This window comes from Apostichopus japonicus, chromosome 6 (genome assembly GCF_037975245.1).
Source record: "Apostichopus japonicus isolate 1M-3 chromosome 6, ASM3797524v1, whole genome shotgun sequence".
NCBI classification, from domain to species: domain Eukaryota; kingdom Metazoa; phylum Echinodermata; class Holothuroidea; order Aspidochirotida; family Stichopodidae; genus Apostichopus; species Apostichopus japonicus.
Genome location: NC_092566.1, coordinates 17,168,369 through 17,312,547, shown reverse-complemented (window position 1 = coordinate 17,312,547; position 144,179 = coordinate 17,168,369). Strand labels below are relative to the sequence as shown.

General features: G+C 37.8%; 10 protein-coding genes across 13 annotated transcripts; 3 read left to right on the top strand and 7 right to left on the bottom strand.

The window, feature by feature from the left end:
* Positions 1–15,704: 15,704 nt before the first annotated feature.
* Positions 15,705–19,969, bottom strand: LOC139969168 (probable rhodanese domain-containing dual specificity protein phosphatase). The gene is made up of 2 exons (XM_071974010.1): positions 19,816–19,969; positions 15,705–19,482 (listed from the first exon to the last, which is right to left on the bottom strand). Exon 2 carries the CDS (start codon positions 19,460–19,462, stop codon positions 18,335–18,337), a length of 1,128 nt encoding a protein of 375 aa, XP_071830111.1. The 5' UTR covers positions 19,463–19,482; positions 19,816–19,969; the 3' UTR covers positions 15,705–18,334.
* Positions 19,970–20,680: 711 nt separating this feature from the next.
* LOC139969167 (ubiquitin carboxyl-terminal hydrolase 39-like) lies at positions 20,681–31,901 on the top strand. Its single transcript, XM_071974009.1, has 12 exons — positions 20,681–20,876; positions 21,606–21,669; positions 22,260–22,354; positions 22,794–22,930; positions 23,394–23,546; positions 24,533–24,758; positions 25,412–25,606; positions 26,616–26,758; positions 27,297–27,439; positions 29,517–29,664; positions 29,920–30,006; positions 30,725–31,901. The coding sequence occupies exons 1-12, from the start codon at positions 20,786–20,788 to the stop codon at positions 30,794–30,796; spliced, it is 1,554 nt and encodes a 517-aa protein (XP_071830110.1). The 5' UTR covers positions 20,681–20,785; the 3' UTR covers positions 30,797–31,901.
* A 2,425-nt stretch (positions 31,902–34,326) lies between these two features.
* LOC139969170 (RNA-binding protein 1-like) lies at positions 34,327–47,782 on the bottom strand. 2 transcript variants are annotated; one of them, XM_071974013.1, is made up of 7 exons: positions 47,173–47,615; positions 43,557–43,634; positions 43,094–43,189; positions 40,378–40,416; positions 38,851–38,952; positions 38,164–38,239; positions 34,327–37,131 (listed from the first exon to the last, which is right to left on the bottom strand). In XM_071974013.1, exons 1-6 carry the CDS (start codon positions 47,310–47,312, stop codon positions 38,200–38,202), a joined length of 495 nt encoding a protein of 164 aa, XP_071830114.1. In that variant the 5' UTR covers positions 47,313–47,615; the 3' UTR covers positions 34,327–37,131; positions 38,164–38,199. The 2 variants fall into 2 exon arrangements, 1 of the variants encoding a protein (XP_071830114.1); XR_011793663.1 differs by lacking the exons at positions 34,327–37,131; positions 38,164–38,239 and adding an exon at positions 40,943–41,212 and having other exon boundaries at positions 38,853–38,952; positions 47,173–47,782.
* Positions 47,783–47,926: 144 nt separating this feature from the next.
* Positions 47,927–66,889, top strand: LOC139969169 (serine/arginine-rich splicing factor 3-like). The gene is made up of 7 exons (XM_071974011.1): positions 47,927–48,217; positions 49,629–49,706; positions 50,398–50,502; positions 56,244–56,279; positions 57,136–57,225; positions 63,621–63,698; positions 65,444–66,889. Exons 1-6 carry the CDS (start codon positions 48,078–48,080, stop codon positions 63,694–63,696), a joined length of 525 nt encoding a protein of 174 aa, XP_071830112.1. The 5' UTR covers positions 47,927–48,077; the 3' UTR covers positions 63,697–63,698; positions 65,444–66,889.
* Positions 66,890–71,182: 4,293 nt separating this feature from the next.
* Positions 71,183–109,432, bottom strand: LOC139969160 (SPARC-like). 2 transcript variants are annotated; one of them, XM_071974004.1, is made up of 8 exons: positions 109,292–109,432; positions 91,833–91,908; positions 85,826–85,856; positions 81,279–81,506; positions 79,048–79,205; positions 77,380–77,553; positions 73,616–73,709; positions 71,183–72,726 (listed from the first exon to the last, which is right to left on the bottom strand). In XM_071974004.1, exons 2-8 carry the CDS (start codon positions 91,875–91,877, stop codon positions 72,707–72,709), a joined length of 750 nt encoding a protein of 249 aa, XP_071830105.1. In that variant the 5' UTR covers positions 91,878–91,908; positions 109,292–109,432; the 3' UTR covers positions 71,183–72,706. The 2 variants fall into 2 exon arrangements, with proteins under 2 accessions (XP_071830105.1, XP_071830104.1); XM_071974003.1 differs by lacking the exon at positions 109,292–109,432 and adding an exon at positions 94,937–95,077.
* Positions 97,735–101,204, bottom strand: LOC139969161 (probable glutathione S-transferase 5). The gene is made up of 5 exons (XM_071974005.1): positions 100,947–101,204; positions 100,023–100,115; positions 99,629–99,744; positions 99,054–99,164; positions 97,735–97,994 (listed from the first exon to the last, which is right to left on the bottom strand). The coding sequence occupies exons 1-5, from the start codon at positions 101,077–101,079 to the stop codon at positions 97,800–97,802; spliced, it is 648 nt and encodes a 215-aa protein (XP_071830106.1). The 5' UTR covers positions 101,080–101,204; the 3' UTR covers positions 97,735–97,799.
* On the bottom strand, positions 103,954–108,856 carry LOC139969285 (probable glutathione S-transferase 5). The gene is made up of 4 exons (XM_071974201.1): positions 108,748–108,856; positions 106,074–106,189; positions 105,078–105,188; positions 103,954–104,732 (listed from the first exon to the last, which is right to left on the bottom strand). Exons 1-4 carry the CDS (start codon positions 108,854–108,856, stop codon positions 104,559–104,561), a joined length of 510 nt encoding a protein of 169 aa, XP_071830302.1. The 3' UTR covers positions 103,954–104,558.
* Positions 109,433–109,540: 108 nt separating the features above from the next.
* Positions 109,541–123,741, bottom strand: LOC139969284 (uncharacterized). Its single transcript, XM_071974200.1, has 10 exons — positions 123,422–123,741; positions 121,682–121,774; positions 121,049–121,164; positions 120,043–120,153; positions 119,523–119,693; positions 114,003–114,201; positions 113,123–113,215; positions 112,260–112,375; positions 111,696–111,806; positions 109,541–111,019 (listed from the first exon to the last, which is right to left on the bottom strand). The coding sequence occupies exons 1-10, from the start codon at positions 123,552–123,554 to the stop codon at positions 110,825–110,827; spliced, it is 1,338 nt and encodes a 445-aa protein (XP_071830301.1). The 5' UTR covers positions 123,555–123,741; the 3' UTR covers positions 109,541–110,824.
* A 6,949-nt stretch (positions 123,742–130,690) lies between these two features.
* LOC139969163 (probable glutathione S-transferase 5) lies at positions 130,691–136,268 on the top strand. Its single transcript, XM_071974008.1, has 5 exons — positions 130,691–131,046; positions 131,792–131,884; positions 132,348–132,463; positions 133,250–133,360; positions 134,887–136,268. Exons 2-5 carry the CDS (start codon positions 131,794–131,796, stop codon positions 135,049–135,051), a joined length of 483 nt encoding a protein of 160 aa, XP_071830109.1. The 5' UTR covers positions 130,691–131,046; positions 131,792–131,793; the 3' UTR covers positions 135,052–136,268.
* LOC139969156 (uncharacterized) lies at positions 135,168–141,740 on the bottom strand. 2 transcript variants are annotated; one of them, XM_071973998.1, is made up of 5 exons: positions 141,496–141,740; positions 139,380–139,880; positions 138,258–138,504; positions 137,523–137,828; positions 135,168–137,081 (listed from the first exon to the last, which is right to left on the bottom strand). In XM_071973998.1, exons 2-5 carry the CDS (start codon positions 139,830–139,832, stop codon positions 136,309–136,311), a joined length of 1,779 nt encoding a protein of 592 aa, XP_071830099.1. In that variant the 5' UTR covers positions 139,833–139,880; positions 141,496–141,740; the 3' UTR covers positions 135,168–136,308. The 2 variants fall into 2 exon arrangements, with proteins under 2 accessions (XP_071830099.1, XP_071830100.1); XM_071973999.1 differs by having other exon boundaries at positions 139,380–139,745.
* Positions 141,741–144,179: the final 2,439 nt, after the last annotated feature.

Genomic DNA, 144,179 nt, shown 5'->3' with positions numbered 1-144,179 from the left:
CTTTTCTAAGAGAGGGAACACTTTCGTGTGTAAATTTGTCAAGTAATATTGTTTCGGTTTTATGGACAGAAGTAACCATAAACAGTAATAGATTGTTAAATAAATATTCCTGACGCAGACAATGGGACACTTATATATGGAAGAGGCAAATATTCCACACTGTTAGTTGACACTCCATCTCAATGTCTTATTCCGAACTCTATAGATATGGTTATTTGAAAGTTAAACCATTACCCCCTCCCCTCACTCCTCCCCCCCAAAAAGCACTTTCTTACCCTTATCAAAATGCTATTGTTCTTTGACCTAAATATGCAGTGGAATCTCCCTTTAAAGCAGCTAGTTACGTGCGAATAGAGAATACAGGCTATTTTCATATTCGCATTATGATCTCAAATTAACAAAGCCGTAGTGACTTCTTTCTATCTTTGGTTTCATTTCAAACAAAAGGTATAATGACCCGGTTATATTGTTCACCCAAACAAGTCGGGAAAAGTCTTCCAGCTGACACTGGTAAATAGCAAAGAACAAACGTTTTACCATCCTTCAGTGCTAGGAAATGGCTTGATTCAAGTAGCCTAATTAACGAAAATGTTTATGTCAACATTTTTGAAGGGTAGTTTTTCGAAGGGTATAAATAATAAGTCACCTGTTGAGCTGATTTGATCTTTTAAACATTCCGTCGAGGCATTTTGTTTTACATTCATTCCTCCCGCCCAGAACACCCAGACGTGGATCCATGGGTGTATCCAGGGGTGCATCCAGGGGTGTGGGGTATAAACCCCCCTATTTCCACCTCACATAAAAGTTTTAAGCTGGGTATTCATCAGCACAATTGTGCGTTTACATATAGTCTAATTATAGATCTAACTATATTGAAAATATGCCTCAGACTGCACAATTAGACGTCCAAACGAGTAATTTCATCGGAGGGAGGACCCCAGACAACCGCTCCTTTATATAATCTAGATCTGCCCCTGGCCCTTTCGGGCTTGTCTACCCCCCCCCCCGTCACACAAGGCCATTTCACAAAGGTTCATATCCCTACCTGAATCAGTCGGGCGGTGCGGGGTGGGGGTGGGATCTGGAATTCAGCCCCTTTCTTGAAATCCTGTGTACGTCAGTGAATCATTCATGGACGTAGCCTAGCTCGCAAAGCCCAAATTATAATTTTTTAACTAGGTCGACTTTTCTTCTTTCTTATTTGTGGATTTCCTGTAAGGTTTAATTTTGACCTCAAACAAAATTGTTTCCTTCCTTACGGTTGCCAAACATAACGAAAATAATAATAATAACAATAAAATATCGAACCCTCCAAAAAGGCAGCTGGTCGCTCAAGGAAAGATTCCGCCTCGGGCCCTGTTATGTCATTTAACCCTAACGTTGGACAAAGATCAAACCACAAATAGAAAAACTATAAAAAAAACTAACTATTTCGGAGTATTTTGTTTTGGTCATTTTTAGTTTATTTAAAATACTAACGCTGTGGTATTTACCTGTTTTACACCTTTTATTGACCACTAACGGACTTGTAAAGAAATCTTTTTGAGAAGTCGTGGGTTATTTTTACAACCATTTTGTTACACGTCAAGTTATAGTATGTATACCATGATGCGACTCTGAACTATGCTTGATTTTTCAATCAGGCGAAGGCTTGCGGCCGCCTTGCTTCACGGTATGAGCGATACAGTCAGTACATGGGTGGGGGGTGGGGGGTCAGGTGGGATATTGGTTGCGGCGATGTTTTTGAAAGGGAAAGTGCCAGCTGTAGCGGACTTCACACATGATGCGATGTGATGTCATAATGTGCTAATGTGCGAACACATGTGATATTGTGTGATATGATGTCACATTGTGTGATGTCATATGCCAATATGTGATGTCATGTGATACTGTGTGATGTCATACGATATTGCATGATATAAAAAAAAAGGACAGTCTGTGACAAATTTGAATTTTGTTTGGCAAATTTTACATCATACGCGTTAATATCACATAAAACCAATGCACTCATGTCCTCTTGCATTCCTGATAAAATTAATCAGAAGTATTTTTGCAAGCCCAGAGCCTTTTCTGCGTAAGAGTAACCTCATTATGCCAAACGATCATTAACACACTGCTGTTGCATTTTTTTAAATTAAATTATTCATTATTGATACTTGAAACAATTCGACCTCTATATAGAAAACGCTATAGGTTTCTCTCTTTATGTTTCCACTATCTATATTACTATTATCACTCTTAATTATGATGTATACATTTAAAAAAAAAACTGAGGAAGGTAAAATGACTGTTTTCTGCCCAAGGAATAGGAATATGACGTCACAACCGAGGGCGCTATTTGTTTTGATTTACAACTTCAAAACAGTTGAATACGGACCATTAACAAACCTGACATGTCATTCACTTCAAATAAATACAATGATACCTAATATAATTATAAATGCTAATGCTAGCTGCAGGCTCATAGCAAGGCCGGGGCACAGTGAACCGCCCCCACTCGTGAGACGACTGTGACCCCCCCCCTCCCCAAATGTGCCACCATTATGTATACAAAAACTTAAATTGTTGACACTCGTCCTTAAAGTGTTGATATTCTTTCCTAAATTGTTGCTGCCCCCCTCTAACTCATCATTCCTTTCTACGGGTATAACTAACTGGTACGTTTAGGAGCCTGGTTGGTAGCGATAATAGCACCACCACCAAACTGTCCAATAGTGACATCAAAATAATTATAGGGCTAAACATAAGAGTTTGGTGAAACATTTTTCAAAGTTGTGTAGGCCTCTATAAGCAAAGTGCTAAAGTTCGTTTTGAAAAGGAAGGAAGTTTCTCCAACTTTCATGTAAAAAAAAGAAGAAAAAAAATAATCTTTTTGAAACTTAAAGGGAATCTATACGAAGTGAAGCTCGCATGTGCTTCCTGTTACCAGAAGTATTTGATCTGTGTACTCACAAACTTGTGGACACAAAGATTCAAAGATATTCACAAATTTATGCTTGTAAGATATATAGGGATATTATAAAATTGTTAAGAGAAATGCTTACAATTTTTTGTGTAATCTGTTAATATACGCTGTAGACATTTTAGAATACAACTAATATCTTTTTTAGTCACGTTATAGCCCTTTAATGACAATATAGAAATGTAACGTGTCTACGTGTTTCCTTCATATACATAGGCCAACCAGGTGCTTTAAATTTGATCATAAAAATTCATATTAGGTCATAAATGTCACCGAGCTCACACTGTACTGCGTTTTGCAAAATAAATATTACTCTAAAGTATATTTTTTTTATTAAATATCAGACCAATTTATACTTTAAAATGACAAACTTTCTATAAATAAAGCAGTAAAAATATAACAACGGAAACGTCAACTAAATGTCATAATCGACAATGAAACATACATGTCAGTGGTTCTGTGAAATCCTCTTTTTTACAGATAAATTGTGTACACCCCTTGTAGTTGGAAACTTATACATATATCCCTGCGACCTGTGTGTGTACTTTGTGGGTCATTTCATCTGAGATATTCTCAAAAACCACAATGGTACAAAAATATAAAATCGTTTGGTTTGAGCAAATATCCCTTTCACCCCTATATAGTCTAATTGCCTAGACACGTTCACTCGGCGTTCAATAAACGATAACATCATAAAAACCAGTAGCTAGAATTTAAAAATATATTATAACACGAATTGGAATGTTAATGGTAAAGAGAGGTGTGACATTTCGTTCCGGAAAATTTAGTTTTGAACCCCCCCTCACAGGTCGGTCGCATTTGGTTAAAATTCGTATAACCGTCGAGTGAACTATAAACCAAACGGATAGACTTTATTACCGCAAATATACAGTTATTATTATTAATATTGTTTCAGAACGAGTCTTGTTTATGGTTTTGTAAATATATTGTAACTAAGGAAACGAGTCAAATATTGCAGTTTTTGCAATAAAACATTGGCGTTTTGGATAATTTACAGTCATTTTTACCTTTCTTTAAACTTTTTAGATTTATGTTATTTTCTGCGTTTCCCGTTTCGGCATTAAACCATCCTGCTTGCTTCACTATCTCAGAAATGGTTTCCTCTTTTATTTGTGCATGGAAATTGCAGTTACAGGGGGGGTGCTCTCCTAGAGCCCCCGACAGGGACACAACGAGGGGTCCTTTAATTATTCATCGTCGGGAATAAACTAGCATGTCTGTTATACATGCACCGCACGTATATAGCGCGTGCTTCAAAACTCAACCAGACACGACTTTCAAAAGAGGGATACTCGATATGTCAACAGTATGAAAAGATTATTTTTGGAATCCTTTCTTTTATATAATTGCATAAAATAATTACATTTCTTAAATATTTTAACTATCAAGAAAACCTTCTTCGACGAGTTGCACCAATTTGTATATTCAAAGAACTCGACTGAGAAATCATCAATAATTTCAAGGCAATTCCTGGAACATCGATACAAAGGGGGTAACGGAATGACCCCTTTAAACGCATTCATCATACATGACCCACAGTTGACCCAAGATTGACCCGCACGTGACCTCACATATCTGTCATACACTACTGAAGATTTAAAGTGATGATGGTGATGAAATTGCAAACATTTTGAGTTGAGTTTAACTCTATGTAAAACTTGTTCTGTTATTCGAAACTCGTAAACAAATGCTAATAGTATCATTCGCCTGAGTCAATTTTAATAGGTTTTAAATTCCGTTTTTATATATTTTATAATCGTTCATTTGTACAACACGACTAATATATCACGCCCTTATACTGTGAGGTATATAGTGTGAGGTATACGTATTTATCACGTGACCATCGACCAGAAGTCAGCTTAACAAGTCAATAGGTCTGTTATAGGCTGTTGTGGTTTCCTGTATATAACATATTGGAAATGAATTATGAATTTCTCAAGGACAAATAAATGTTGAAGTTTTTTCTGTGCGCAATATTTGATATATGAAATGTCAAATTTGTCTTATTAACTTCAAATAAAATGTTAAAAAACCCACGACACGGTGGGCGGATCCAGTATTTTACAATGGAGGGGGTAATGGCTCTGGGGTCTTTGAAACCGAATCTAATGTAGGCGTGGGTCTGGGTTTACCCCCTCCCTCACGCCACAGAATAAAGTAGACGCAATATGGTGTATTTTAGGGCATATTCCTGCTCTAATTTGGGTCTATAATTAGGTTTACACGCAAGATTTTGTTAAGAACTATACCGTACTTTTCTGGGGTTTTTTTCTGTTTTTTAACTTGAAAAGGGGCGAGCGCCTTTACGGGATGTCAAAATTCAAAACCATTCTATTTTGTTATCGTCCTTGTTATTGAAACTCTGAACACTTCCGAATATGTGCTGTTCTTGAATTTTGTATTCTATTTTGGTCTTTGAGAAAAGTACATTGTGACGTCAAACATGGAACACTCATCAAATAACCCAGATCTCTCTTTTATCCGTTTTTAATTATTTCACGCGACTCATTCAAAATAATTCAAACAAAGATGTACCTTTCTTCAATCCTTCTTATATTAATTAACATTCCTTTGTACACTTGCGTGTCATTTCCATAGAGGATTGTTTTAGTAAAGGAAGTTCAAACATTCCCCAATTAGAAACGAACAGAGCAACGGATTGTTGTGGGTATAGTTCATATATAACAGCGCATATTGTTGTTCAATGCAGCGTCAGATTCCTGTGTCAACAATCTTATTTCAGAGTAAAGCCGAAGATATCTCTGTATATATATATATATGGTTATGATAATGAGTATGTTCCAAAGCACAAAATATGTCCTTCCCTATCTTACGTTTCATTGAGTTATTCTTAAAGGAGACACAAACCCACAACTCATTATTGGTCTATGTGATAGAGATGACTGTCATGAACAACTCCCCCCCCCCCCTCGCCCTCCCTCCCCACCTCCACAGCCAAGGAGACACAAACGAACCTATGATTATTGATCTATGTGATTGAGATAACTGTCATGAACAGCGCCCCCCCCCCCCCACAACCGCCGACCTCCCTCCCCACCTCCACAGCCAATGAGACACAAGCCCATTTATCATTATTGGTCTATGTAATAGAGATAACTGTCATGAACAAATTCCCCGGACAGGTACGAAAAATCTTGTTTCCATTTTGGGAGGGAATCACCGATTTAATGTTACTTCACATAAAAGGCCGAAGACTTGATCAAGTCTAAACATGACATCATCGAATAATCTTCACTTTTCATGACATCGGTCAGTTTTAATAACGCTGAATCTAAAATACTGGATCATAATTGTGATTTAATTTCGACATTTAATTGTAATTACGCGACATCACTGTGACATCATTAATTTCAGTTAACATCACTGCTAACAATTATTCACCTTTGAATGTGTGAAAAGACAACAAACGACAGAGACAAAGCTAGTGTTTCAGATCCCAAAGTGGCTCTATGACGTCACATATTTACATAATGACAGCTCCCAGAGACAACTCTTATAATGTATAGGATATCTCTCAAACATAGGAAACATTTTCTTAGCCATTGTGGAAGGGGGGGGGGGGGGGTGTGAGTTGCTCTTCACACAGTTCCTCTTTCATATGAGCTATAGATGATGGCTGGGTTTGTATCCCCTTTAAATTGTTTGAGACCTTCGTGGCTTCTCATCAAGCATACAAGGCAAGTATTTTTTGACAACCATTCCATCCGATTTATGATTGCACAATATTATTTGCTTCGCTTCCTCGGTGACAGAAGTTTTCAACAACAAGATTAGTACTTTTGCACTTTTGTTCACCCTGTCCATTTGAAAGGTGACGTTTTCCAATTTGGAGGCAAAATCCCGCAGGGAATAAGTCCCCCTTTATCAAACCGCGAAATAGTTCGCTTAGTCCGTCCCTTTGTTTCGAAGATTTACGAGTCCGAATTACACGGTCCGTTTCGACGGAAGCGAAGATAACCAATTTCGGAAACTGGAAGCGCTTTTTCTCCCCCCAAAATTGAATAAAAAATGAAGCAAGTAAGTAGATTGAGAATTGTATCGAAATTAATAGTTTTCCTTGGGTTGACGTCATTCGTGGTAACAGGTGATTGGCTAGCTTCAAATAATCTGTAATCCCACGTGACTGGTTTCCAGCGTGTATAAGCATGGAGCTATAAACGAGAATAGCTCCATGGTATAAGCAACAATATCTCAAAGTTATGAAAAGATCTGTAAATTTCTCAACAATCCAGCAACAACGTCTCTTTCAATAATATAAACCACCACCACCGTTCCCGTTCTCAAATACTTTGAGACCACCCATGAAAATCCCATTTGCCTTCGAAGCATTTATGATAGATGTCAGCGTACTTTTCTCGACGAAATAGGTTTGAAATCAAATACTAGGGGCCGCCCAAAGCGGGCTTATCAAAATTGTGAGAGCTGTTACTGACAGGTAAAATAACCAGCTATTGATACACGATGAAATGCCAAAGCTGTTTCAAATCTCGGCAAATTATTCGAAAATGATGAAAGCAAAATAAAGGGTCGTTCCGCATTCGAGGCTTAAAGATGGTTTTTGTTAAGAAAAAAACAAATCTAGGCACGCTTTGTAAGTTTGGCAACCAGGCAATATACCGTCCAATTTAACATTTTTGGAGACAGTTATGATTAGGAATAAGCAGTAGGCTTGTTTTGGGTAACATCGTAGTCTCGGAGGGTGTACGATTGTTCGAGAAGTTATCTCGATTTTTGTTGTAAACGTTCTAGTATTCTTGGCGAACGATTTGTTTTCTATATTTTCTATATTATATTTATTATATTAGACGACTTGAAAGGAAAATATTTGAGCGAAAACTTGATAGGCTTAACATGGAACGGGATCGAAGCCAATTTCTTTTTTTGAGGTCCGGGGAGGCGGATGGAAAATAATGATGTTCTTTCCTGGGTGGAGCGTGAAAGAGTGGGTGTCCCCTCCCATATGAGAAATATTAGTTTGGATGAAACATATTGCTAGCATTTCCAAAATTTTAGCTACGTATCGTTTTCATTTTTATCGTGTGTTATCAAATGTAAGTCAAGTTGGAAGAAAGCCTGCAAGTTTTCGGGATGGGGGTGGGGTGGGGGTGGGGTGGGCATGTCCCATATGCACCCAGTGGCTACGCTGGGCTGCGTAGGAAGTCATATGGTCCTAAGTTGGGGCGTCTCGCGTTCTATATGTGCGTTATGTCCTATGATGATACCGGGATCCACGTATAGACATTATGTGTACACTATGTGTACCAAACTGGCTAAACATATAAACACTAATTACAATTGTATACTTTAACTAGCTACTTAGCAAGTCATAGTCGTTTGTGTGAAGTTTCGTGGTGATACCTATGGGGTACGTGCACTAACGATATTGGAATTCACGCACTTGTGTGATTATGTAGGCTACTTCCAGACGGCTACTCGCATTAAAATATATTTATAAATTTACCGTCAATGCTTTAACATTTGTCCCACGATTAAGTTATATAGGCCATTTCCCCCTTTATGTGTGTGTGTTGGGGGGGGGGGGAGGGGTGTGTATTGTTGTATATAAACCCCGAATGTTTAGTTAATATAATCTACAATATGTGGGGTTCTAGGTCGCATGCACTTGTAGAAATCACGACAAAGTTTAATCGCATCGCTGTATGACGTCACATTATACCCGGCGCTATTTTACCAGGGGCTTAGTACAAATACAACGTACTATACTGTTGTCTATATTGTGCACCCTTTTAAAAGATAACGCAACTTGTGTTCAAGAGATTTAAAAAAGAAATGATCTTCACCTAAAAACTATATAGCTTACAGCGAAATGTTATCTGTAAATGAATCGAATTGTATACCATTTTGGCGAGAAAGAAATAACTTTCATTCCAACCACTTCACACGTAGAGAGTAGAGGTAAAACGGCTACATTATCTCAGTCACGAAAAGCAAGCATACAGTTCCTTTAACAGATTTTACCTTATTGAGAAAACAAAAGACCTTATACAATCACGTGACTCCTATTGTTCGAAATATTATCAGGAGGCTTTACCCTAATATTAATGTCTTTTTCAAACTCAAGTTTCCCATAAAGTTTGTTTGAAAAGGGACCCAGCGGCCTTCAATTCGTTGTGCGCAGTCCGTAAATTACCACGTTACGGTGATGTGGGAAACATTGCGAGACTATAATCAAAACAGGTTTTTTGTGTATTTCATCTGTTTTTCTATCCTCTCATAATATTAAACTTGGATACAATCCAATATCATTTTCAATTACCTTTTATCACAATTCACACCCGTAAACTTTTGCTTTGTAATCTTAACATTTATTGTGAGGGAACAAAAAAATTGGAAATTCCCAGGTAAGCATTAAGAGTTTTTTTTTTTACATTGACGTCACGCAGCGATGGAAAACTTAATCAAATACAGCTGCGTGTAACTGGTTAGGAATGGAAACTTAAAAGTGGAATCTCAGCTCGAGTGAAATCGTTCCTCCAAAATATACTTTCATCGATACCTGCAGTGGGAGTACAACAACATTTGCACGAGTACAAGTACAAACTCAAACTCTAGCAGACAGTCTGAGGGGAGGGCACAAAATTTGACTGATGTTCGTCATTGGAACGGGTATAACGGTAGCGAAAGAGGATATTTTGGTTTCGGTAAACGGGTGTAGGTGTAGCTATAAGTTTTCCACCTTCATGTGTGCAGTACAACTTTGAATGTTGCCAGTGTATACGACTTAATTGCGTGTTTTCTAAAATGTAAGTCATTTGGACGGAAATTCGGGGGAAGGGAGTGGTGGAAGGGAGTGGGGGTGGGGGGGGGGGGGTAAGGAGACACACTCCTCTATGCTCCCAGCGGGCCTGTGCGTATCATTAACGGTATTAAACCTTTACAAAATACATGTACATAATAGTACGTGTGTCTTGGTATACAAGCATGGCTCTATCTTATACATTGACCCAAGAGGAGTTTTTTTTTTCATTTTTCCTTTAAGACGACAGTCTAGGTCCGTGAGACAAAGGGAACTTGGACGAAAAGTGTCAATCATGGAATCAAAGCTATAGTTGTTCAGAAAATATGTTTAGTATGGATAATGAGGAAAACCTTCTGAGAAGCAGATCACATCATGCTATGAAAAGAAGTTGCCAATCGAGTCGGCCTATCAAATAGCATCGCTATTTCTTTCTTTCTTTTTCCAATTTTTTGGCCCTTACGTCTTCGTCCCTGAAAATGTCTGCGTGTGGGTGGGGTGGGGGTGGGGGGGCTTTACCATGTCACCCCTCCTCCCTGGGAACTCGCCATTACTGTTAAGGGTATATCCGGCTCACTCCCTCAGTAGATTATCCCCACGGTGACATACTCTTGATATATATTGCTAATCTGTACACAGTAACAAGAATATCACCATGAAGTAGTAACACTGGTGTTACCGTAAAAAACGCTTACAATGATCGTAGAAATTTGTTGTGTAAAAACCGTTTGGCGAAAATTGTGAACAAATAAGTATTCAACCGTATTATACATTATCATCAACATGTCAAAATCGGACGGTAACAATAAAACAGAATAGGGACGCATGCACACAATGTGTATCAATGTCCGATCGAAACATTTGCACGTGCAAAATTCTTATAAAAACTGACTTTGCAAAGTTAGTTTCGACTGAGCAAGTTTAGACGACTGAGCGATATAAAAGACAAAATAGTGGCGCTATGTAATTTTAGTGATAGCTGCGGGTTTATCTTAGCTTCGACCTACACTTTAGTTCAGGTCTCACTATAAACTAACGTCCAAGTTTTTGGCGGAACTTTGAGTGGTCCGACGGTGAGGAGGGTGGGAGAGTAATGTGTCTTACAGTCAGACCTGATGTTGAGGGAGGAGGGAGAGTGATGGAAGGGGGGGGGGTCCAAGGGGATACATCCCTGGTCCGTTTTTAATTAGGAACTGGGGATAATATATGGGATAAAAGATATGTATTCTCGTTTTGGTTTCAATAATATATCGGTAATAATATATAATAATATATAAATAATAATATATAGCGTGGTAACATAATTGTCGCAAGTGGCCTACGCCTAACTCTCCACGCCCCTACTTACGAACATATTTCCAATAATAGAGTGTCAAGTACTACCATGTAAGCAACGGCAACAAGAACAATATCATCATTAACAACAACAACAACAACAAAGAAACAACAACAGAGGACACATACAGTTACCACATTTACCCCACTTCTTACCTATTACAATGAACTATACTAACGTGCACCAGCTGTCAACGTATACACTAGGCCTACAACAATAGACTATTCAACTTTTGGGAAAATAACATGGAAGAGGACCCCCTCCCCCCTTACCCCCTTGCCCCCGTCATCCTTCAGAAGACATCAACGTGATAAGTCAGTCTAGCTCATTCCAACAACACTCATTGACAAGCTGGAATTTCAGGTGTTTCACACGGGTAAGATAAAACTATAATCCTAGTGACCGCTAGCAGATCGCATCTAAACTATCAACAAATAACCTTCCCTTAGGCGACGGTTGCTTTTTTTGTTGTTGTTCTATTCATATTTTGATTGAATAAGAAACACATCACCTTGATCTTGAGATGTAGGTTTGTTTCAAGGTTTTATGCATCCTTTAACATAAGAAAAATTAACCTCTTGTGTCACTTACTCATTGAATAAACTAATATGGATTAAAACTTTAAAGCAGCTCTCGGTGCCTAGACTTTGATGAACGTTGTCATAACTTTTGGCTACTAAACTTAGTACCAGCTTAAGGACAGGCCCCCCCCCCCCTCCACCCTAGATGTATGGGCCCTACTTACTTCGTCATTAAAGAGTAACAACGGGTTTATAAAGATGAGCGAGAAGATATTGTTTTGCAGACCAAACCGCCTATAACAGACAACTTTTACCACCTAGGCCTACATTTAACCGACAGTAAAAAAAAGGTGTAACTTACTCCGAAACTCTTCCACCCATTCTCTACCAGTGACTGCCGTAGTATTGAAATGAATTCAATGTCTCTCACGTTAACAATAAAATGGTTGGACTACTGAATTCCTCATTCATTGAACCTCTCCGTAACCATGGGCACCGAACATCGGAACTTGGTTCATATCCAGCTGACAATGTCTTAGAGTGTGTAAAAGTAAGTGGGCCTGACGTTTCGATCCTAGCAGGATCTTCTTCAGAGCAGTGGTGTAGCCAGCGGGGGGGGGGGGGGGCAGGGGGGCGGGAGCCCCCCCCCCAGTTGAAATGCTCGCCCCCCCACTTGCCCCCCCAAATGGAATTTATTGACTGAGAAAAAAAACTTGAATGCACACTAAATATGTTGCTGGGCCTATGTGCATATTACCATGGTTTTTGTGCAATTTTTATTCTTTACCTTTTACCTAATTCTCTATCTGCGAAATTGGGTGGCCAAAATAAAAATCACTTCCATGGGAACATTGCCTTGAAAAAGAATTTGACCAAAGCAGCAGCGCAAAAAACGCCACTGTCTCTGTATTGTCAAATGTGGAAACGGGTTGGCAATTTCATTAAACGGTCTCCGCGGCACTCACAAGCGGAGGCTACGTTCAGTTTTATGTTCACATGGTTATCCCTGATCCCTGGATTGTGTTCCGAAATGATTCACACGTGAGTGACGTGTATGGCAGAATGAATATCACAGTATTTAGAAACAATTTGCATATTGACTGAAACTTACAAAATGTTTGCTACGCCTACGCGAACAATCGCGATGTGTTTCCTTAGGCACTTGAAAATTTTCCAAAGGGGAGGGGGACAGCCCCTCCCCTTAAACCCCTCCCCCATATCAGTCACGCAATAAATGTCCCCGATTTCAGTCACGAAAATATGGTCACCTTAATTTAGTCTGTCTGTAATAGGGCGCGAAATTCGTTGATAAGTTCGCAGACAGTCATCAGAATAGGCGAATTAACCTTCGCTAGACTGTTTGAGTGACCCCTAGAAAGTGCAAAAGAAGGGCCCGAAGGGGGAATGATAACATCTTTTGTTGATTGGGGGGGGGGTGGTTACACTCCCAGGCAAGTCAGATATCATGCTGATCATCTTTGAATACTGACAGAAAGAGCATAGTCTATTCAGATTTTTAAAGAGAATTATCGAGGACTTTTTCAGTGATCTGTTTTATCGTTAATAATACCTATGTGGAAATAACATAAAAAGTCAGCTAACTAGAGTGACCATCTGTACCCTACATTGCTGACACAATACCCGATTTGCCACGGTTTGTCATGCAAACTTTTTGGTATGTCTTTTGTACTAGCTTAGTCTGCCCCACCAATCAGACCCTTCACCCCCCTTTGCCCCCCCAGATGGAAAAGTCTGGCTACGCCACTGCTTCAGAGGCTGAATTTATTTAATGTATATAAATAACTGCTGAAGCTGCTCAATTGCGGCATCTCACGTAATTCCACATTGTATTGTCATGAAGATGGATAGGGGGGGGGGGGGCGGGGGACTTACAAGCGAGTTTAAAAATAGAGGGTGCTAAAGCATATTAACTTTAAAAACTTACAGAACTCGAATAACTGTAACAAATTTGTGATTACATGTTGAAATTTGCACAATTTTGATATATATCATGAATTACTCACTTGTCACTTTGCAATTCGACAACTTTCTGCAATTTTCTGCAATATGTACTTAATTTAAAAAAACAATGCAATTTGACGGAATATTTGTCATTATAACTCACATTACCTTTAACAAACATTTTACTACGAAATGTTGAATTTTTGAAATGTCAAAAGTAAACATTTAGTCCTTTTGCAACCAAATGGTCATTTCATAAATGTGTGGAATTGACTAATATATGCAACTATCAACATTTCAAGTGAAAAACAATCTTTTTTTGCAATAAAGTCATTTTCATGAAAGTTGTAGTTAATGTACAGAGAGATCAACATGATTTGATGTAATCGAGAGAACTATCAAAGACTACCTTTCCCGAAAGAAAATGAGGGCGGTATTGAAGAACATAGCATGCATAGACTCCGGATGTGTGACCTGACTAATTCACTTTGGCTTCGGCTTTGAGTAGAATGGTTCTGGGTGCTGCAATGTTGAACGAATCTAACCGTAATAGCAATTATCGACTTTGCGATCCGCGTAATAGTCATTGCCGACTTTATAACCCGCGGTTCCCCTCACAATTTTGCAAGTTTTTTAAGAGTGACTCCAGTTTGCCCTTTCGGGACACCAAATAAAGGGATTTATCCGGTGGTAGACAATGTTAAACTTATCTTAATGCGAAAATATAATCCAATATAAATACATGGTCTGAGATGTCATCAAGCACGCTAATGCTCGGGAACGTTTTACTTGCCTATTATCATTATTTGAATGTATCTTTAATATGTAATACACTTGGAATGGTTGCTTAATTACAACTGTCAATTGTCTCTGTATTTAGATTTTCAAAAACATGTTTTTTATTTTCTTTCTTGTGGGGATACATAAAATTCTGTTGTGGATAAATGGGTTATGAAGAAAATTCAGCTCACTTACCAAGATGGCATCGTTCATTCGACTGTTGCCAGATACGTTCCATACAAAATTTTCTCAGGATGTAGTTTTAACCGTACGATGCTGAGAATTCAACTTTTTGCTCTTACTTTAATATTGCAATGAGTATATGACGTACACCACTAACATATAATGCCACTTCACTTTTACGAGGCAAATATTGCAAATGCCATTTACATATATATCCTTGGCCAATGAACTAGTTGACTATATGAAACAGCGTATGGGTTTTCGTTCGCCCTTGGCAATATGCACAGGGGCGTAGCGAAGGGGTTTTTGTTGGGGGGTGTGGAGAATTTGATTTGCCGACGGATCTGGAAGTGGTGACTGAAATGGGGGAGGGGTCTAAGGGGAGGGTGTGTCCCCCTCCCCTTTGGAAAATTTTTAGTTTTGAAACGTCCTTAGATGCAATCTGGTGCATATTTTAAGTCAAATTTGATTTGCCGACGGATCTGGAAGTGGTGACTGAAATGGGGGAGGGGTCTAAGGGTAGGGGGTCTACCCCTCCCCTTTGGAAAATTTTTAGTTTTGAAACGTCCTTAGATGCAATCTGGTGCATATTTTAAGTCAAATTTGGCACGGAAGAAGCTCCCGTTCTCCTTTTCTCTATTCAGCTTTCCTTCTTTCTTCCCCTTCCGCTCTCTTCACCTTTTCTCCTTTTGCCGACAGACCCAAAATTTGCCGACAGCGACTGAATATGCATACGTGCAGTGGCGATGGAAGGTACTTTTGAGTGGGGGGGGGGGGCTGAAGACTGATGGCCGGCCTGGGGGAGGGGTCTAAGGGAAGGGGGTGTCCCCCTCCCCTTTGGATTTTTTTGCATTTCCAGGTGGCCTCAGATGCAATTTGGTGCAATATAGCACACTTCAACTCTCACTCCATTTTGTAAAGAATTTTGCATTTTCACCTGGCCTTAAATGCAATTTGGTGCTCCAAATGAGATTTTTTTCTCATTTGGAAATGAAAAAGGGGTTTTCTGACTTGCGGAGCGGGGGGGGGGGGGCGGAATGATACTTCCGCCCCCCATATTTTTCACTGGGGGGCTGGCGCCCCCAGCCCCCCCGGTTCCTACGCCCTTGCATACGTACGAAGACAGACAAAAGTCTTATGAAATATACTTTATATTTATCTAAGCTATGAGAATAAAAAGTTCAAAACATGTGTGTACGATATCCATCAAGGGATTTGTTTTCTTTTTTTTCCAATTTATTTTGCATATCATTATAGTATAAACATTTCAGTGATGTTATATGCTTACGTGCCTGATATATTATTTCCCCTCTTTTGTCAAGATCACGTTGGATCATAAAATGAACGGATACAAAATATTTAAATTCTTTTTAATCTTTCTGTTCAAGGATGTGAAAACGTTTATGTATTCAGTGAGAGTTCTGTCTATCAACAATTAACGACTTAATGGTCCTCTCATCTAGAGTAGTCTTTGTAATCTTCGGCTATTGACATTTTTCCCCCTTTCACCATAAAACAATGAAAATAACAGCACGAATAGTGCAAAACCCTTAAAGAGAATTCATTTATTACTGACACTATATGGCATCACATCATATGCTGACAAAATGCAGAGCAGTGATGTACATTTTGAACCAGGATATCTCACACACATGGCAAGATTTTTTTCTTATCAGTCTGAGGATAAAATAATCACCATATGCTTAATGAATACCATTTTGTTGGTTTAAAAAACAAAATTTAAAAAATAATTAAAACATAATTCCTGATAGACAAAAGAAAATTATCTTGTACATTTTATCAAAATTAGCACCTTCTGTCACAGCTAGTCTATATGGAAGTCCTCTTTCAATTATAAATTATTTTCAATACCATAATAATTTTTATAAAATATGAAAATATATATAACTTGTCTCCAAATAAATAAAAGTGGGAGAAGAATCTACTAAGGAATATATTTCATAATGGAAAACTAATAAATATTTACATAATTTACTATTTACTGACTAATAACATAAAGACATATTTTATTCGAAAATGCCCAAGGAAGATGAGGTGGTTAGGAAGGGGGTCCCTATTGTTAATATGAGATATCCAACCCATAAAAGTAATTGTCAGCCAATAAAACTTAAAACCTGCGTTCCTACACTGGTATCATTTAAAGTGCCAATTTGCATTGGGTTGTATAGTAAAAACAGAATATTCGATAGACTTGGACACCATTCAATATAACTAAGTGAAGATTGTAACCATTTTCATCTTTCTATATCGTAACCTAGTTTCAAAGCAACACCAACCCAAACATCATTGTTGCTCTATGTGTAGAAATATAGTAACTGCACAAATAAACTTCCACAAACATCTTATAAAATAATCTTATTTCAATTGGATGATATCACATATTTAATGTTTCTTCACACAATTGGCTGATCACTTGATCAAGTCTAAATATGACATCATCTAGTCACATGTGTTTCAATTGTTTATTGTGTTTCCTTTTTGATTTCTTACAATGGTTACTCTCAAGTAATGGAGATGGTTCCTGTAAGTGTTGAAGACTTGGTCAAGTCTAAATATGGCATCATCTAGTCACATGTGTATCAATTGTTTATTGTTTTTTTTTTCTCTCTTGATTTCTTACAATGTTTACTTCCAGTAATGGAGATGGTTCTTGTAAGTGTGGAATGTAAAATATTGAAAACCTCACAACATGACCTAAATAAATTATATTTCTACTTTGAAAAATAAGAAAAGAAATACAAAGAGAGAGTAAGTAGAAGGTTTACAGTTCCTAGCACCAGTATAACATAACACATTTACAAAATGACAGCTTCCAGACCAGACTTTTAAACTGGGAAATCTCCCGAAAGAGACATGTATGTTTTTTTTTTTTACTGTAGCTATTTGGTGGAGGCTATCAGCTATAGTAACACCTTTTTTGTTAAACAAATCCTCTGACTCTGTGGGCTGCTTCACTAGAAACTGTTAGTTTTCATACTGGAAAAGTTAAAAGTAAAACTTAAACAGTAGTAATGGGAGAGGGGGGGGGGACATCAGATGAATGTGTATACAGTATTCCTAACTACTGCTACCTAATATACTGTAAAGTAAGAGGGATATTCCAGTAGCAGACAATTTTAACACTTTTCTTAAAAAAACAAATCTTGAAACCTATTCTCAATATCTTGTCTATAACTTGAGATTAATGGTTGATTAAGATTTGATGTGTTTTGATTGGTTAAACCATCCCTATAATCCAGGAAGTGGAATCACAGTATGTCATCATGGTAGATTGGATCCTCAAAGCAAATACTTTCTTAAAATGTTATAACCTTCTTTTTGATTTCCTTGAAATGTGATCTGAAAAGTTTGGGTAATATTACTCTGTATCAGGGAGTTCACAACTCCCCTTCTATATGTTTCAAACTTCATGCAACTTGTTTTGTTAAAATATTACATTCCTCTCTTGATAAACTTTATTTCAAAATTGAATAAAGAGAACAAAAACAATTTTCAGTTCAATTGCCATAATGACATCATTAAATCTGCTAATATTGCCAGATGCATTCACAAAATAAATCTCCAAATTTTGAAAAATATATAACTGAGCCATTTCATAAAAAAAAATGTGAGGAGGAGTGTGTGGTTTTGACCTGAAAGGCTGACCATGTGCAGCACAGTTCCATCAATTTTGGTAACTGAGTAATCACTTCAGCCAATTGGATATTCGTTAAAATTTGGAATCTGATTTTATCGTAAATGATAAAATAAAAGTCTTACAATCTACCGACTCAAACGACGTCGTCAGGATCCGTTAGCTTAGCTCCAAATAGTCTTTCTTCGTAGGATGCCAGTTGACGAACGAATCCTGTGTTGGGTGCAGCGACGGAACGCCTTTCCCTGAGAAACCTGTAAGCATCCTTGAAGGAGAAACTGTGGTACTTCATGAGGAAAGCTATGGTGATAGAGCTACTGCGAGAGACACCCATGACACAATGGACTAGGACACGATTACTACCATCCTGCAATGCAGTGGCCACAAAGTCCGCTGCTCGTTCAAAGACCGAAATAAGATTGGCACCTCCCTCGTCTGCAAACTTCAGATGGAGGTATTCGCAAGAATCCTCGAAAGGGCAATCCACTTCAGTCGAGACGTTGACGACGTGAGTGATTCGCAGGTTGTCGATAACCACTCGACTCTCCGCATGGACTGCCCCACCTTGATATAGAGCGCCCTCTAAAACAGCAGACGGGTAAGTTATGATGTTCTTCATCCTCTCCTGTTCTGTGCGCAGCATTTTATCCGAACAAAGGAAAGGTGCGTGGCTGCTGAACTTCCCAAAACCTCCATCGATGAGCTGTACATAAAGACCCTTACCATTTATTCTCTCGTATATTTCCTTCGTCTTGGGGTCGTCCGTGGTTGTACCGTAAACTACGATAATTGCATATTTGTCGCAAACGCCAGTCTCGAGAAGACAATCCTGATCTTCATCCAAGGAAGTGTAGTGACGAGCAGTAATGATATGACTTTCAGAATAAAGGGCATATTCCCGGCAATCGACGATAAGAATGTAGTTAGGATCTGTTATGTGAGGTACTCTATAACCGATGCTTATTAGATTGAATAATTCCAACACTGGCATTATTGACTCTGGTAGGGTGTTAGCAGAAGGAATTCTGCTCACCAGAAATCCATCATTTGTTTTTGTGATAGTCGGTAAGCGTGAGTTGGAAGACATTTTGCTGTAGCTTTGTTCGTTTCCTGGTTGATTTAGATCAGCTTCCTTGTGATGTGGTTCATTTTCAATCAATGGAGAATCAGCTGCATCTGACTGTGTATTCCCTTCAATTGACCCTTTGTTGTTGTTATCCTCATCTACTAATACACTCACTGTAGCTGACGAGGTGCATCCCATGACTAAGGAGGTTTGTTTTTCTAAAAGAGTAAGAAATGGATAAATTATACGAGTTTCATTAAAAAGTTCAGGGACAGTTTTAGGCTAACACAGAGTAACTAACACTACTAACGTTACAGTAACACAATTTAAAGTTGTTTACTGTTTTGTTCACACAGTACCTGTTATTGAAGAATTGGTTTGGCTTTAACTTTGAACAACATATTCCATCATATAGGCGAGACAATGAATATTTTGCAAGTTAATTTACTGGTGGTCTAAGTTAGGTCTAGACCTACACATTATAATGTATAGGCCAATGTATCTAATACTAGTGTAAATTGATCAAACACGGAAAAACCAAACAGATCTACCTCAGTTTCTGTAGTGCATTTTGGAACATTTTATACTGACATATCCGTCAAAATTTCCGAAGTGTTTTTTCTTGTCCCAATTGGATAGGACGATTCAAGCGCATACACCGGCTCTGCCTGGTTAACACATAAAATTCCTACACTTCGTGCACTATTTGCTTGTAAACCTGTCATGACAACGTAACCAGAATATATTGTATGGAGCGCCGTTAAACCTTTCGAAACTGTATTTCATTTGTGATGTAGGCTTACGTGTACGCAAGTTTATTCTGTGCAGTCGTAAGACAAAAGACAAACGAATTGCTTCAACATCTCTTCATTCTATATAATAAGACTCATGGTTAAAAGAGTTGCGTTTGGAAGACAATAATGCTCCAATGTTCCAACACTCAAGCTATTTGGAAACTGTTTTAAAATATTTGTGAACATAAATTCCTATAGATTTCAGAGGATCAACAGAAATAACCGCAGGGTTGTTACATTAGTGACACAATTCGTACTCAGTCTTGCAAGTTCTGACACCATCAAAACGGCGTGAGATGTCTTATTTACGTTTAATCACTGGGAGCGATAACAAAAGTGCAGGAACTAACTGTATTTGCAAATGGTGAAATCTATATAACGATGTTAGACATCGGGTATATTACATTGTGATGTTATATTTTTCACAAATGACAAAGGTATCATCGGTTAAGGATAACATGTGCATTCTGGGATTTCTGGGGCATATTTATTTCGGTGTATTTTTGATCGCTATGCAATATAGTGCCCAATGAAAATCCGAGTAACGAGAGACTAAGAAATGAATCTTTTATCACCCAGTCCAGAGTCACATTACTTCAATACATGAATGTTCTAATAACCGATTTCACGAATATTTATTAGTTGTAAGTGTCTTTTAGCTTGGTTGGGTTCTTATTTAGAGCTGTACTACCTACCCCACATCGTATCGAAAGCCCGCACTTTAACAATGTCGAAGCGAAGAGATGATAAAACAAGAAGGTCTAGCAAGAAGAGAAAGGTAGCGCTCGTTGAGGAGTATGACAGCGACGATGAATATGGTGAGCATAACATTATAATTTTAATCCCTTAATTCGTGAATTATGCTTATTCCATTATGGCTTTACTCACACGTTCCAAGCCTATTGTGTATGGCCCATACATAGCCTACAGTATGCTTAGGCTAGGTTTAAGAATATACCTACCCAGGCTGTAGCCTAACGTAAAACCTTTACTTTAAAGCCATTATTTGGCTGATTAGTAGAGCTGGTTTGGTAGTAGTACTTTTGGTATGCCAAAACCCAAATCTGGGCACTGAACGTCGAATGTAGTGACATTAATAGCTACTTGGAGTGAGGTCACCAAGATACTATTTTGAAGTGTTTGTTGTAACAAAGTGGCTATTCTTACGACTAGGAGTACTATTTTTAAGACTAGGAGTAACAGTAATTTCCGGTTAGGGTTAGTGTTTAGGGTTAAGTTTAGGGTTACCCCTACTACATGCGCAGTTTCTTTATTTACTTTACTGCGCTTGAATTCGCCGATGTCGTAAGAATAGTTTATAAATAATTGTTACGACTAGTCGTAAGAATAGCCACGGCCTTGTTGTAAATCTCCAAAAACTTGATTGTACAAAATTAGATTGCCAAACCATAGCCTAGGCCTATATCAGGTAAATCGAATGGCCTGTCACTGTCCATACTTAATCACTAGTACAGAAAGTCAGAAAATCTTGATCTAAATATTTTGAAATAGCTAATCCTTCCAGCACTGTTAATATTTTTTTTCAGAACATGTCCGTGATCCTCAAGTCGATAAAAGCAGAAGCTGCCCTTACCTGGATACTATAAATAGGTGAGTATGTAATTATGTTTAATGAGGGTAATTGGTTGGGATTTCATGATGCCAAAAGAGTTAGTGATGGAAATGGCAGCCGATAAAATTGCTACTCTCAAAATATCCAATCGATGCTAAGTTACTCTACAGTTCCAAATTTTGTACTGATAATAGAAAAAACAATTAAATTCCCAGAAAAGTTTACATCGTGTTAGGAATATGTTTGTGGAGTTGGGGCTGACAGTAATAAACCTTCTCCCTTGCTGCCTCCAATTTCAACAGGTGTCTGTCATTATTCAGCTATTAATTTGTCAACAACTGGGAGATATTTGATGGTAGTGTCTTAAATTCACTTAGAACTGTTAACATGATTTGCCTAAATTCAATATTCTGTGAAAGGAAGAAAATTGCTGAATCTTAGGGCTTGGTATTTTAACTTTGATGTTATCTGAGATGAATCTTAGGTCTTGGTATTTTAACTTTAATGTTATCTGAGCAGTACCTGCATAGGACTTCTGCAGTCACTGGCTTGATTCCTAAAAATTTTACTCACAAATATCTTTGCTCTTTTGAAAAATAAATGTATAATCGTTAATTTATCTCTGCAGATCTGTTCTGGACTTTGACTTTGAGAAGCTCTGCTCTGTTTCACTTTCCCATCTGAATGTTTATGCCTGTTTAGTCTGTGGCAAATATTTTCAAGGTACAGTTAATAACCATTAACTTTTCATATAGCTTGGCTGTCTTTAACACTAGTTACCAGGCCGTGAGGCCCTACTTTCTTAGCTGATATCATCTGTTAGTACTGTCAAAAAATTTGAAAACCAGCTTTCAAGTAGCGGTAATTGGTGACTCTTTTTAGCGCTGCAGATCCACCCAAATTTTATACTGACAGTACTCTTGAATTTAAAATCTAGAATTTTGGTTACAAGATAAACATATAGTACTAGCCTTTGTAAAACATGTTGTGTTCAATTGTCTGCTCAAGCCTCTCTACATATATATATTTAAAGCCTAACATTGCGGTCATTCGGGATAGGATTGGCAAAGTTTTTGAAGAACATGTCACTAAAAGGTGAAAGGTAGTCACTGCATTAACTCTTGTTTTTTGTATCTTCTTGTTCACTGTTTTCCTTCTTCAGGAAGGGGCCAAAAGTCCCACGCTTACACTCACAGCGTGCAAATCAACCATCGTGTATTTCTTAACCTTCACACTCTGAAGTTTTATTGCCTGCCGGACAATTACCAGATCATCGACTCTTCACTTGAAGACATCACTGTGAGTAGGACACTGGAAAGAAAATTTCAATTTTCTTTAAAACTGATTCGTTTCAAATTGACAATGGCCAGTTTTTTGACATCCCCCCTCCCCCACGAATAAGACTTGTTGGAGTGATTCAGTTCCAGACGCTTAGAGTTATATCAACACTGGCTAATTTATTAATTTACATTTATATTCTGTAAACTTTTTGAATCTTGGATATATGCATGTACAGTATATATATATATTTTACTGCGAAATTATCAATTCCTCAGGTATATATATGTAATGAAATTTGTCCTAAGCCTGATATAAGTTTCTCTATTCCCTTTACTTGCAGTATGTATGTTGAATATTCAGTGTATGTTGAATATTCAGTATATGTAATTTACCACAAAATTATTAATTCCTCAGGTATATATATGTTATGAACTTCGTTCCTAACCCTGATATAAGTTTTTTCTGTTCTGGTTACTTGCAGTATGTACTGAAACCAACTTTCACACCGGAGTTGATTTCACAACTGAACACAAACGTCAAACTTTTCCGTGCTTACGACGGTACGACCTATCTCCCAGGTATCGTCGGTCTGAATAACATCAAGGCCAATGACTACTGCAACGTACTTCTTCACGTGAGTTTTATGGAGACGTTCATAATACTGAAAGAGCAGGGCTCTTTTCCATGGTACTGTACTATTCTTCTACAGAAGACCTATGGTTACAGAAGCTTTGAATACTATGGCTCTTATCTCTGGAACAAGTTACCAGACCACATTAGAACATGCTCTAAACTTTCTACTTTCAAAAGTCTACTTGAGACCCATCTTTCTACTTGTTCTTTTGTACATTAATTTGCTTTCTTTGTAAAGAGCCTTGAGCAGTGACTTTTGTCTACTGATTTGGCACTATATAAGTCTCATTTATCACTATTACTATTACAGTTTGTCTGCTATCAAGGGGACTTCCTGTGGAATGGTTAAACATGTTGTATAAAAGCAGTGTTTCTGTTAAAAGCATTTCATCCTTTTTCTCTTCACACAAGTCTTACTTTTAAATCCAAGGTAAACATTATTTTGCCTACAGTAAATATGTTTATGTAGCATTATAATGCCTTAAAAGGTATTAAGGAAACTACAAGGCCAGGTGGTATGTGTCTTGATCTCGTTGTCCATATATTACGATATCCAGATTATATATGTCCAGCTTGTACGATGATTCGACAAATACTGTACATGACGTGTGCGACGTGTTTGAAAGTTAAATTGGCCTGATGATAAATTTTGATTTTTAAATCAACATTTGGTATTCAAAACCTGTGGCAAGTTTGTCAGCAGAATAACCAGTTTTCCAGCCATTTTGTTTTCAAGAACAGCATTGTGGAACAGACTGAATATTAAATGTTTTGCAACAAAGGGATAAAATAAATTTTGATGTGTGCTTTTTGAAAATAATTTTATTGTAATATATTCATCAAAATTGTTGAAATTAAATTGTTACCGTATGTAAGTAAATGTCACATAATATGAAAATCACTCACTCAATCTCATCACAAGATCTTTTCGCTAATCCAAGGTCTCTTTTTTTTTATCTTCTCAAAATCTTACTCCTTTAATTACAGGCTTTTGTTCATGTAGTCGCTCTTAGGGATTACTTCCTTGAAGAACAAAACTACATCAACATCAAACTAAAACCTGGCATCATCATCGGTCTGTTAGCACAGAGGTTCGGCGAGCTCAATCGTAAGATGTGGAATCCCCGAAACTTCAAGGCCCACGTCAGTCCCCACGAGATGTTACAATCGGTGGTGCTGTGCAGTAAAAAACGTTTCCAGATAACAGAGCAAGGTGTGATACTTGTACCTAATCCCCCATTATGCATTCCATTATAAACTTAAACTAACTGGTCCCTCACTCTAAAAATTGTCTTTTGTTAAGTACTACTCTTTAGTAAAATAATCACATAATGATTATTTCAAATGCTTGCTAATGCCATAATAAAATCGCATAGCAAAAATAAGTCGTTGATTTCTTTTATATTCAAGATTCATTTAAAATATTAAATTAAAATAAGTCCAAAATTTGTCAATTTTCTTTTCCTATTTTATATTACTTTGAAAAGTGTCCAGCTTATAATGTGTTGATGATTAAATCAAATTCATTAATGGCTCATTCAATTACATTCCTTTGGTAAAAAAAATCTAGAGGAATGTCTTGGTTTGGTTAATCGCATTTGTATGTGAAGAAGTACTGATATGTTTAGAAATTTTTTCGAAGGCTTCCGTAAGTTTGCTAGTAGACGGTGACAAAATTTGCTGAATCGATGTAAAACAAGTTTCTACGACATAGGGAGTATCGAGCCAGCTTACTTTGGCTACTGTGTTTATCAGCGAAAAATTCTGCCGTGTCGCTTTAAAGTGGCTGTTTTTTTTCAAGAATCCAATGATTTTCTACGTTCAAGGATAGAACGTGACTGAACAGTCCCTCTCGAAATTTTTCAGGTGATCCGGTGGAGTTTCTGGCTTGGTTCCTCAACGCCTTGCACGCATCCCTGGGAGGCACAAAGAAGCGGAACAGTAGCGTGATCAGTCAAACGTTTCAGGGCCGGATGAAAGTCTACTCCAGGAAAGTGATCCCGCTGGATATATCAGAAGAGGAGGAGAGAAAGAAGTTAATGCAGACTGAAGAATTTAAAGGTAAAAATGCAATTAATACGCCTAATTTCGGGAAGTGCCATAAATTCATATGAAATTAATGAGAACTAGAAACTAGTATGCGTGTATAGACTTTTGACCTAAGCTGGCCATTGACTAAGCTGCCTCTTCCGTACCATACAGTTCACACATTTTACAACACGACTACCTTCCACTCATCGTTAGGCCTACGTTATGTTCAACGAGCTGTGTACACACGGCATTTCTGTCAGTCTTTGTTAGCATGGCGCTCACATAGGATTGAATCGTCCAGTGATATGCAGTGTGACAGTGATGAGAAGGACGTTAATATTTCACACAGCTTAAGGATGGTTTCGGGTACAAAATTAATTTTCATATTGTTCAATATTCTGAAAGAGATCTGCTATCATTCCATTTCATATTTCTATACCACTTTAATGTGTTTGGGAAATGGCCCTTTAAACATCTGAGTCTCATTGATTAAAGTGGCTGGACTACTTAGTCTAACACAGAGACCATGAGTTCAACTTCCTAGATGCAACACAAAACTTCAAAGGAAAAATTGAAAAGGGAAAAGAAGACTTTTGTGGCCCGAAATAGGATTTTTAATTTTTTTAAAAAAACCTTTCAAGCTTCTATGAAGTGTACAAGTAGAAGAACATGTTTTGGTTGCATCATTAAATTTGATAAGAGAATGGATTAACATTAACTAATTCAGCCTGAGGGTGTGGATGTTATCATCGTCAGGTAAGCCTTAAAGGAGCATTCCAGACATTCAGCATATTTTAAAAACTGAATTTCTTGAAAACTGGAATAGCTATAGAAACATTACTATCACTCAAAGTTTGTCTTTTTTTTTCATGGACTTCTACATATCTAGGCTGAAAAAATCTGCCGAAAAGTCACCCTTTTATGGAAAAAAGGCCAGGTATTTTAATTTATTTTTTAATTCTATAACTGAATGAAACACTTAAAGGGAAGTTGCATTGATGAACTATCATGTCTTCCTCTTGTATTCGTTACATTACAGAAACCAGTGTGGAGACTCCGTTTCTCTTTCTCACTTTGGACATTCCTCCGGCTCCCCTCTTTAAGGATGAACTCGAGCAGAATATCATCCCTCAAGTTCCTCTGAGTAGCCTGCTTTCCAAATTTGATGGAGTGACAGAAAAAGTAAGCGCTTCCATGACTCATCCATATTTTTTAAAAGTACATGAAATATATATGTTTTTTTTCAGTCAGTGACATTGCTTGATGTAAATACTTTTACTGTTTAGACAGAAAAGTGAAATTGAGGTAAAGAGAAAGCTCCTTTAATATTTTCCTGCATTTTGACATCTCGAGATACAATTCCTGAAAAGAACATACTTTTAGACCAGTTAATTTTACCTGATTGACTTTCTGATGGAATGAGAAAGCACCAGTGTGCAGATTTTAAGTATTATATTTAATTTAGGGGATGTAACAAAATTGATACAATAGGCTGAAATTGCCGTACTGGTCTTGATCTGGATCTGTGGCCCTCCAGTCCGGATTTTCAGAGTTTGAGTCCTTCACAGCAGAGATCCTTGTCCTGAACAACTGACTCCAAGTGGAATTAGAGTTCTTGAAACACACACTCAAGTCTCATATAAGGAATTATTTCAGGATTATCTTTTAGTTGAGAGGTGGTTTGTTAAAGCATTATCTGTCTTTATTTTCCACTTTACAGGAGTACAAGACGTACAAAGATTCAACAATCAAGAGATTTGAATTGACAAGGTTACCCCCTTATCTCATCATCTGCATCAAAAGATTCACCAAAAATACCTTCTTCGTCGAGAAAAACCGCACCATTGTCAACTTCCCCGTCAAGTAAGACCATCTCCTTAGTTTTAAAATTTGTTCTGTGGGATCCATCAAGTTGTTTCTCTATTTTAAGATATTTGAAGAGAGGCATGTTCATTTAAAGATGATATATATATATTTCAGACTGTTGTACTTGTAGTTCTCATAACAAGCCTATTACTTGAATATATGGGGATCTTCAATGTCTCGACTGAGGGCGCTGTTATAGTAGAGGGCGCTGTTACATCAGTAGTCATGATGCAAATGGTCTTTAATCTGTCTGCATGATCTCCAAAGATTTCTATGTGCTAGTTGTGAATATATACTGATATATACTGATATGGCAAAGCCCTCTGTTGATTTAAGGCATCGCCTGATGATCCTTACTGGTACAACACAACTGTCTTTGCTAACTACAACTGTCACCTTTGCAATGGTTTATCCGTGCATTCAATGTTGATATTATCCCATAGGGTGGTGTATTTAATGTTTCATATTTGACATGAATCATAACGTAACATTCCTTATATACCCCATAAAGAGACCACCCAAAGGAGACGATCAGATCATTATCATGGGAGGGTATGACACACCCTAGATCCTGCAATGACTCATTTTATTTATGAAGCAAATGTATAATTTTCAGCTTGTGAAAATCGTTTCATGGGTTCCACAGGGGCGGTACCCAAATTACGGCAATACATGACTAGTTCATTTAGCAAAGAATGCTTTAACATCTTTTTTAAGTGCTTATATTTCAGTATTTTACATTTTGACATAAATTACAATGAGTCATCCACCCAGAGGTTCATTCCATTTATACTCATCTGAATTGTAAGGCAGGCGCATACCCAAGGGGTGGGCAAAGGGGGCGACCACCCCTGAGCATAATTTTGTTATGATATCGCTAGTAATTTCAAAATAGAAAATGCTTAGATGCAACTAACAAGGCCTGGGAAGTGCCATTTTCAGCGATCTGGGAGGCTTTTTTGGTCAAAATTTTCTTGTACGATTCGCGCCAACTCATGGTGGCGCTACGATTAGATAGTTTGCCTACAAGCGTCGCCCCTCCCTTGGCAAATTCCTTGCTACACGCCTGATGTAAGGGCAATTCTTCAGCTGGTTGAATTTGTTCATACACATAGCAAGTCAGGCGTATATTGAGGCTATCGCCCTTTAATGGCCTTGTACTATGTCTTTCTCACTCCCAGTTGTTTTAACCGGGTATTGATATAGATAGCCCTCCATGGAGGATGTATACTCTATATCACAAAATGATATTTCCTGTAACGAGAGTCCTTAACATTTTACATAAAGCAAAGTATATGATCTTAGTATTACATTTCACATTCAGGTTGTACCCATAGGATGGGCAGACTTGACTGTAAGGGTGTATACACATTGGATATATGTTAGCATACACACTGGTTTAGCTCAGTTAATACTACAGTTCTCATGGGTCTTGCTGAAAACTGCTGGTACCAAAAGCAGCGGTAAAATTATATTGCAATGCATTACCTTAGTGCACTGAAATGGGATTCAAGAAAAAATTAGAGCTTATAAATTTCAGAAACAAACATCCTAATAAAAAATGAAACATTTCCTTGAAGAATTCATTCTTGCAAAGTACTAATGGTAGATATCTTGCTTATTAGGCAGTGCCATTGAATGTATTTGTGGCCATCCAAAGTATCCAAGTGAAGAGGCATCTGCATATTATATATGATTACCATATTGCTTTGTCATAGCTATACCCCAATGTGAAATTGGGTTTCAGATATGCAAGTATAATACTTCTGAATTGTAAGTTTCATGAAAAAAAGCCATTCAGGTTGTCTCCCACTTGCACATGTGGTTGCTTAGCATTGTAAAGATAATCACTTTCCAGGCCATTATTATTATAACTATCAAAATATTGCCGTTAATTCAATGTTTTTATGCCTTGTTTATTTGTGCACTGAAGAAATATTGACTTTAACCTATATGTGTTTTGTCAGAATATGGATTTTAACTTAATACTGTGATTTTTTTTCAATATAAATTTACTATATGAATGATGATTTTCTTTACCTTTACACAATGTTATTATTTTTTAAATTTGTAGAAACATCGACTTCAAAGATATGCTGTCTTCCGATCCAGCTGTGATTGCCAAACATCCTCATACGACCTATGACCTCATGGCCAATGTTGTGCATGATGGGGAGCCTGGATCTGGCAAGGGAACATACAGAGTCCATGTACTTCACCAGGTAATTGTCATGAGTTTTTTTTTGTCAAACGTTTGTGCTAACTTTACATCAACACAATCATGTTTGCTTTTCTGCCATCGATGCAATGTTGCAGTGAAAGGAATTTTGCAAGTCTTTCGTATGAGACAATCCAGTTAATATCCCAATTGTAATTTTGTATTATCACAATCTTTCTCTCGCCTCAATCGTCATAATTATCAGATAATTTGTCAGTCATCTCGAGTTTAAGAACATCTCTTTTTTTTCAACACTCAGGCCTCTCAGAAATGGTACGAGATACAAGACCTTCACGTGGCTGACGTTCTTCCACAGCTGATTACCCTATCAGAGGCTTACATCCAGGTAAGAACCCCAAAGACGTTGACCAAAACGACAGACGAACAATCATCCACAAAGTCTGTATTTCAGGCATGAGCTTGTTCCGCGAATTTGCGAAAATATCCGTGATTTATTTTCTATCTTGGGGACAAAAACTATTATCCTAACACACTGTAGCATACGTAAACTGGGACCTATACCGCAATTTTTGCAAAGTTTTTTTTTACCCCAGGCTCATCCCTGGTATTTACCCAACAGTTGCAGATACCATCAGTCTAAAGCTAGAAAATTCTTGCGTTGCATTCTATTCCACAGAGCCTTGATTATGTGGTGTAATTGTAACAGTAACTGGTGGGATGCATGCTATGTCTTCTTCCGTGCTTTGGATAGGCAACTCGTCTCTGCCAGTGTCGTTAGAAAATTAGATATGAGAATATCCCTTTTTAAGCATCTGTTGTGACAGTCATGAAAGAAACACTAAACTAAGCTGCTTTGTTGGAACCCCTGCATGGAATTGATGGTAAAGTTTACAAATGTAACCAGCTAAATTAAAATTAAGTTAGCAAAAAAACAAAAAACAAAAAGAAGTTAAAGTAGGCTTGAGCTGGTTACACAAATTGATTGTTATTGATATAAGTAAGAAACAGTCAATCAGTCCTGTTTTCATGAAACAGTAACATATTGGAAATTGTGTTGAGTTCAATATCCTTTTATCAATATTTTCATCATTTCAATATGACAGATATGGGAGCTGAAGAAAGATAACAATGTACAACCATCTAATGCGGGTGACAGCACAGGAAAAGTGAAATAACTGCAACCTAATGGACGTTGGATATTCCAACTAGAATCCAAAGGAGGTACGCAAGGGGTGTGAGCTAAGCCATGGGTGTGAGCTAATCCATGGGAGTGAGCTAATCCATGGGAGTGAGCTAAGGCTAAGGTGTCCTGAAGATGTATTATAATGAACAGTGTCATGCCCAGGGATTCCCTATGGGACGAGGGTCTAACTGACCCTGGAGGTAAAATTGAAATATGGACTTGTGGTTACTTGAAAACGTGTGCACGTTCTATCATCCACTGGTAACAACACTTCTTTACATGTCTGTCCTGGACTTTCAACATTACCTACAATTGTTTTATCATTTAAAACAAAGAGCAATATTTCTTTTTAAGGTAAAATTGGATTCAAACCATATCTATGATTAAATAACTCAGCAATTAACAGTTGTTGGGTGTCAGGATTCTCCTCATATCCTGTGTGCTGCATATAGGAAAACCATATCTAGGTTTGAATAACTCAGCAATTAACAGTTGTTGGGTGGGTGTCAGGATTCTCCTCATATCCTGTGTGCTGCATATAGGAAAACCATATCTAGGTTTGAATTACTCAGCAATTAACAGTTGTTGGGTGGGTGTCAGGATTCTCCTCATATCCTGTGTGCTGCATATAGGAAAACCATATCTAGGTTTGAATTACTCAGCAATTAACAGTTGTTGGGTGTCAGGATTCTCCTCATATCCTGTGTGCTGTATATAGGAAAACCATATCTAGGTTTGAATAACTCAGCAATTAACAGGTGTTGGTTGCAAGCAAAGATCCCTGTGGTTTTTTTTTCTAGGTAAGGATGGCTCGGCTTCAATGAAAGTGCAAACCACACCCCATAAACTTGATAAACTCTTGGATCAGCCTGTTTGACCAACAGAATGGTATCTTTAGCAGTTTATTTTTTATTTTATTTTGAGAATGGTATCTTGTTGAAGTTATTTGAATCCAGGTTTCTGACTTGAAAAATTGTCTGTAAAACATTAATTTCCTAAGAAACTTCTGTCTTAGCTTTTTAGCCCAATTAATTACACTGTTGGTATTAATTTTGTAAAATTTAGTGCAAACAGACAATAAAACAGAAGACAAAACACTTCTTCATTTATAATGCAAGTTTTCTGTTGTACATAGTTTCTCATGTTTGTTAATTTTTCTAAAAAAATTCCTTTTTTAGTCCTGTACCATTCGTGCTTACTGGTTGTGGACAACTTTGGTGGAAGAAAAACATTTTATTTTCCCTCAAGCTTCTTCTAATGTAGTTGAGTGTGCCTACCACATCTCCAATGATGTTTTTTTTTTTTTAATTTAAAAAACTCATTTAATCATTTCTGGTTATTCTTAACATTTCAAACTTCAAAAGTGTACGAGCACAAAATGTATATTTTGTGACTTCCCCCATCCCCCCCATCAAAAAATGGTTGTACCACTACCATAGCTGATATACTCAGAGCTAGCATTATACACTGGAGGGTGGGCAAGGGGCAGGGTGGGGAGGTGGCTGTCATTTGAGTCTCCTCCGCCCCTTTCTGGTAATCAGGATCTATGGTAAGCCTAGATTAAGGCAATGGAAATAGTCAAATACTACCATTTTATATAACTTGTAATATTTGTCAACTACCCATCATACTGTAGTGTTTTATAATAGGATACAAATGTTTCAATCACTTTTTTTTAATATAAACTTGGACATAAAAATTACAAATTGATTTTGTTCAATTTGAGGCTCGCACATGTATCTTTTTATTAAATTTTAATTGATTTATTTTCAGTTGATTTTGTTGTAGGATTTGAACTAAACATAAAACAGATATAGAGTATGTTTGACGTTTAGATAAGTACATTACCATCACAGACTTAAGCAATTATCACCAAGACTAAGAAATGGCATCTTAAAACGAATACATATGTTAGACTATATATATGGTCGACCATATGTATGGTAGACCGTATATATGAATCTACCATATATATGGTCGACCATCAATATGAATCTAAAATATATATGGTCGACCATATATAGGAATCTACCATATATATTATGGTTGATTCATACAATGTGATACAGGAGATGTGTTACTGTATAAGTCACAGCTTTGTTTGTCATGGATGTGCTCAACACATCATGACTAGGTTCCCTTTCTGGGGAATAAATAAAATACAGAGATAACCAAGTTTTTCACTCAGAAGGTATGAAATCATTGTATTTTGCCGTAAAACAAAGATCCGCTTTGCATATCAAATGATACTACATTAATAGAGTATAAATGTGATTGAATTATCAGATCGTCTCAATCAAGGAAAATTATCTTTCTTTTCATTCTCAAAGTAACAAGCTAAGAAAGAATAATATTTTCAAAACAAATCAAATAACGTACCATTGCAAACGAATATTTAATATTACATTTTACACTGCTTAAGTTGCGATAAAGTTAGACTGGTGACAACTAAAACTCGATCTCTGTTAAAAAATATCTGTCAAATTTTTAATCTATAGATACCTATACAGTAGGTCTACTTTCTTAGCTTTAATACTACACCTTTGAAAACCCTTTTATTTCTGCAAGTTTTTGCTTCCCTCCCCTTAACTTGATAGGCAGTTTAAAACAACTTTGATCAGTTTTCATCAAAATGTGACAATGTTCATGTGGTATGAATTCTTGACAGGAACAAATTATGTTTTTTGACATACACTGACTGGCAACACATGACTTGTCCCTTTACAAACGTTGAACATTATATATATGGTACTAAGAGGTTTACAAACGATACCAAGATGTAGATTTAAAAGGTCATTTACACAACACAGCTTTCCCCTTCCTCCCTCAACCCAACTCACTGCCTTCCCTCAATTCCCTCCACAGTAGTAACTCTTAAATCTCTTAAAGTGGAATGTGAATGTCTTGAAACAATTATGTAGGGCCCAAGAACCTACAATTACACAGAACTGGACCAGCCGAAGTGAATTTAATGCATTGAAAAATCCATGTTTGTTTAGACAGAAAATTATCTCCTGGCTCTAAGCAGGAAGTTGTGGCCAGTAGCTCTATGCTCCAAGACTTATTGCGGTTCATTAGCTGATTTATTGACAGTTGTATCTCTGTTCTGGGTTACCCCTATGGCTCAGTCCTGTTTAGTTCTTAGATTTTACATGGTTTACAATTAAGCTGCAATGAAATCAAGTTGTAGGGAACACAACATCCTACAGTAGATTAAATAAACCTCAAAACTTTAAATTAGTTTTGAATAGATTTTGAGAAAGGCAAATATGAAAGACATCTGAAATCTACTTTAGAAACTTAAACATGGAGTAGCCACTTTTGTTATCACTGCACAGATCTGTTACTGATATTGTGGGGTGGGGGTTGGGTGACCCAATTATTTGTACACCCTACATGACTTAGTCAGTATGGTATAAAGCTTACAACCCAATGCAAACTGCAGCTTCAAATAATGAAACATTGGCATGCTTTTAGCATGACCTTCCACAAGGCAAGCAAAAGGACACATTTTTGTTTAAAAAAAAAAAAAAATTTTTGTTAATAATAATAATCTTCAAATTGTAAAGCTTCTTCCCTAAATGATAATATCATATTCAGCTCATGACTCAAAACAATGCCAAAAAAAAGCAACCATATGTATAAAATGTTGACATTTTTAAACCTTTATAAAAAAGGTAGTTACACAAAATATGTCTATTTATTTATATTTTTATCTACATGCTAACATGACCAGGATTCAATTGGTAATCAGTGTAATTTTTGTGAAAATCTGTGTTTACAAATTCACCTGATGAGAAAGTGAAAGTGGCATTCGCTGAAATTTTAGTACCATCAAGTGCTGTTTCTAGTGATTCTCTTTCACTTTTCAGCATTAAATAGCTTATTGTTTACTGCAGATGTGTCAAAGTGAAACGGTCAATAAAAACGTCTCTCGTAGTTGGCAAGTTAAATATATAAAGTTTTAATAATGTAGAATTTATTTCAGTGTAAGGCACTGCAGTCAATCTACTGATTCACATATTCACTTAAAACCGGAACAAGGAAACCTCTACAATTTTTGAAATAATACTGTGATCATTAGAAGGCTTTGTAAAAATAAATGTTCTATGGTACATTAATGTGATTACAATGTATTCCACTAAAGGCCTTCCTAGATTTTTGCATAAGCATGCCTACCATGTATAGATGTATGTATGTATTTTAGATCCTCCTGCAAGCAGGAACTCACAAAGAAGCCTCATTGGCTTATCAAAGCCGCAAGTTGACCGAAGTCAGTCTCTTAGATTCATATTTAACGTCCATGTATATGAATTGTAAATTGTCAACAACTCTGTAACTGGACGACATATATTAATCTTGGAGTGCCTTGACCTCATGATTGAAAGGCACCGGCGTTAACCACTGAGCTAACACTCCACTTTAGATGTCCAGCATCATATGGGATTTACACCAAAAATAAATGTGAGTTGGAGCAAAAAAAAAACACATAGAAAACAAACCAACAAAGCAAAAAACAAACAAAAATGCAAGCAAGAGAAGCAAAATACAGAAGAAACCGTAAGAAACAAAACAGCTAAATAAAAGGATAGAGTAGGGTTATTGATAGTTTGCTAAAACAAAAATCAATTCCTTTTTTTGAACATTTGCCAGAATGCACACTGGTGATTATTAGAATTATGTTCTCTGAACAGACTCACAATGTACAAATAGACCTGAAACTTAATACAACAAAAAAACGTGATAAATTTGACAGTCTCTAAAAAGAGGCTGCATGAAAAAGGCCTGGGCTAGCACAATTGCACATGAATGACAAGCGTCAAAAAGATGTTGGGTAAAAGTCGCAGACAACATGTTTCCTTAAACCTTGTTAAAACTTAAAGGCATTGAAGACTCGCCCCAAACCGTGTGACGCGCTCTGAAAAAGTTAACTTTCCGTTGCTTGCAAATGACGTTTTCTTCTTTTCTCTACAAATAAATGCAGACAGTAATGAAAAGTGATACCTTGTTATCTTTTATGAAGACCTGAGATGTCCACGCTGCTATGTACACTATGTTGTGGGTATTGACCGTAGCTGTATGTATTGACCGTACACTAGTGTCTGATGACCGACGGTAGCAAGCTGTGTGTGTATTTTCTGGGATCGAATGTGGTGTCTAACACTTATGTTACACCTCATTCGAAACTAGGTCAGATTACCGGCATGTGCGCGAGTCTTCACACCCTTTAAACCATTCACTAGCAATGTTACACTGCAAAAGTTACAATCATTAAAGGCACCTTTCTGTCTTGTATATATACCAAGAGACACTCACAGGACTTCAGGAACTCTAGCTCATATGTAATTTACACCAGCTACGAGCTTCTTTAAAAATTTCATCTTGCCGGATGTTAAATCCCTTTACTCATTTATTCGCTCAATTTTTCAACTTTGGTATACAAGCTTTTTGTTCGTAAGAAAATTAAATTTCTGCCTTTCTCTCATATTTTTTTCTGGCTTTTTGATGTAGAGCCAAAAGCCTGGCAGGTTTGGCTTAATTGATGCAAAATGTGCAAAAGCTGTAAAATGTGATCAATTTAAGACCAGATTCATCATCTGAAACTGATTATCAGCAAATGCTTCAGCTGAACACCTAAGTACCTTCATAGCACAACTTAATTTTTAAAAACACAGTTATTTACACAGAGCTATATTTCAAAGTGAAATTCATATCAATTAATGGTATCTAAATATTTTCATTTCAGCTCACCTCTGTTTGCTAGTGTGTTTGTACCAAATATACACAAGGTAGATCACTATGGTTACAAACTGATCATGATTCTGTAATAATAAAAATAAAATAATAAAAAATAAAACAGCAAAAATATTGCATTGTGATCGAAGAACTAGAAGAGCATAATACAAGTTATTGCTGATAGCTGTACAACGAGTCATTTACTTAATCTTGGGCTTCAGAAATGAATTAATAACGTCTTTAACACAACTAAGCAAACAGTTACAAAAACCAGTATACTAATTTTGAAAAGTTACAAAATAAAACAGGGCTAGTAGAATCATGCAAAGTGGCTTGATGATTGTGTATTTAGACTTTTAAACCATGATATAATCAAACTGGAAGAATGTATATATATATATATATGTATATATATATATATATATATATATATATATATATATATATATATATATGTTTTTTGAGTGGGGGGGGGGGATAATTAGCTAGCATCATACTATATTTTATGCACTAATTGCATGCTAGTGTCTGAAATAAATGCAGCTGCACATGGTGAACATCTCTTTCTTTCAAATGACTGATTGTACTGCCCTGTGAAAAAAAAAAGAAAAAAAAAAGACTGAACATACAGATTATAGTTATATCTGAATATATACACTATATTTTTAAATAAACACACACTATATATACATGACAATCAGTAGCAAGAATTGGATACATTATTTCCTTGTAGCTGATAAACAAAACAAAGCAAAAGGAAATAAATAAAACTCATACACACCAACTTAACCGCATAGGTCACTTGCCGGTCATAGGCAACAGTAGCATAATATATTAACTAACTAAATAAACACCACAGCTGGGAAGCAAGTACAATATGTACAGTAGTGATATATTATGTAGCCTACTAGAATCAACAACAGAATAAAGTAAGAGCAAAAAGTGTCTGGGGTGAATAGCAGAATGAAACATCAGGGAATATTAGAAACTATACTATCTAAATGTACTATATAACTATATTATGGCTGTACTAAATAACTATACTATATAACTGACTATATAACTGTATACCACTGTACTTTTTACTACATAACTATACTATATAACTGTACTATAAATACTATATAACTATACTTTATGACTATACTATATAGTTATATTTTAACTATGTAACTGACTACATACTATACTATATAACTATATGCTATACAACTGTATTTTGTAACTCTACAATATTAACTATATTATATAAGTCTACTATATTTACTATACTAGGCCTATATACAACTTCTTTATAACTGTACTATATATAAACTGCTATATAACTATAGTTCTGTGCTATATTTAACTACTATATAACTATACTATATCTCTGTACTATATATAATTACTATATAACTATACTATATAACTGTAATAATTAACTATAGCCTACTATATATCTGTTATATATACTATACTATATAACTAAACTATATAACTGTAATATATAGTTCTATTAAACTACACTATATTGCTGTACTATATAACTGTTGTACTATATAACTGTATATAGAAACATGCACTTGAATGTAAGACAACAATATAGCACAAGTTATTATAATCCCAGTGACATAACTATACCTGTAAAGTCAGGACTTAATCTGCTCAGACACAGCTTTATTTTGAGTCCTCTTTACTTCTTCGTCTGTCGCGTGACCTGGAAAACAAGGAAAGTTTTTCTACATGAGCAAGGTCTCCAAAGTGTGGGGGCATAACATGAATTTTGTAATAAAAAATACACCGAGGTATGTTTTTATTCAAGTACAGTAACATTCATGAATCCAACAGGAAAGAGTTCACAGATGGAAATTTTATGAAATTTTGTAGACTGTTACACTTTAAAAAGCTCCACTGCTGATTGCAAAAGGCAAGAAATATAATTTGGCCAATCTTTAATGACATCATTTTCCAGACTAGTTCAGGGTATAATTTATCGACAAGATTTGAAGACTAAATTATTCCTTGAAGTTAATCAAAACTGCTCTTGCTTTTGTGGTACCTGGATCTATGAAGGTAGCTGGTGATCTATGGCATCATCTGGCCCTCTATGAAGGTTCCTGGATCTATGAAGGTACCTGGATCTGTGGAGGTACCTTGGCCTTCATGAAGGTACCTAGGGATCTATGAAGGTATCTGGATCTATGAAGGTACCTGGGGATCTATGAATGTACCTGGGGATCTATAAAGGTACCTGGGGATCTATGAGGTACCTGGGGATCTATGAATGTATCTGGATCTATGAAGGTACCCGGGGATCTATGAATGTACCTGGATCTATGAAGACGCTCTGAAGAACCTGTACTTCTTCTTCTTTGCCGATTGTTGGGCCGATTGTTGGGAAGATACGAACGTGGCAATCTCTCTCTTGATCTTAATTGGAAAGGAAAAGATCTAATATTGTTGAAATAAACTCTAGCAGGAGCATATTGTAGGTAGATAGTCCAGTGGAAGAAAGAAGAAGATTAGGAAGGAGGTGATAGAGGAGGGGAAAGGACTAGCTACACTGTAGTTGAATTGTTTGAAATGTTAGAATGCGTATAGCTTCATAGAAACATATTTCAACAATATCTGCAACACATTATATATATATACAGTACTTCCTCCCTGCCTATAATATCCTCGGTTAATACAGCCATAAACTGTACAGCCATAAACAGCTATAAAGTTGAAATTCAAACTTCTCCTCTATTGTGAGGTATCGATGGATGACTGATTCATTTATAATCATGATATCAAATGCTACATGGTAAGCCTTGAATTGCAGGGCAGTTGTTTTTGCTTGTAAGGTGACCCTGGTTTTGACCTCGATCTTTTTTGGCGACCCTCAGCATGGTGGGGGATCTAATGGCCGGTGGAAGGGCCAGGCCTACTGAGTGGATTGAGTTAAAGTTGTACCCTTCTCCTCCTCTTTGAGAAATTTTTATATGATTAAGCGGTCCTTATTGCATATTCCTTCCGAATTTTTAAGTCTGCAACGACACAGTGTGAGCATTTTGTATCGACCTTTTAGGTCTCCCAGCCAATCAAAGTACAGAGTTCTAAGCCTATGAGCTACTGAGAGATGTCATCTTCCCCATCAAGGACTGTTGCAAGCCTTGGGTGAACCATTTCCTAGCTGGGCACAGACTCAAACAATCCATTAATTTGAGGTCCCGGGGTGGTTCATTTGATTTATTACATTTGATTTTGATCGATCATTCATTCAATCAATCAAGCATTACAAATAGAGATAATGGCAAAAGCATCATAGTGAGAACATCAATACTGACATTAATGATACCAGATAGGTATATTACAACACAAAGAGTATAGGACATACTGTAGGAAGATAATTGAGAAGACTAAAAACTAAGTTTAACAAGAAGACTTGTGGAATAGAAGTCCCCGGAGAATAAGGAAATAAAGCATAGAAAACAAAACATGAGGTGTGGGAACTGAAAAAGGAAACAAAGGGGGACACACTGCACCCCCATCCACTCAAAGAACATGCATCCCCATCCACCCCACTCCTCGCACCCCCATCCACCCCACTCCTTGCACCCCCATCCACCCCACTACTCGCACCTCATCCACCCCACTCCTCGCACCCCCATCCACCCCACTACTCGCACCCCATCCACCCCTCCTTACACCCCACTACTCGCACCCCCATCCACCCCACTACTCGCACCCCATCCACCCCTCCTTACACCCCACTACTCGCACCCCTGTACAGCCCACTATTCGCACACATATCCACCCCACAATTTGCACAGTTAACGATCGGTCACAGATTTTCTTTTACCTTTCACTTACCTGGAGCGTAACCTTCTGCGAGGTGAGCGAGACCTCGACCTAATTAAGAGAGAACAAAAGTTTTGTGGGATCAAGTTGAAGGTTTGATATTTTACTTTGGTGGGAACATAGGTGCCTGATGTGGACACTACATTTCAGCAGCCAGCTGCATGCACCTTGATATTATAGCAAACCATCGATTGTTATCAACTCCCTGCTGGTAAGTTGGCATTTCTTGCTTTCAGCCTACAAAAACATTCTCCTATAGCAAGCATTTTTCATGTTTTGAAGAAGATGCATGCTAAAGCTAGCGTGGAAGTTTAATTGTGACAACTTCAGCCAAAACTATGATCCTAATGGGGTTTTATCATAAGATATTAATACTACTAAGTTAATATAGTCTTCCCTATACCTTACCACTCATATCTCCTAATCCATTTATCAGGGTCGAGAGCTAATCTCTTGATGACACAAATGGTTTTGATTTTTATTGATCATAATCTTCGATGATATGTAGATCTATGAAAGGTACCGTCACGTTCCGCACTGATCTAACAAATCACATTAATGCGTCACGAATAATTACCTCATGCAGTCTTGAATCGTGTGCAGCTGTGCCAGGTGCACATGGTCAGTTGTAAAGGGGTGAAGTGAGTCAATGAATTGGTTTGGTTCGGTCAAGACGAAGGAATGGTCAGGGATTGTCAGCTGCTGACTTGGATGGATATAGTGGTACCTATACAGTAATTAGTCTCAGTTTGGTAGAGAGAGGATCGAACAGCCGTTACGTTTGAGCAGGACGAATCGAATGATAGGGTCAGCCTTTGGCTTTCGGTTGACTCGGCTCTGGGATGATCTAGTTGTAAAAATGTTGTAACCCCCATCAAAGTCTGTATCAGAGATTGTACCATTGTAGTAATTCTCAGATTGTGAAGAGTCCATGCCCCTTAAATCAGTACAGTAGTAGCTGTGCCTAACACCAGTAATTTAGCAGTTGAGTTGGTAAAGCACTGTACATCGTTGACTGAAACTAAATCGGTTGTCTTTTTAGTACCGGAGAAGTAGTTTTGTGGTATCTTTCTGTTGTGACTGTGCTAGTTTTCTTACAATCATCACATATACCTTAAAAAATTGGTGCAATTAGGAGAAAGAGCACATGTCAACAAAATGATTACAGTAATGTCTGTACACGTCTATTTCAAAAAGAAATCTGTGGTAGAAGTGTGCATCATTTGATGTGAATTGCAGTTTGAACATTACGATCTTCCCTGCCTATAGCAAATACCACTAGAGTCCCCTATTTTTGTCCAAAACAGTGGAGATTTCATATCTACCCCCAGTTCAAAATGCCAGCCATACTGAATGCTTCTCTGCACAAATTCATGACTAAACACACCGTCCACTATTTCAGTAGTCGAGCTTAATTTGTCTTCACACAGGAAAGTAGTGCTGACCATGTGAGTACTTGTGTTTACAATCATACGGTGGCTGGTCAAATAATTAGATGCACTCAAGGATGAATCCCACTGGCAGTACTTGGGGTAGTTTATGCTATCATGTAACATTTTTTTAATGTTCGAGTGAACTTCAAGAGGACTGTTTTTCAATAAGCAGGCTTGCACTGTCATGAATGGTGGTCAGTGTAGGAACATTCACAAGAGGTGCACTCACGGCACTGAATGAGAATCTGGCAGTTGGCAACTAATTACCAAACCACAAGACCAAATACATGGTTTGTAAAATAATAAATTATTCATGGCATTTACATTTCAAATGAGAATATTTTGCAATATATTTGCCATTCTGCAGGTTTTGACCATTGTCGAAGTCACATTAATCAGTAGGCATTGAAGAATGTAGACGTATTTACAAGGTTTCATACTTTGCTGTTGACGACAAATGAACTTTGACCTTTTAAAGTCAACTCAATAAGGTGGAGGATATACTACTCTACAAACCAACAAAAAGTAATTTGAATTTCATGCTTCATGATTGGAGTCATTGTGTTGAGACCAAGGGCGTAGGAACCGGGGGGGCTGGGGGCGCCAGCCCCGCCAGTGAAAAATATGGGGGGCGGAAGTATCATTCCGCCCCCCCCCGCTTGGCAAGTCAGAAAACCCCTTTTTCATTTCCAAATGAGAAAAAAATCTCATTTGGAGCACCAAATTGCATCTAAGGCCAGGTGAAAATGCAAAAATTTTTAAAAAATGGAGTGGGAATTGAAGTGTGCTATATTGCACCAAATTGCACCTGAGGCCACCTGGAAATGCCCAAAAAAATCCAAAGGGGAGGGGGACACCCCCTCCCCTTAGACCCCTTCCCCAGGTCGGCCATCAGTCTTCAGCCCCCCCACTCAAAAGTACCTTCCTACGCCACTGGTTGAGACGGCTTTCAGATTTGGATATCTGTTGACCTCAAATGACCTTTGAACTCCAGAGAAGCGAACAGATGTCTAGCATGCATTATTAAAAGGTGGATCAACATATGAAGGGTGTACTTTAACTTTTGGAGTCATGGGAATTCACAAGAGGTACTTTGACCTCTGTGGAATGAAAACCATCCATGCATGCTGCAAGATTCATAAACCTTTCAAAATAAATATGAACAGTATGTATGAATAAGTACTACAAAGCATGCTTAACTGTGTGATATGTCTATGTACATGCATGTAGGTCTGTTACATTAATACAACTTACAGTACTTAGCAAATATCTTGCTTCTTGATTGCATCACTCACCTCCTGTTACGTTGTCGTGGAACATAACTTATCTTTGGGGCAGGCCCTGGGTAGGGCCTGGCAAACTCCACACGAATGCGCTTTCCACAAACTCGTCTAAAAGTAACAAATGTGACAAAAATTGACATGGCACATTAAATCACGGAAAAGAAGATCATGTCGAGAGAAGAAACTTCTAGGCCGGATCACATTAATATACAGAATATTGATATACAGAAACACATCAAGCATGTATGTTGTTCATTCAATATGGACGTTTTCATCATCATTCTTGAAACAAAGAACCACCAAAACATGCAGATCTCATAATCCCACCCGTCATGGGGGTCAAAATCTACATAATTAATTCCTGGAAATTAAAAAAAAAAAATGATTGCCTTATCGTGCAGATGCATGCTGTTGTACTTGTACTGTTGTACTATATATATATATATATATATATATATATATATATATACTGTACCTGCCGTGAAGACTTCTCACAGCCTCTTCTGCATCCGCCTTCTGTTTATAGACCACGTAGGCAAAGCCTGGAGGATTCCTGATGGAAGATTAAAAAATAATTTAAATTTTCCGTTTATTTAATGCAGAACCTATAGAATATCATCACTATCAGCTGATGATCCGATCCAATCTACAGTGCGCTTTTACAAAAGTAAAAAAGTATTAAAGTAAAAAAGTATAAAAGTAAAAAATCAAAGTATAAAAAATTAGTGGCTAATATATATATGACTATTGTTTGCAGTTTTCTTGGATATATAGGTTGATAAATCTAGAGTCTATCAGTAGTAAAAAGGTCTCAAAATGAATAAGTCTGACACATGTAGATTATACTGACACAATATGATTAATATGCATGCAGCTACTTCTTAGAGGAATGAATTTTTGCATAATATACTTTATAATAGCATACACTGGAGAAGTAAGGGCCCAATTGTAACTGGCAAAGTTCATCTTACACATTATAAATTACTTTTTGCTGGTAAACTAATATTCATGAACATTATCAATATCTTCTTGACTTCTCTTTGTGTAAATACTTTGATTTTGATACTGTATTAAACTGGCTGTTTCAATAGCTAATTTCATTAAACTTAAATAAATATAAAAATTTAATAAATTAATTAATTACAGTGTAAAAATTTGGTACAGTGCGCCACCAGGTTCTTTGATACAATCTTTTAAATTTTGTTACTTTTGAAACTTGATCTACTATACCGCCGTGGCTATGGAACTTCTCTAGTCTGTTGCCACTCATATCCAAAACCACTCATAATTGTTTCTATTACAAATCAACGACTTAAAATGATCATCTCTCTTGTAGTTGCATCGATCCATCAAACGATTTGCCGTCCCCCCAAAAAATGCCGACTATTTGTCACCTCTTGTTAAAACAAATGTGTATAATATATACTATTGTTTTAAAAGACTCATAATAAATAACAGGACACAGGTGTGTTTACGCAATTATGTTTACATCCCACAAACCTAGTCAAACTTTAAGGACCTTCTGTATCTTAAATTAAACAGGTACGTCTGTTTACTTACCAATCATTCAAATTATCAACGGCAGCTTTGATTCCAGGTAATATGTATACTGTACAGTAAATAGTTCTTCTGCTTCTATCACGATAACTCTAATGATATGTGGCTACAATATGTGACAATTATCGGGCTGCTCCTGCTACTGTACGATTTAAGGGAAGTATTTTAAATGTACATTCCAATACAGAAAAGTTTGTGTCCCACACATTAAATTAACTACAAAGTACACATCTATGCTTTATGATATTTTCATTGGCAAACCATGCAAGTTCATGACTAATTTCATTGTTCCTGCTGCAATATCAAGAACCACCCCCATCCCCCCACCCCCCGCTGACACATGTTTCAAATCACACCAGGGGCGAGAGATTTGGAGGAGACTGGAGTTACAATATATACTAATATGTCTAGTATTTATTGAAATTGCTGCCTATGTTGGCACTGCCCAATATACCTGGATGCACATCATTGTGGTGTAAATTTAATGGGGTGAGCCTTGACCCCCCCCCCCCCAGCAACTCTTAATGAGTGCCCGGAATCTTGATCAAACAAGGTACTGTTTTTGTAGGTTCATTGTGTTCCGGTTCTTTTATCTTGCCATCAAGACATGGTCAACGGTGGCCTACGAATAGACCTAGCTAGTATACAGTATGTATGTGATGTAACCAAATTTTAGTAACAGGTTCAATTATGCATAATGTCAGCTTCATTTAAGTTTATAAGTTGACACAGCTGCAAAGTTACTATAATATTATGTCAATGTGTAGTTAAATGGCAAAACTAATTGTATTTGAGTGAACAATAACTATACAAATTGACATGGATACTTTAAGCAAAGTATCCTAGTAAATAGGGCTTGAATATATATAGCTACTGAACATAAAGGATTTGTGTAATGCCTGGACGGTTTAATACTCTGTTGTGTGTACATTGCATAATAAAGTGTAAACATATACTGCTAATGGTTTAATATATATTTTAACAGTACTGTACTATTGATACGTACAGTACTGTAGATAATGTACTGTACTGTAGTACAGCTACTTGCAACTTGCTTAGTACTGCAGTTTGGAAAACCCTACCACTGTATGGATAGGATTTTTAATATGTAAAGTAAGTACAGTATAGTGTGTTAGCTTCACAGAGATCTACACTACTATACTGAGTACATATGCCGGTCAGTGGCATAAATTTGTTCTCAGTCTTTATGTAACCATAGAAAACTTGGTGTTGAATATTACCCATAGCATACAATTATGGCCATGCATATTAAAGATATTAACTAAGATACTGGAAGGGACATATATTTGCTTTGATGCAATGTAAAGTATGATATTATATCCAATATCTCATTCACACTAGCTCTCAGTCTCATACTGTATTTAAAATGGCCATTGATTCCATTTTGTGAGCACTGCTGAAATAGCTAGTACTTAAGTTCTACTTATCACTGATTTTTCACTCTTGCTTGGTCCATTGTCTTTTAATATCTACATAAGAATTACAGTCACAAACTAAGATCATAGATATAAATATTTATATTGCGGAAATGGAGAAAGATGACATTGGGCTTGAATCAATTTACCACTGAAGGTCTACAGAGAGGTTGTTTTTACATTCACTTTATGAATAATTCAGATTTCTAAATATTAATACTATGACACTTGAAGATTGTGACAAATTTAGAATGTGAAAAAAAAAAAGATCTAACCTAGGCTAAGGCCAAATACACAAACTTGTGACTCCATCTTTATTGCATTAGCCACTGTAGCTATAACTATAAGAAGCACAGATACACTGAAATCTTTGAACATGTATCCTAACCTTGATCTACAAAATGTACTTACTTGGGCATAGCCTAGGCCTACTATCCCCAGTGCCACAATGCAATAATGTTAAGGGCTCTCTGGATTATTCCCAGATTATGAATACTATTGTTAGTTATTACCTGAGCCTAGCCTAGATACCGTAGATCACTGGTGTAGACCTAACAGTACCACTAGCAGGTGGGGCTAAATATGTTACACAGTGCCTGCGTCTGAATGCTTAAGGAAGTGTGCAGGTAAGTAAGCCTAACTTAAATTAACGTAACATAAAGTTAGGATAGGCCTAATCCAACTTAAGTTAGGGATTGCTTATGCCTAATTAACATAGAAATCCTAATATGAGTGACAAAGCTGAATATTATTTAACTTTTCAGAGTTAGTCTAACGTACACTAGTATTAATACTAGTATCAAAAGGTGTGAACTGTGCTAATTATGGTCTTGAGGCAGGTATACTTGAATTAGCTTTGGCAAGCTTTATTTGTGATCTTGTCCGGTAGTATCCACGTGCAAGTTATTGCAAGTTAAGTGCAAGCTGAATTCATTGACGAGCACTAACAGTAAAAAACTGTGCGTAGACTACGCTGTGTACAACGACTGCATTAACTTATCACAGTACTGGAACTAACAAGTAACATTAGACGCCTCATCACGTTCCTAAATTGAACATATTGTTATATCCAGCTGGCTAATGATTAAGAGAACAAACCTTGCAACCCAAATGTCGATCAAAGGACCGAACCGGTCAAATTCTGTCTCCAGATCATACTTTCCGACTCTTTCACCTATGTTTCCAATAAATAGTCGATATCCATTAAACGACCGGTCATATTGTGGGTAGCGCGACATACCAGATCAACTGTCTGTCGAAGTTGGAAGTAACACGGAAGTAACATCTACATCAACAGCAACCACAGAGCAAGTTGAATATGAATAATGATTAATGAAAAGCACATTGAATTACTGTTTCACATAATTAAATAATATGACACATATTGCTTTTCGACATCTGTGACGGCAAATACCTTCAAACCCGTTTTGTTCTACCTGCTTTAACAAACAAATTTCCAAATTTTCACTTTACAAATAACACACAGGCTTGGCCTTTCGTTGAAAACTGGAACTCAATATTGCTTTCCCGTCCTACGGTGGCCTTATCCAATCATTATCCAATAAAGAGTTTATCAGGACTTCAAGACAAAAACAAATAACAAATTCGTAACAAGAAGTCCACCTTTCTAGAACTTAAGAAATCGTTATGTGGGTATCCTTATTGTATTGAAGCCCGTTGTATAACCAAGTCAAACGGAAATAAGTGAAAACAAATTTGTATTTATATTATTTACTTTTAATGTCGAGAGTAGACCACCGTATTATTTTGCACAACGCTGACCAGGCCAGATTTACATACTAGGCAAAGCGCCATCTATTCGTAAGACAGCCTAGATTAAGCTTTAGCGTGCCTAGCTAGTCTACATTGACACAATATACGACTAGCGTTATGTTACATTGCAATCCTAACTAAGTTAGAACTAAAAAGTACTCACACAATTCGGCCCTCGAGTGAATGCTCTCCAACTAGGCGGAACTTCATCGCGTTTACAAGCAGCAAACATGCCACGTTACGCACAGTACGATAAGTCATTCAATGGTTACCGGCTGTTTATCGGTAATATTGGTGAAAGAGTTGGGAAGTATGATCTGGAAGCCGAATTTGATAAATTTGGACCTCTGATTGACATATGGGTCGCAAGGTTTGTTGTCAGTGTAATCTCTAGCCTAGGCGTAGGTTAGGCGCATACCTAGCCTGGCTGTAGTCGTAGTCATACTACAGTAGTACTGTTGTAGTACTATATAGGCTAGATTTATAAGGCTAGGACGTAGTTTGACTTAGGTCTAAAATAAATAGAATAGTTTTAGTTCTAGCCATCAATGGCTTGTAGAATTTATTGAAACGAAACTAAGTTACAACACGGTAACAACCATGGCATTAGGTCCAGGGCGTTGTATGCATAACCCATCCCCCTTTTCACCCGACCCCTTGCACACACAAAATTAAAGTAGGCCTAGGCTAGTAATGAACCCAACCTAGCATGTATGAACTATGATGTAGCATAAGGCCTTAAGACCAAGTATAAAACTAATTTATAAAAATATATTAAAAGTTTGCCTCAAGAATGTACCATTTCACGCCTGAATTTTTTGGATGTGCCAATAAGTGGGCCCTAGGCCTAGACCCCTAGGGCTAATTACAATGGATTTGGTTTCAAGTTCAAGAACCTCAAAAAGTGTTGTCCTTAATGTGGAATTCATTTGAAGAATATTTTGGCAATATACCACATTCTGTATTTCATGTGGCTGTCACATGATGCTTTTTAGTTGTTGTTGTATCTTTGTAGTATAAATCATTTGAAGCAATGTTCAATTGTGTGACAACTCCTACAGTATATCCTAAGGAGAAGATAGTTCACCTTGAAAGTATAGATAGCTCTGTTTAAAGGATGCTAGTGTTTACAAAATATGTGAAATTTATATACTAAACAAGTTCATGTAAGTGGCAAAGATCACCCCTATTGGAGAAACTGAGCACATTACTACAATGTATAAAATAGTTATGTTCAAATTTTTAATGAAATAAAAGCTACAGTGTGATCATCTCATAGACAGTTTGAGCAAAATATTACGTGGGTAATTTAACACTTACAATCTTGTACAGGTTAAGTGTACTTGCAGAAAAAAAGTTCCAGTATTTACATGATATTAATAACAATAATAATAATAATAATAATAATGTGACTTGTGAAATATTGAACTTGAATATTTTTAAGCAACATCATATTAAAGTGGAAACGATATAAACCATCGTTACCAAAGACACTGAGCAACTCACTGCTGGATATAAAGATTAACATGTTCAAGCTCCCATGAAATGAAAGTCGTGATATATTTCTCAAATGTTGACAAGTTGAATAAATATCGGACCATTTTCTGCATAAGAGGAGAACTACTGTATTTATGATACAGTGATGATATATGTGTTGTAAATGAAGAAGATGTTTGAGCTTATTGTCTCCCTTCAGTAAAACTTGGAATATAATTGAATATTTTATAAATTTACAGTATGCATCAAATGCCCTCTAATTACATTATATTTTGTCCATGTAGGAATCCACCAGGGTTTGCATATGTGGTTTACAAGCACAGAGATGATGCAGAGTATGCTGTGAGGAAGCTGCACGGACGGTAAAGATCTTACTTTAATATCCCTTACATGTCTCCTCATGACATCTGTACTCTCACATCTTTCCTTGTGTAGAGCACTTGATAGTTACCTTTGACCTTTCTGTTGTTTTCCACAAAGAATCAAGGACAGCGCTGTAAGCTTTAACAGATTTTTAGTTTAAAATCAAGAAAATGGGTGAAAAGGATTTTCTGGTGATGAAGAATGTGAAACTTATTGGACAGAGAATTATTCCATACTGTTATTTTACAGGGTAGTTGGAAACCATCTCAATATCTTACCCGTAACTCGAGATATGGTTGATTGTTTGTATTAGCATAGTTTGACTGGGTAAAACTTCAACTGTACTGTATTCCAGGAAGTTGGATTACAGGGGTATGACATGCCGTCTGGGCAAATGCTCCTCAAAAGCTTTCCTTAGGCTGTTAAATCTTCTTGTTGTTTTCTCCTTGAAATCCGATACTGTACATTAGAATCTTTTCTTAAATATAGCTTTCAAAGTCTCTGTACTTAAAATTTCATAACAATGAAAGCTTCAGAAATGGCTGGCAGAGGAAAGGGGCAATGACTTGGAGAGGTCAAGGGCAGAGCGGGAAGGGGGGTGGTGGGAGGGCACTTTGCAATATGTTATCAGTTGCCTTTAAAATAATAGTAACATCGCAATTTAACCTCGACGTCACCACTTCTTTGTAGATACGTCTGTGGGAAGCAGGTCCGTGTGGAGTTTGCCAAGCCGTACCCTGGCCCGCCACCAAACATAAACTATGTGCCGAGACACGGAGACAAACATAAGAGCAGGTTAGTGTGGCCCCGATCCTAAATGACCGGGTAGTGAAACGATGAAGAAAGGAATGTTTCTTGGGCTTTCTGTAAATAGCATTCGAGATAAAAAAGGAGAAAGAAAGGAAGAAAGAATGATAAAGAAATGGGCAGATAGAAACTTAGCAGTGAACATCTTGCAACCAATAAACAAAGGCTATTGTTAGAGAAAAACAACAAATGTTGCTTAATTGTCCAAATTTTTCTATTTCTCTGAAAGATGGATATATAAATCATAGGGTTATGGTAAATGGAGGTCATTGTTGTTGCAGTTACTGTGAATGGCATATACATGTATGCAACTATAAACCGGGTTTTCAATTTCTTAATTTCCTGAATTACCTGACATTCAGCATCCATGGAAAGTTTGGTGCAGTCGCTCGATATATATCTTTGTAATCAAAATCTAGATTATGCACTGTTTGTACAGTGTTACTCCACATGGACTATCCCTGTACCATACATATACAGAAACGTTGGTCAGAGTTCAAGTGAATCCAAGTCCTGAGCTGTTTATCTGGGAAGCAGCTTTGCGATATAAAACAGTTTGGTCGAGCGAGCTAGGATTTCCTGACAGGTTGACAGAAACTGTTCAGTCAAATTTTTGTGTAGCATGCGATATTAAGTCTGATTCATAGAAAAAAATAAAATATAGAAAATGAAAGCAGCAAAGCAGTTATGGAAGGATTAGCTGTACAGGCATAGTTTGGATTGGAAAATTAGCTTGCGGAATTGGTGCTCAATACTAATTTTTGAAATAAAGGTTGATGCCAAACTCTGAAGTCACTGTATTGCAATGAGAGAGTGATAGGTCAGAGCAGTTGTTAATTTCTTCATATTTCATTCGGTCAGTTTGGGTTATGAAACATCTCAGTTACTTGTTTACATATATCCTGACAGGATTAACCGACAGATTTAGAGCGTTAAGTCTGATCTCTCCCTAGATGAAGTAAATTCTTTTATATATCAGTTTCTCTCCCTCATTTTAGGAAGGTGTGTGGGGTATTTTCTTAATATCCTTTTAGTTTATGCTTTAGGTTTTGTGATTATTTTTTTGCTTTACCAATCTTTTAACTTGACAGCTTTTCTTACCAGCCTAGCGCTTGTCCTTTGCCATCTTGACTTTACACCTGCGATTCCTTGTCAGTTCCTCTCTACCTTACAACCAAGCAAAGGTTTCTTCCGAATCTGTACCACAACTCTACTCAATAGAGATCGTTCACATTGGCTGGAGGGGTGATCCCTACCAGCCCAAGTTTGTTGCACCACACAAGACACTACCAAACCGTGTAACAACCAGTTACCAAACCAGTTAAAAACCAGTTACCAATCCAGTTAAAACCAGTTACCAATCCAGTTAAAACCAGTTACCAATCCAGTAATAACCAGTTACCAATCCAGTAAAAACCAATCGCCAAACCAGTTTAAACCAGTCACTACCAACAAGTCTTAACCAATCACGAATCCAGCTTTTTCAAGACCCTACCATCCCCCTGCCTCCCCTCCCATGCTGAAGCGACTCTCCTCACATAACGAGCTACAGTGCTGAGGTGCTATTAGAGCTTGGCGTCCTTTTGGCCTCTCATCATGTCACTCATCTTTAGCTAGAGCGCTAGTTTACAAACATTTCATTTCACAGTACTGAAATTTCAGATTACTGAAGTTATAGTACTTACTCTCCCAAATCCAGGGTTGAGGTCAATTCACCGATTGCCTTAAAACAGAATCGCTTGCTACAGCATGTTTATCCAACTATTACGTCTTTCACTGAGAATGGAAGAAAAATATGGATTTCAGGGGGATTTGTTTGACCATTTTTGACCATGCACTCTGACCTTAAAAACTTTCTCCTTACTTACCCACCCCATTTTGTGTTCCATTTCAAACTTTGACAACTTGTTGCTTTGTAGACAACTGTATGAACAGCCTTTGATTAGGGAATAAGTAACGAACGAATTTGACTGGGACAAATTTACATTCCGATAATTTGTCAACATTAAATGATCTGCCGAACCAAACACCGTGTTAACAAAACCAATATTTACTTTATTATTTGAAGTGGAAACTTGAATCAGCTGTGTCAATAATAGCAAGATACAGTATGTAATATGCCTCAAATATTCTTCAATTTTCCCTACAAAATGGGGAAAAAATTGGAATAGATGGACTATGCTGTATTTTAACATTTTTGCTTTTTTTCAAAAAATCTCTGAAACAGTAGAAAAATAATAACACTTTCATGAGATGTTAGCACTGAGTTAGCACTGACTAGAATTAAACTTAGCAAATTACCCCCACCCCCACCCTAGACCCTTTAAAATTTTCCCCCACCCTAAAAAAGACAAGAAAGGAAAGAAAATAGTCCATTGTGGAACACTAGTTGAAGTAAAATGTAGTGTACCCCTTTACTAAATACTTCTATTTTGAATGTGAGCTTTATTTAACCCCCCCCCACCCCACCCCCTGAATATAAAGTCAGTTCTACAAGATGTCTCACGTTTACAGTAGAAATTTAGTCAAAAGTAGTAAATTAGTCAAGCAGTTGTCGAACACCTTGGAGAGTAAGTCTCACTTGGCGAAAATTTAAACCACAGTTGAAAGCAATCAGTACTATTCATTATGTCAAATCATGCTCAAAAATGTTGAGAAAACGGTCAGACATGGTTAAACATGAACTTGTGCGAATCTTAAGAGCAATCCTTCCTTTAGTAACTTGTGAATATCCATTCTGTTATCTGAACCATTTGATTAATTAACGACTAATTACTGAATCTGGTTTATGATTGGGATATGAAAAGTCATCAGAAAAATTTCCTTCTGAAATATGAAGACATTGAAATACCTGGCGACCTGTCGCCATGCATAAATTTGGTGGCATTGCAGATGGGTATAAAACGTTTGAATTTGTCATCAAAAGTTGGAACCAGTGAAGAAGATGAATTGACCTCAGCTCAAGAACCAAAGGCAAATCATCCTCCCCCTCCCACAAAAAAGAAAAAAAGGTTTTAACCAACTCTCGCGTTTAGACCTACCAAACCAATACCAAACAACCAATACCAAACTACCACACCAAACCGAATCATGCTATCAGGTCAACTGTAACCTTTGACCTTGATAGTAGCCCACGCCAACAGACACAACCAACCAGAGAGAGGTAAATATGAAGCATTCTAGGTGTCAACTTTCTCATATAGTTCCAGGAGCAGGTTGATTGTAGGTAGTTAGGGGGAAAGGGGGGGGGGGAGTTGGGGGGTGGGAGAAGCAGGGTGCAAGGGGAAGGGAAAGAGAGAAGGGATTGGGCAAGATTCAGACATTGTGATAAGCAATATGGGTGTATAAGTTGGGCAGTGTGATTTACAGCGTATATTATCACTGGCAGAAGCGAACCATGGCAGTATCAGAACCATAGATATGTATATTGTACACTACCATTGATTCTGTCTTCTGCTATCCACTACAATACCTTTTGCACAGGTTCCTACAATGTTCCTACAATTTTTCCTGTATCTTCACAAAGTATTAATGTCATTCATGTCATTAACGAAATTGAAAAAGTTTCTCATATCTCTATTGGTGTCCTTGTGATAAATAAAAAAAAATAGAAGGAGAAAATTTGTAGCTGTTGTTGTTGAAATGGTTTGCTTTAACTCTAAGGGTGAAAGACGAGCAATTCCATCAGGTTAGATTGAGCTTGTATAGGCTGTATGAAAACCAGTTGCCCAAAAAAAAAACTGTGTTTATGTCTGTAAATTGGTCTGTTCGTGTATAGTATAGTATAATAGGTCCTCACAAAGGAACATGCATCTACAATGGGTCTCGTCAGAATTTTCATAGCAAAGTTTTCAGATGTTCATGGTTAGAGAATGTAAATGTATGGCTACGTTTTATGGAGTTGATCCGTGATGATTTTAATCGCTCCAGAAACTTTGGTCTACGTCACTATGAGTTTGGTCACTTCTTAATGTTTGTAAGGATCGTTTGTTTCGCAATAGCTGCCCAAATATGACATGATGCTTATTTTGTCAATTTCCTTTAAATAAATAGTCCTGTATTTCATTGAAGAATCGCAATATATTTGGATGTTTCGTTTCCCCCAAAAAACTGCCTCCTGCGAGAAAGGGTAGTACGTAGGGCATCAAACTTGAAAACAATTGAAAAAGCCATGGATTTTTTTTTTTGCGAAGTGGAATGTTTCTCTCGATCAAAATGAGTAGGAAAAAGGAAATAAAGGTAGTCAGACAATTTCCGATTTGCTTTTAAGATATGCACTCATGACTGTGTAACCATGTTTAGTTCTCTTAAGATGCTTCTGTGTAGCGGTTGGCTAACATGACTCTCTCTGCGATCTTCCACTGTTCTCTCTTTCTCATACTGGGATCGTGTTGTACTGTATAGAGTAAACAGAACAGCAGTCTCAAGGCTATCACACTGTGTATGAAATAACCTCCTCGTCGGTCATTGTCACCATCAAACAGTTACTGTCATCGTTACCTGTCTGTCCTTCCCTTTTGTGAAATTTCTCCTTTGTTTCATATGTTTTACTCCTTTTTAAAAAATTTTTTTAATCTGATTTATTTTATTTTTAGGTATATTCCTGTGTTTTTTTAACATTGCGTGTACACTAACCTGTACATGGTTTCCTCATTCCACCGACTCGCCAGTGGTTATTTAATTTTCAGTTTCTCGGTTCCCCATTGAAATTGCGTGAAATTCCTGTACCATACTCTCTGTTTCTGAGAAAGACATTGCCAGTTGTCACCATGCACATGTACATCTTTATTCCCTAAAATTATGAGAGCTGGATGTGTGTGAACTGAAATTTAAAAAAGTCTTGAAATAAAAATGATTTTTTGGGGGGTTATTCCTCACTATTACAGATGATTATTCTCAAACATTGTTATGGTAAATCCTCAGTTAATAAGTACAGTTTATCTCACAAACCATAACAACCTTCCTTAGCGGATCACTCATTATTGTGTCCTTTTGGATGCATTTTGGCCTCCAAAACTGTTGATTTTAGCAGTACACGGTGTACCTAGCCTCTGTCATAATGCTCTCAAGGCCTATGTGATCAAACCAGGGAATATTTTAATACCTGGTATTGCCCATTACAACTCTGTAGGTTTGCGATATTGCATAATAAGTAAGTAATAGCAAATAATTTGTCCAGTAGTGCCTTGCAAAATGCTAAGCAAAGTGGTCAAATTTCTATACAATTTCAAAGATTATGTCCTCTTTCTTCTTGGGCACGGTGAATAGTATTTTATAATCTGACACAATGTTTCAGAGCCTCCCAAACCTGGTGCACAAAATGTGAAATTTGGAAATTGTTCCCAGGGTATAAACAACAGCAATGTACATCTGATGAAAGTCATTGTCATGTATCGCAGTTTCATACTTATAGCCACTAGTTTGTGAGTGGAGGGTAAAAAAACGGAATGATAACAATTTTTTCAATTTTAATTTTTACAATTGCACTGTAATAATCTTCATGACTTTAAGGGTGCCTTTTTTTCATCATAAAAATCACTGACATTGCAATGCTATGTGGCTTCGATGCTAAAAGTGTGCAATACATCTGTGTATTTGTGTAGCAATTTGGTTCACTGTAGGTATCATGTAACTGAAGGATACCAGATGAAACGTGTTTTGTTCGGTTGTCGTACAAATATTGAATGCTAACGTTTACTGTTCTATCTTTTATCCTCCTCTCTTTCAAGGTCAAGGTCTCGTTCGCCACGACGGTCTCGTTCTAGGTAAGTTTTAACTTTCCAATTTTTTATTTTTTGAGTTAAAAAAAGGGTCGAAAGGTGACCACATTTTAGTGCTGTAAACGTTTTTATTTTGTATTTGCCGTAATGCCATGGATCATGGAATTGATATTTGAAAACTTGAAAACCATTCCATAACTTTAATTTATATAGTTTGCTAAGTATTCTCATGTTTGACTGTCAAAATAATAATATGTGTAAAAGTAAGTTGGCCTGACATTTCGATCCTAGCAGGATCTTCTTCAAAGGCTGAATGACAAGTAACAGTAACAGAAGGGACAAACACACGCACAGAATACAGACAGGTTAATGAGCAGGTTAATGACAGTTGAAGAAGTTCCTGCTAGGATCGAAACGTCAAGCGCACTTACTTTTACACATTCTCCTTCACAGGCGCTCTAGCGGATAAGCAGTTCGCTAACAGTTTTATTTTATTTTATTTTAATATAATAATATAATATCATAATGGTGGCTGCATCTCTAAACGTAAAAAGCACATCTTTTTCACTTGGGTAACACTGGAGAGTTACGGTCTCTATCAGACCTATAAGTATCAGACCTATATGTCTGCCGACCATCTCATTCATACAATACCTTCATAACCAGTAATCTTGTACAACTCTTTTTTACTCTGGGTGTTACTGTACAGACCTATAATTGTAATGATGTTACAGCCCATTCTGACTTCACCCGACAGATAAATTTTAAATTTAAATTTAAGTCTTAAACATTCAAGAATCAGCCAACGTACTGTATCAGTTTTACTGGCTGTCTGTCTAACTCATTTTTGCCTATAATGCAAACGTTTTCACAATAAAAAATTGCTGACTTTTTTTTGTAGATCCAAGGACAGGCAGAAGCGGCGTTCTCGATCGCCGGATAAAAGTCAACGACGCAGGTCTCGTTCGAACGAACGAAGAGACAGATCTAGGTAAGAACATGAGATTTGATCCGTAAGAACGACTCGAAGCAAAAGCAGCGAATGTCTGAGCAATTTCTAAGTAGTTTCGTTCCGTCTGAAGGGATGGCAGTGTCAAAATGGTGAAAAACCCAAAGTTGGTCAGTGACTTCATATTGACAAGACGTTTGGCTTACAGTTTAGGGTACCGTACAGTGTATGTACATCGTTAATCACATATTCCTTGTATTTGTTATATACAGGCATGAGCTTTTTCCGCGAATTCACGGAATATCTGTGATTTCTTTTCTACCTTGGGCACAACAACTATTATCCTAACACACTGTAGCAATGCAAATTGGAGTCTATACCGCAATTTTTGCAAAGTTCTGTGATTTTTTTTACCCCAGGCCCATCCCTTTATATAGCATTCACTCCTCTATCAAAATGTAACGTTGTCTACTGCTGCGCATAAGTTTAATGAAATGTGAGCATGAAGCCATAAATCAACATTAACATTAATTATTAATATTAATAGGGGATACATACATGTTAGTCTGGTCGCTTGGCCTAAACTATTAATCTTGTTAAGGGGATTAGATGAAGAGGAGGAAGGAAAGATCCTGCTACCCTTTCCCGCCTCCTGTCATAAGTTTACGTAATTGGAAATGCCTGCATTTGGCATTTACCCATCAGACCTTGCGTGGATGAACAATTGCCTGCACAGTTTGTGCCTTATGGTGTATTCAAACAGGGCATAGTTCTGTTCTGTTCTCTCTTCCTGAACCTCCTTTACACCTTTCCACCCCTCTCACGCTCCCTCCTACCCCTCCCCCCCTCCCCACCACCAAATTTCTTTCAGAATACTCTGGCAACTCAGATTCAGAACACAATATTTGCATATTGAATTACTCAAATATGAGATGTTGATGAGTAGGTCCTTGATTGTCATCTATACCGTACTGTACTGTGTGGGTTTATGTTGGCATTCACCCAAACAGCTATGTATGGATTTATTTTAAATGTGTTATCCTTTTTCTTTACGCTTGTTACATCAAAAACATGGCACTGTTATGATACATACTGTACTGTATAGAGCTCACCTTTGTTGTACATAAACCAATTCAGATAACTGAGAGCAGTTTCCACAGTGAGAGTGCTCAGCCCTCACTGATGCCAGAGTAAATTCAGCCTCCTTCAGTTTTACCCTCGTTGAGTTTTGATTAAGAGCAATCGAGATGTCAAAACAGGGGTTTCATGTGAAGAGTGTCGTGTAAAGAGGAGAAAACAGGCAGGGCATTTGTCAACAAACATGAATATTTTTGATGGGGGAGGAGAAAAACATATTGCAGTTTGCATCGAGAGTAAGGTTGCTTGTACAGTACTTGATTTCATTTTTTGTGACAGATGATATAAAGACCAGATGGCCATTGTATACTGTATGGGTGTTTGATTTTTAGTTTTCATAGTAAAGATGGACATTACTGTAGCTGGTGTTTTGTTTGAACTGGCAGTCACTGTGTACTGTAGCGTGCAGTGCATTCCCCAAAGCTAGAATCATATATATGTTACCAACAGTATATATACTGTGTCACATGGTATAGAACATATCCTGTGAAGTTCATTTTTCCTTTCTCTTGCAAAAATGATCAGACAATTTTGTCTTACACATTCTAGGTGTAATCAAAAAAAGAAAGAAAGAAAGATACTTCTCAGTCAAATTAAGGGTGCTGTACAGTATGAGTGGTCAGTATGTGTGGTCAGTATGTGTGCTCAGTATATGTGCTTAGTATGTGTGCTCAGTGTGTGCTCAGTATGTGTGCTCAGTATGTGTTCTCTATAATATATGTTTGCTCAGTATGTGCGTGGTATGTGTTCGGTATGATTTCTCAGTATGTGTGCTCAATATGTGTTCTCAGTATGTGTGCTCAGTATGTGTTCTCTATATGTGTGCTCAGTATGTGTTCGGTATGTGTGCGCAATATGTGCACTCAGTATGTGTGCTCAGTATGCTCAGTATGTGCTCGGTATGTGTGCTCAGTATGTGCTGAGTATGTGTGTTCAGTATGTGTGCTCATAATGTGTGCTCAGTATGTGCTCAGTTTGTGTGCTCAATATGCATGCTCAGTACAGTATGTGTGCTAAGTATGCATGCTCAAGAACGATTAAACAACGAGTGGCAACGTTAGTTACCAGAGGAAAGATCATTTGTGTTTAGCCTGTAGCCACACATTGCGTGTGAACTCTAGGGTGCGTCCCACTGTAACACAACTCACTCGGTGTACATGATTGAGAACATGACTAACATGTGAAGGAAACAGGTGTCATTGAATAAAGGTGTTGGTGGGCACATGTGATGGGAGTGTAGATCATTAATGTCAAATGAGTTTTAAGGGACTGTTTAAACATAGGCAGGTACTGTAATGGAGGGGAGGGGGGAGAGGATAAAGTGAAATACAGTACTGGGTACTCCTATCAGGGTGAATGGGTTGAAAGAGGGGAGAGAGAGGGGGGGTGTTGATCACAATAACAGTACAGTAGGTAGGTTATCTAAGTGTACTGTCTTCCTATATGTTTGAACAGTTACAGCACTAATAACATTCAGAGCCCAGTTCAATCAATGTTGTCTCATTTTAAGATTGATAAAAAGGAAGCTGAAGTATTAATTTCTCTCATACAATGAATGAAACTAAAAGCTTTTGAAAAACTCAGGTTCTAATTGCTGGAAATTGTTCTACTGTTAACAGAGTCTGCAGGCATCCTGTAAATATTTTCCAGTCACGCATGCTGAACAATAGGCCGTTAGTTATCTTTCATGAAATTTTTTTATGACCCAATTCTGGTAAAAATGAAACAGCTGTTTAAGTTTAATGAAAGCGGTTTATTGTAATGTACATTGCCTTATGAGCATAACATAACATAATTTCACACTACTGAAGGACATTACTTGCAAATTACAGTTTGTCAAAGTACTTTCAAATTATTTTTGAAGTACAGACAGGACTGTTGTTTATTACGGATTTTAAATGCTAAAAAAAATGTTATCATTTTAATTTTAAATTATTAAAAAAACAGCAAAAGCTGTTTTTGCTGTATTCTCAGGGAATCATTCAGTATCACATGAACAAATATGAAAATTGCTAAATAATTGCCAGCATATCTGTGTTCCTATTTACTTATTCATTTGAAGGTGATCCACTTTGTGAAGGAAGTGAACTTGAAGCAAACAAGTGTGATGTCACAGTTGCATATTGACAGAACACTTTGTTTCTTTTTCTATTCCTTTTCAAAATGAGTTTCATCCAGTTACTACATAGCAAATAGCGTGCCACACAGGAAATATTCCAATATGCTGTGCAAAATAGTCACAAGTGGAAAGATTTATACACAGCAGTTTTATGCACAGGAACCATAGGATTTTACAAGACAAAAGATTTTATCCTTCAAAACTGCCACACAAAGTTCAAACCCTGCAAAATGATCTGAAAATTTTGAAATACAGTACATTTTAGTGGGAATTTTGCCGTCTTCAAAGTCACAGATCTTGGTGGAAACTGCAAAATGATCTGAAAATTCTGAAATACAGTACATTTTGGTGGGAATTTTACTGTCTTCAGAGTCACAGATTACGGTGGAAACGGCAACATGATCACAGTCTGTCTTTGTCAAATTTAATTTGATACAAAATTGCGACGGTTTAACAATTAGCATGACAAAAGGAGACAAACCAATAAACTTCACATTCAAACAAGTCTTCAGTGGGATGCTTAGATTCTTGTGTTCCCTTTTGTTCAATATAAATACACTATATTACCTAGTCTGATCTTAAATGGACTATTAAACCTGTGCAGTGGCTCACTAGTATAAAACTCAAGGTTTATAACAGCTCAGTATGAAATGTCTGTCTGTCCCGGCAGTACGGTTTTAACCAAAATTGGCACGCAATCCATATCAACTGTGAACCTGTAAGCAAAAGCGTGTCGTGTTTTGAAAGTAAACAGTTGAAGTTGAACATGCATGGAGTGCACTTCAAATAGTCAGGTGTTATATTTCTGAAAAAAATGTGACAAAATTCACAGCAACGAGTTCTAACTTCCACATAGTGTTGAAGTGCTCGCTACATCTCCTCGTTGAATAATATTTGATAGGTGCGGGAGAGTAAACCAAACACTGTCGTACTTACATCTGCTTTCCATCGAGAGGTTGCCTAGGTGTTACTAGACTCTATTTTAGTACATACTTAAGAGCAGTAACACCAGAACCCTTCCTACCTGTATGCATATCGGAGTCAGAACAAAAAAAGGTGTCTCGTTTTTTCTTTTGTGAAACGAGGTCAGGTCTCGGGAGATGGCACTGGTTTTTTTTAGTCAGGTGTTTCTAATGTGAGTTTGTCTTTGGTTGCATCGTGTAATAGATAGATCAATACAGGTGACACGTTTTAGCTACTGTTTACTGGTAGCTATTACAGCTGCAGTTAATTGTTGTAGGATTCCAGGTATTAATAAGGATAAAAAATGTAAGGAAATGAGATCTTTTTTGGTGGATCAGAAATGTAAAATAGAATGACATTGTAGGTTACTAGAATAAAGGTCTAATTAAAACAGAAAATGAATAAAAAGGTATGAGGCATGTTGTAAATGAGAATTGTGTCCATGCGGAGTTGGTACAGTAAATTTAAAAATGATATTTGAGTTGCAAATTAGTATTTTGAAGTTAAAGCGAATATCAGTGGTTAATTGTGGATCAGAGGATGTTATGTTTTTCCAAGCCAATAGTCACGTAAACATGTTTCTAATCAAAACCATACAGCTATTGTAGATGCTAGACTGAATCGAAATATCACGACATTGAAACAAGTCCGTTTTGTATCAGAATTGAAATGGTAGATTTAGTAGTTGTTGATAATAGAAGACCCTGTAAAATGAAATACAAAAATTTTAAATTCAATTTGGCTTAATAGTTAGAGAAACATTCCAGGCAATTTTAGTTACTCTTTATTTTTAGTAAAACATCTTGAAAAACTGAATAAAAGAGGTCAGTTTGACAGTATAAACTCTATAGTTTTCAGTATAACAAACAAATGCTGGACTTTTGGTTGTCTACGTTTCACGTTTTGACTTGTATGTATTTATTTATGTATTTATTTTTACTTTTCCCTTTGGAGTTTGTGTCTTTGCCATTTACAGAAGTAGATTTTGATTTCAGTAATAATACCAAAATTTTTAATTCTGCCAATGAGCACACTTACTGTAGGTTTTACTGACAATTGACCGCCAGTCTCTACACACTAATAAATAACCTGATAGGACTGTACTTTTTTTGTTTAACTGTTCATTCCATCTGTCCAATTAGTCATATTTGCATAAAGGTTTTTGTTTGATCTATCTTTTATTGTCTAAAGCAGCTGGTTGCCTTTAATTAATAAAATGTTTAACGCTCATTTATAAATTCATAGTAAAATCTTGTTTATTCGATGCCAAATAAAGGCATGCATTGGTCTAAGCCAAGACACTGATGATGTAACTATGTTTGTTTAAGCATATATCTGCAGTCAGTCGGCTAAAATTAGCCACACTGTAATCACTTAATGACATTAGCAAGGCTCAGCTGCACTTATGTAACGGACGATATTTATAGATGCAAAACTAATATTTCAACGAATTCCAACGATGCCATTTTAGGGTACTGTAGAACATTCTAAAGTGGCTGGTTTTTAGTTGTCTATACACCCACCGTACACTAAATGCAATAATATCATAAGATATCAAATTTTCAAAGTTGGCTATGATAGTACAGTAATGAATAAAAATTCAGTGGAAGAACTTTATCCATTCCTGCCCCAGATTATTAATATTCAGTTGTCCAAAAAAAAAAAAAAAAAAAAAAAATAATAGTAATTACAAAAAATAAAAAATAATAATAAAAAAAATAATAAAAACAACAATAATACAAACAATAAAAATAAAAAATAAATAAAAATTCAGTTGTTAAGGTTGTGGTGACTGACATTTGGAAGTTTCCAGGAAACAAGTTTGAAGGTATCTGGCAACTTTTAACATCAGTCGCATTGCTAGTGGCTGAAAATGTAAGTAAAGCAACTGGTTAATAATGAAGCATTACCAAATAACCAAATTTTTACATTGTATCCATGTAGATTATATCATTGTTTAATCGCTGATGTCACTTTTTAGATACCTGAAGTATGTTACAGTTATAATAATAATAATAAGTAATATTTATATAGCGCATAAGCAGCAAAGCTGCTCAAAGCGCTTTACAAATGTAAAACCTAAAAACAAATAGTAACAAAAACCAAAATATTAAATATATAGAACCAATAAGGCAAAAAATGTAAAATATATAAAACACCTGTATTAAACGATACAAAAAAAAAGGGAATAATAATTATTTAAATTATTTAATTTCAGGTCTCCGGACAGAAGACAGAGGCAAGACAGTCCCGGAGAGGAAGGAACCAGTTACACAAGAGCAAGCGATTACTAAACGTAAGTCTTCTCATTCCTTCAGCAGTTAAGTCAAACTCCTTCCCAAGAGTGGATCCAGAGAGTTGGCCTCCTCCCCCTTCTGAAATGGTTTTGGCACTAAAAATGAGCTTCATACATAATTTTAGTTTTAAAAGAAACATAAAAAGTAGATAGTGGAATAACTTAGCACTATTCATGATGATTTCTCTCTCTTACCGATTTGTTAGGAGCTATTTCGGTGATAAACTCTTTGTCTATCGATACTTGTTACCGAGTTCCCTCGTCTGATAAATCCTAGAGTTACTGTTTTGGATGGTTATCAGTTACCAATATTAGAAAACATTTGATGGGCGGGTCAAACTTTCAGCAGTCTCAACAAGCCAAACATTTTCCGGGGGGTGAGTTTCTCGGTGAAGCAACGCGTGTTTATAGACTGGAGCGCCGAAAAATGGAATAGTGTTGAGAAATGTTTGTAAAAGAGTCCAGGAAAAGTTAAGCCAGTTGTTTAGCAGAGTCAAGAAGTCAAGAAGTGAGGCATGTTTTGTTTGGTACTCCATTGTTTCTAGCTAACGAAATGTAGACATTAGAGCAATAAACACAATTATCTTCAGTGTGACTTTGAAGTTTTGAAAACATCTCAAAAACTGCGTAGTTTTTGACGATAATTTACAAACATCAGAAAGCAAACCAACAACCCCAGTACTACTGCAGGAATGAACAGAGGATGAAACCCGTTGTCCATGGTTGTTGATTAAACAAGTGAATGAATGGGTTCAATGTTAAAGCTTGTGTGGAAAGAAGAAAAGTACTCGTTTGAATCATAAAAGTTTCAAGGTTTGCATCCTCTCAAGTTGTGGTGTCTCAGTAATATAAAAATGAGAGAGCCATTGAAAAGTATGATTACAGTATGGTGGAAGTATGATTACAGTATGGTGGAAGTATGATAACAGTATGGTGGAAGTATGATTACAGTATGGTGGAAGTCAGTCTGTTAGACTTGATATGAACACATGCTACCTTCATGATGACTGACTGATGTGCATAAAGTTGAACAATGATATCAACATGGACTGGTGGATGTCAATGGACAGGTGAATCAACATCATCATTATAGACTTTAGTTGTCCAGGGTATGTAAACATGAAAATCTGTCCAGGGTTCCCTGTGGCAGAAGCATTTGCATGCAGGTATGTTGTGATCAGCGACATTTCGGTAGTGCTGTGGCGGACCTCTTCTGATTGTCTGTTAGGGTAATGTTTGATATGCACAATGTATACTAATGCAATACATGTTGTGTAAAAGCCAAATTTTGGTGTGTGTCGAAGTGAAGTTGCTTTTTAAAGCAACATGGTTATAATCCAGCAATCCTTTGATACGCGACGTGGTACTTCAGTCCAATCAAGTATCGCAGCCAGTTTGTGATTCTGTAGAGTCGAACGGAATCTTATTAATTTAATAAACTCAACAAGGAAGACATTTAATTGCCCAAGCAAATGCTCAATGAACTCACTTACAGTTAGTGAGAAATTTAAAAAGGCTCTTTTCCTACTTGGAAATGTATCAACAAAGGGTGATTTTCCTCATTGAGAAATTTCAATAGTTTTTACAAGTTGACCAAATTCCCAATGTCTCTACGGCACAACTAGTATCCTGCAGTTTCATTTTAAAATCATTTTAAAAGCGTGCTTCAATCGGGAGGCATTAAATAGATTTACTCTTCGATGTATCTGTCGATCCACTCACGTTACTGTTTATCTTTCTTTCAGAGAGTATCCCAGCTGTTTTGACTCAAGGAGGGAAATTGTATAGTCTGGTGATGTCCAGTATACCAAGCCAAACAGCACAGTGTACATACCAAAGCCTTTACTCATATGAAGACAAACGCAAGTGATACCTGGTCTTACAAAAAGACCAACATCACACTCAAAGGAACTGATGTGAAGGCTACCTAGTGTTTTTATATTATCTGTTTTTAAGAGGGTGGAGTGGGAATGGGGTTCTTTTAAGGGGAGAGGATGCAAAAAGTGGAGGGTGAGTTTGGGAATCTTGTGTGACGATGGAAGCAAGAACCTTATCTTAACAACAATTTATTAACACTTGAACAGTTGCAAAGTAACAGTGTTCTTTCCAAAGCATTACTCTTGCCGTTCAGACTTATGAGGAGTTAGAGATATATTGTTTTGTATTGTTTTCCTGTTTTTCAATCTCACCATGGAAACTCATGCATTCATTGAAGATGATTGCTTTTCGGTTTTCCACTGCGCCACGGTATGTTTCGTATAGTTCAAAATGACGTTGTACTCAAGTCGTCAATCCAGACGTTACCAATCAGAGACATGCACAAGATCCGTAAAAAAGATGCAAGAGTATCTCGGAGAAGGAATGCACTGAAATAAATGGAAGCTTATCCCAGGAAAGATAATCAAGGTTTATTGCTAATCATGTAGGGGTTTGGACTTGAGAGAATCAAAGATAAGGTTTTTGTTAGTTCCTCAGCTTTTACACCGATAGGACCTTCCAGATGACATGTCAGTCATTTTTTAGTTGTCTTCTTAGGAAATAATTAATAAGAAAGCTCCATTCCTATTATACTTGAAATCAAGAATGGAAAGTGTGGAATAGTGAATGCAGCTACAAATAATGTTTGTTCGTTCTCTCTTGGTGAAGTATTTTTTAAAGGAAAGTCAAAGAATGTTGCAATTTCATTTCCATGCACTCGCCCCCCCCACCCCTCCTTACCCTCAAAACAAGCTGTAAAACAAGAAGATATACAGATCGACGGAGGGGATTTTGTTCGAAGTTTTGTACGATTGTTATTCAAAAATATATGCAGCTATGATTGTGCTGGACGTTTGCATCGGATGGAGAATGATTCTCGAAGGTGCACCCTACAAATCCCTGCACAACTTAATTCTGTTGTTTTGTTTCAGTGGAAACCACTCTTGGGTCTTGATTTCGTTTGTGTGCTTATTGAGAGTTTTGATATTTTTATATGAAGTATGATGACCATTATTCTGATATGTATAAGAAACTTTAACAAATCTGTTTTTACTTCAAATGTTGAAAATCTTTAGTTTAAAGAACTGATCTTGTTCGATAAAAATCCATCAAGTGTGTGATATGAACATTGGTAATATTTCTGAATTTACTGAATTTCAAGATCCGGTCATGGAAATAAAATTTCTCTTGTCTTGCATTTGTAAAGAAGTAAAGAAGAATAGAGAGAAAACCAACAGAAATAAGATTTTCTGTTATTGCAGACGAACAATGACACACAAGTCTGGGAAACAAAGAGACATTGTTTCAAATTTATAACTTTTCAATGTGGTGGCCCACAGAATTCCAGTTCATGAGTAGTTCAAATATCATAGAACAATTTTAAGTACAGCTAGTGGTGCATCTATATCTACATGAATTAGTTTGAATGAGATAATCTTTTATTTCTGGAAACACTATCTTTTCTTTGTTTTACCTATTTTCAAATTTTGGGAAAAGTTCCTAATTTTATCTCTTAAAATTTTTTGTATTCTGGAAATGAAATAAATAATAACATGGAAATCCTTTGCAAGGTTAATTTTCTTGGAAATGAAATGGGAGAGAAAGTAACTATGTAATGATTTTTTGTAGAAAGCAGAGGAACCATCTCAATTCTCTCTTAATGATCTCAGGTCAGTGAGCCGTTAGTAAGAGGGTAAAGTTGGGAGAACAAACTGTTCCTTGTCTGGAGAACAATGGTTCAGATGATGCAATATAACTAAATGTTGTTACTCTGAAAAAAAGAACAAAAAATTCTCCTATTGGATAGTATCAATGTAAGTCAAAACTCTACCATGAAATATTTTAGTGCTGTTGACTTTGTGCCATATAGCATCTCTCTGGGTATCTTTGGAATAACAGCTTCTGTAATTAACTTCTTCTGGTCAGAGACCCTTTTTCTTTGGTCATTCTCTATGGTACCTGGACATCGTAAGTGATTAAGGGTGTTTTAATATGGGTGTTTTAATAAGTTGGTATTTTTAATGTTCATAACATTGTTATTGATATTAAGAGAGAGTTTGGTGCAGGGACTGATATTGGTGTTTACATTTATGTAAAGCAATTTTTATGTCTTTTTAAGTTTTGTTGTTAAGAAAATACTTTTCATTCTCATGTACTAAAATCTGCTAAATATTTGCTAAGCTATTCTGCCATGTTTGCTTTGTATTACAGATAAGTCATTCTCCTGGAGGTTGGGGGGGGGGCTAGGAGGGGTGGAGTTTCGAAAGGGTGCAGTGGTGTATGAGTAACCATGGTTACTATTACTGTTCATGCATATTAATGTCAGACACCCTTGCTGTCCATCGTCATCCCATTCATCCCATCATATTGATGTCAGACACTCTAGCTGTCCATCTTCATCCCATCAGACGTGATGTCATACACCCTTGTCCATCTTCATCCTATCAGACGTGATGTTAAGACACCCTCGTTGTCCATCATCATCCCATTCATCCCATCATACATGACGTCAGACACCCCTGTTGTCCATCATCATCCCATTCATCCCATCATACATGATGTCAGACACCCTTGTTGTCCATTGTCAGAAGTGATGTCAGACACCCTCGTTGTCCATGGTCATCTCATTGCTATCAGACATGACTTTCTTACTCTCTTTACAGTCGTTTGCAGTACTTGTGTTTCAGTTCACCATTGGCCAGAATCTTGCAAGCGGAACCACCACCCTTGTGTGTTCTGGAAACGTAGAAAGGCATTAGCAGCCGACTTCTGTCAACTCGAATGTGTTAGTCTCACCAATGTGTATGGAAAAAGAATCCTGTTAAGTCATTAGCATAATTTGAATGATTTTGTTGAAAATTGCTGAAATCTGATAGTAAAGTATAATTAATTAGTCAACATTTGGATTTACAGCCGTGTCTAAAATTTAGAAACTTGGAAAATGATGCATATTTTAAACTTTTCTGCAAAAAAAACAACAAATGGGATTTGTTGATAATAGGTGTTTTACTTTGAAAAATGGTTTCCATGTAGTTTGATGGTACTTTTTTCAGGATGTGGAGCTAGTGTCTATTTTGTATTTTCTAACTTTAAGTCACTTTAAAATGTGCAGATACGCTTGATCGAACTACAGCATTGAATGTCTTCGTCAATGTTGATGCTGTTATTGCATGAAGGTTTCTTTTTTCTTTTCCTTTCATGGTAGAAATGGAGAGATTAAACCAACAAACTTGGCTCAAGTTTGGATTTGTATACTTTGTAGATATCGTTCAAGTTATTTTTGCATTCCACTTACGGAAAATTTTATCACAGAGGGAGGGGATGAGTATTCAATGGTTTCATGTTGGTGAGAGGGTGGCAAAGGAGGGGGTAGGTTTGGGATTGATAGCAAAGAAATATAGAAGTCCAGTAAAGGAATCTGTTGAAAGTTGTTTAAATGTCTCATGTTACTGTGATGTGTGGTTTTATTTTACGTTGTTTAATATTGTTTTTACATTTTTTTTAAAGAGAAAATATGGAAACTTGATGATGAAATGCATAAGCCAACTCATACAACCATTGCTTTCAACTTTTATAGGTAGGGTAGGGGAATGGGAGGGTAGGGGAATGGGAGGGTGGGGTAGGGGAATGGGAGGATGGGTAGGGGAATGGGAGGGTAGGGGAATGGGAGGGTGGGGTAGGGGAATGGGAGGGTGGGTAGGGGAATGGGAGGGTAGGGGAATGGGAGGGTGGGGTAGGGGAATGGGAGGGTGGGTAGGGGAATGGGAGGGTGGGTAGGGGAATGGGAGGTGGGTAGGGGAATGGGAGGGTGGGGTAGGGGAATGGGAGGGTGGGGTAGGGGAATGGGAGGGTGGGGAAGGGGAATGGGAGGGTGGGGAAGGGGAATGGGAGGGTGGGGGTTGGGGGAGAAGCAAAGGGACTTGGTACTTATAAGGGGTACAATTTTTATTGATATATTTTACTAATGTCCTTTTTGGTGTTGGCAATGACGATGTAATAAAACAGTCACAGGTCTTATGCATCTTTCAAACTGTTATTTCTCTTCTTTATGCATTTGATTATTTTAAAGATTAATTTACAGTAAAACTCTCCAAAATTAATATCCTATGTCCACATTAGTTTTCCGTTGCCCTACAGCAACCTGCATCCATGACTCCCCACCCCCTCCCCTTATAAAATGTCCCAACCCCTCCCTTTAAAATAAGAAAAGAATACCAGCCACTCCTCCCCTTACAAAAAGTGCCCAAAGTAAGACATGCTATATTTTTTAACTTATGAAGGATAATAGTAGTAGGGAATAGTTTATGTATGTATTTATGTATGTATTTTAGATTCTCCTGCAAGCAAGAACTTGCGAAGAAGCCATCATTAGCTTATCAAAGCCGCAAGCTGACTGAAGTCAGTCTCTTGGATTCATATTTAACGTCCATGATTATGAATTGTCAATTGTCAACAACTCTGTAAATGGATGACATACACTAATATTGGAGTGACTCGAACTCGAGACCTTATGATTGAAAGGCACCGGCGTTAACCACTGAGCTAACACTTCCTTACGGATTTTTCATCCTGATTATTTTTCCACCCCTTCATCTTACCATACCTATATCAATATCTTATTATATTATATGTTGTACAGATTCCGTCTTAACGCTGTGGTTTCCTGTTATAATCTTATTGTTGATTTATCCTTGAAATGTGATACATTTGATGTTTGTTTATTTCTCATTTTTTTAAAATTTCATCACAATGCAACTTGTTTGTAAGAAGAGATTATTTTCTTGAGTAGGTAAACATGACTTTGTACAAAAAAAAGGGGGGAAAAGAAGACATTTTTTGGTCAATCGCCCTCATGACATCATTCAATCTTCTGTTGCCAGATGCATAAAGGAATGCATTCACAAAAATATCAGGTTTGAAAATTTCATAATTTTGTAACACAAGATACTGTGAAGTGGTTTACTGCTGTAAATGCAAAAAAATTACAATATATTTAAGCAATCTACCTTTAGCCACCTTTCTATATTATTATATTAATATTAATTAATATTTTTAATTAGTCACTGCTGATATTATGTCCATGTCAAGCAGTGGCGTAGGAAGGTGCTTTTGAGTGGGGGGGGGGCTGAAGACTGATGGCCGGCCTGGGGGAGGGGTCTAAGGGGAGGGGGTGTCCCCCTCCCCTTTGGAATTTTTTGCATTTCCAGGTAGCCTCAGATGCAATTTGGTGCAATATAGCACACTTCAACACCCACTCCATTTTGTAAACTTAATTTTTGTATTTTCACCAGGCCTTAGATGCAATTTGGTGCTCCAAATGAGATTTTTTTTTCTCATTTGGAAATGAAAAAGGGGTTTTCTGACTTGCGAAACGGGGGGGCGGAATGATACTTCCGCCCCTCCACATTTTTCACTGGGGGGCTGGCGCCCCCCCGGTTCCTACGCCCTTGATGTCAAGGGTATTTCGCCGACAAACAGTTGAAAGAGGACCAGAAGACTGAACTGTTAGGGATTGCAAAGGATGCTAGTTATTTTATTTGGTCACAGCCAAGGCATAAAACTCTAACCTCGTCATATTTAAATAACACTATTGGCATATTTTAGAGTAAACTTGAACCTCTCGAGAACTTGTACAAAAAGAGAGTAATCTGCAGAGCTTATTAAAATTATAATTCAGAAATATCGGTCTCTCATCGATATGATGATCTATTCTATTTTAATCGCTAGAAAAATATTAGAAAAAGTTATTTCAGAAGAGAATAAGTTAACAATGATTGCATTGTGACACAGTTAAATAGATACATGAATGTTCACACAGTAGCTGAGACCTAGGGGAGCCTTCCCAGAAAACTCATTCCAAGTAGCTGCAGTTCAGAACTAAAGAGAACAAAATCTAGTTGTCAATTTACGTCCTAATCAGAGAAATGAATAGAATTCAATAAATGTTGTTCCATGCAATGGAATTAAAGGGTGTGAAGACTCGCGCAAAAAGAAACTTCTAATGTCGGTAATCTGACCTAGTTTCGAATGAGGTGTAACAGAAGTGTAAGACACCACCATCGATCCCAGAAAATACACACACAGCTTGCTACCATCGGTAATTGCTGTAGACGCTAGTGTATAGTCAGTACATACAGCTGCGGTCAATACCAACAGCACAGTGTATAAACAATACAACGATGGACATCTCAGGTGGAGCTAAATTTAATAAGGTATCACGTTTCATTAGTGTCTGCATTTTGTAGCGACACAAACAAAACGTCACTTGCAAGCAACGGAAAGTTAACTGTTTTAGATGGCCGCACGCGGTTTGGGGAGAGTCGAGTCTTCAATCCCTTTAAATCATGAAAATGTCTATAGGTACTTGACGACATATATCTGTTGCAGGATTGTTACTACAATCATTATATATGGCCAATTATCACAACCTATCAATGTATACCTACAGAACTCAAAACCTAACCAATGAATTAAGTTACATTAGGCCAAAGAATTATCTTGATCCTTAAATTGATGAAAATAGAGGGCAGCAGAGCAGTATTTTAGGGACAGTTCATTATGAAACCCCTTTCAATTGGCACAGTTTACCATATAGGTGTGAAATACAGATCTACATGGTCAACAAACTAAAACTTGGATTAGCTGTAAATTTTACTGTTACATTTTACAAACTAACGGTAGGATTATTTTCATATTTGAAGCAATGTCATTTTGCTATTAATGCTAAGGCATTGAAATATTTTCACTAAAAGTATACCATAAAAAAATGTTATTAAAGGTGGTTGCATAGTAGTTTTACCCAATAGATTAATACCATGAAATTGCTATCAAAAATGTATCAAAACGTGTATAAAGGTAATTTAAGATAACAAAAAGTCGAATATAACCGACATAGCATCGAGGGAAGTATGAAAACCTACTTAAACATGTCACTGTACTAAACTTGATGAAAAAAAAATACAAAAATATGAAATGGAAAAATTTGCAGCATATTTCTATGGGATTTCCTCTTCCAATTCAGGCTCCAAAATCTACTCTTCATCATCGTCATCTGGAAACAGAAAAAAAATGAACATTAATAATTAACTGGTACACTGCCAGGTATTAGAATTCAATAAGTAATACTCAGGAAAATGTTGAGTGAATTACAGTTGAGGGGACAAATTTTTTTGGCATTAACATCACTTTCTGTGTGATAACATCTGCAAGCATGGGCGCAGATCCTGGTGGGGTCAGGCATCCCCACCAACTTTTTCAGTGGTGGGGACATGATATACCGTGTCCCCACCAATTTGTCTTGACCAAACGCTGCATTTCAAATTCCCCTGTATTGAACTTTGGCGCAGTTTGATCCAGCATTGTGCAAATGACATGCAGCAATTCTCATTTTATTATATTTATCCACAGTTGTTAAATATTGGACGGAAATCACATTTGCTGCAGTCTATAATTGTTTTCTGGGAGAGGACCCCAGACCCACCGTATACAAAAAGTCTACTTGGATTATTTGTCCCCAGATTTTTTTTCTGCAGACGCCCATGTATTTCCCCAAACTAAATTTCTAAGCCATGAAATCTAACATTTAAGGAGGTTTGGGAAGTGTTATTTCCGGCGATCTAGGAGGTATATTTGCCCAAAAATTTCTTTTACGCTATGCGAGAACCCATGGTCGCGCTCCGCTTGGATAATATCAGAGAACATGCACGCGTCCCCACCATTATCCAAGACTGATCTGGGCCCATGCCTGCAAGTCAAATATTGCCAAAAGCCCAGCTGTATCTTAAGGCAACCCTTGTCTCATCCATTAACCCCCGATATAATCTTGGTATGATCTCTTCTTGATGTCAACATTGAATGACCCTTCATATCATCACAAAAGTCAAATTTCATTGTAGCATAATTGGTAAAATCACAGCCAATGAATGGCTGGTAAATATTACCTCCAAAGAAGTCATCAATATCGTCATCGAGATCTTCATCAACTTCCTCAGTGACTCCTTCCTCTGGCTGAGGGTACTCAAGAGTGTCATAGACCTGGAAGTAAATAATGCAATGTTAATTAACATAAATGTACACAGTAATGATCAGACTGCTCCCACCACCCCCACCCCTCTCCCAGCCCCACTCAAACTCCGCAGTGACTCCTTCCTCTGGCTGAGGGTACTCAAGAGTATCATAGACCTGGAAGTAAATAAAGCAATGTTAATTAACCTCAATGTACACAGTAAAGATCAGACTGCCCCCCGCCCCCCCCCCCACCCACTCAACTTCCTCAGTGACTCCTTCCTCTGCCTGGGGGTACTCAAGAGTATCATAGACCTGGAAGTAAATAAAGCAATGTTAATTAACCTCAATGTACACAGTAAAGATCAGACTGCCCCCCGCCCCCCCCCCCCCCCCCCCACCCACTCAACTTCCTCAGTGACTCCTTCCTCTGGCTGAGGGTACTCAAGAGTGTCATAGACCTGGAAGTAAATAATGCAATGTTAATTAACATAAATGTACACAGTAATGATCAGACTGCTCCCACCACCCCCACCCCTCTCCCAGCCCCACTCAAACTCCGCAGTGACTCCTTCCTCTGGCTGAGGGTACTTAAGAGTATCATAGACCTGGAAGTAAATAAAGCAATGTTAATTAAGCTCAATGTACACAGTAAAGATCAGACTGCCCCCCGCCTCCCCCCCACCCACTCAACTTCCTCAGTGACTCCTTCCTCTGCCTGGGGGTACTCAAGAGTATCATAGACCTGGAAGTAAATAAAGCAATGTTAATTAACATAAATGTACACAGTAATGATCAGACTGCTCCCACCACCCCCACCCCTCTCCCAGCCCCACTCAAACCCCGCAGTGACTCCTTCCTCTGGCTGAGGGTACTCAAGAGTATCATAGACCTGGAAGTAAATAATGCAATGTTAATTAACATAAATGTACACAGTAATGATCAGACTGCTCCCACCACCCCCACCCCTCTCCCAGCCCCACTCAAACTCCGCAGTGACTCCTTCCTCTGGCTGAGGGTACTCAAGAGTATCATAGACCTGGAAGTAAATAAAGCAATGTTAATTAACCTCAATGTACACAGTAAAGATCAGTCTGCCCCCGCCCCCCCCCCCACCCACTCAACTTCCTCAGTGACTCCTTCCTCTGCCTGGGGGTACTCAAGAGTATCATAGACCTGGAAGTAAATAAAGCAATGTTAATTAACCTCAATGTACACAGTAAAGATCAGACTGCCCCCCGCCCCCCCCCCCCCACCCACTCAACTTCCTCAGTGACTCCTTCCTCTGCCTGGGGGTACTCAAGAGTATCATAGGCCTGGAAGTAAATAATGCAATGTTAATTAACATAAATGTACACAGTAATGATCAGACTGCTCCCACCACCCCCACCCCTCTCCCAGCCCCACTCAAACCCCGCAGTGACTCCTTCCTCTGGCTGAGGGTACTCAAGAGTATCATAGACCTGGAAGTAAATAATGCAATGTTAACATAAATGTACACAGTAATGATCAGACTGCTCCCACCACCCCCACCCCTCTCCCAGCCCCACTCAAACTCCGCAGTGACTCCTTCCTCTGGCTGAGGGTACTCAAGAGTATCATAGACCTGGAAGTAAATAAAGCAATGTTAATTAACATAAATGTACACAGTAATGATCAGACTGCTCCCACCACCCCCACCCCTCTCCCAGCCCCACTCAAACCCCGCAGTGACTCCTTCCTCTGGCTGAGGGTACTCAAGAGTATCATAGACCTGGAAGTAAATAATGCAATGTTAATTAACCTCAATGTACACAGTAATGATCAGACTGCTCCCACCACCCCCACCCCTCTCCCAGCCCCACTCAAACCCCGCAGTGACTCCTTCCTCTGGCTGAGGGTACTCAAGAGTATCATAGACCTGGAAGTAAATAATGCAATGTTAATTAACATAAATGTACACAGTAATGATCAGACTGCTCCCACCACCCCCACCCCTCTCCCAGCCCCACTCAAACTCCGCAGTGACTCCTTCCTCTGGCTGAGGGTACTCAAGAGTATCATAGACCTGGAAGTAAATAAAGCAATGTTAATTAACCTCAATGTACACAGTAAAGATCAGTCTGCCCCCGCCCCCTCCCCCCCACCCACTCAACTTCCTCAGTGACTCCTTCCTCTGCCTGGGGGTACTCAAGAGTATCATAGGCCTGGAAGTAAATAATGCAATGTTAATTAACATAAATGTACACAGTAATGATCAGACTGCTCCCACCACCCCCACCCCTCTCCCAGCCCCACTCAAACCCCGCAGTGACTCCTTCCTCTGGCTGAGGGTACTCAAGAGTATCATAGACCTGGAAGTAAATAATGCAATGTTAACATAAATGTACACAGTAATGATCAGACTGCTCCCACCACCCCCACCCCTCTCCCAGCCCCACTCAAACTCCGCAGTGACTCCTTCCTCTGGCTGAGGGTACTCAAGAGTATCATAGACCTGGAAGTAAATAAAGCAATGTTAATTAACATAAATGTACACAGTAATGATCAGACTGCTCCCACCACCCCCACCCCTCTCCCAGCCCCACTCAAACCCCGCAGTGACTCCTTCCTCTGGCTGAGGGTACTCAAGAGTATCATAGACCTGGAAGTAAATAATGCAATGTTAATTAACCTCAATGTACACAGTAAAGATCAGTCTGCCCCCGCCCCCCCCCACCCACTCAACTTCCTCAGTGACTCCTTCCTCTGGCTGAGGGTACTCAAGAGTATCATAGACCTGGAAGTAAATAATGCAATGTTAATTAACATAAATGTTCACAGTAATGATCAGACTGCTCCCACCACCCCCACCCTCCCCCACCCCACTCAAACCCCGCAGTGACTCCTTCCTCTGGCTGAGGGTACTCAAGAGTGTCATAGACCTGGAAGTAAATAAAGCAATGTTAATTAACATCAATGTACACAGTGAAGATCAGTCCAGCCTATAAGGTACAGTACCATTTGATGTTTACATTTTGAGAGTTTCTCTATGGGTTTCTGCCAGACCTGCCTACTTAGCACTCACATTTACCAACTTCACAGCCACACCGGAGTTCAGGTTCCTTTATCCATCACTTGCAGCCCAACTATAAAAAAAGCTGGTGTTATTTTGACCCAGCATCACAACATCTCACGCCCAGAGAAATATGTTTGAGAATGTTCTTATAGGAATGAGATAATTCTGCAGTGCTTTTGTTTTTGGCTTCATGCATCCCTTGTGTAATTAGTACAATATTGCTAAAGTAATTCAATGACTCAACTTCATAGGCATTTCTATCAATCTATTAATAGTTCCTATTAATTAATATATCCAATTAATTAATATATAAAATCGAAAAGCATTCTGATCAATTGTAATATTCAGAGCAATGATCCTTCCTGCATCGGTTTACATATATAGTACCATTAACAGGCTGCACCTTCTACATAGTTTGAACAATATTCTGGCACTATACTCTCAAATGTGTGTAAGGGTCTCAAGAGGTGGGGGGGTGGTAGGGTAGAGGGTTATGTAGAGAGTAGAACATGCACTGGATGACAATATAATTACCTAATCGCACACCTAATATTAAGATAAAGACTATATGTGGGAGAGATGGGAAAGAAGAGGTGTTGTGGTATGTACTGATGGAGATCGAGGAATGTACCTGAGAGGTAGGGAGCACACTAAGATACAAACCTTTAGACATTCTAGCCATCCCTCGAGTGTGATTTTCTTGGCTTTCTTGTTGGCGCAGGTCTTGAAGAAGTCGCTGGCGCAGTGCTCCAACGGCATGAGGGAGTACCTGAAGTTGAGCAGGTCCTTCTTATCCAACTTACCGTCGCCGTCATCATCCAGTTGGTTGAACTTCCACTGCAGAGAGAGAGAGAAAAAGAGGGCAGACTTCATGAAAATGACTGTACAGGATAAACCCTTTGTATACATCCCAATATATATCACTGGTGTGAATTATAAGTGTCATTGATAATTATAGGATTTAAGTTTGTTATCTTTCAATAGCAAAGTCTTTAGGGACTATATCTATAGGTTATGCTGAAATGTTAAAAAAAGTTACTATGAAAAGGATAAATATAGAAAAGTCTACAAGTGTGACGAGGTCAGTGTCCTAAACTGTGAGAGGGTGAGGGGAAGGGGGGGGGTACAAATTCACATTCCAAATCTTGGAAGTGTAACGCCTGCATTTTTGTATAATCTCCATGGCGTTTGCTCTCCACACTTTTGTGGATAGTTGGGTGCAGGATAGCACGGTCTACTTATGCATATTCACTAGGCGGTGCACACATGAAACAATCCCTTTAATAGAGCAGCTATTAGTCGCAAGCGCTGTAGATTTGGTGAAATTGCATGAACCAGGGATGAGACTGAGCCGGGGAAAAAAAATCTGAAATTTATTGATAGCCGTTCTTGGGGAGGGGTTAAAGGGGAGGGGGTGTGAAATTTTTTGTCAGGTAAGGAGGGCTTAGATGCAAAATGGTGGACTCTAGACGGAATCTATCACATCACGCAACTCGCCAAAAAAGTGTGGAATTTCTGCTTGTATAATTTATCCATTAGCTTTTTTGAACCAAAAAAAGGCTTTTTTGCTTGCTTTGTGCTACTTGATTCCACCACTGGTCAAATTCGGTGTTCCTTCCCTTTACAGTCCAGCATGTTCGGCAAAAAAAAAAAAAAAAAAATTAAAAAAAAAAAAAAAAAAAAAAAAAATGAGAATTACGAGGAAAAACGCGAAAATGAAAAAAAAAAAAAAAATCGGATATCCGCGTTTCCGCGGGAGAGTCTCACGCCTGTATAAGTGTCATTGATAATTATAGGATTTAAGTTTGGTATCTTTCAATAGCAAAGTCTTTAGGGACTATATCTATAGGTTATGCTGAAATGTTAAAAAAAGTTACTATGAAAAGGATAAATATAGAAAAGTCTACAAGTGTGACGAGGTCAGTGTCCTAAACTGTGAGAGGGTGAGGGGAACGGGGGGGGGGTACAAATTCACATTCCAAATCTTGGAAGTGTAACGCCTGCATTTTTGTATAATCTCCATGGCGTTTGCTCTCCACACTTTTGTGGATAGTTTGGTGCAGGATAGCACCTACTTATGCATATTCACTAGGCGGTGCACACATGAAACAATCCCTTTAATAGAGCAGCAGCTATTAGTCGCAAGCGCTGTAGATTTGGTGAAATTGCATGAACAGTGAGATCAATCAAACTGGAAACGCAGCACCCAAAACCCTGCAAAATCAGAACGTTCAGCCGACAATTTTCAGGGTAACACTCATGGCTCCTCCTCAGACTAGGTATATACCCCTGGGGGTGCCATGTGTACATTGAATGTGTGATTATACTTACAGTGGCATACATGGAACGTTCTTGGGGGGTCTTCTGCTTAATGTTGGTGTTGGGATCAAGTCTACCAAATTCGTCTATTTCATGGAGATGTAAAAACCAGTCGAGGAGCCGGACAGGAAACTGTTGGAATTCATCATCTTTACACTTTTTCTGAGATGCTGGAAGATTTTGGAGAAGGCAAAAAGAAATCCATAAAATGATTCTAGGGGTGGGGTGGAGGTGGGGAGGGGCAGCCTCCTCAGCGACACAAATACTCCCCCTGCTTCATTCATGATATCATCTTAACGTGTAAGACATCATCTGACATGTTAAATTTGTGACATAAAGAGTTATTTTGTCTTCAACTGCAAGCCATGCATGCTTCAGGACAGAAGTCATCTTGTGCATGACAATTGATAAACCCAGAGCTGATGAAGGGTAAGATTTCAATGTGTTATATGTAAAAAATGATAAGGTATCATAAACATGAAACCATGCAAAAATTGAAAGATCCTTCACTTTGTTGGAAAGCTTGTCACATGTACATGTAAACAACACAATTGATATGTTTTGATAGCTTGAGGCTGGATTCGATCATGATAAACACCCGTGTCACACCACATTTGTCACCTTTCCCAATTAATAAAGTAAAATTAACTGTATTTCATGACAGTTTTGGAAAAACAATAATAAACTTTGACAAACTTTGACATATATGTATTTACTCTTCAGTTAAATTAACATATACAATCACAGGGAAAAAAAAATTAAAAATAGTCAGTATGGCATTGCCCTATTTATATACATGGTCTCACTTTAGACTTTCTTTCAGAGTTCTAATATTATAAGTGTATCAGAAAAGTCTTTTTGGAAAATTCTAACATTTTTTAAGATTGTCTGAGAAATTACAACCAGGAGGGGTTGCCCATTAATATAAAAGTGTTATTCTATTGGTTCATGCCCTGCAGTGGTGTACAAACTTTGCTACTACTGTACGTGATACAGTCCATCCTTTAAGTACCAATTACGGGAACATTCCCCAAAGCCATTAAATGAAGAATCTAAGCAATTGACCTCTTTCAAAAAAAATACTTCCCCATAAATGACAGAACTTGGCATAATACCAGAAAGTTAAACTCATAGTACAAAAAAAAAACTATAGCTTCTACATTTATTCTGTATGAATCATCTGCTATTAATAGTTTCAATGTCTGCTGGGGTAGATGCTTAACCTCTCATTTTCTTGTTGATGGATCTTGTAAGAAACATACAATGGCACCCTTCATTTACATCGCGGATGTTTATACTTTGAAAAGGAGTAATATATATACATAGACAGGTTGTGCTATATTAGTTGCTGGGACAATGTCTTGACGTTCCTCATTTCAAAATGTGGAATTTACTAAAACTGCCGTTCATATTTTGCCACCGCCCACTCCTTCACATTTCAAGGTTATTAGTCTAGAAAGTCAGCCGACAGACAGTGTGTTACATAATCAGTTTGCCAAGCCTAACAAAGGAAACAATGAGTGTAGAAAATTCACTCGCACAGCTAAAATTTCCTGCCATCTACCGCGAGAGCCTATTGAAATGCCGAGGCAGGTAAACTGTTATGGCAGTGAACATTATTAAATGGTGCATTTTCAAATGTCATGTTCCTCACATGAGCGAGCACTGTACAGCTCATGATTCACAATTTCACACAGCAGTCAACCTTTAAAATTCCGGGCTATTTTTCTTATATTGGCTACATACGAGTGGATCTTGCCAGTAGATAAAAGAAAGAAAGAAGACACTGGCGAATTTCTACCAGTAGACAGTAAGAACTTAAAACACATGGTACTCGTTAAACGAATTGCCAGTCGAAGATTCAGAACGAATTTTAGTACCTAGCATACAATCCAGCTGATGTCATATTTGTATTCTTATATTCTGATATCTTATCAGCAAAATATTTTTGGGCTGCTCTCAAAAGCCTGTTACAGTAACTGACGCGCGTTGTAATTTTTTTTCAAAAAGGGGCGTAAAAAATAAAGATATTCTAGCCCAACCGGCTGTAATTACAATCGTTCTTCGTACTTGTATTAAGCGGGAAGTCTTCTTGTGCTGTACACTGCACTTGCTCTTCAATTCTGGTTATAATTATCAGCCAAAATTATATCAAAGCTGTCTACAAAACATAGATACTATGATACTGTTCCCTATTGATCACAAAACTGTGATTGTTTGTTAATATAATCTAAGAGTCTTACCGATACAAATTCCGTTGTATGCCATAGGAATGTTCTTTCCTTTCTTGCAAGTGTACTCGTGGAGCTTGCAGAGGTTTTCATACTGGCGGCCGTAGACACTGCAGACCGGTTGGTAGACGTCCGGGCAGTTCTCGGGGCATTCACAGACGGCCTTCAACTTTCCATTTTTCTCCCCAGGGGTACACCAGGAGCCCTTCGGCTTCTTGCACACCACATCTTGGCAGATTTCTATGGGAGGCCAGAAAAATTGGAATGAAAGAGTGGCATCAGCAGTTTGGTCATAGAGTTTACAATTTACTTTCAAGTACCTGCAGATCTGTTGATTAAAGTTGTTTAGATTGTAAATATTAAAATCAACACAGCAATTTATCTGCCTCAAGGAAAGTATCAGGAGAATAGTTCAGCTTTGATAAGAATCATACCATAATGATAAACTTTGACAGTATAATTGAAATTGTAGTGAGATGGAAAATCCAGAACAGTGAAAAAACTTCCAGCCACCAGCGGGATTCGAAACCCGGGCCTTGCGCTTTATATGAGGAAACCCTAACCACTAGGCTATATATATAAATATATATATATATATATATATATATATATATATATATATATATATATATGTATGTATATGTATATATATATATATATATATATATATATATATATATATATCAAACAGGACCAAATTTTGTATTCCAATAACTTACAGCTTTTTAAATAATTCCGTTCATTTGACCAATTTAACTGTCTGTCTGTCCATCTGTGTTCTTAGTTTGGTTTTTGTTTCATATTAGCCTCTGTCTGAAGAATATCCTGCCAGGATTGAAATGTCACACTAACTTTTTTTTTCTTTCTTTTAATTTTTTCCTACACAGGCTTAAGTTTTACAGTAGATAACCAGTTTGCTAAGATCCTTTTCCTTTTTTTTTTAATTTTAAAAATAAATGAAGCGTTAGAGACCGAGAGTTCAGTTTAGTCATATTAAAATATTTGATATTTCCAGTGGTAAATATGTTAAAAAACCACTAACAATTAAAACAAAAATAGGTTTTGTCACTAATTAAAAAGTAATTCTAATTTCTAACCAATTCTAGTGATTGCAGCATTCCAATTCCAGTGCTCTAGCTATTAAGGGAGCTATCATGTCCAAGCTCTTAATTCGCAACGATTCCTAAATTAACAGAAATTGTTCTTGGTGTGCATGTTTGGGGGGGGGGGGTGAGGGGCAGTCAGACACCCCACATACCAAGTAAGCCGGGTCAGACCCCAACTTCAAGCCCATTTTTTGTTTCATTTAAATCCGTCTGAAGGAAACATTAGAGACATCCCTGCTGGTTGAAACCATAAAAATAGATCTTACAAATAGTGAAGAAAAAAAACTTTTGCATTCTGTGATTGAAAATTGAGATTGACTCAAACCCTGAATTTAAGTTTTATAAAATAAACATGTAGGTATATAGACATCCTGTTTGAGTTTATTCCTTACACAGACTAAACTCTCTTGAGATATATCCTTCCTGACGGCTGGGCTGGCTGTTGTCAATGGATGTTATTTCAGAAGCAGACAATCAGCATGTACAATTTCTAAGAGTCACAGTGGAACCAGTAAATCATTTAACATACTGTCATATCCTGCATGAATTGATGTTTACATAAGTTTGTTAATAAAATGAAAGTAATGTCTTTAAAGGGGTGGTGGTGACTGTGGGCTGTAGAATGTTGGTGGTAATGTCAAAGGTCAACATAAGAGAATAATGTTGTCTTGATCCAGTGCAGGTGATAATATATGTTCTCAATACAGCTGTATCTTGTCTGGAATTCAAGCTATATCTAACTATTCAAACCTGAATATAATTTCCGGATAATCATTGCTCCCTTGTTGAAATCATCAGCATATCAATCACCTAACATGAGGACAGGGAATGTGGGGGAGAGGATGCATCACGACATGGTTGGGAAGGGAGAGGGGGATGATGAGCTGTGTGACTAGTGGTGGAGCGTCCATACAGTCAGGGGGGGAGGATGCCCCCCCTGACGGACTCAAATGGACTGCTGGCGCCCTTTTCAGCTTTTTACCACTTTTTACTTATTCACGTTTATTGACTTTTTTATTGCGCTCTCATCTACCTATTGACATTTGTCATGTTATCTGCCAATTAGCAAGGCCCGGAAAGGGTCATTTCCGACGATCTAGGGAGTATATCTTTATTCAAAAAATTTCTGAACGCTCAGCGCCAACCTGTGGTGGAGCTCCACTTAGATAGTGTCGAAAGCCCCGCTACAGACCATTCTCGCCCCCCTGACCAACACCCCTAGCTCCGCCACTGCGTGTGACATCTTGGACCCATGAGCTAAGCAATTGAGAAAAGATATATCGTTCTTAGCACACTTTATGTACAAGCTAGGCCAGTAAATCAAGTATCTCTACTGTACCATATCTTTCAGATGTTTCGATAGATGCTTGGTTTATATAATTGTAAGCGACCGTAAACCTCAATAAATTGATTCCGTACATGGGCATGCCAATTAGCAGATCTCCACAGCAGGTGGAACCTATATATAGTTAGCTAGTTAGCTTTTACTCTGCCTAAAGTGAGCAAAAAGTTTAAAACTTTAAACAGACTCCAATGTGGCTTAAAGGGTGTGAAGACTCGTGCAAAAAGAAACGTCTAATGCCGGTAATCTGACCTAGTTTCGAATGAGGTGTAACAGAAGTGTTAAACACCACCATCGATCACAGAAAATACACACACAGGTTGCTACCATCCGTAATTAGACTCTAGTGTACAGTCAGTACATACAACTACGGTCAATACCCACAACACAGGGATGGACATCTCAGGTCCAGATAAAAGATAACAAGGTATCACGTTTCATTACTGTCTGCATATTGTAGCAACAAGAAAAAAACTTGACTTGCAAGCAACAGAAAGTTAACTGTTGCAGATGGCGGCATGTTGGTTTGGGGTGAGTCTTCAATGCCTTTAAGCTCATGTGACTATAATTTCCAAGGTGTGAGTCCGACCACATAAATGTACACATTGCTGAGCTATTAACACAGTATATAACTTGATGATACTGTATACATAATAAGTACCCGTAGGTCAGATATATATTTAAAGGGCAGTCATCTAAACTTGATTGGTCTTGAAAGTTAAGCTCATATGTCCATCAATGGACAAGAAATTAAGACTTTGGGAGAGGCCTGCAGTGACCCTAGGACAATTAAGGGGTCATGACCTCTGCCAGGTTCATGACCTCTGCCAGGGTCAGATTCTATGGATAGTATATATACTGTGGATAAAATTACCTTCAGTCATCTTACACGGTCAGTGGAAGTGTCCATTACTGATCAATGATCTTTATCATATATCATTAACAATAAAGATACAGGAATAAATGGGTAACATGAGGAACTGAAGGCCAATCTTTTCATTCATTGTAAAACACAGTATGTATAGGCCGGGTCAACCTGGGTGCATGTAAGTATATATAATCATAACAGGGTAGTACTTTGCGCCTTGCTGACCAGACAATAGTTATGGCAAGATATACTAAAATGTACAGGTACACAATTTAGCTTAATATCAAAACATGTATTAATGTTCTACTGGTATGAATAGTTATCAAGAAATTGCATTGCAGTGATTACTGTATATTTATCTCCCTCTTTAAAATGAATGCAAAAACAAGGTTGCAGACTACAGCTATAGCTGTAGTCTGCAACCTTGTGTTTGCATTCATTTTAGCCCTCACATGTCAGGCTTGTTCAAGAAACAAAACTTTGCATTATTTCCCAGTTCTCTTTGTGTTTTTTGTTGTTGATGTAAATGTATGTAATTTCATATTGTTTATGAAATGTTCATTTAGATCAGGTATGCAGATAAATCAGTTACATATTTTTTTACAACTTTTCGCAACCCCCTGGGTATAATGATAGGTTTACATTCCACACGCATTCACATATTTTCACTAATATCACAAAGAACTGAGCAAATTTAAGAAGGCCTTTTATCCAGTATTACCATAGCAAAGTCTGTATTCTTTTAAAATTATCACAAAGGTTAAAAGCATTTTCAATACAATTGTTGAAAATTTCAACTGGTTTATTTCCCACCATCCACTTTCAATTATTCTATATGTAAGTGTTACCATAGCAACCAGACTACTTGGCCTTTTTCCAGTCTAAGTATAAGATAAGATATATGTTCTTGTAGGTCAACTACTATCGAAAATTAGATTACTCTTCCCAGCATGCACTTGGGTGGCCCTCTTTGAAGTTTAAATGCCAAACTTTGATGGGAATAGTAGGACTTTACATTCTGCAAGAAGTTGGTTATTCAACATCTTTTTTATATAAACTTTCAGAAAAGAAATCTTCGTTGATAAAGGTGGGGATGGTGGGTGCAAATGCAGCGAGGGGTTGGTTGAGATACATGTAGTTTCCTAAAATTACAGACCCTTAGGATACTTCTAGTATTCTTATAATGGCCATTTTCTTGCCAAATTATCATTTCTTCAAGAGGGAATTTTAAGAGGGAATTTACCTGCATCTGGTGGCCACTCTAAAGCTAAAACCTGCAAATGAAAAGAAAACATAACATTTAAAAGTGATAAAGTTAGCCTCTAGCTAATTCCAAGCATGAAATTGTTGATTCTGTTTATACATATATCCAGGTCACCAATTGGTAATTTAAAGAGCCCAAGCAAAAAAAAAGGCTAACATTTTTCAAATGATGACGTTAAATTGATGAACAATTCAGAAGTCACTTTATTAAGGAGATGATACATTCTAAACCTCTGTTTTTCTAATATACTACAGTATTGGGAAGACTAACTCAGTATACGGCCAGAGTAGTAGAATTATCACCCAAATGTATGTTTTAAATCAAATCAACTGACATAACATTTTTTATTAATATTTCATACTTCATAACAAAACATGAAAATAATATAAAATTCAAAGAAATTCTTATGTCCTCTATCAATGGTACTACTGTATAATTTGCTAATTTTAAATTACTTTCTAAGTAATTACTCATTAATACAAACAAAGGAGGGCATACAGTAAGTACAATTGAAAAACAAAATGTATCTTGTTATTTGACTCTATATATAAAACTATCATAAAGCAAAAACATTTGTGAAAGAACATTTTATTTGGTTATATATACTAAAATGACAAGAACATTTCATTTGGTTAATATATACCAAAATGAAATGAAATGACACATATATACTATGTTTCCATCGTGATTCCAACCACAAGGTATACTGTATTTTAAGGCAGTTTAGAAGTACATACATAACTTGTAGTTAGTAATTCCAGGTTACAAGTAATAAACTTAAAACCAAACCCACATTTATCGGTTTCTTTTACAATCGATGTACTCTGTTTTTCATGCAAGATTTTTATTGGATACATTAATTGCTGTCCTCCCTTTTGTGATAACAGGTTTATATGTTCGTGATGGGAGGTGAGCAACTTTTATGAGTCACGTGACAGGATTTTATATCATAAATCACAGCACGTAATGACAGGAAGGTACATCTGTGACTTGTTATTTTGGCACCATGCAGCAACATGAGACATGAATGTATGAGGCATTTAATGTAAAGAGCTAAGGTCCTCAAAACATAAAGTCACTGTGGTCAAGATCTTTATGGCTGTAGGAACACTGTAGCGCGGATAGGCCTATACCTGCTTATAATTGTACAGTACTTGAACTGAGTTCTGTTGCTCACCGATATGTTGGGAAGGCACTGTATTATGACTACAGTAACACGAAACCATACTCTGTTTATATATATCTAGCTATATGAACGGTATCAAACATCACCCAAATTGAATAAGTGACCTTTGACTACCAGCTGAGCTGGCACCACTTCAGGAATGCCCGACCCTCAAAGGAGTAAATATTTCCAGTATTATCGACCAGCAGACAGCTATCGCTGGCCGGGCGGTTAAATGGCATGTATCCATGATAAGCTGATAGCAGGATATTTGGCAGACTGCTGTTGCCTACGGCAACAACACGCAACTTATAGAAACCAGGCATGCAACCAAACCCACTTGGAAAATTTGCTTACTCAACAGTCTAGCATTTTGTTCACATTACATGTAATGTACGTTAAACATCTAGGAATAAACGCTAGGAATCATAATGTGCCATCTGAATTAAGATCGAAAAGTTTTTTTACTTTAATATAAAAACAATGTAAATTTTTACATTAATTTTGTTGATGACTTGCTGCTGAAATCAATTAGTATTATAAGTCATTAGCAGCTGCTATGTAGGTAAGTCCCAGGTGTACTTTACCTCAAAAAGTTAGCGTGCTTATTAAAAGTGGTAAAACTGATAAAAAAAAACACTTTTAGGGAGGTTATTGTGACTGTTTGAACTAATTGCCAAATGTTTGTGAAGTGTTTTAACTTATATAGGGATCAAATTATATTGGTGTTGAACCTGGGTGGGAAAGGAAGGATGTGGGAGGGGGGGGGGGATATTTAAATTCTTTTGTTTTAGAGCTGTAAGATGAGATGAAAATTATGAAGTTTTGCGATATATATATCTGCAAGTATCAATTCATCCCTGAAATTTTTTTTGGGTGAATCCTTTGTATAATTATGACAAAAAAAAGGAATTGTACATCGAAAGCGACCTTGATGGAAATGATTTAAAACTTTGACTGGATTTGCTGGAATCTTGTGGTTGTCAATACTGTAGTTTAAATGAAATTCTGTGTCAATACATAGACCAATTAAGGTATTACTTCAATTTATTACTGTAGCTTAAAACAAATAAATGTTCACATGAACACATGACTGGCATGATGACCCCCTTAGAAGGATGCTCAAAGTCTAGTTTTTTTTTTCCTTATTTATTATTTAAAGGAAACACAAACTTCAAAAAATTGTTATAATCTTTAGCTTACATATGATTAACATCTTTGTTTTTATGGACAACTCCCCCAAACAGGGAAGAGCGCCAACTAAGGAAACTAGAAACTGCCAACTAAGGAAACAATCTTCTTCTGTTTGGACAAAAATCCTACTTTGTACTGTATGTATTTGTTTTAGATCCTCCTGCAAGCAGGAACTCCCGAAGAAGCCAATCATTGGCTTATCAAAGCTGCAAGCTGACCGAAGTCAGTCTCTTAGATACATATTTGAAGTCCATGATTATGAATTGTCAACAACTCTGTAACTGGATGACATACATTAATCTTGGAGTGACTCGAACTCGATAATGTTTCTCGATCACGAACTGGATCGGTTTAACGATCATATCTGGGAGCTGTCATGTGGTGAATCTGTGATGTGTCAAAGTGTCACTAAGGATCTGAAACCTGTAGCTTTTAGTCTCTCAAATGGCTTTTCATTTCCCATTAAGCCTATCAAAGTTTATTATCATGAGTAATTGATACTGAAACCAACGCTACTGTTTACATGTTAAGAGCTGAATCATTGCAGATTCAGCACCCATATAGAGATAAAGCTGCTGTACATTACAGAAAATGAACATTAAAACACATCATCCATTTGCTTGTTTATAACATTAATGTTTGAATGATGACATTTGATGTAAAGGTGCCCGTGGACCAGGATGGTGATAACCTCTAATCTATGTGTAAAAGTAATCCTCTTGAATTGTCTATTAATCCCCTTACATCTATCTCTTTGTGATCACCCTGCTCATTAACCTGTCTGTATTCTGTGAGTGAATTTGTCCCTAACTACTGTCACTTGTCATTCAGCCTCTGAAGAAGATCCTGCTAGGATCGAAACGTCAGGCCAACTTACTTTTACACATTCTCTTACACAGGCTCTCTAGTGGATAAGCAGTTTGCTAACAGTTTTATTTTATTTTAACCTTTAATCTAAACAGATTGAACAATTACAACTAATAAGGGAGTTCAAGACTTGTAAGCATATAAATTAAACTGAAAATTAAAAAGTACATGGTACAGTACACTAGTACAGACACCTAAAATGATATAATTCAATTGATTTACTTACAGCTCAATCTGACAGATTTACAAATCTCTGTAATTGATCAAGTTAAAATAAGGTCACCTTGAGGTCATGTCATCTCATGAATGGAAGAACTACATCAATCCAGATCATAAGTAACTGTGTGGACTGTGGACTATTGCAATGTTAGAGCCCACATTTTTGGGTGAAAATTAAATAATCCATGAGAGCAGCGTTTGCTCGGTAGGCGGGGGAGGGCTGGTGGGCATTTGATGTTAAAGGTGTATATATTGTATTTTTGTAACCATAGAGATCTGTTTTGTAATTGAATATTAGATTGTATTATCCAGCTTTTAAATACAGGTGACAAAAAATTGTTACCTGGAACAAAATGAAAAATGTCTGGGCAACAAACTGTTGAGGATTATTAAATTTGATCGTTAACCTTCATTTGGCAAAAAAAATATATGTAGGTCAGAACTAGAGGGACACAGTGTCAAGTTGGATCAAAATAACAACGTAATTACTATACGTAATCGGTTTTAGCTTTCAAATTAATTGTATTGATGAAGTTACATTATCTTTCTGCTGGTACACTGTGCACTTTGTTATAAAATATAAGTCTTGATTCTTTTTCTAAGCCTGGCTTGGGACTGAACATATATTTTGTACAGTAAACTGTACCTGCAAATCTAATATAGCAAACAGGATGTACTGGAGCCGTCATTTAACGAGCTTCCTTTCACATTTACTGTAACGAACCGGAACATATATTCCTTTGTTATTTAATTTATTATTTTAGCAGTTATTATGTTATTATGTAGGTTAACTTGTCAGCATGTTGCAGTTGGTGTGGATATTAAGAATTATTGTAAAACAAAAAGCATAAAACTTAAAAATTAAAAAATAAGGAGAGAAATGAGAAAGAGCCACAAGGCATCTAGTTCAGATGGATTTTTATCAACTTTTGATTGTGTGGATACTTTTCAAAATGCCAGGTGCAAAATGCTCCATCATAAAAAACTATCAATATATAACTGAAGCAAATGAATATGAACAAACAAACACACACACATATTCACAAACACACACAAACAAACACACATACACATAAAGGACTTTGAAGGTTCTTATGTTATAATTGAAACAAATTAATGGACCTATTAAAAAGTAATTCACATACAGTACCTGCGGGACTGTAGCGACAGAAGTGATAATTTATTGTCATAGTTAGCGAGGAGGAACTTCCAATCCTGGCTAATCTGGCCATCTTAATCAAAGTTGTCGTCAAGAGATAATATCCTGATTTCCACTTCCTTGCCATGGTATCAAATTCAAATATGAACTCAATTAGGTCATGGTGGTACTGCGCATGGTAATGGCTAATAATATCTACTGTAGGGCTAAGAAAGGTCAACCTGCCCTCATTTTTGCCGACATTGCTACTTAAGACATTAATTTAATACCACATTCGGAGTCAATCCTTGTAAACTATTGTTTGACGAGGTAATAAACTACAACCTAATTAATTATATATCCTTTGATTAAATTTACCTTAAGTAGAACGTTGGTGCTTAATCAGTACTGTATAGAACAATGCTCCCCCCTCCCCCAAATAACACCCCTCTTCTCCCCCCCCCCCTCTCCCCCGAAAAAGTGCAAGTCAACTATCTACATTTTAACTACTTTCACAACTTTTATAAAAGGGAAAAGAGTTTTCTTGAGATGTAGTTGTTTTTATACTGATTTCATAAAATATCCTTTCAGGAAAATCCTGTCTCCCAGCAAAACTTGTGTGCAAAGATCCGGTCAAATCTAGTTCCGGCCGGATCCAAAAATTTGAATCCGGGATACCTGAGCTGTACCCTTCATTCATCTTCTTTATTCCCATGTTAAACCCCGAGAGCTAAGATAAGAGGAAGCCTGGTAATAACATTATTTGCAATTGTTTTTACCAATTTCTCTTCCAATGCCCCTCACAGCTGATGCCATAAATAGCTTTCAAAATGAACCTTTTTGCCGAAATTACACTGTTCCAATCTAAACCATCCTGATATATGAAAGGATGGTCATAATTTGTTGAACTTTGGGGAAAGTACAATGTAATTTACAAAGAAGGATTCGACTGAAAGGAAACTACAATGAAGGAACCAGCTGTTGAAATATAAGTTTTCAACAATGAGGACAATCTCCTTTGCTCGGATTTGTAAACATGTCATCAAAGAGATCGAATTTGCTTCCTGCCTCAGAGAAAATCTCAGTGACCCATGACTTATCCTTAATAAGGAAAAGTCTTCATAACTTATTAGTCTCAGAAGTTTTCACGAAGATCTCCCCAATATAGTTTCAGTACAGGCTACTGTATAAAGTAAGTACAAAGTGAGTAGCGTCCACCCATGCCATGCATGACCATTCGGCTACTGTATGAAAACAGTAGGATACTTTTTAGCTAATAAAGGTAATAGAGAAATCGGATATATCTCTTTCACTTTCAATTTTACTCAGGTCTGGTCACAATTATAAAACCGTCCAACCATCCATCGATGGTCACAGTGAAGTTACCGTTACATGGGACTTACCACTGGGAGCAAAATGAGGAACAGACTGGACAGATTCATCGACATCTTGCAGACTTTAGTTATCGGACGCTCAATTCTGTATGAAAAGTATGAAGAGATTCAATATTATTTAGTGTTCAAAGTTATTTACACAGCAAGTTTGAAGGCTCTGGACTCATTAAGAAATCTGACAAATTTTATGCAGCTCAAATTGTTTAACGACAGATAACTCAATAAAAATAATGAATATTAATGTGAAAATTGCATTTTTACTGAGCATTTAGGGAAGTAATTGCTGGAAAGGTCGAAGGCTAAATTTGGCAAACACACATTGAGAATTAAAAGTTAAATCACTACAGCTACACTCAGAGCCCAAAACAAGATATATGCTTGAATGTTCTATAACAGGGGATGCATAAATAAACACAACAGTAAGTAGAGTAAGATTTCCCTGAAATATTATATTATATTGTTATATTGTAGAGATCCAACACTATTATAATGTACTCCGAATAGATGAATAACAGTACAGTACTGGGTAGAAAGTAAAATGCAAAGTAATAAAGTAAAGTATAAGAGTAAAATGTAAAACAAGTGTATCACGAAGAGGAAGCTGGAGTAACTCTGTGGAGAAATGCTTCCATGCATCAGTTTATACTCTCCAGCAAACAAAGCTTAAGATAAATCCCTGACCACACAAAACAGCCAACAAAAGAAGCACCAGTGGGAAAAAGCTAAAGTAGTGATTCTCGCCAGCTGAACCTGAACGCTATACCCCTAAGACCAGATAAACAGGAAGGACATACCCTATTGTGATGATAGTTTATGTCAGCTAAATGAAGATGACCAGGAGGAAATAAAAGAGTGGTCTGAATCTACATATGTGATAGATAACTCAATAAATATAATAAATATTAATATGAAAATTGCATAGAATGGTGTCATTTTTACTGAGCTTCTAGGGCAGTTGGCTGGAAAGGTCAAAGGTTAAATTTGGCAAACACACATTGAGACTTTAAAGTTAAATCACTACAACTAAACTCAGAGCCTCACCCCCCAAAAAAATATGCTTGAATGTTCTCTCATGAATATTCGAACTTCAACATGTACATACACTTAACACAGGTCTCCCACCCTTAGTTAGGCCTACATTCCCTCAAATAGACATTTAAGTTTGAAGATTGTCTGAATTGGAACACTTTTCAATGTCTGGAAAAGAAAATGAAAAAAGACTGAACCTCCACTGGGACAGTAAGTTTAGAACTGTCACAAGGATATAAAATGGTAAAATTTGGAGGCAATATCAAATTCACTTTAGAATGTCTCACTTCTCATAGTCTCCAACTTGAGTTGAAAACAATTGAACTCATCAGACTCTTTTGTCAAGGCAGAACACCTTTCAATTTTATTTTTAAAATTAGATCATGGCCACATAATGAACTGTTTCAACTAAGACAATTTACCTTCCTCCATATTTTTAACAAACTTTTCCCTTCTTTGTCTGTGTCCTGCCTCCAATCGTAAAAATATCCTCTGATAGAGGAGGCATGCAGGCAGGCGGCAACCTATGTTATCCTCTCTCCTGACTGAAATCAAAACCGAGAGCATGCCTGCCCCCCTGGTGGGATGAAAGGAACAAGTGTGGTGCACCTGTCAAGCAGCCTGGGGTAAACAGAGTTAACCAGTAAGGAATGAATTAACCCCGCCTAACCTTGTACATTCTGATGACTAAGCTAAAGTTTACCCCTCTGGAAAGAATTGGCATCCTCACTGATCTGAGACTGATCTCATATAGTTTATACTGAAAGTTCAACAGACAGGTTTCGTTTGGTATGGACGCACCATTTATTATCAATGACAGAGTATAAGTTCAAATACGTGTAAATGTAGTGACTTTTATCTCTGACCACTTTTGATGTTGATTTAAACTGCAAATTAATAACAGAATCATCTGGTGTTTGAAAATACATACTTAGTGGGCAATATACCAAAATCAAACATAGCGGAAAAAGGGCAATGAAATTCTGGCTAAAAAATAGATTTGAAACCAGTGATCACAGTACGTTGAATACTGATCTGTAACGATGGAACTTGTCCCAGTTTCATTCAAAACAACCCAAAAAAGCAACAGGGAAGGGATTTCATAAGATATTAAGCTTTTTATATATCTATATATAATTATTTAAGAAAATGAATAATGGAAAATTAGCTGAGAGATGCCGGCCAGTGGCAGTGGAAAAGCACAAAGATTTTTGGCTAAAACAAGATTCAAACCAGTGACCTCTGGATTATAATTAAGCCACTGAGTTATGTAGTCCTTTGTAAGTGGCGATTCTTATATATAGCCATTTTCTTGCTGGGGCCACCAGTCAGACTCTGAGGCCACAGTACGTTGTAACATACCAGGGAACATGCCATACCATGTTTCATTCGATACAACCAAAAATCTGCTTTGAAGAGATTTCATGTGCCTTTCAGTTTTATACATAATTATTTAAAATAAATGAATAATGGAAAACTGACTGGGAAATGTTAGACAATGGCACAAAGAAATTTATGGCTAGAACCGAATTCAAACCAGAGACCTCTAGTTGGGTCAAAATCAGTTCTCTACCAACTGAACAATCCAGCCCTTCGTTGGTGGCGATCCCTAGATAGCCATTTCTTTGCTGGTATCCCGCATGCATTAGAGTTTTCTGCAAAATCCTGTAACTTGTAATTGTGAATGAAGTGCTAGAAAATTGATGGATGACATTGTAAAGTGTTGGGCCTAGCCTAGGCATATGCCCCTACCGTGCACTATAGCTAGGCAATAACTTGTCGATATAGACGATATAGATGTTTTCCTACCTAAGTTTAAGTTAGGCCTATACCTACCTTAGCTTAGGTTAACTTAGGGGTAGCCTAAGTTATCTTGGGGGACGAATCCTAGGCAAAGCTTAAGCCTGAGGCCAAGAAGAGGCCTAGGCCTTGGCTGTATTACTTACACAAATTAAGTTTCTTTTACCGAAGTCCAATTTATTGATCCTATGTAATTTCGCATAACTTAGGCTACACTGCTTTCGATCTTAGAAGAGTCAATGCAAATTTTATTGCACGTTTTAATTTCTATTAAAGTCACTTACGTTTAGTTAGTTAAATTCCACCGGTATCGGTGCCGTCGAGGTCTCGAGCTGCTAACGCGGTCGCTGTGGGTAACTGGGTGGATACTCAGTCGTTTATCAAACCATTATATGTACAAACGTGTCCCTTTCATTATTACTTCCGTTTCTATCAGCGCAAGTGTAAATCAAAATGGGGGATGCTTAATCCGCTGGAGCTGAAATGCCACATATTTAGTTATTTAAGTTTCAACAAAGAACTCGAAAGAAGATATATTCTATTAACTTGTTATTAATAAAAACCATAATATAGTATATTAATATACTATAGGATACTATGTCCAAATTAATGGATAATTCGAGCACTGAAGTTATACCATACCTCCATAACAAATGGTTGATATTAATAGGTGGCGCTAAATGTATTTCACATGCGCCTATCTCAAGCTTATCTTATTGGTTGAAAGTTTTGTGCAGTGCTTTGGTAAGCAAATAGGTCACAAGAGGCCCAAAGAAATGTATCGACAGTTGCAGGGGCGTATCCAGGGGGGCGCAACAGGCGCGCGCCCCCCCTATTGGCCGTCACCAAAAAAAAAAAGTTTAGCAAAAAAAAAAAAAAAAAAAAAAAAAAATTGATGACCTTTATGTGAGATGTCGGTGATCGCTTAACCCCCCCCCCCCCCGTATGCTTTATTTTTTGTTTGCCAAAAAAAGGTTCTGGCGAAGTTCGGTGGCATAATAGTTTTAGAAACATAGATGGTAATTGTGTTTGTATTATCACTATAAACACTAAATGACATGCCAGCCATACTAAATTGTGCATTTTGTGTCCATATTTACTGGAAATGTTGCTTATTATTAAGGTCGAAAAATGGATCACATATGGCCATGGGCGGCGATCCTGGGTGGAGGGGGGATATATCCCCCCATGAAAATGGGTGGAGGGGATGTAATGCACCATATCCCCCCCCCCCACCAAATGCCAGGGATAAGAATATTTTCATGCCTACATTTATGCATCTTCGTTAATGTACGGCTCTTGTTTAGCTTCATTTCTCGCCTACCATAAACGCAGTGCGATCTTTTCAAATAAAGCGTCTTTATAAAGCAAAAATAGTTGACTGTAGGCTTCATTGGCCCTATAACAACAAAATGTATTATTGCGCCCACGGTATTGATATAGTACATATATGCACCCTCATAGTATTCATATAGGCCCTATAGTAGGCCTACACACGTACATGTTCCCTCGAACAGCTGAGAATCTCATGTAACCAGGGTAATGCTTAATACACGTTTCACCTGGATGCCCTAGCAATCGGTACCTAGGAATGTAACTATGTGTAATTGTGTATTGCATGTGTATAGGCCTATAATAGCCTGCATGAGGCCATTTTCTTCATCGAATAACAGAGCTCTCGAACATTCTAACGTTGCGCCTGAAACAAGATTGACAGGGGCAATTTTCCCAAAATAACACCCAAAATTAAAAAAAAAAGTATTTTGGATCCTGATTATGAGATATTTCGGACATGACATCCCTATTTTAAAGTTGGGTATATGCCGCTTGGAAACCTCGGGAAGTGCCGTTTCCGGCCATCTAGAGGGTTTGTTAATCCCAAAATTTTCTTGTACGCTTCGCGCCAACTCATGGTGGCGCTACGCTTAGATAGTCAACAAGGTCATATCCCCCCCCCCCCACTCGGAAGTACGGATCGCCGCCTATGCATATGACACCATTTTGCATTTCAGCCCTTCTTTGAAAGCAAAAATTGTACACCCCTCCCCTTAGACCCATCCCCCAGGACGGCGATCATTCATGCCTGGCGCCCCCCCCCCTATTGGAAAATCCTGGATACGCCCCTGCAGTTGTAACGACGTTCCGAACGGAATAGGAAGGTTGTAAGATCTGAGAGGACTATTGGACACAAAGGTTCAATGTTGGCTGTTGGGTTAGTAGGAGAATAAAAAGAGGGATTTGCCTTCGGATTAGAAGACATGTTATCCCATCACGTGATAATGTAATCATATTTACATGAGATGATCTCATTTCACTGCTGGTACCGGTAGCGTACTCTCTTTTCTCTTATAAAGTATGAATTTACTTTGTGACCATGCATCCGATTCTCATTGCCTTATAAGTCAAAACTGGTAAAGGATAGGCTACCCGTTAAGCAGTTAAAACTACTAATGTGTGTTATAATTTCATAACATGTGTTACATTAATGACCAGTTGCTACTGAGAAGGACTTACAAACAGAAAATACAGAAAATAATCCTAAGCATACAAATATACTGGACTAAAGGCTTCGCAAATAACTTTGTTCACATTTTAACAGAAAGTGGATGATACTTTGCTGCAAAACGCTTAAAATCTGTAATTTGAACCATCTTTACAAAGTATACTGACTATAGTCAAACACAGAGACAGTTGTTTAGACTTCTAACCAGTCGTTAGTTTAAACAGCCCTTGAATTCGTCTGTTAGTATATTTTGCAAAGTAGCATCTGCTGACATGTCTAACATGTGTTACGGTGTAATAACACACTGCAGTTTATACTGAATATAACGGTTGTCTCTTATTCACAGTACAAACTGATCAAGCCATGTACATTGGGTGGATCACGTGTTGGCAGAGAAACAACACCGAAACTAAAATAAATATTTTGCATAAGATACATTGAATTAGTCTTAATAACCTCGTTGGATTATAAAGTCATGTAAAAGTTCAAACTGATACCAAAATTAGGTTGATTTACTTATTTTAGTAAACATTGTTGTATTATGTTAAAAATAAGTTTCTCTCCTTTCAAAATATATTGCTCACGGCAAAAGAAATCTTAATCGCAGTCAGATACCTTTAAAGCCGCGAAGGACTTGAAAATCTTTATTGTATTTTTACACTAAACACACGGTCAGTTTGCGGGCGTTTCTTCATCCAAGCATCGATTTGGGGTAATGATTTCATCCTTTCTATGAATGCCTTCAGTTTTGGTTCCTTAACTTCCAGGTAATAGTCAGTATTCCTGTCAGCTAACAAGTCACCGGTCGTCACAAATGCAATGATGTCTGCTAGAGAAATCTGCCAAAAATAAATAAATAAATAAATACAGAACAAAAATAAAAACAAAAGTGAAATCAAACAGAAAATGAGTTTTTGTTTCAGATTTTTCCTTACTTCTGTTATTTATGAAACCCTTCATGAAAGGAGTATCCCGGTGGCATATACTGATGATGTGAACCAAGGGCGTAGGAACCGGGGGGCTGGGGGGGGGCAGCCCCCTAGTGAAAAATGTGGAGGGGCGGAAGTATCATTCCGCCCCCCCCCCCGCTTCGCAAGTCAGAAAACCCCTTTTTTCATTTCCAAATGAGAAAAAAAAAATCTCATTTGGAGCACCAAATTGCATCTAAGGCCAGGTGAAAATACAAAATTAAGTTTACAAAATGGAGTGGGTGTTGAAGTGTGCTATATTGCACCAAATTGCATCTGAGGCCACCTGGAAATGCAAAAAATTCCAAAGGGGAGGGGGTGTCCCCCTCCCCTTAGACCCCTCCCCCAAGCCGGCCATCAGTCTTCAGCCCCCCCCCCACTCAAAAGTATCTTCCTACGCCACTGATGTGAACCTTATGCTTTATTTGATATATCATCGCTTGCAGGTTTTGGGCGTTATTACATATATAGAAACTAGTGTTGGCTTGTTGATAGTTTTATGTATTATGTTTCTGGCGACAGCAGAGCTGGTAGAACCAATACATAATTTAAGTTGAAGCTATAAAAAGGCTACCAGTGCGTTTATTTAAAATGAACAAAACATATTTCCACTCCAAAGAATTTTTTCAGTGTGATAATTATTGTTTTGACGTCATAGAAAATTTCAGATGTAATAAATTTCAAGGTATAACACGGAAGGCAATATGATTTATAAAAAAGTAAAAAGTAAAAAAAAAATTAAGAAAATTTATATTTGTAATGGTGATATCACCATTTCTCTCTCCATTTCGTTTTCTTGTCTCAGATTGTTTAAGCTCACCTTTAACCGTTTTGACAAAAGTGTATGACCCTTTGAACTTATTTTATATTGTGCAATATTACTTGAGATACTGCAGTGTAATTAAATGAGCCTGAACAGTTTTATTTTACCTTTGACCCGACGAAATATCCATCACCACCATCATTAGCTGTTAATAACTTCTCTAAGAATTTATAACACTGAGGTCCTTCAACTTCAAAGAATTCTTTCTTGTAACGAGCCTGAAAGTTGATATAAAATTCGTTATTGACTCTGAAATGTGTCGTATGCATTTCATCATAAAGTACAACTTCCATGTTAATATTTTTATCAGATAATTAAACATCATCGCAAATATTCATATGCTAAAAATGATTAAAAGTTTTGGAAACACCTTTCTGGCGCTTCATAGCGTAACAGACAGAGAAATACAAGAAAGTGACTTCACTTAATTTTTTGACCATGACGTAACTCTGGAAAGTGCGCTGCTTTTGGTAAGTGGGGGAGGGGTTCGGTTGGGGGGGGGGGGAGATTGCCTGCATGCACTTTGAACTGTCACATGTTGAGTATACATTTGGAGTGTTATAATGACAACCCTTTAACAGTTGATAGCTTGAAATTGTTAACAGAGGTTGTAAGCAAGTTTGTGGTAGCTCGCATATAGCATTAGCTACTTTGACCGAGTGCTTCGAAACAAATCTTGTACCTTTAATTCGTCTGTTTCAGCGTAAAATAATTTTGTTAATGCTTTGAAAAGATCCTGTATGACTTCAATGACCACGTCAATTTCAGCTTCCTCGAAGTCGTTTTTCCCGTATAAATCTAGTAGAGAGCAAGGAAACAACATTTCACGATTTTTTTATATTTTTTTTATCAGAATGTCAGAACCGTATATATACATAATTCTCGTTTAGTTTTAGCGGTGGTTCTGTTATCATGGCTCAGACTTTATAAATGACAAGTTATAGTGTTGGAAAAGTGAGGTCGCTGTTACATTAAAGGATTAAGAATAAGTACTTTTGAAGATGTTTTGATCCACCAAGTTATTCCCAGGTATTGAATTTGAACACTTGATATGTTGATTTCTACAGTGTACTAACCGAACCTCCTGGCAAGAAAACGGTGTATCGCCATGCTCTGCGGTATATCTTTACCGTCAACATTTAAGACAGGCAGTTTACCAAGTGGTGTCGCTATGAAAGAATAAAATAAGAGAGAGAGAGTAGAGAGAGAGAATAAAGTACCGTTTGAACTGTTTATAAAGCGTTTATAACTGTTTATAACTGTTTAGAGCTGTTAATGACGTTTATTACTGTTATACTGTATATAACGATACAAGTGGCAACAAAAATCCCCTCCTGACACCAATTCATCCCGACTGACGATCAGAGTGAGATCATGGCCCGCTGCCCCCCCCCCCCCTCCTTTGCGTACGCCACTGGTGTAACTATCTCTAAGATCATCTACCCTATCGCGAGTTTGGTGGATTAAGGTTATGGAAGTAGGTTTTCCAAATATAATTAAGCTTTCTATATTAAAAAATGTCACCACATTTGAACCTATACAGAATGCAGACTAACACAACATTTCTACTTCTTGACTTCCGGCGTCTCAATTATGATAGAACCACCTCGAAGAATCACATTTAGTTACAATAAATACAGTCTCATATACAGCACCGTATTAAACAGATGCCCCCCCACCCCCCAATACTTGGTTTAACAAAGTAATATCATTGCTACAGCTTTTTCATCTATAAATACAAAACTACAGGAATGCACCAAAATAAGGCAGGACTACAGAATAAAAAGTGTATATAAAGTTATATACTGAAAGCAACACTATAGCGCGGCGTAATGACATAGTAGTTAGCTGGATTCTCGTAATCACATTTAACAGTAATCTCGACAAGATTGCCTTTCCTTTTCGACGAACAACATGAGAGCACTTGTTATGACCAGAAAACCAGATTTGCATAATGTCTAAATGCCAATCTTGCAGCACATGATTATTAGACTACGTACCTGGCTTCAAATTCTTCCATTCATGTTGTTGAACCCTTACATCTTCGTATTCCTGCTCGGCTACGGCGAAAATATATCGAGACGTTTCGCCCGCCCCTCGGAAATCGAAGTAAGTCAGTTTATATGTCGACATGTTTGTTGCCAGTGGTATAGTTCTGGGCAAGACAGCTGGTTCAGTATATACTACATAGACTTGATGTCATGCACCTTCCCATTGGCACGATTGTACAGCTAGCACGCACGTTCTTTGGTAATCTATTGACACATTATAAGCATTGCCTTGCTGTGATTCAAAGGACAAAGGTTACCACTCATATTGGGGTGTTACTAAAACGAATGACAATTGCGTTACACATAACGAATGACAATATGTTGTACACACTAAAAAATTGCGTTGACTAAAACGAATGACAGCACAGACATTTGCTTCAACCGGGTATCACAGTTCAGACTTCGTGTATTTAAGTACGTGACAAGATAAAAACGCACCTTATAGTAAGCGAAATTGTAAGTTTGATTTTAAAAAGTAAATTTATCGTCATTTTTCCGATATTAATTGTTAGAAACTAACAATACTCTAATCTTGAAACGGCTTCAGTTATCTTTCTATATAAATCTACATTGGTAAAAACAAGGGCGTAGGAACCGGGGGGGGGGCTGGGGGCGCCAGCCCCCCCGGTGAAAAATATGGGGGGGCGGAAGTATCATTCCGCCCCCCCCCCCCGCTCCGCAAGTCAAAAAACCCCTTTTTCATTTCCAAATGAGAAAAAAATCTCATTTGGAGCACCAAATTGCATCTAAGGCCAGGTGAAAATGCAAAATTATTTACAAAATGGAGTGGGATGTTGAAGTGTGCTATATTGCACCAAATTGCATCTGAGGCCACCTGGAAATGCAAAAAAAATCCAAAGGTGAGGGGGACACCCCCTTCCCTTAGACCCCTCCCCCAGGCCGGCCATCAATCTTCAGCCCCCCCCCACTCAAAATTACCTTCCTACGCCACTGTGTAAAAAGCACCACCATCATTCGCATTCTCACACAAAAACTTTCCCTGTGGTTTCTGTCCGTAAATTACACCAAAACCCTGCAACCACGTAACATGTGATTTTCCTCAAATCATTTTTGCGCAGAAAACCAATAACCGCATTTACTCCACTCCGTTAATCATTTTATCTCCACTCAAGACTGTCCTTCGTTGTCCTTCGTTGTCATTCGCTGTCATTCGTTGTCATTCGTTGTCATTCGCTGTCATTCGCAAATGGTCATTAACCCTGTACAAAGTCAATTGTCATTCGGTCATTCGCTGTCATTCGTTTTAGTTTGTCCCCTCATATTGCACGTAACCACTATTTGGCCAGATTATTACTTCATTTCTGCTACCGCTATTAAAAAAAAAGAAGAGAAAAAAACCTGGCATGGTCATGATTCGGATCATTGAAGGTGCCATAGGAACGGTTTCAACAATCCAATGAGGGGTAGCCTACCGTTTATTTATTGAGAACCGCTATTAGGAGATAAAGGGAATATTCCAGATGAACTTGTACACCATCGACGGAGGAAGGAAGAACATATTCTAAGCATCATGGTGAAATGTGAAATTTTCATCCAATTCTTATGGGAAGTTTTAGAGAAGTGAACTTGAAACAAACAGGTATATGGTGCCATAGAAACACACTACAAGCTCACAAATTTGTTTTATGTTTTCCTTCAAAACTTGAATTACTCTTAATAATTTAATAATTTGTTTTCTACCGTAAACAAATGATGTTGCATCTCAGTCATTGGTAGCTATAGCTTGAAGTTCACATCTCCGTAGGTAAAAGTTGGAATCCTATTCAATCCAAGGTAAAATACAATAAAGTGAAAAACAAAGTCCAAGCAAAACATATGAGGGCACTGACTCGGACCACAATTTGCCTTCGGTGACCGAAGGCAACACCTTAATCTTGCATGGTATCAAGATGTCCCTCGATAAACGGGATAGGACCTGACTCTGGGCGACAAAGTTTCGGTCTGGTACCATTCCTTACGCCATGACTTTCAAAACGTCCGTTTGCAACTATGTCATCATACCTGTTTGCTTCAAGTCTACTCGGTATGGTTCAGAACTGACGATTTCAATTTATCAGTGTCTCAAGAACACCATATAGGAATTGGGTGTAAACATTTCACCAGGGTACTACTTGAAATTGTGTTCTTTTTCGTCAGTCAAAAGTATATATTTCACTCTGGAGTATTCTTAGGTCTATGGGACCTACTTACGCCCATAAATTAGTGTGTAAAGCAATTGGGAAATTACATAGAGTATGATATTCTAGATAGATTGATCTAGTTTAAGGTGGCGCTGTTTAACTAAAATTTAACTTGTGCTTACAGCCTAAGCCACAACCTAAGCTATCCTAACATAATAATCTAGTCTCGGAGCTACATTTTATCCTGCTACAGTCAAATTCTATCTTCTCAATCCTAAATTATTTCAATGTGCCTAATCATTTCAGTATGCCATTCTGCTCCTCCCCCCCCCCCAAAAAACGGTAATTTCCGCTGAAAAAAACGTTGTTTTCAGCTGACAAATTGTGTGTGCGGAAAGCACCGTTTTGTTTCAGCGGAAAGTACCGTGTGCGGAGAATAACGGTTGTTGGTAGTGTAAAACAGATAGTAGAGAGAATCGCAATTAGACCTCCACTGCAATTAAGTATCACATAACAACTAGAGGTTTATCAACATCATCTGAGAGGGTCTGCGATTGTTTTCCCTCTCTCTTTCCCCCCTCCCCCTCCCATTCCCCCTCCCCCCTCCCATAAATATGTGGCGAACCTTATTGTGTGCATCATTTGTTTTTATGAAACTCAATCAATACCAATGCCCAACCAATCTTTCCTTCTTGTGCTTGTCATGTATACGTAGTACCAATTAAGAGGGCCGAAATAAAATAGACCAAAAAAAAAAAAAAAGAAAAAAAAAGAGAGAAAATGACTATGAAAATAAACTTCATAAATCTGTCTATACATGTTGTTTCATATCTAGTTTTATTCATACTACAGTACTTTCAACATAAAGAGAAATCTGCACATATCAAGTTTGCTTTGAATATTAAAAAAAAATGATTTATCACACATTTACTTACTATTTAAAAGAAAACAAAGAAGAAGAAAAACCAGTTAAAAAAAAAGAAGAGGATATTGTAAGGAATTACATCACCGTTTTATTATCACAAACACATGTGTTTCATTTGGCGTTCCATAAACCCATGGCTTTGATACTGCTGGGAGTCCCGATTCAACTGTGTTACCTTATTGTATTATCTCTATTGCTGTGTGCATTATTGTCTCATATAACTCCTTGTAAGATACATACAGAATATAAACTGAAAATGATAATGAAACTGAAACTGAACTGAAACTAACCGAATGTAAGAATATTATCAGTGCAGTCGGCACATCAACCAGGGGACGAAGCTACAGCCACGGGGCCCTGGGTCATTTTGAAGGTCCCCGGGGAAATTAACAATACAGTCATAGTATACCACTTATATGAAAAATGAAGACTTCAAAACGTGACCTCGGTGACAGACTTGACCTCAGGGCCAGCCCTGGCTCTCGGAACCCCTTTTTATAACTCCGTCTTCGGTCTGGTTTGTAACCAAGTATTAATTTGAGGAATCGCTCTTATCCTTTCAATTAACGCCTTCAGTTTTGGTTCCTTATGGTCCAGGTAATAGTCTCTGCTCTTGTCACCCAGTGCGTCACCGACGGCTGCGAACACAACGATATCTGCTAGTGAGACCTATATATGGAAATCGAAATTAGAAAACAGAGTGACAATCAATTTGTTTAATGATATTACAATTAATTATGTCCGTTTTGCAAAGGTTACAGAGAGCAAAAGAAGAACATTTAATATTTACAGAGTTCAATTTGTGTTATACGGAATGCACAAAGGGTCCAATCTTTGTCGGATACCTTGGAGGTAACCCCCTTCAAATCAGGTTCACATGTCCCACTGTTTCACGGAGTATTTACCCCAGACTTGACCCACTTCTATAACGCCCTCGAGAGGGGGTTAGATTGGGAAGGAGTGGGAGGGGGGGGGGGGGGAGGAGTGGTCAGGACGTCGGAATAATTGACTTACCTTAGACCCAACGAAGAATCCATCACCGCCGTTATTAGCTTTCAATAGCTTCTCCAAGAATCCACAATATTTAGGTCCTTGAACGTCTACAAATTCTTTCTTGTAGCGAGCCTGATATAATGGCGATATAACATTAAAATATGTGTCAAATTGTGCATAGGCGGAACGGAGAAAATCGTTACATAATGGCGTACTTTAGTAATATAGTTTAAATAAAAATGATGACGTGTCGTTAGTTAAAGGCCTGCCTTATGAAACATAATGATTCGGGATATAGGAAGTCTGTAACGTATATATCCTTTATCCCGAATCCCAGGAATCCCTTTAATTATATCTTCCTTCTATGCTTCGCATACATATTAACAATAACAATGACACATAACTTATAAGGTGATTAAATTAGTTTATTAAGTAATGCAGTAACAAAAAAAAATATTTGCAATGAAAGAAATGAAATGAGTATCAAAAACTTTTGTTAATTGTATTTATTTTCATAAAACAATTCACGAAAATACGATCATGTTACATGCAAGTTAAAATAAAATTCATCCTTTGTTTGCAATTTCAACGATAAAAGGATAAAGAAAAAAGACTTAAAAAACACGAATAAAGATAAGGGAATGTGCCACTTCAATACTTGGTGCATAAAAATGAATGATAAACAAATATATTCTAATATAACTAATTTCTTATGACCTCGATACCTTAATGAAAATTCATCAGGGAATCAATTCAATCGCTGATCTAAGAAATGATTGAAAACTCGACAACTGAAAGAACAATGTAATCTATTGTAATCTTTCAAATTACGTATTTGAAATTGACGCATAATCAGAACTATAACTTGAAAGTCACAGATGCCTTTCCGGTTTTGATCAAAATAAACTGACTTTGTTTATTTAAATTTTATAAAAAAAAGTCACCGAAGAGTATTTTCAGACAGATACGACGTTTGATGATAGCCAAAATATGACTGAAAAGCATAACAAGGCTTACCTTTAGTTCGTCCGTGTCAGCGTAAAACATCTTCCTAACTGGATAAAAGAGATCCTGTACGACTTCAAGAACTGCGTCAATTTCAGCCTTCTCCCAGTCGTTTTCTCCATATAAATCTGACCATAGCAAAAATATTGATTGATTGATTGATTTGTATGGGATGGTATCATAACTTCGCGATGCTAAGGGCCATATATAACTGTTGCTCTTTATCAGGGGCGGACTGGGTCTTAAAACCGGCCCTCGGCATTTTTCACCTAGACCGGCCCATTATTCAGTGATATGTTACTTACTAGTTATCGCCATCCTGGGGGAGGGTCAAATTGAGATTTTTGAAGTTAAGGAATACCTATATGCATGCAAAATGGTGCTATATATCTCAATTTTGTAGGTTACAATAATCCTTTAAAAAAGACCCAAAAATAATTTCCAGAAGCAACACTTGATTAAACTGGGGAAAGTTAAGAACGTAAACAAAACTAGGCAAAAATATATGTTTTAGACTGGATTTTATTTAGTTTTTCAAGCATTTTGTGACAACATGCTTGAAAAAATTGAAAAAAAAACCTAAATAAAATCCACTAAAACATATATGTTCAATAACACGAGCACATGTCATGTCTACGAGAGTCAAGGGCGGCGGAAGCACTTTTAATCTGGGGGGGGGGGGGGGCACCGACATCAAAGGGCACTTTGCAGAAAATCGATTGGACTGATGCAGCCTTATATTTAGTACGGTACCCTTTATAACTTTTATTGTATTATCTTATTTGCGTATACACATCACTCCATCAACGCCCCCCCCCCCCCCTCTCAAGGAAAATATGCATACTGGCACTGCAATATCCAATGTGCAAAGTGGGAAACAAGGAACAAGTTTTCTTTTGAGACAAAATGAGATGAAATCATGTTAGTTGCTAATGTAGGAATCTTCCGAATTAGAGTTTATTTCTTGTTAATATCTTAACACATTTTTTGAATTCGAAATAGCTTTGAGTTTGACCCACAGAAATTCATTAAAAGTCAGGGGCGTAGCCAGGAATTGCAAAGTTGTATGCACGACTATCTGATCGGAGCGCCACCATCGGTTGGCGCGGAGCGTACAAGAAAATTTTTGGTTTTACAAACCCCTCAGATGGCCGGAAACGGCCCTTCCCGAGTGTTCATTCTGGTTCCCTGGCCTCTTGCTAACTTGAGACACCTCAATTTTTATGTAGAAAAAGAGCACATTTTTAACCTGAGGAAAAGTGGGGGGCACGTGCCCCCTGTGCCCCCCCGGTTCCGCCGCCCTTGACGAGAGTAGGAGCCTACGCAGTTCGCTGCTTCTGGTAGCCACATGCCATCAATGATATTTTTAGTGTCAAGTTTGGCCAAGATCCCTTTTTCCACAGACATCAACATGAACGCCTCAAGGTGTTCTTGTGTCATTGTACTTCTTCAAACGGTTTTTGAGTCTCTTCAAGGCAGAGAAAGAACGTTCACATGCCACTTGTGACACAGGTAGCGGTACCAGCAGCTTGTAAGCAAGCCCAATGCTCTTGTAAGCATCGGTGAATAGGTTCAACTTGAGGAGCACCTTGTAGCAGCAGAGATCGAGGACAGTCTATACATGACTGATTCCCACAGTTTTTTTAAAATATATATTTCTACACAGCCCGTCTGTATTATTATATTAGCTACTGTGAAAATGGGCTGTAAAATTTTACCAGGCTCCCCAGCCCACCGGCCCATCCTGCCACCGGCCCACTGTGGTGCACCTGTCAAGCAGCCTGGGGTAAACAGAGTTAACCAGTAAGGAATGAATTAACCCCGCCTAACCTTGTACATTGACTAAGCTAAAATTTACCCCTCTGGAAAGAATTGGCATCCTCACTGATCTGAGACTGATCTCATATAGTTTATACTGAAAGTTCAACAGACAGGTTTCGTTTGGTATGGACGCACCATTTATTATCAATGACAGAGTATAAGTTCAAATAAGTGTAAATGTAGTGACTTTTATCTCTGACCACTTTTGATGTTGATTTAAACTGCAAATTAATAACAGAATTATCTGGTCTTTGAAAATACATACTCAGTGGGCAATATACCAAAATCAAACATAACGGAAAAAGGGCAATGAAATTCTGGCTAAAAAATAGATTTGAAACCAGTGATCACAGTACATTGAATACTGATCTGTAATGATGGAACTTGTCCCAGTTTCATTCAAAACAACCCAAAAAAGGAACAGGGAAGGGATCTCACAAGATATTAAGCTTTTTATATATCTATATATATAATTTTGTAAGAAAATGAATAATGGAAAACTAGCTGAGAGATGCCGGCCAGTGGCAGTGAAAAAGCACAAAGCAATTTGGCTAAAACAAGATTCAAACCAGTGACCTCTGGGTTATAATTAAGCCACTGAGTTATGTAGCCCTTTGTAAGTGGCGATCCTTATATAGCCATTTTCATGCTGGGGCTGCCAGTCAGAGCTAGGCCACAGAACGTTGTAACATGCACCAGGGAACATGCCCGTTTCATTCGATACAACCCAAAATCTGCTTTGAAGAGATTTCATGTGCCTTTCAGTTTTATACATAATTATTTAAAATAAATGAATAATGGAAAACTGACTGGGAAATGTTAGACAATGGCGCAAAGAAATTTATGGCTAGAACCGAATTCAAACCAGAGACCTCTAGTTGGGTCAAAATCAGTTCTCTACCAACTGAACAATCCAGCCCTTCATTGGTGGCGATCCCTAGATAGCCATTTCTTTGCTGGTATCCCGCATGCATTAGAGTTTTCTGCAAAATCCTGTAACTTGTAATTGTGAATGAAGTGCTAGAAAATTGATGGATGACTTTGTAAAGTGTTGGGCCTAGCCTAGGCATATGCCCCTACCGTGCACTATAGCTAGGCAATAACTTGTCGATATAGACTTTGTTTTCCTACCTAAGTTTAAGTTAGGCCTATGAATACCTCAGCTTAGGTCAACTTAGGGGTAGCCTAAGTTACCTTGGGGGACATATCCTAGGCAAAGCCTAATCCTGGGGCCAAGAAGAGGCCTAGGCCTTGCAAGGCTGTATCACTTACACAAATTAAGTTCTTTTACCGAAGTCCAATTTATCGATCCTATGTAATTTCGTATAACTTAGGCTACACTGCTTTCGATCTTAGAAGAGTCAATGCAAATTTTATTGCCAGTTTAAATTTCTATTAAAATCACTTACGTTTAGTTGGTTAAATTCCACCGGTATCGGTACCGTCGAGGTCTCGAGCTGCTTACGCGGTCGCTGTGGGTAACTGGGTGGATAATCTGTGTTTATCAAACCATTATATGTACAAACGTGTCCCTTTCATTATTACTTCCGTTTCTAACAGCGCAAGTGTAACTCAAAATGGGGGATGCCTAAACCGCTGGAGCTGAAATGCCACATATTTAGTTATTTTAGTTTCAACAAAGAACTCAAAAGAAGATATACTTTATTAACTTTTTATGAATAAAAACTATTATATGGTATATTAATATGTTGAAAGGATACTGTGTCCAAATTAATGGATAATTCAAGAACTGAAGTTAAACCATACCTCCATAACAAATGGTTGATATTAATAGGTGGCGCTAAATGTATTTCACATGCAACTATCACAAGCTTATCTTATGATTGGTTGAAAGTTTTGTGCAGTGCTTTGGTAGGCAAATAGTTCACAAAAGGCCCAACGAAAAGTATCGACAGTTGTAACGACGTTCCGAACGGAATAGGAAGGTTATAAGATCTGAGAGGTCTATTGTACACAAAGGTTCAATGTTGGCTGTTGGGTTAGTAGGAGAATAAAATGAGGGATTTGCCTTCGGATTAGAAGACATGTTATCTCATCACGTGATAATGTAATCATATTTACATGAGAAGATCTCATTTCACTGCTGGTACTGGTAGCGTACTCTCTTTTCTCTTATAAAGTATGAATTACTTTGAAAACATGCAGCCGATTCTCATGGCTTTATAAGTCAAAACTGGTAAAGGTGAGTAGGCTACCCGTAAAGCAGTTAAAACTACTAATGTGTGTTATAATTTCATAACATGTGTTACATTAATGACCAGTTGCTACTGAGAAGGACTGAGAAGGACTGAACATAATCCTATGCATACAGATTGACTGGACTAAAGGCTTCGCAAATAACTTTGTTCACATTTTAACAGAAAGTGGATGATACTTTACTGCAAAACGCTTAAAGTCTGTAATTTGAACCATCTTTACAAAGTACACTGACTAGTCAAACATAGGTAACGTTGTTTAGACTCCTAACCAGTCATTAGTTTAAACAGCCCTTTAGTAATGAATTCGTCTGTCAGGATTTTTGCAAAGTAGCATCTGCTGACAGGTCTAACATGTGATGTGTTACGGTGTTATAACACATGACTTCAGTTTATACTGATCATGATTATAACGGTTGTCTCTTATTCACAGTACAAACTGATCAAGCCATGTACATTGGATGGATCACATGTTGGCAGAGAAACAACACCGACAATAAAATTAATATTTTGCATAAGAAACATTGAATAAGTCTTAATATTTATCAAGTCATGTAAAAGTTCAACTGATAGGCCTACCAAAATTAGGTTGATTTACTTATTTAGTAAACATTGTAGTATTATGTTAAAACTAAGTTTCCCTCCTTGTAAAAATTTTTCGCTCACGGCAAAAGAAATCTTAATCGCAGTCAGATACCCTTAAAGCCGCGAAGGACTTGAAAATCTTTATTGTATTTTTACACTAAACACACGGTCAGTTTGCGGGCGTTTCTTCATCCAAGCATCGATTTGGGGCAATGATTTCATCCTTTCTATGAATGCCTTCAGTTTTGGTTCCTTAACTTCCAGGTAATAGTCAGTATTCCTGTCAGCTAACAAGTCACCGGTCGTCACAAATACAATTATGTCTGCTAGAGAAATCTGCCAACAATAAATAAATACAGAACAAAAATAAAAACAAAAGTGAAATCAAATAGAAAATGAGTTTTTGTTTCAGATTTTTTCCTAAATTCTGTTTATTTATGAAGCCCTTCATGAAAGGAGTATCCCGGTGGCATATACTGATGATGTGAACCTTATGCTTTATTTGATATATCATCGCTTGCAGGTTTTGTGCGTTATTACATATATAGAAACTATGTTGGCTTGTTGATAGTTTTATGTAATATGTTTCTGGCGACAGCAGAGCTGGTAGAACTAATACATAATTTGAGTTGAAGCTATAAATAGGCTACCAGTGCGTTTATTTAAAATGGACAAAACATATTTCCACTCCAAAGAAGTTTTGTTTTTTTCAGTGTGATAATTATTGTTTTGACGTCATAGTAAATTTCAGATGTAATAAATTTCAAGGTTTAACACGGAAGGCAATATGATTTATAAAAAAGTAAAAAGTAAAAAAAAATGAAGAAAATTTATATTTGTCATGGTGATATCACCATTTCTGTCTCCCTTTCGTTTTCTTGTCTCAGATTGTTTAAGCTCACCTTTAACCGTTTTGACGAAGGTTTATGACCTTTTGAACTTATTTTATATTTTGCAATATTACTTGAGATACTGCAGTGTATTTAAATGAGCGTGAACAGTTTTACTTTACCTTTGACCCGACGAAATATCCATCACCACCATCATTAGCTGTTAATAACTTCTCTAAGAATTTATAACACTGAGGTCCTTCAACTTCAAAGAATTCTTTCTTGTAACGAGCCTGAATATTGATATAAAACTCGTTATAGACTCTGAAATGTGACGTATGCATTTACACCATAAAGTACAACTTCCATGTTTAATATTGTTATCAGGTAATTAAACATCATGGCAAATATTCATATTATTAAAAGTTTTGGGAAAGTCCTTTCTGGCGCTTCATAGCCTAACAGACAGAGAGCTACAAGAAAGTGTGGTCACTTAATTTTTTTGACCATGACGTAACTCTGGAAAGTGCGCTGCTTTTGGTAAGTGGGGAGGGGGTGCATTGGGAAGGGGGGGGGGGGTGGGGGTTGGTGAGGGGATTGTCTGCATGTTGAACTGCAACATGTTGAGTATACATTTGGAGTGTTTTAATGACAACCCTATAACAGTGGAAAGTTTGAAATTAGCGAGTTTGTGGTAGCTAGGATATAGCAAATATAATAATATCTATTATAAACAAATTTTGCACCTTTAATTCGTCTGTTTCAGCGTAAAATACTTTTGTTAATGGTTTGTAAAGATCCTGTATGACTTCACTGACCACGTCAATTTCTGCTTTCTCGAAGTCGTTTTTCCCGTATAAATCTAGTTGAGAGCCAAAAAAACGACATTTTTTTTTGTATCAGAATGTCAGAACTCAGTAGACATAATTCTCTTTTAGTTTTAGCGGTGGTTCTATTATCAGGGCTCAGACTTTTTAAATGACAAGCTATAGTGTTGGAAAAGTGAGTTCGCTGTTACACTAAAGGATTCAGAATAAGTCCTTTTGAAGATGTTTTGATCCACCAAGTTATTGCCAGGCATTGAATTTGAACACTTGATATGTTGATTTGATAAAATGCTTTGAGAGTAGAAGTAACATGCTCTATTGAGCTTGCGAATAAGGAATAATTATTTAATTTCTAGTCTACCTACGGCCTTTCATAATAAATAATCCAGTAAACTTCATGAGATGGGAAAAAATAAAGTGGAAAATAATAATGACCTTTTTTCTGACTTATGCCTAACATTTTTTTAAGACCTGAAAATAAATGCGATGGTTTTGTGTATAGGAGTGGTTATAGTTCTATAGAACTATAACCACATATCACCATAGCAACATAGCACCATAGCAACATAGCACCATAACACCATAGCACCATAGCACCGACGAGTTGGACAACACCGACTTCGGTAACTTCTATTGTTGACAAATTGCAACGGCATCGACAATTATTCAGTTTATATCATGACTCATTTTACATCATTCATATCATTTAAATCATTTTATAATTCACTTAGTGATGATTACTGACATCCCTGGTTCAGGGTATCTCTCTATTGTGTACTAACCGAACCTCCTGGCAAGAAAACGGTGTATCGCCATGCTCTGCGGTATATCTTTTCCGTCAACATTTAAGACAGGCAGTTTACCAAGTGGGGTCGCTATGAAAGAGTAAAATAAGAGAGCGAGAGAGAGCGTGTGGAGAGAGAATAAAGTACTGTTTAAAACTATTTATATAACGTTTATACTATAACGTTTATTACTGTTTATATAACGATACAAGTGGCAAGAAAAATCCCCTCCTGACACCAATTCATCCCGACTGATGATCAGAGTGAGATAATGGCCCGCTCCCCCCTCCATTTGCGCACGCCGATGGTGTAACTATCGCGAGTGTGGTGTGTTAGGGTTATGGAATTAGGTTTCCAGATATGTTTAAGCTTTCTTTATTAAAAAATGCCACCACCAGATTTGAACCTACAGAATACAGACTAACACAACATTTCTACTTCTTGACTTCTGGCGTCTCAATTATGATAGAACCACCTCGAAGAATTACATTTAGTTACAATAAATACAGTCTCATATACAGCACCGTATTAAACAGATGCCCCCCCCCCTCCCCCAATACTTGGTTTAACAAAGTAATATCATTGCTATAGCCTTTTCATCTATAACTACAAACTACAGGAATGCACCAAAATAAGACAGAACTACAAAATAAAAAGTGTATATAAAATAAATAATATACTGAAAGCAACACTATAGCGCGGCGTAATGACATAGTAGTTAGCTGGATTCTCGTAATCACATTTAACAGTAATCTCGACGAGATTGTCTTTCCTTTTCGACGAACAACATGAGAGCATTTGTTATGACCCGAAAACCAGATTTGCATAATGTCTAAATGCCAATCAAGTTGCAGCACATAATTACTAGCCTACGTACCTGGCTTCAAATTCTTCCATTCATGTTGTTGAACCCTTATATCTTCGTATTCCTGCTCGGCTACGGCGAAAATATATCGAGAGGTTTCGCCCGCCCCTCTGAAATCGAAGTAAGTCAGTTTATATGTCGACATGTTTATTGCCAGTGGTATAGTTCTGCGCAACACAGCTTGTTCAGTGTATACTACATAGACTTGATGTCACCTTCCCATTGGCACGATTGTACAGCTAGCACGCACGTTCTTTGGTAATCTATTGACACATTATAAGCATTGCCTTGCTGTGATTCAAAGGACAAAGGTTACCACTCATATTGCACGTAACCACTATTTGGCCAGATTATTACTTCATTTCTGCTACCGCTATTAAAAAAAAAAAGAGAAAAAAACCTGGCATGGTCATGATTCGGATCATTGAAGGTGCCATAGGAACGGTTTCAACAATCCAATGAGGGGTAGCCTACCGTTTATTTATTGAGAACCACCATTAGGAGAAAAAGGGAATATTCCAGAGGAACTTGTACACCATCGACGGATGAAGGAAGAACATATTCGAAGCATCATGGGAAATGTGAACTTTCCATCCAATTCTTATGGGATGTTTTCGAGTAGTGAACTTGAAACAAACAGGTATGGTGTCATAGAAACACACTACAAGCTCACAAATTTGTTTTATGTTTTCCTTCAAAACTTGAATTACTTTTAATAATTTAATAAAAAAATTCTACCGTAAACAAATTATGATGCATCTCAGTCATTGGTAGATATAGCTTGAAGTTCACATCTCCTTAGGTAAAAGTTGCAATCCAAGGTAAAAAAAAAACAATAAAGTGAAAAACATTTGAGGGCACTGACTCGGCACCACAGTTTGCCTTCGGTGACCGAAGGCAACACCTTACTCTCTGGTATCAAGATGTCCCTCGATAAACGGGATAGGACCAGACTCTTGGCGACAAAGTTTCGGTCTGGTACCATCCTTACTACATGACTTTCAAAACGTACGTGTGTAACTATGACATCATACCTGTTTGCTTCAAGTCTACTCGGTATGGTTCAGAAACTGACGATTTCAATTTATCAATGTCTCGAGAACACCATATAGGAATTGGGTGTAAACATTTCACCAGGGTACTACTTGAAATTGTGTTCTTCTTTCGTCAGTCAAAAGTATATATTGTGGTCAAGTGGTTAAGGCAGTGGACTTTTGATCTAAGGATTACAGGTTCGAGTCCTGGCCAGATCATTGCGTTCTGTCCTTGGGCAAGGCACTTTATCTCCATTTGCCTCTCTTCACCCAGGTGTATAATTTGGGACTTGCGAGGTAACTTGTAAATATAGTTGCGTGCGCCTGTTTGTGGCTGCACCCTATGGGAAGTCCCCCAGGGGACACGTGGTTGTGGTGCACTGTGATGCCCCAGGAGAGATTGATTGAATTGTGCACACTTTGATGTGTAGGTGTGACAAGATACCAATGACCAGGGTTAAGTTGTGAAGTCGTGTGAGAGGGCCTTGTCCTTGAAAAATGACTGTAAAAAAACCTAAACTAAAAAAAAAACAACAGCAATTGGGAAATTAGATAGAGTAAGATATTGAATCTAGATAGATTGATCTAGTCTAAGGTGGCGCTGTTTAACTAAAATTTAACTTGTGCTTACAGCCTAAGCTACAATCTATAAGCTATCCTAATAATATTCTAATCTCGGAGCTACATTTTATCATGCTACAGTCAAATTCTATCTTCTCAATCCTCCTAAATTATTTCAATGTGCCTAATCATTTCAGTATGCCATTCTGCTCCTCCCCCCCAAAAAAGGGTTATTTCCGCTGAAAAAACGTTGTTTTCCGCTGACAAATTGTGTGTGCGGAAAGCACCGTTTTGTTTCAGCGGAAAGTACCGTGTGCGGAGAATAACGGTTGTTGGTAGTGTGAAAGCTTTTTAGTCACTTCGCCCAACAATCATTTCGCCCAACTGCCATTTCGCCCAACCAGCCTGGTCATTTCGCCCAACCAGCCTGGTCATTTCGCCCAACCAGCATGGTCATTTCGCCCAACCGTCTTGGTCATTTCGCCCAACCAGCATGGTCATTTCGCCCAACCGTGTTGGTCATTTCGCCCAACCTTATTTTTACTAATACTCAGTCAGAATAATATTACTTTTTCTATTCCACTAGTTCAATTTGATTTATTTTGGGTTAGGTTACTTCGTAATAGGTAAATAAAGTGAGGTCCGCTCAATATCGATCGGAGTCTGAGCAGTTATTTCGGGTATAATGAGAGGATTACACTACTTTAGGCGTTTACGCATACAATGGAAGTTATATTATTATACAAACAAAGGGGAAAAGTGGAACCAATCAAACCTAACCCCTAAAACACTGATCCATCCTCAAGGTTCCTTAATATTCGGTATGTATCCTGTAACGTTAAAAAGTCCCGAACGTTTCCTTACTAAAGTTATACAAAGTAAAGGACTTCAAGTTTCCTTAATATTCCTTAATATTCGAACGTTTACTATCAAACCTAACCCCTAACACACTGATCGATCCTCAAGTTTCCTTAATATTCGGTTCTTATCCTGTAACGTAAACAATTCATATTTAATCAAGGTTGGGCGAAATGACCAGGCTGGTTGGGCGAAATGACCAGGCTGGTTGGGCGAAATGACCAGGCTGGTTGGGCGAAATGACCAGGCTGGTTGGGCGAAATGACCAGGCTGGTTGGGCGAAATGGTAAGGTTGGGCGAAATGGCAGTTGGGCGAAATGGTTGTTGGGCGAAGTGTCCTGCTTCCGTGTGAAACAGATAGTAGAGAGAATCGCAATTAGACCCCCACTGCAATTATGACATAACAATTAGAGGTTTATCAACATCATCTGAGAGGGTCTGCGATTGTTTTCCCTCTCTCTTTCCCCTCCCCCTCCCCTCCCCCTCCCATAAATATGTGGCGAACCTTATTGTGTGCATCATTTGCTTTTATGAAACTCAATCAATACCAATGCCCAAACAATCTTTCCTTCTTGTGCTTGTCATGTATACGTAGTACCAATTAAGAGGGCCGAAATAAAATAGACCCCCCCCCCCCAAAAAAAGGAGAAATGACTATGAAAATAAACTACATAAATCTGTCTATACATGTTGTTTCATATCTTGTTTTATTCATACTACAGGACTTTCAACATAAAAGAGAAATCTGCAAATAACAAATTTGCTTTTGCATATTGAAGAAATGTTTCATTACACATTTATTTACTTTCTAAAAGGAAAAAAGAAGAAAAAACCAGTTTAAAAAAAAGAAGAGGATATTGTAAGGAATTACATCACCGTTTTATTATCACAAACACATGTGTTTCATTTGGCGTTCCATAAACCCATGGAGTCCCAATTCAACTATATTACCTTATTGTATTATCTCTATTTGTTAATGCATTTATGTCTCTTATAACTCCTTCGAGGATACATAGAGAATATAAACTGAAAATGAAACTGAAAATGAACTGAAACTAAACGAGTGTAAGAATATTATCAGTGCAGTCGGCACCCCAACCAGGGGACGGGGCTACAGCCACGGGGCCCTGGGTCATTTTGAAGGTCCCGGGGAAATTAACCAGGTGCGTATCCAGGGGGGGCGTTGGGGGCGCGCGCCCCCCGGGTAAGGAAAAGAGGAGAGAAAAAAAAAGAGAAGAAAAAAGGGAAAAGGAGGGAAAAAAGAAAAGGAGGAGAGGAAGGAAGGGAAAAGAAAAAGAAAAAAGAGAGAAAAAGGAGAAAAGGATGGAGTAGAAGATAGCCAAGACCTCGGGAAGAGAAAGATCCCTATTATATACACAGGGTAGCCAGTGACAGATCAAGGATTACGGAGGGGATGTGCGCCTCACCCTATCCCTTACCCCGACAACTCCATTTTTGACGTTTCCGTTTTTCCTCTCTCACTATTGTACTTGAACTCGACCGAGTCGTCGGGGAACATAACGCATTTCGGGAAGGGGGCGACCGCCCCCCCCCGAGCAAATTTTCTTTATGACATCGCTAGTAATTTCAAAATAGACAATGCTTAGATGCAACTTACAAGGCCTGGGAAGTGTCATTTCCAGCGATCTGGGAGGCATTTTCGGCCAAAATTTATCTTGTACGCTTCGCGCCAACTCATGGTGGCGCTTCGCTTAGATAGTTTGCCTACAGGCTTCGCCCTCCCTTGGCAATTACTCGCTACACGCCTGTTCGAATTTGTAAAGCAAAGAGCAGATATAACATCATATCAATGAGCATTGAAATGCATGTTCCACGATGTACAGCCTCAAAAACTGTCAATGTGTGTAGTCAAAGGCGTAGGAGCCAGATTGGATTTGGGGGCTGTAATGACTTGCCCGAAAAAAAAGCCAAAATTTTTCGCGCGCAAAGCGCGCATTCAACATGTCGATGCCAATATCATATAGGCAAGATCGGTCATTACATCAAATGGCATCGTCTACCGCACGGTCCGTCAAAGTTGCACAGTTTACCGCCGGATGCTAATGTAAACAACCAAATGTCTTATGTAGATGGAGAAAAAGCATACAGATCCATTTATGTCAAAACTCTCTTTTACAGTAGTAATGTCGGCCAAGCTTACAACTTTATTTCAATTACCAAGGAGATCATTTTAAGCTATTCATTGCTATTTATTTTTCTTTCAGTAGGTGCCCGAAAAAAATGGTTGCGGGGGGGGGGGGGGGCTGCAGCCCCCGCCTCCTACGGGACCTACGCCTATGAGTGAAGTGTTCGGTTTCGATATACCTGATATCGGAAATATCTCCTATTTTTCTGTTCCTTCAACCAAGTTTTGTAAAAGCCATTATAAGAGGTTGCAATATTTCTACACCAAGAAATTAACTATGTCGGAATTTTCCAAAATTTCCTCATCAACATTCTTCATCATACTTTCCTCTACTAATTCAATTTTGACCTGTCTGTTAGGGGTTCAAGGAGGTTTTTCTATATTGGTTGTCGATAGATTGAATTTTGTGCAACATTATGGGTAAGTTTTCAAGTGATTTTATTCACGAGAAAAGTGAATTTTCAAATTCTCAACAAGTAATGGGCTTAAAACCTTGAAAAGTGGGGCTTTCGGATATTGTGGGCCGTGATGTAGAATAACCTACAAAAGCAATCATCCATAGGACATGCAATGAGGTCGAACATGATGTGTGACTGGTGACAATCTTCAAAAAGGTTATGGATGGAAAAAACTTTTGGGAAATACTTGGTTCTCAGGCAAAAGTGTACGCTCATTTTCAAGCCCGAGAAGTGCCATTTCCGGTGATCTTGGGGGTATCAAAACCAGAAATTTTCTTGTACGCTCCGCGCCAACCGATGGTGGCGCTCCGCTTAGATAGTAATTCGCGCCCCCGGGTTAGAAAATCCTGGATACGCGCCTGTTAACAATACAGTCATAGTATACCATCTATATGAAAAATGAAGACTTCAAAACGTGACCTCGGTGACAAACTTGACCACAGGGCCAGCGTTGGCTCTCGAAACCCCCCTTTTATAACTCTGTCTTCGGTCTGGTTTGTAACCAAGTATTAATTTGAGGAATCGCTCTTATCCTTTCAATTAACGCCTTCAGTTTTGGTTCCTTATGGTCCAGGTAATAGTCTCTGCTCTTGTCAGCAAGTGCGTCACCGACGGCTGCGAACACAACGATATCTGCTAGTGAGACCTATATAGAAACAGAGTGACAATCAGTGTGTTTAATGATATTACAATGAATTATGTCCGTTTTTGCAAAGGTTACAGCAGAGAGAAAAAGAAGAACATTTAATATTTAAAGAGTTACAATTTGTGTTATACGGAATGCACAGAGGGTCCAATCTTTGTCGGATACCTTGGAGGTAACCCCCTTCAAATCAGGTTCACATGTCCCACTGTTTCACGGAGTATTTACCCCAGACTTGACCCACTTCTATAACGCCCTCGAGAGGGGGTTAGATTGGGAAGGCTGAGTAGGAGGGGGCGGGGGCGGAGGCGGGGGGGGGAGTGGTAAGGACATCGGAATAACTTTGACTTACCTTTGACCCAACGAAGAACCCATCACCGCCGTTATTAGCTTTCAATAGCTTCTCCAAGAATCCACAATATTTAGGTCCTTGAACGTCTACAAATTCTTTCTTGTAGCGAGCCTGATATAATGGCGATATAACATTAAAATATGTGTCAAATTGTGCATAGGCGGAACGGAGAAAATCGTTACATAATGGCGTACTTTAGTAATATAGTTTAAATAAAAATGATGACGTGTCGTTAGTTAAAGGCCTGCCTTATGAAACATAATGATTCGGGATATAGGAAGTCTGTAACGTATATATCCTTTATCCCGAATCCCAGGAATCCCTTTAATTATATCTTCCTTCTATGCTTCGCATACATATTAACAATAACAATGACACATAACTTATAAGGTGATTAAATTAGTTTATTAAGTAATGCAGTAACAAAAAAAAAAATATTTGCAATGAAAGAAATGAAATGAGTATCAAAAACTTTTGTTAATTGTATTTATTTTCATAAAACAATTCACGAAAATACGATCATGTTACATGCAAGTTAAAATAAAATTCATCCTTTGTTTGCAATTTCAACGATAAAAGGATAAAGAAAAAAGACTTAAAAAACACGAATAAAGATAAGGGAATGTGCCACTTCAATACTTGGTGCATAAAAATGAATGATAAACAAATATATTCTAATATAACTATTTCTTATGACCTCGATACCTCAATAAAAATTCATCAGGGAATCAATTCAATCGCTGATCTAAGAAATGATTGAAAACGCGACAACTGAAAGAACAATGATATCCATTGTAATCTTTCGTATTTTTCTTACGTATTTGAAATTGACGCATAATCAGAACTATATAACTTTGAAAGTCACAGATGCCTTTCCAGTTTTGATCAAAATAAACTGATTTTGTTTATTTAAATTTTATAAAAAAAAGTCACCCAAGAGTATTTTCAGACAGATACGACGTTTGATGATAGCCATAAAATGACTAAAAAGCATAACAAGGCTTACCTTTAGTTCGTCCGTGTCAGCGTAAAACATTTTCCTAACTGGATAAAAGAGATCCTGCACGACTTCAAGAACTGCGTCAATTTCAGCCTTCTCCCAGTCGTTTTCTCCATATAAATCTGACCATAGCAAAAAAATTGACTGATTGATTGATTGATTTGTATGGGATGGTATCAGGAAGCTTCGCGATGCCAAGGGGCATATAACTGTTGCTCTTTATGGATAACGCTAATAAATGGCATTGGCTCTGCATGTTATTCTGTGGTACAGTTGTATCCATCAGGCATCAACTACGCGATTTCGTCTCTGGTTTGATCAAATTTCTCCAGAATGGGACTCACATATTTGTGCTTGAAATTGTAAATGTATTGAGTAAAACGCTTGAAGGAAGAAATAAGTTCCCTAACTTCCTGCATGAGTACCATATGGACTTTATGTACACTAATCTTAATGTGATTTTAATTTTATACCTAAAAGGTAACCTTTCAAGCTAAGAGTAATTAACAATGTGCTCAATATCGTTTACGAATACACACATTTGAACATAGGCGTAGGAGCCCAATTTGATTTCTTTTTTTTTTTGGGGGGGGGGAGGGGGGGGGGGCGGTAACGACTTGTGTACTTCGGTGTACTTACTGAACGTTCTGGCAAGGAAACGATTTATTGCCAAGCTCTGTGGTAAAACTTTACCATCGACATTAAGGATCGGCAGTTGACCAAGCGGCGTCTCTTGCAAGTAGAAGAAAAGAAAGACAGAAACAAAATATTATTGATTTTAGATGCTACTGAACCAAGAACCAAACTGAACCAAGAATGATCTTTTCTCAGGAAATGATATTTTTACACCAGGGTTTCCCTAACTTTATACCCCCACGAACCCCCTGTGGATGTCAGAGTTATCCACGAAGCCCCAACTTTCGAGACACGATCTGAGTCATTTTTATACTATAATACGCATAACAGTGCTTCGTAAAAGATCAAGTTTCACATGCACGGTACGGTACTACTATGGCAACATATGCGTATGGAACGCGAAAAGAGTTGGCGATAGGTACGACTTTTGTACATTTCTAAATTATATGATATATCAGATTTTAGTCAACAAAACGTACTAGTTTTGACTTTCAGAAACGTCTCACGAACCCCCTGGGATGGACTCACGCACTCCCCGGGGGTTCATGCACCCCAGTTAGGGAACCCCTGTTTTACACCATAGTTAGTTGGTTAACTCCCTGTCCGTGAGAATCTCAGACAGGAAGTCTGCTTAAAAACAATATTAACGACAAGACAAACTTTAAGTTGACTTACTACAGTACTTGATGAGCTATATGTGCAGCCGCTTCCCTGGCATTTGATATGGGGGGTGGGGGGTCGGGGGTGGTGGAGGCAAGGGGGAAGAATTCAAAAGGAGGGCAACATTTTGGGTGGGCGCAGAATGCGGGTAATGTAAGAAGGCTTTTGCGCGAAGGGACGCAGGCGTAGAACTCAACGGGCTGATAATGAAATATTTCCTGTTCACGAGTGGAAGCTTGCAGTCCGTCGCATCCGATTTCGGTCTGTTCAGTATAATTTTTATATTCGCGGCTACCATACTACGTACGGCATATGAAATGACTATGTTATTTAGGTGTATATGAGCCTGGTATACATTTCTGCAATTGTAAATAGCGCCCTTCTATGAAGACTCTACACAATATGTTGTATATATAATATCATATAGTATGAGTTGCCGCTCAACTCAAGGTGAACTACCAAATTCAAAAGGTGTCAAAAGGTCAACCAGGTGCAAGCTATTACGCCGCTGCATGGATAGTTGACACAGTTCAATCATGCAAAACATGCGCATAAATGGCATGTGTGTGATATAGTTAACTGTGAGAGGTGGAAACGATTCCGGGAAGAAATTCTGATCCGCCATTAATCAGCAAAGACGGTAAATAACCACTGATCGCTTCTCGACCTTTTAGCTAAGATCATTGTAGTATATGTTCACTTAGGAGAATTGTTATACACATCTGGCAATGATCACACAGTCTCGATGCAAAGGGATTATAGTGTTGAGCTGAGCGGATTAGTCGTTCGGTTTTCGTGCCCAGTTTCTTTCTTGGTGACCTTTCTTACAAAGTAATACTTATAGACTCCAATGCATAAGAATCAATAGGCTAATCTTCACCGTTTCTTTGGCAATTTCTGTGAATGTTCTACTTTCTTAAATCCTCCATACAAAAGCTCCATAAAGCACTGCTTATCGCAATGGTGTTGTATAGCCTACACTTTTGATTACTTGACTACATCAACCACGGACACAATGCACCAATACGTGCCTACTATAAGTACATCATAAGCGAGGGACATGCATCAGATTGTTCCACTTACCTGGCTTGAGTTTCTCCCACTCACTGCGCTCAACTCGTATGTCTTCATACTCCTGCTCGACTAAGGCAAATATAAGCCGAGATACCTCAGCTGCACCACGGCTATTGAAGTAAGTGAGTTTGTACGTCGGCATCTTGTCAGTCTGTCACAGTCGGTAAACTTATCGTGAATGACGAAAGCATTGCTTAAAATAATACCGGTTTGACCCGAATTTTGCCTTGTCACGGTGTTTGTATGCTTTTTTGTATTAAGCTCTATAATTTTGTTTATATGATATAGCCTAAGTGTACAGATATGGATTCAAAGGGCAAAGTTTGCTGCTCACTTTGAATCAACATAAACGTAGGCTACAATATTGATCCAGGTTACACTAATACATAGGCATACGGTTGAGTTTATGAGATCGCAGTAGACGACTGTCTGAACTTCAATTCCACAGATGAAAAACTGGAAATATATACACAACTCGCAGGCGTGGGTCTGTGGTGGCTTACACCACCTTTTTCAAGCCCACACCAAAACATTACAGGTGGCTAATATGTTAGCACAACCTTGCGCGTAGAGACTTAATTTAAACGGGCCAAATAAATGTGCCTCGGACTACACCTTTCACTTCAAATTGTTTTCTAAGTACCTCCAGCCCTACCCCACTTTGAAGTCCTTGTCAACGACCGCAGGTTTACACCCTCTCCTATCTACAAATCTTGGATCCGCCCCCGCCTGGATCCGCCTGGATCCGCCCGAGAAACATAATTTCGACCATTAATAATGGTTTAAACCTTATCCTTGACATCAGATCTGAATAAATGTATTTAGAGTAAATTGTACTCAAACTGGGATCATGTGACATTAATACTGTACAGTTAGCTTAATATGTAATACAACTTAGGTCAGAAGTTGTGGTTTATCTGTTCACCTACAGGGTATATATATACCAAGAAACAAACGACCAGTGGGTATCTGTTTGGTTTTAGATCGGGAGGGGGGGGGGGGGGTAGCCAGGGTGTTCGTGCTAGAACGGGATGATCCTACTTTAACCATTTATGTTTTCATGAGACTTTTACATTATTGTTCCTTACAAGTGTAATACTGTAAATTATTTCAGTCAGTGGTTTTGTTTTGAATTGCCACCCTCTAATTAATGCACGAGTAAGGGAATTTGCAATTAAAATTGTATGCACGTTGAGAAAAAGGCATGAAGAAATTAAAAAGCAAAGAACAGAACCCAATTCAACATCTTCTTTCAACTTCGTTGTATTGTTATCTATTTCTGTTCAGTAAGATTCACCTATAGTACAATCACGATTGCAAACTCACCTCCACTACGGTTGTAAAGTTGTAAAAGTCATGTGAGGTTGCCTTGGCCTCAAACAATACTGTAAACCAGTGGCGTAGGAAGGTACTTTTGAGTGGGGGGGGGGCTGGAGACTGACGGACGGCCTGGGGGAGGGGTCTAAGGGAAGTTATTTTGCATTTCCAGGTGGCCTCAGATGCAATTTGGTGCAATATAGCACAATTCAACACCCACTCCGTTTTGTAAATAATTTTACATTTTCACCTGCAGGCCTTAGATGCAATTTGGTGCTCCAAATGAGATTTTTTTCTCCAAATTTGGAAATGAAAAAGGGGTTTTCTGACTTGCGAAGGGGGGGGGGGAGGCGGAATGATATTCCGCCCCTTCCAATTTTTCACTGGGCGGGGTCTAGCGTCCTCAGCCCCTCGGTTCCTACGCCCTTGCTGTAAACCTGTTTGTTTGATGGTTTCGATTGTTCGAAATTTTGATCATCCGTTTAGAGTTGTGACAGCGGCGTAACGATGAGTCTGCGGTCCCTGGGTCCAGGGAAGGAAGGGCCCCCTGGCTGCTGCGGAGAATCAACCGATGTGCACAGGGCACATCACTAGCACGGAGGGGGCCCTGGAAGCTCTGGGGTTCTACAAGCTCTCTGGTGCAATCTAAGCCGTATATGGAACATTTCGTGGTGATTTTATCGACTGAGATTTTGGGGAAAATCTGCGTTCATAGACACAATTTTGGTTAGCCTTGTCTGTCATGTTGGGAACATGAAAAAAATGTGTTGCAAATCTAGAATACATTAAGAGATTGAAAGGACAATTAGACCAAATGACCAATTAACATAAACATGTATATTTCCACCCGTGGCAAAATATCAGCAAAACGGTGGAAAATATGCCAAATTCGATTTACTGTCTGATACGGAAACATACAAATCCACACACAAATCTTAGGCATCGGCGATTTGGCCGATAGCTGAGGAAAGCATCAGCCAAAGGGGTGCAAAATATGCCAAATTTGTGTCATTTGGCCAGTTATCGGCCAATATCATGTGGCAACCCTGACCGAGAGCGAGTTCATTGAAATTAGAGGCGCTATTTCGCTATAATATGTACCAGCGTAGCCTATCAAGCTCCAGTGTGTACCTCAGGCTCTTGAGTCAGTTGTGCGGAAAGAAGGATACGAGATTTGTAGTTGCAGGGGCATATGATTTATGAAGAACGTATTCACGCACAGAAAAATATGTCCATTGTCTCGTTTAAAGTTTCTTTTCCAACGAAAACATTTGAGCTTCTCATTCAACATCTCTTACGTAGTTTTCACTTATCGGTTATTAAAAGCCTCATAAGTGAGAGATATTGAGTTCATTAATTTCCTTTTTGTAAGCCGTTACTAAAATACCCACGTATTCCAAGTTTTCAAAGTTCTAAAGCGTAAAACAATCATATATTGAGTGGTTAAAGGTACAAAGAGTCAACAAATGCGACCCCTTGAACATTAAGAGATAATTCAAAGTCAAGTTCGTGCAGAATTCTGTTTGGAACGCAGTCAGTGGAAAATCCATTCATTTAACGTTCTAGGTTCAGGAACTTATAGAGGTCTTGTATATATAGACTCACACATATCATTAACTCAACTAGTCAATTGAGGAGTCGAATGATCCAGAGAAATAATTGATGAACACTCCTCGTTGTTCTTGTGAAACTAAAGCTGTTGCTTACCCGCAAACATATAGATACTTGAAATGTACATAATTATATGCCAACAAATATCTTGACGCAGACGCTAAGATGCATGTGTGTATGTATGTATGTATGTATGTATATATATGTATTTAAGATCCTCCTGCAAGCAGGAACTCGCGAAGAAGACTCATTGGCTTATCAAAGCCGCAAAGTCTCTTACATTCATATTTAACGTCCATGATTATGAATTGTCAATTGTCAACAACTCTGTAACTGGACGACATACATTAATCTTGGAATGACTCGAACAGGGGACCTTATATGATTGGAAGGCAACGGCGTTAGCCACTGAGCTAACACTCCATATTAAGGTACATCAGGGAATTATGATTATTACCTTAAGGGAAAGCTAGAGAATTCTAAAACCAGTACTGCAGGGGAATTGTGAGACAAGAACACTTGAACAGAAAGGAAGAAAAAAAAAGGCAAATGGTTGTGCTGCATAAATTACAGTTCACTTTTAATATCCGATTGAAGGTATATGAGTTTAGTATGCAGATTTCAACAGTTTAATACGGGCTGGAGTTAAAGTATCAAAGTTCCCGCAAACTAATTAAGCCTCAGTAATTAAGGTAAGACTTTGACCAGCAAAAAATCGAGACAACAATTTCGAAACAGATAAGGCTGAGATCAACGTCAAAGTTGGAATTAATGAGTTACATAATGTGTGCATACCTATTGACCGTTGATTAGTTTCGATTAGACTAAAAGCGATATGCCGACTAAAAGTTCTCCTTTATTCACGGATGAGATTATAGTAGGAACATCAAGGCAGTTCGTTAGGCTTGATTACGTTGCTGATGGTGGTGTAATAGAGAGAGAGAGAGAGGGGGGGGGGGGGGGATGGAGTCGGTGACTAGGTGACGTTTGTGGTATAACTCCTTGTGCTTCCATTTTGTTTCTCATGAATCCCACATTTCCTTTTGTTTCGGTTTCTTGCCAATTACCAGATCACCATAGCCGATATTCTGTTTTTTTTTAATCTCGTCTTCGACGTCATTACTCCTTGTTGTACAGTGGACATGTCACCCTTTACCAAAGCTAAAGAACTGGTTGACAAAATTGGAGAATTACCAGCTATTAAAGCATGGATTAAGAAACGACAATCTACTAACCAACAGGGAAGCACCATTTGACATCTATAAACAATTTGATTTGAGGGCTATTGGAATTTGAGGTTATTTATTTCATGCGTATTAAACCACTTCCCCACAGCATAACTCTTGGACTCTTGCATTCCAAATTTGGGGCCGTGGATCCACAGTTTGAAAAATATCATGACAAACTCTTGTGCATGGTTGCTGACTAACAACTGACATCTGTTAATGTACATTCCACTACTATAAGGTTAAAGTCTTTTAGCGGATCAAGGATTTCTCGGGATAAGGTCCCCGGAAATACCAAACTTACTACGGAAATAGCGGGACATAAGACAACGTTTTTAAGAACTTAGGGAAGACCCCTTGCATGCGAAGCGTGATGAATGTTACCACTACAGTATCATGCTTTGAGCCAAATTATGTCCCCCCAAAATATAAGAAAAATAAGAGAGAGGTCCCGTCCCTGTCCCGTCTCTGTCCCGTCCCTGCCACTGTCCCGTCCCGTCTCATCCCTGATTCCACTAGAAACGTGCATGCCTATTTACTTCTGTTACGATACTATGTGTAGAATTAAGTGAATCTCTCAATTGTGTAAACTTGCCGATCACCCAATTGTTTTCTGTTTTATATGTTTGTATTAAATTATCGATAAACCGCAATGGAAGGGTAATACCCACTTCTTGCATTAACCTGTTAACTTCAGCCTGAACTCCAACCTAAATATCTCATATATCGCTTACAAATGGAATAAAAATTTATGTCTTTATTTCTTTATAAAGAGCAAGTCTTTTATAGTGCCATACGGCCCATACCGGATTTCCAGAACGCATTTTCTATTCTTGTCTTGCCAACCAACCCGATATGTGGTAGCGGGTATAAATTAATACACGATCATACCGCTAAATATGTAAATGATTTGCAGATAATGGTAGAGATCTTACCGTGTTAGCACTGCCACTATGAAGCTATAAACCAATCATAAGCAGTTCACATAATTCCGTGTGGTCACTGCGCATTGTTATTGTACTTATTATGTTCCATATTAATATCACTTATTTCTAGGCTAGAGCCTTACGCGATAGTTAAAAGTTGCCCTACGGTACGTCGTTGGCATTTTTAAGAAGTGCATGGCAAGCTAATACACTTCATTTTAAAACCTTTACGCTGCACATTCTAAATACCAAATGCATTTCTAAAGCGCCCTACCCAGCCTGTGAACACAAAGCAGAAAAACCAAATTAAAATACAGAATACAAAAGCAAGCACATTATCCATACACTACGACATGGTGAAAATATACACACCCTAACATGCACACAAAATTCAGATGGCCAACCAAAAAGGTGAGTTTTAAGGATGGGACATGAATATTTGAAGGAACTTGGCTTCCCTGGTGTTTCGTGGGAGATCATTTCGATCATAAGCGTGGTACAGCTACCTTGAAGCTCGATTACCGGTTACTGTTCGTGTCTTTGGAATAAAGAGAAGGAGTTTGTCGTACGAGGATCTAGTAGAGTTAGTTAATGTTGCCGGAATAATGATGGTGGATTCCTATACCTCCATCTCGAGTTCCCGCACCTCTCGGAACATTGATGAAAGAGTATTCGTCGGTGGTTAATTCTCCTATAATGACAAGGTCATCTTCTTTTTAGCCAGCTTTCAGTTTCAGACCGATTTTCTGGTGTAGTAGAAACCTGGATACGGTCAGTGATATGAATAGAGATTTTAAGAAAACTCCGTCTAAATCACCACGAGTTCCACGCTTTGTAATATGTGTTCTTCCAAGTAATGAGATCCCTGGCAGGAAAAAGGTTTACTTTGAAATCTCCCCAACTGATTGGTAGGGAGAAGGATTTTATAAAGAGGAGATGCACTGGGGTCGTTGTAGCCGACTCTATAAGTGGGGGGGGGGGGGCGTGCCTCGGGATCTTGCCCCAGAATTTTGGGTCATTCTGAGGCATATTTGCTTATTATTAGGTCTATGTAAGGATCCCTAGACCAGGGGCGTAGCGAGCGGGGGGTGTGGGGGGTGTCACACCCCCCAATAATTTGGTCGCTGTCGGCAAATTTTGGGACTGTCGGCAAAAGGAGAAAAGGTGAAGAGAGCGGAAGGGGAAGAAAGAAGGAAAGCTGAATAGAGAAAAGGAGAACGGGAGCTTCTTCCGTGCCAAATTTGACTTAAAATATGCACCAGATTGCATCTAAGGACGTTTCAAAACTAAAAATTTTCCAAAGGGGAGGGGTAGACCCCCTACCCTTAGACCCCTCCCCCATTTCAGTCACCACTTCCAGATCCATCGGCAAATCAAATTTGACTTAAAATATGCACCGGTTGCATCTAAGGACGTTTCAAAACTAAACAATTGCCAAAGGGGAGGGGGACACCCCCTCCCCTTAGACCCCTCCCCCATTTCAGTCACCACTTCCAGATCCGTCGGCAAATCAAATTTGACTTAAAATATGCACCAGATTGCATCTAAGGACGTTTCAAAACTAAAAAATTGCCAAAGGGAAGGGGGACACCCCCTCCCCTTAGACCCCTCCCCCATTTCAGTCACCACTTCCAGATCCGTCGGCAAATCAAATTTGACTTAAAATATGCACCAGATTGCATCTAAGGACGTTTCAAAACTAAAAAATTGCCAAAGGGGAGGGGGACACCCCCTCCCCTTAGACCCCTCCCCCATTTCAGTCACCACTTCCAGATCCGTCGGCAAATCAAATTTGACTTAAAATATGCACCAGATTGCATCTAAGGACGTTTCAAAACTAAAAATTGCCAAAGGGGAGGGGGACACCCCCTCCCCTTACACCCCTCCCCCATTTCAGTCACCACTTCCACATCCGTCGGCAAATCAAATTCTCCACACCCCCCAACAAAAAACCCTTCGCTACGCCCCTGCCCTAGACACAAGCCTTTACTTACGAATACGGCTAAATGCAACATTCCCTCAACTGAAAGCAACATTTCCACCGACATGGCCTTTGCCCCCCTCAATTGAGCTCGCCACTGTGATCATATCAATAAACCAAACTGCGTTGAACTTTGCCTTGGAAATACAGTAGTTGTGTAGGTAAGACACATAGGTTTCTGGTAGGTCTGTATCAAAAACAGCTGACTCACTCACTACTCAGATAAGATGTTGTATATATACACAGACAACGTATTACATTAGAGTATACGTAGTGCAGTAGAAACTACCGGATACAGGTTATTCAAGCTCAACTGTCTAGACGCTACAGTTTCTGGGGTAGGCTATCGTTACCGCATGCAGTGAGGTAAACATAGGAGTGAGATTTGAATCCAACGACGTCCTCGAGCAACAAAATACTGTACTAGTTAATATCTGTAGTCAAAATGACTACGTATAAATTAACTTACTTCAACGCAAAGGCCAGAGCAGAAACTGCTCGTTTCATATTTGCTGTAGCTGGCCAGGAATACGAAGACAATCGGCTAAAAAGGGAGGAATGAGCTGAAAAAGAGTAAGTTGATAGCCTTTACTACAACATGTATACTTTATAGCTAGCCTATACTGGTGTGTTGCTTTGGTAACGTGTAGTTTTAAATTTCACATTCACTGTGCATTTGACTATGTGGGTACAATGGGATATGTTAGGTTTGGTATATAGACATGGCAAACTCTCGATAGTTATCAAATGCCGTTAGACTGTAGTTGGTGGACTAGTGGTTGAATAATAATTAATTAAATTAATTAAATTAATAATTGAGGGCTCCTCTGGGGAAAGCAGTGCTTCTGTAATGAGCAGGACTACCATCATTAAAGATGACAATAAAAAAAAGAATAACAAAAAAGTACCCATCCCCTCATTGTAAAGCATATGCTAATAAGTAGGTTTAGGGCATATACCTGTCACTTGCGGTATGAGCGGCCGTGTGAAGAAAGAGGTCGGTATCTGAAAGGTAGAACTAGAGTTCCGTTATAGAGTATAAAGGAACCTAGTAGAACCATTGATATGGTATATCTATCCTTCACCACACTGCATTACAAAATTTCGAATTTTTATCCTTCTTTCATCTGTTGGTGGCATGGTGGTTTACAAAGCTATAACCTAATCGAGTTTACAATTCTATAGTCTACAGATCCTTATCTAGTACTTTATGTTGTGATTGATCGGATAAAGAGAGAGAGAGAGAGAGAGAGAGAGAGAGAGAGAAGGATCACTATACTGTTGACATACATTCTATTCGATTCATTTGTCTTCACAGCAATGCCTTTCGGACAAGTTCCTCTCCTTGAGATAGACGGCAAACCATTAGCTCATAGCGGTGCGATTGACCGAACATTAGCGAGACGTTTCAGTACGTTTGACTTACTTTAAAGTTCTGCCATACACCTCACCCGAATTTATTTTGACAAACAACAAGGACGTAAAATGAGGTTTATTGAAATTGAATGTTTATATCGTGTCAATGCCCTTGCCATATTTTTAAGGCGTATGCGTGTGTGTGTGGTGTATGGGGTGGGGGTGGGGGGCGGGTGCTCTGGTGTAAACTGCGGTTACGGGAGAACGTGGGTGGGTTGTGCGGGTATGGGTAGTTTATACTTTAAACTGTACTGTATTCAAATCAAAAGGAGTTTAACCCCTGGTCGACCTCGCGAGAGTTCCTACGGGGATAATAAGTTTGTTTTTATAGAATATACACTTTTTCTTCTTCTTTGTTTATTTGCTTATTTGTTTGTTTATTTGTTTATTTATATTATTTATTTTGCTTATTATATTTTTGGTCTACTTTATATTTGTGTTCATCCCTTTATTTTCAGAGCTGTATGGAGACAACGAATCCGAAGCAGCTGAAATTGACCAAGTTTGCGAATGTTTGGTTGACCTGGGCTTAGCTATGAGGAATTATTTTCATGAGAAAGATGTAGCTAGAAAGGTTTGTCTCTTAACTATGACCAAATTGTGTCAATAAACTGAGTTATTTGATTTTTGCTGTGTTATAACTCTGCAAATAAAATATATTAGTTATTCATGTATGTACTGTATGTTTGGATAATAGAATATGAAGAGAACCAATGATCTGTCTAGGACACGTTTCGTCCTTATTGATATTTCATACGTAACAATCTTCTTCATGGTTATTCATTAGTGCATCTTGCGGCATGTTATACATAGTCCCATTAAAGTGAGGAATAGAGGATTGGTATTGTTTGAAACTAATACGATGAACATTTGCTTTCAACAAGTTTCTTTATTTCAAACAGCTTCAAACCCAAGTTTGACGGGAGGTAATTCATTTCATAATATATGGATAGACATGTTGCAAGATATCGTACAATCTGGAAAAGAGAGTACTATAGTAACTTATTTCATTGGCTTAAATCTATGGAAATATTCATAGGAATTGATCTTTGATTGTGAAAGTATATTTCCAAGGAAAAATGTGTTCTTTTGTTCATGGAGTGCATTTTCTTTCGGATGTTGCCTTACAATAATGTCTATATAACTGTGAGAATAAGATGCAAATGAAAATCACGATTAATGTTTGTATTCATAAATATATGCATGCCAAAGATATAGACAAAATCCTACTGAATATAACTGACACATGGTTGCGTTATCAATGATATGAATATTTCACAAATTGCAATGTCCTGCAAAAGCAAGCAATGGTACCAACAATGTTTCTTTGATCGAATGTAATATTTATTTTACTTGACAGGAGAACATCCTCAAAGAATTGCTAGAGACAGAAGCTACTAAACACTTCAAGTTTCTTCTTAATTTGTTGGAAGCGAACGATGGCGGTAATGGATTCTATGTTGGAAACAGAGTAAGACTTTTTCCTTCATGAAAGTGTGCATATGTGATTTATATTTCACTTCCTATGGTTGTAAAAAAAAATGTTATATTTGATGAAATGCATTTTAGTATACACATAAAGCAGCATTTGATTGTAAACTGTCTCTGTCGTTTACGGCTTGTTCCATCTTTCACGCAAGTTAATTTTTTTGTTCATTGAATAATATCTTGGCGTACTAAAAAGAACTCTCTTTCCGTTAGCCGAATGTACAGTAAACTGGTATCTGCACACCCGACATAATAAGTAGACATGACTACAAATCCATCCACCCGACATTCATAGCTAGTACAGTAACTATACTGTTCATGTCCTGTAACACATGTTACGTGTGTTAAGAACATAAAGTAGTAATTACTGATGCACGGTTGTGAGACATGAACAGTATAGTTGCTGTACCAACCATTTAGTGCGAGTTCATTAGTACGCGACTCTATAATGAAGCCCTATCTAGTCGTTTTATGCTATATCTAGGCCCATGGATATACCCGAGCATGGCCTTTCTTCGTTCTCGGCATTACGTATTGGCGTAATTTAAAAAGAGGTGTGAACTGGAATCAAGCGGTTTACCGTACCTCCTTTACTTCATCTCGTAGGCATTCTCATCTTCATAGCTTCCTTATCCAGACGCACAGTTACTTGTCTTACATGGGAACAAGTTAAAAGCTTTGCAGTTGTTACAGTGCCACCTGTAACACATGTTACCGTGTTACGAACATAACGTAGCACTTACTGATGCACGCTTTTGTGACATGAACAGCATAGTTGCTGTATACCAGCCATGAGTATGTTGGTAGTCCAGATTCGAAATCTATATCGTACTCTTAATTGGACTAGATCCATAAATTTGTAATAATTTCATCATGATTAAATTGATGTACAGACCGATTTGGCTCTACAGGTCCATGTATTCCATTTGATCGTAAAATATTGTTTCCATGTTTCTAACGTTCTGTAATGATCGTTTAGCTCTTTTTAGGAGGTCCATCAATGATGGCCCGTATATGTACTAGCAACAACTGAGTACAATTTATATTAATTTAATTTAATTTAATTAACAGATTTTGCTTGTTGACATTAATCCATAGCTTCCGCCTAAAGCTTAGTCACTTCATGTGACAAAGTTATGTCATAAGAATTAAGTTCTCTGGTCGAAGATAATTTAATTTATTTTGGAGCATTCATATGGACCCTGTTTTCATCTTCTCCCACAATGAATTTTACTTTCAGTACTCAGAGTTACTTTAAGTTAGTACAAATCATTCATTCATCCATCCATTCCCGCAAAAGGCTTATAAGTACTTAATATGTGAGTGGTATACTAGCTTCATTAATTAAAAAACCGCTAATTATCCAACAATTTTTTTTTTGTGTTCACATGGCCTACATGTAACCTTTTCTGACGTCACGATGCCACTTATATTACATCTTAGATATTTTTACTGAAAAAAACAGCTTCACCAAAATCATTCCTTGATTTCTCATCATTTAATTTACAGTTATCTCTGGCAGACTTAGATGCAGCTACATATTTAACCGACATGGTCGCGCGTGTTCCAGGGTTAAAGGTCACAGAGCCAAAGCTACTTGCTCATGTTAATCGAATCTTGGAGACTCCCGCTCTGTCTCAATGGTTGAAGAAAAGACCGCAGACTCCATTTTGAATCAACCATTTTGTTCAGACGTAGACATAATGGTATAAGTTTTACTCATGTGACAACGTAAATCGTAAAATGTATTCTTAACTCAAATTTTTTTAATAATGAAAAGTCAGTGTAAATTCATTCTTTTGTTTATTTCCACAAGTGCCTTTGTACATTCATATCCACTAGGTTAAATGATAACTTTTTGGACCAAAAATTACCGAATGCAAGAAACAGTGTAAGGGGGTTAGCATTGTCGCAAACAGAGATATTAGCATTTGTTTTAATTTCTTGCTGAAGGCAAAAGGAATCTTTTGCGATAGTGATGACACGCGTATATGTATGATGTGTGTATACATGGAAGTATAATACCCTCGGTTTAATACGTCCATGGGATGTACGTATGTTTGCGACAAACAAGCTTGTTAACACGATAACTAAAAGTGAAACTAGTTTAATGAAATGTATTTTACACTTCATAATACAAACTAATCGACAAGCAAAGACGACAGAAAACCCCTACTATCCATGTATTTTTTTAGTTCAGCCACATATGTTGTTGTCCTGCTGTGTAATAAAAATATATAAACGTCCCGTACAGTTGATTATTGCTGTAGACTAAAAATCTGATGAAAGTTAACAAACTCGCCAATGTTATAGATGTGACTATAGTGAAACTGAAATAACGGATGTGATATATCTCTTCCGGCAGCCGATTCACACAGAGATTACAGTAACTACTGTAAATCTTAAAGTTTTGTACAACAGTAAGTACTAGATTGTGCTGACAAATCTGATAAATCGGTAGCATGTGCTAATAGGTTTACAATAAGAACTGAGGATATTTGTAATTCCAACAAATCCCCCCAAAACAACTGGATTTGTTGGAATTACATATTTCCTCAGTTCTTACTGTAATCCTAATAGCACATGCTACCGATTTATAGCACGATCCAGTTTTTACTTTGGTACAAAACTTTAAGATTTACAGTAGTAACTGTGTTCTCTGTGTGTATCGGGTGCTTCCAGACAACGTTATGCATTTGCAGTGATTTTACATCGATATGATTAGTTTTACGCTACTTAAACAGCTCCATAGTTATAACGGTGACTAACACGTGTATGTACACATAGGTCTATTTTGTAAGGAATTTTGTAAAGGATTTTATCATCCCATAGCACCAATTGTTGACTGATATAACACAAGAAAAAGAAAATGAAGAAGAAGAAGAAGTTGCTTCAAGTGTTTACTTGTGTTTCTTCATTTTGCGTTAGTCGTTAGTCGCCCGGCCCAAATACAATTTCTGAGACGTTATCACAGTACGGCTCTGGTATGACGAAAGTCGTAGTCTGCTTGTTGCCAAATTCAAGCGCCATGAAGAAACCAATGATTGAAAAAATCATTGTGAAATTGATTCGATCGTAATGTTCGTTGACGATGTCCATGTGACGAGAGAGTTTACGCCAAAATACATTTGACGCTCTCCTCGGGATCGTGAGTACACGGAGCCGTAGTCTCGTCCAGATATAGGTAGTATCCAGTCCACCAATAGACCAGATCGGCACGACCAGAAACAGGATGATTTCCAACCAGATCAGAATATTGATACATGTCTCATATTGCTTGGACTTGTCACTCATGTGACCTTTACTACTCTTTTCATTCACGAAATATTGCCAAGTCACGTGAGTAGTAATAGCCCAAGTCAGAACTGGGATGAATAAATTCATATATATAGCGATCAGTTTCCTAAAGCAATTAAAGTCCAGAAATGCGCTCCCTAAGATGTAGCGACAGTTATCCAAATCACCCTGGTTTTTCTCGATGAATTTGACGACTAGTGAGAAGTGACGTTGGAACGAGAGCCTTGTCAGATACATCATGTACTGGAAAGTGACAAACATGACCATTATCACCCCGCCGCATATTACCGATACACCGCTATGCCAGGAAAATCGTTTGCACAAATCTAAGTAAAACTTTGCTCGGTATACAGTGTGGAATACGGCACAGAATAACCCGAATGATAGAAGAAGCTTCCCTGGCACTCCTGCAATGGAAAAAACGCAAAACAGCACATCATATAATATCATATTTAACAAATCAGTCATTTTCAAAATTTGTGGTGTCAGACCTAACACAAACAGACCATAATAACACCTACTACAAAATATATTTCATCTTATATGTCTAAAGAGAAAACTTTTTCTTTTTTACCATATTAACTGAAACAAACATTGCTAAAGGTTGAACTCGACCATAAAACTATAGGCATAACGGTAGGAGACCTGGTGAGATATGGAAGGGGCAGGGAAAGTATGGGATATACAATAATGTGTTCTCATTGTCATGCAATACTCAATAGCAAATGAAGAGTGACATGGTGGGGGGGGGGGGGGTTGTGGGCGGTTACATATTGTCCCCAGGCCCGACTTGGTTCTCGTCGACTACACAATATGACAGAAAATGGCTTTTTCAGATCAGAGCTTACCTCTGTTGGGGATATCCAGATACTGCAGTCGTTTGACGAGGTATCTTTCATTGAGTCCCGTGGACCATGAAAGCTGAGGAACTTGTCTCTGCGTGATTGCCCTGATCTTACAGATCATGTTGAGGAGAGGATACAGCACAAGATTGAGCATAAATGTTGCGTACGATATGAGATGAATAATCTGAGATTGTTCTCCCCATAAGCCATGTAAATAATAAGTAGCATCGTACAGTATGATAGCTATAGCGCTAAATGTACCAAGCAAAGATAAAAACCAGCTTCCGAGATGGTTCCACGGCTCAACTCCTTTATAAGTGAAAAGAAAAGAAAAGAAAGAAAGGTATTCATGATGAATTTGTAATGCCATACGTACATGATATTAGTTAGTGCTTATCGTTTTTCCATGAAAACGTATGCAAAAGCATGCATGAATTTATCAGGGATGTGTTACTTTACATGCCCTATGAAGTAATTGGTATATGTTGTAGTGCATGTTGCGTACTATGATTCAATACAATACAATACAATACCATGAAGTGTAGCGTTGCGTAGCACAATGTAGTGTAGCCTAATGTACTGTAGTTCAGTGCAGTGTAGTGTAGTGTAGTTCAGTGCATTGTAGTGTTGCACTTCAGTGCAGTAAAGTGTCTATGTAACTGTAAGGTGTAACATGGTGGCGTGGTATGGTTTGGTATATGAACTACATCGTCCTGTATAAAAAACAGGTCAAGTCACCTAGATCTCGATCCGTGTAACGGTTAACCTTTCCATGAAAATTCCACCAGAAACTATCACACTGAGGGCAAATGAGTTCGCGATGTCCTGAATCACTGTGTGAAGAGCTGTCTCCGTTGATAAAGGGTTGTAACCGGTACTTCTCTGGCCCACAGTTATCTTCGTCCTTGTAGTAGCCCTGTCCACTGACGTCCAGGTTTTTGTTCAACACTTCAATCTCCTCCCACGTGGACTTTTGACCGTCGCCCTATTGGTGTAAAGAAAATCAGGGCAAATCCGTCTCTTCAGTCAATATCCATTCATCTTTCTCTCAGTCCACAATTATTATTCTGTGAAGCAGTGCGTATGAAACATGTTTGCTATACTTATATGGTTTCAGTCGACATGAGTGGCGTCTGTTACCGTATGGTATTTTTGGCACCGTTATTAATGAATGGGCTTGCGGCTCAATGTCAGTAATGCGACACCAGCGTTCGCGAAGAAAAATCTGAATGAATTATCAACTCAGACTTGTGTCTAGTTAAAAACTTACTGAATCTAGTTTTTAGTGAACCCAGGTGCTAGGAAGTCTAACCGAAAGTTAATTGGAAACTCTATTAACGTGATGATTTTGTATTAACACCGGCTTATACGAAACCTCTGTTTTTAGAAAATTACGAGACATGCTTGTGATTTCGCGCCGATTCCTGCTCCATGCAGAAACCACCACATGATATTCTCATTCGACGGCCAAGAGTAAAATAAGTAAGAAAGGTGAAGACACCCTATTCTTCAAGGCTGCAGAGAGCAGTCAAGTTGGTTCGAAATCAATGGAACAACAGTACCAAGCACCATTTCCCAATTAACAACTCACAAGTACTAAGTCTATGGAAGACTTCGCTGAACTCAGTTGAACCCCACTGCACAAAAACTATTTAGAACTGGACAGTTTCATTTACTCCCGGTGGGTTCTGAAACATTTGCCTCCTTTCATAACAAGCATAAGCTTATACTTGGAAGAATTTCAAAACTCTTTTTCTCTGACCAAATGTGTCCGTGGATACCCCAAAATGAGTCAAAGAATTGTTCCCATATTTCTTTATGGCCAACATGGCTAATGGTTTTTGTAATATTTGTACTTACCTGAACTGATTGGCTCGTGTGTTGAATCTGACAACGGAAACATTGCCTTTCAACAACTAGTTTCCTTTGATGAAAAATGCATGACATTTTCATTGCCGCCCATACAATGGAAGAAATCCTATTGTTACTAATGTCCACGTAATGGTCTGATTCTTTATACCTCTTATCAGGTATCCGTCTCTTGTGAATCGATGTCAAAGGTCGATTTGGCCCATCGTCACTTGGTATCAGAGGTTGGCTCAGCCCATTCTCGCTTGATAACAGATGTTGGTTTAGTTCATCCCACTCGTCCTCCTCACTCGAATAATAGCAGGTATCCATTTGGTGACAATCACTCCAAAATCTTGCTTGCCGGAAAGTCTTGAGCTGGAAGAGGAAGAGACTACTTGTTTCCGCCGAGAAAACTTTCATACCACTGCCCTTTTTGTGGGATACGGTATATGATATTGACATACATGAATGCGAATATTACAGTTTCATTAACAAAAACAGACATTGTGGCTGTGGAATGAATGACGATAACAGAATGAAGACGTTAACCACCCAGTTTGACATATTCGCATAAAGCTCCATAGAATGCATTTACATGTGGAGTTATAATTGATATTCTGTTCCATGGATGAATATTTGACAAAGAAAATACTATTTTTGTAAACCTTTCCTTCGAGAATCAAATATGGCAAGGGAAAGAAGAACTGTTATAGGCCACTTAATGACCTCTCTTGTACTATGATTATATAGTACGAATATGAGCTTCAAAGCTATGACGCAATAAATGTTACTAATAATAAATAGATTGTGCTCATTATCATTCGAAAAAAATGGCAGTCACTTATGAGAAAGTATATTCCTATCATGTTGGGCAGTTATACCGGTTTTCAAAGTACCTCATGCAAACCTTGAACTTGACTTGAACAACTTGCAAAGTGAAATCGTGCAACACGAGAGTATATTATGTCATTACTTTATATAGTTTTGCAATCATGTCATTGGGATTGATTGCTTATGGCAAGAAATGTTCATTGTAGTTTTAACTTTTGTCAACATGAAAAGTGAAAGCATCATATTCCATTTCCTCCTTTCTTACAGAGATACTAGACAATGCACAAAATTAGAAAATAGAGGTGACTCACAAATGTTTTCCTTTGTACCGTCGATGTCAATTCGTTATGTTTTTTCTTTCCTTCTTTACAACAACCCAACACCTTTGTTAATGCGTTGCGTGTGTGAGTGTATGGGGGGAAGAGGGGGGGGGGCGCTTTTGTTTTGTCCGACTGGATGTGGCTCCATTGTATCCACGCAGAAAGTTAGTAGAGAGCATAACCCTTAAAAGTTATATCTATAGTTTATTAACTGTTTGATTCGGGGAAATGTATGACGAAAAGTCGGTATTTTGAAACTTCTTACTGACTTAGGTGACAGAACTCTTCTCTGGAGATATCACATTGATGATGCTTAAGGGAAATATTGTCAGCCGTTATAAGTCACTCTTGAGCAATGAAAGACACAATTCAAAGACTTGATCGTCGCCTCTTGGATTATAATACTTAAAAGTGTAAAGTGCCCTGATAAGGGTCGGTCGATTCACCTTAATTATACCCTGAAAACTGTTTGGAATATAATTGCTCACCAAACAAGGTAAGTCAAAAGGAAAAATATCTTGCTTCTTTCAACAAGTACTCACGGGAAGTGTTGCAGCGACTTAAGTTTTTAATATGTTTTGGGAAAGTATGATTCAAATTAGGCAGTTTTTAGTTTTGGATGGTAAGCGCATTACTTGCACGATCGTCATATTCTTAGAAATCCAAGAATAACCAAAAAAGGCACTTATTACAGCTAATGCATCTACAGTACTTTTCATTGTTTTTAAGTTTAATAAGTCCTTGCATGTTCGCAAGATCATTGCTGGTACAACATATTGAAGTTTGACCGTCTATGCAACTATGGTTCATTGTTTGAGAATTTCAAAAGATGTTGGGGGGGGGGGGGGGCATTGACTAATGGATGATTACAACAAATGAAGAGGGCATTCCAATGTGTCCTACTTAGATAATAAATATTTTGCAAAAATCACTCCCGTGAAAAAATATATGTTCATTAAATTGTGTGCACTTACCTCAATACGTACAGCAGATCTGTAAATTAGTTATGCACACCACAACGCGTTGAATAGCAAATGATATCTTATAGTGAAACCGTTACCTGTTTTTAACATGATTCTCTTTGTTGTAATGCATCGAAAGCGTTAACTATGCTACAATGCATACATTTACGTCATGCTGAAGTCGTTACAGCGCAACTGCATAGAAGAAGGAAGTATGATGCCTCTAGTCACAGAGTACTATGTTTTGGAACGGACAGCGTAACTTCCCGTTTATAACATGACCATCTATGAGGAAGAACGACCTACATTGCATTTTTGTTGTTGTTACTGTTTGGTGAATCCTCTCTGTGTTGAAGGTGACGAGACTATTTTCGTAACACACACAAACACTCACACAGAAACACAGGCGCACAAAACAAAACTAGTTGAAGGTGTATCAAGTGTAGTTTTGTGTCAGTGGTTCAGTTATCGTCGGGTAGTATAGCTTATCCAGAAGGATCGCCTGGTTTGGACAAACAGCAACACCTTTGTTTTGTTTTATCAATTCTCGAAAAAAAGGCTATCATAAAGAAAGAGCACGATTGTGTGCATTTTGTTATCCGTACATTGCTAATGGCAGTTTCGTTTGAAGCAGGAAACTTGCCAAGTAATGTGCCTGTCTCATGTGCCCATTTAGAAACAATCAAAAGGGTAAGGTTTGGTGTTAAAGCTCTATTCCTTACCTCCTTCCCTAGTTTTAATGTTGTAACCGCATTTTTTTCGTTTTAATCAATCACTTTAAACAATCAATCACGTTTTAATCAATCAATACGAAGTCTCACTGTAAAAACTAAAACTGAGTCTCACAATTATTAAAGATAAATACGAAAATTGTTTAAGACAATCTGCGACATTCATTCGTGATTTTAACACTTTCAATAAATTCATAAATGAAAGCATTCGGCAAATTGCTTCCAAGATATATATATAAATATTATATACTGTTGTGCACGCATATACCTTAGTCTGATTCGTCCTTTCAAGTATATTATTTATTACTATTTATTGTATGATCTAGTTCAAGTAAAATTAAGCAGTGTTAAATTTCATTTTTCGCGGAAGCTGCTCTCGTTATTAAATTAACGTGAAAAAGAAATGAAATGTACATCTCTGCATGCTAAGTCAATCGACATTTCCCCTCAATATTAATATCGTTTCTCTTTTCCATGAAAAAATGGTTTAGCAAGGTACTTTACTACTGATACTGTCAGAACACAGCTTGTGTCAACAATCGTGAAAAAAAAGTTGTTAGTTTTACTGTGCCAAAGAGAAACTGAACTTTTAAGTAGCTGCAGCAGGAAAAGTATCTGGATCATCGGAACACATGACACTTTTTCACTTTTCAGTAATTAGTTTCGATATGTAGCAAGCGAAACCGACACTACGGAGACAATTGCTGAATCCTTGTGTAGACTTTCAATAAGGTTTCACCCGTTACGACACTATACTCTTGTTTCATGGCCTTCAGTCTGCCATCGTTTGTACAAATATAATTGTTTCAATTCCCCAGCATAATCTCCTATCAATTATTCACTCGGTTGGTCTTTGAGAGACTTGCTCATAACTAACAAGTTATCGTTATTGTCTTCGCACGAAGTGAGAATAGTTAAATGTAGAACTTAAAGCACTGTTAAACCCAGTTAAAGTTGGTTGGTGTTGCATAAAATGTTCGATGGTTCCTCATAGCAATTTGTGAAATAGGGGAGACTTTACCGCTAGACGATTATTTATTGAGTTAATAGGATCAGGTTTCAAGGAACAAGGAATGCATATATCTAACTCCCGTCGTGATACCTTGTTCCTTTCCTGAGACATAAAATTGAGAAATTCATACATTTGAAATTACTAGTTGTGATGAAGTCCCTTGACCACACATTACCAACATAAAATAACATCACTTTATACAAATGAATGATTTTACAAGGGCATATAATTAATTCAATTGGACCAAACAGTTTTTGGTGTATTCGGTACCATTACTACAGATTATAAAGTAGTCATCCAAATAAAGTGAAGGTGTATCAATATTGTGTAGGCTTATCATGAAAACGGGTTATGAAAATGAGATGTGGATCAATGTTCTTCTGATCAGTAGGTCTTCATAAATGTTTTAATATTTAAGTTGCATTATCACTTTAAAAAAGAATGTTAAAACAAAATCATAACAGGGGACTCTCTATAAATGAGAGTTTAACGAATTGTGTAGTCGTGATGATAAGAATAATAGTAATCCGATTCAACAAGTCATCAAGGATCATAAAAAGGTAATAAAGTAATACAGAGTTTCGGGTGCAGTGGACTTTTTATTGTCAAGAAGATATAATGACCTAACTTAGGTTTACGTGTTTATATAATTTGGTCAGTAACATGGAACATTGTTGAGATTTAAAAAGTAAAACATGTTTGGTTTGCCCCACTTCGCTAGCCTTTATATTCTGGAACTGTTAAAGAACTGTTAGAGATGGTCTCGTTTGATTATACATATGGCATATCTTGTATTCTCCAAGACTATAGTTCGGAAAGAATATCGACCTCTCCCGTTGCCACAATTCCCTCTAAACTGGGGTAAATTGCTAGAAGAGTTCAGGATTTCTTCACCAAAACCGCCTTTACTAACCTAGAATGATATATCCCATATAACTCCTCTACTACTTTTG

Coding starts and splice junctions, on each gene's coding strand:
- LOC139969168 (XM_071974010.1), bottom strand. CDS start 19,462: ATGGGATGCACCTCGTCAGCTACAGTGAGTGTATTAGTAGATGAGGAT.
- LOC139969167 (XM_071974009.1), top strand. CDS start 20,786: ATGTCGAAGCGAAGAGATGATAAAACAAGAAGGTCTAGCAAGAAGAGA. Junction 22,355..22,793: donor CTGTGGCAAATATTTTCAAG/GTACAGTTAATA, acceptor TTCCTTCTTCAG/GAAGGGGCCAAAAGTCCCAC. Junction 22,931..23,393: donor CTTCACTTGAAGACATCACT/GTGAGTAGGACA, acceptor GGTTACTTGCAG/TATGTACTGAAACCAACTTT.
- LOC139969170 (XM_071974013.1), bottom strand. CDS start 47,312: ATGTCGCGCTACCCACAATATGACCGGTCGTTTAATGGATATCGACTA. Junction 43,635..47,172: donor ATCGACATTTGGGTTGCAAG/GTTTGTTCTCTT, acceptor ATCTTCCATCAG/GAATCCTCCAGGCTTTGCCT. Junction 38,953..40,377: donor CGCAGAAGGTTACGCTCCAG/GTAAGTGAAAGG, acceptor TTTCCAATTAAG/ATCAAGAGAGAGATTGCCAC.
- LOC139969169 (XM_071974011.1), top strand. CDS start 48,078: ATGCCACGTTACGCACAGTACGATAAGTCATTCAATGGTTACCGGCTG. Junction 49,707..50,397: donor GTGAGGAAGCTGCACGGACG/GTAAAGATCTTA, acceptor ACTTCTTTGTAG/ATACGTCTGTGGGAAGCAGG. Junction 50,503..56,243: donor GGAGACAAACATAAGAGCAG/GTTAGTGTGGCC, acceptor CTCTCTTTCAAG/GTCAAGGTCTCGTTCGCCAC.
- LOC139969160 (XM_071974004.1), bottom strand. CDS start 91,877: ATGTCGATGAATCTGTCCAGTCTGTTCCTCATTTTGCTCCCAGTG. Junction 81,507..85,825: donor AGAGTGGCCACCAGATGCAG/GTAAATTCCCTC, acceptor GGCCTCCCATAG/AAATCTGCCAAGATGTGGTG. Junction 73,710..77,379: donor GATGGCTAGAATGTCTAAAG/GTTTGTATCTTA, acceptor ATTTACTTCCAG/GTCTATGACACTCTTGAGTA.
- LOC139969161 (XM_071974005.1), bottom strand. CDS start 101,079: ATGTCGACATATAAACTGACTTACTTCGATTTCCGAGGGGCGGGCGAA. Junction 99,745..100,022: donor TTTTCTTGCCAGGAGGTTCG/GTTAGTACACTG, acceptor GCTCTCTACTAG/ATTTATACGGGAAAAACGAC. Junction 97,995..99,053: donor GATATTTCGTCGGGTCAAAG/GTAAAATAAAAC, acceptor TATTTTTGGCAG/ATTTCTCTAGCAGACATCAT.
- LOC139969285 (XM_071974201.1), bottom strand. CDS start 108,856: ATGCATGCGGGATACCAGCAAAGAAATGGCTATCTAGGGATCGCCACC. Junction 106,190..108,747: donor GACCCAACTAGAGGTCTCTG/GTTTGAATTCGG, acceptor TGCTATGGTCAG/ATTTATATGGAGAAAACGAC. Junction 105,189..106,073: donor CTGACACGGACGAACTAAAG/GTAAGCCTTGTT, acceptor CCATTATATCAG/GCTCGCTACAAGAAAGAATT.
- LOC139969284 (XM_071974200.1), bottom strand. CDS start 123,554: ATGCCGACGTACAAACTCACTTACTTCAATAGCCGTGGTGCAGCTGAG. Junction 120,154..121,048: donor CTGACACGGACGAACTAAAG/GTAAGCCTTGTT, acceptor CCATTATATCAG/GCTCGCTACAAGAAAGAATT. Junction 111,807..112,259: donor CTGAAACAGACGAATTAAAG/GTGCAAAATTTG, acceptor ATCAATATTCAG/GCTCGTTACAAGAAAGAATT.
- LOC139969163 (XM_071974008.1), top strand. CDS start 131,794: ATGCCTTTCGGACAAGTTCCTCTCCTTGAGATAGACGGCAAACCATTA. Junction 131,885..132,347: donor AACATTAGCGAGACGTTTCA/GTACGTTTGACT, acceptor CTTTATTTTCAG/AGCTGTATGGAGACAACGAA. Junction 133,361..134,886: donor GATTCTATGTTGGAAACAGA/GTAAGACTTTTT, acceptor TTTAATTTACAG/TTATCTCTGGCAGACTTAGA.
- LOC139969156 (XM_071973998.1), bottom strand. CDS start 139,832: ATGTCAATATCATATACCGTATCCCACAAAAAGGGCAGTGGTATGAAA. Junction 138,505..139,379: donor ACACGAGCCAATCAGTTCAG/GTAAGTACAAAT, acceptor TTACACCAATAG/GGCGACGGTCAAAAGTCCAC. Junction 137,829..138,257: donor TTACACGGATCGAGATCTAG/GTGACTTGACCT, acceptor TCACTTATAAAG/GAGTTGAGCCGTGGAACCAT.